Source organism: Macrobrachium rosenbergii, chromosome 6 (genome assembly GCF_040412425.1).
Source record: "Macrobrachium rosenbergii isolate ZJJX-2024 chromosome 6, ASM4041242v1, whole genome shotgun sequence".
In the NCBI taxonomy this organism is placed as follows: domain Eukaryota; kingdom Metazoa; phylum Arthropoda; class Malacostraca; order Decapoda; family Palaemonidae; genus Macrobrachium; species Macrobrachium rosenbergii.
Genome location: NC_089746.1, coordinates 8,332,195 through 8,445,110, shown reverse-complemented (window position 1 = coordinate 8,445,110; position 112,916 = coordinate 8,332,195). Strand labels below are relative to the sequence as shown.

At 38.2% G+C, this 112,916-nt stretch overlaps 4 protein-coding genes and 1 pseudogene across 13 annotated transcripts; 3 read left to right on the top strand and 2 right to left on the bottom strand.

Moving 5' to 3' along the window:
* Positions 1-1,769: 1,769 nt before the first annotated feature.
* Positions 1,770-7,403, top strand: LOC136839150 (apolipoprotein D-like). Of its 3 annotated transcripts, none has more exons than XM_067104831.1 (5): positions 1,770-1,902; positions 5,651-5,765; positions 6,116-6,326; positions 6,840-7,000; positions 7,208-7,403. In XM_067104831.1, exons 2-5 carry the CDS (start codon positions 5,661-5,663, stop codon positions 7,277-7,279), a joined length of 549 nt encoding a protein of 182 aa, XP_066960932.1. In that variant the 5' UTR covers positions 1,770-1,902; positions 5,651-5,660; the 3' UTR covers positions 7,280-7,403. The 3 variants fall into 3 exon arrangements, with proteins under 3 accessions (XP_066960932.1, XP_066960931.1, XP_066960933.1); XM_067104830.1 differs by having other exon boundaries at positions 1,821-1,928; XM_067104832.1 differs by lacking the exon at positions 1,770-1,902 and adding an exon at positions 2,002-2,103.
* Ak2 (Adenylate kinase 2) lies at positions 7,394-26,044 on the bottom strand. Of its 6 annotated transcripts, none has more exons than XM_067104824.1 (8): positions 24,530-24,952; positions 22,387-22,504; positions 21,437-21,555; positions 19,034-19,201; positions 17,919-18,033; positions 17,258-17,314; positions 14,983-15,096; positions 7,394-8,596 (listed from the first exon to the last, which is right to left on the bottom strand). In XM_067104824.1, the coding sequence occupies exons 1-7, from the start codon at positions 24,632-24,634 to the stop codon at positions 14,990-14,992; spliced, it is 789 nt and encodes a 262-aa protein (XP_066960925.1). In that variant the 5' UTR covers positions 24,635-24,952; the 3' UTR covers positions 7,394-8,596; positions 14,983-14,989. The 6 variants fall into 6 exon arrangements, with proteins under 6 accessions (XP_066960925.1, XP_066960924.1, XP_066960930.1 ...); XM_067104823.1 differs by having other exon boundaries at positions 15,016-15,096; positions 24,530-24,923; XM_067104829.1 differs by lacking the exons at positions 17,258-17,314; positions 24,530-24,952 and adding an exon at positions 25,726-26,044.
* A 384-nt stretch (positions 26,045-26,428) lies between these two features.
* LOC136839146 (HEAT repeat-containing protein 3) lies at positions 26,429-81,732 on the top strand. Of its 3 annotated transcripts, XM_067104820.1 has the most exons (13): positions 26,436-26,692; positions 29,680-29,852; positions 30,070-30,270; positions 33,967-34,214; positions 44,682-44,912; positions 48,442-48,545; positions 58,566-58,687; positions 62,505-62,647; positions 73,616-73,719; positions 74,915-75,082; positions 75,980-76,129; positions 76,449-76,490; positions 80,931-81,732. In XM_067104820.1, exons 1-13 carry the CDS (start codon positions 26,537-26,539, stop codon positions 81,048-81,050), a joined length of 1,962 nt encoding a protein of 653 aa, XP_066960921.1. In that variant the 5' UTR covers positions 26,436-26,536; the 3' UTR covers positions 81,051-81,732. The 3 variants fall into 3 exon arrangements, with proteins under 3 accessions (XP_066960922.1, XP_066960921.1, XP_066960923.1); XM_067104821.1 differs by lacking the exon at positions 76,449-76,490 and having other exon boundaries at positions 26,429-26,692; XM_067104822.1 differs by lacking the exon at positions 76,449-76,490 and having other exon boundaries at positions 80,937-81,732.
* LOC136839863 (5S ribosomal RNA) lies at positions 60,095-60,214 on the top strand (annotated as a pseudogene).
* Positions 81,733-84,571: 2,839 nt separating the features above from the next.
* Positions 84,572-100,500, bottom strand: LOC136839151 (uncharacterized). Its single transcript, XM_067104833.1, has 6 exons — positions 100,360-100,500; positions 98,709-98,796; positions 93,978-94,026; positions 88,517-88,632; positions 88,027-88,209; positions 84,572-87,141 (listed from the first exon to the last, which is right to left on the bottom strand). Exons 2-6 carry the CDS (start codon positions 98,787-98,789, stop codon positions 87,085-87,087), a joined length of 486 nt encoding a protein of 161 aa, XP_066960934.1. The 5' UTR covers positions 98,790-98,796; positions 100,360-100,500; the 3' UTR covers positions 84,572-87,084.
* Positions 100,501-112,916: the final 12,416 nt, after the last annotated feature.

The following is a 112,916-nucleotide window of genomic DNA, read 5'->3' as shown; positions in this document are numbered from 1 at the left end:
AAACATACGATTAAACTTTCCTTTCCTTATAAACTTCCACGAGGCATGAATTGAGACCTTGTACCCAGTCCAACATCCAAATTCTTTGGATATTGTACCCAGTCAAGGTCACCACTTCCTTAGTCCGTCCAGTGGTTGCTACCCAGTACACTCCAGTCGCTGAGGGTGACTGTGGGATTAGTGTATTTTCGCCGTTTTATCCTCATACATTAAGAAGACGCACGCAACCTATCTGGCAAGTTCGTTGCGTTACTGTATGCCGGAAAATTTTTACAATAATACGACGTGGGTTGTTTTTGTTTATCAGAGAGATGACGTTGAAAATATTGCATCCATAGCTAATCATAACGCCACTACTACCGGACTTTCTTTTAATGTAATTTACGTATAATCAGAAGGGTATGCTGTAGATTAACCAAATAAGGATAAAACAGGAGCTGGTTTTCCCGTGGGTACATATTCGATGTGTTAACTCAGGTTATTAGGCTACGGTTCCTGAATGAAAAATCTCTTAAAATCGTTAATGCGTGGCGTACCTCGACAAACCGTCCAGGAAAATCTTTTAAAATCCAAATCTGACGCTAGGGAACAATATCCTACCCGTAAAGTGACTGACCAAGTAAAATGCTGCTTTGAATGTCAGAATAAGATAAGTTACCTACGTTTTCCTCGGTATTAGTCTCATTTATTATGATAATCTAACGCAGTCACTGAAAATTCAATAAATATCGGGATGACGGCAGAAGGATACCATTTGGGGAGAGAGGTGCGGGGGTGTAGACCTCACCTGTTATGTTAGTTTAGGTTAGGTCAGGTTCCGAAAAGCAATATTAGTATTAATATTAGTAATATTAGTCCATTAAGCAAACTGCAGTAGGCCCCAGGATTTTACCCCTGACCCCGCCTCTTTTCTTAATACATCTTACAAGGGTTGATCAGGTAAACTAGTTTCCTTTGTGTGTTTTCTCTATCTGTAGAGGTCAGTAATGATATTTTAGATTGACATTCCATAGTTGTAACGTAGATTATCCCATCAATGTACCTGACAGCTGATGAAATGAAAATGATAAAACGCAGATTGCAGAACATCAAAATGAAGTGCATCATCCACTGTGTCCTAGTTGTCGTGAGGCCATGGAGTCTATTTGAAGCTAGTCATCCAGTAGGAATTGAATGGCTGGTGTCAAATCCAGGTAGTGGAATTGCATTCAACCTGAACTTTTCCTATCGATGACTATGCCCAAGAAAAATACTTCCAACCTTTAACATCCGTAAGTTTTAAAGTCATGCACGCGCCAATAGCTAAAATATGTATAAAAGTGAAAAGCCTTAGGCTCTCGTCCATTTTTGCAATTTTGACTGTCAAAATAAATACAGTATTGTAAAATTTCTGACTGTATAAAACACACACTACAAGGGTAAAATTTATAACTCAAAGGCAGTCCATGGTTTGGTGATTTTTTTTTAATTAATGAAGAAAAAATATTTCAAAGAAATTGATTTGTTCAGCATGAAGCGAAAACTTCAACGGAATGGCTGTTAGTTTTTTTTTTTTTTACCCGTTAGTCGATTCTTTTATTTGTAGTAATATAATTTCTCTTATAAAAATAATTTAGGTTTTTTATTTCAAAAATAGTGAACACCCGTATTTTGTGCTGAGCTAAAAGAATAAAACTAAAGGTGTATAGGTCGCTCGCTAGACCGTTAGAGGAAAAACGCTAAGAAAATCCCTTCCTGCGGGTTTGACTGAAGTGAATTAAGGCGACCGAGAAGAAGTGAATTAAGGCGAATCCTTTTGGCAATATGAGTTTACCTGAGTCACGCAACAGCTTATGGCCACTTGGCCAGTTCCTCGGAGTCTATGCGTTCAGTGCGAACAGCGGGAAGGCCTCGAGGAAGTTGGTCAGTGTTCCAGTATCCTGTGATAGGTCCGTAGCTATTTACGTCGCGTTAAATCTTTATCCGGACTTGTGTTTGTGATTCTCTTCTAACTTGGCAGGCAACGAATGCGCGAATTAACGTTTCAGATGTTAACCACAGCATCAGTTGCGTTAACAGTAGCATAATTATTGTGTTCCCAGTGGATTATTAAGTGTTTGACATGTATGAGTATTTATTTTTGACAAATTTACTTTATAAACAATTTTCACGCTTTATCCTTCGTCTCATTTTTGAAGTCTTAGAACTATATCTGACTGGTGAACACTTTACGTGGTTCGTTTTTCATGACACCTTCCAGACCGGGGAAATTTTTTGTACTAAGTAGAACTTCGTAATATTTTTGTCTTAATTTGAAACTGACATTTTCGTCTATCACTACTAATATTCCTAATTTAATATTTTATGTTTATACTTGCCTGTGCATGAATCATATCTTTTTATATTTTACTGTCCACTAGAAAATTTGAACATAGTGAAATCCTTAATATTTTCTTCTCTTTGTTTTTATTCCGGTGGCCTACGTTAGGCCGTATTTAAGTTGATGTCTGATGGGTCTCAGATACGATACGCATCCAGTTAGAATATGTAGTGTCACAGTGAATTTAAACAAAATATTTCTGTGGACTTTTGAAAGTGTCCAACTTTCACTTTTAGCCAGACGTCTTACGAATGTGGTTGAAAATGAAAGTCAAGTAGATACTTTGAGGCCCTTAGCAACATTCTCTGTACTGCATTCACATTATAGTGGGCTAATTTTTTTTTTTTATATTTTGGCTCTGCTTTTCTCGTCATTGTTATATTACACATTAATTAATTACTACGTTATTATTATTATTATTATTATTATTATTATTATTATTATTATTATTATGCAGACTTCTGTTCGCATCGTTACTGTTATGTCTTACTCGTACTAAAATGCATATGTGATTAGAGCTCTTTTGTGTGTGTGTGTGTGTATATATATATATATATATATATATATATATATATATATATATATATATATATATATATATATATACTGTATATAATCTTTAGCATTCCCATTTTTGCTACTAAGGGATAAGATATCTCATTACAAACCTCCTTGCTAATCTTCTTTTTAGCATGTATATTATATAGTAGATATTTATTACTTTTTGATCGCAAGTGTTACTTGTTACTTGTTGACGGCTTATCCAGTTTCCGCACCAGTGCTCACAATGCATATTCGACATTCACTGTTTCCTATACCATATCATAATTTGATTAGACGAAAAGGTTTTAAGTTTCTTTTTGAGAGACTTCAAATCCTCAATCTGCCTCAGCTCAAGAGGAAGCTTGTTATAATAGAACTGCGTATTCAAAGACTCTGGCGCCACAGAAGGATGAAAAACGCCGCTCTAACAATTTGAAATCATCTGTAACTAATCTCGTACCAGGTCGATTTACTGGTCGTATAATCTGTAATAGGTCCCTCAAATATCGAGGAGAGCAGGTCTTAACAACTTTATGGCCAAAACACATAACTTGAATATTATTCTGGCCTTCACCGGAAGCCAGTGCAAATTAATCAAGACAACACCTTTTATTAGTCTAGCGGCTCTGTTCATAATTTGCCACAGTTTCTTGATCTGTACATTGGGCGACTTATAGTACACCGAATTACAATACTCCAGACGGTTTATAACACAGTTGATGACAAGATTCATAACAGAGCTCTTACCTAGATATTCCCCTCACAAGGGCTATAGTCTTGAGATGATAGCCAGCAACTTTTACTATATTGTTAATTTGTGAACTGTCAAATTATGATCCAAATACACCCCGAGATCACGGACCCTATCAGCTGTGTGGACCCAATTTTCATTTATACACACTTGATTAACACCCAAACTCCTTAAGTTACTTTCCTTACCAACTATCATAATCTCAGTATTATTTTCATTCAATTTCAAGTGTTTCAAAGTCATCCATTTTGTTTAATATTCGACAGAACTTCATGTTATTTTCTATTTGTACCCTCAATATTTGTAACAATGAAATACAATTGCGTGTCATCCGCATACAACTTAAATTCTACTCCAAGATTATGTAGTATATTAGACAAGCTAATTGTATAGATGCAAAATAGTAAAGGCCAAGCACACCTCCCTGATGAACTCCTCTTGACAAGGGTCCATACGATGACAAGGCATTTCCAATCTGTACACAGTACGACCTATCTTTCAAATCGTCCTTCAAACGCTCGAGTGCATCATCTACGACCCCGATGGATTGGTGATCATCTAGGAGTAAATCATTGTACAATTGTGTCGAAAGCAGCGCTGAGATCCAAGAGCACCAAAACAGCACACTTATCCTCATCCATCATTTGCAATAAGTCATTTACCACTGAACATATAGTTGTCTCCGTGGAATATAATCGTCTGTATGCAGACTGGCAATCAGAAAAAACACCTGCACTACTTAGGTAGCCTAAGCCACTAGTTGTTCGAGGATCGAATATTCCATAATTTTAGATATAAACCATTCTCCTTGTTCACTATCTTCATTCTTGCAAAGACAGATCACTACGGTGTTTTTACTAAAGGTAACCCATTAATCGGGGTGGGTCAGAGCCAAAAACAACTTCGTCCGTAATTGCACTGTTTCACTCGGAGCAACGCAAAAAACGTCCGATCCGCACAAACTCTCAGACCTTCGAAACAGTACTTCGTTTGAAGTGGTAAATTCTTAGACTATAAAATACTCCTCACAAGCCTACATTCAAGCTTTGTTAGCATCACGCCTGCTCTTCTCACAAAATTCAACTTAAAGCGCAATCTGGTTATTTAAGCCTGTTTCACACTATTGATGCTACATTACTATACATTACTACAATTTATTTTTGGCATGTGAAGCATTGGCCTTTGTTACGTGTATATTTTTCCTATTTATTCTACGAGACCATACCACCTGCTTTTTAGTTTTCTGTAAAAGAAAACTATTGTGCCGGCTTTGTCTGTCCGTCCGCCCTCAGATCTCAAAAACTACTGAGGCTAGAAGACTGCAAATTGGTAAGTTGATCATCCACCCTCCAATCATCAAACATACCAAAGTGCAGCCCTCTAACCTCAGTAGTTTTTATTTTATTTAAGGTTAAAGTCAGCCATAATCGTGCTTTTGGCAACGCTATAGGACAGGTCACCACCAGACCGTGGCTGAAAGTTTCATGGGCCGCGGCTCATACAGCATTATACCGAGACCACAGAATGATAGATCTATTTTCGGTGGCCTTGATTACACGCTGTGCAGAAAATTCGATTGCGACAAAGAAACTTCGGCCCAATTTTTACTTACTTCTTCTTTTTTATTCTTGTTAGTTATGCTACATTGCATCTCTTCAGTTCGTGTCCTTTCAAAATTTTTAAAGCCTAAGATCTTTAGGTACTTGAGGAAGATATCTATACTTTAAATTTGTAAAGAAAACTTTAACTTCAGAGTCTCTGACTGCTAAGGAAATCTATGGGACTGAGAAAAGTTAGATAATCTGCTATGGTAATGACAACAGCTTCCATAGCCTTTACAAGTATAACGTGGCTGGGCCATACAGTTTTTTTATTTGTCACGCTACTTTCTTGCAAGAAAGTTGCCAAAAACTGATCGGTATTTGTGGTTCAAGTAATAGACTGAAATGAAGATTTACTGGGTTTGTAGATACTTCACTCTCAACTTTCATTTTCAGGTGGTGAAACATGAGTCACTTTGTCATCTACATTGTTGCAACAATCGGTGCTGTAGCACTGTGTAATGGAGCTTGTCCCGAAGTGAAACTCAAGGAAAATTTTTCTCCTGACAAGGTACTGTACGTTTAAACTATACCTAGCTTAAACATATTACTGCATTACACTTTCAGATGTTCATGCTCTTACAGTCATAAATACATTGAGTTTATAATGTACCATTATGTTTAAAGGCCATTTTTTGTGGCACTGCATACACTAAATTCTCCATGTTTGCAAACTGAATAATTAATTCACAGAAAACCTAACTTTAATTAAAAGGGCATTAGAACCACTTGGAATTTAATATTCATGTTTCCGGTTAAATTACCATCCCAACAGTGAAATGAGAATTAGGCAATCTGAAAATTACTGACGCTTAACTTTTCTACAACAGCAGGCATACATGTGACCCTTCTTTTTTCCAGTACCTTGGTAATTGGTATGAAATTCAGTCACAGCCAAGCATATTCCAAACTATAAAGTCTTGTTTGGCTAGTTCTTACAAAATGGTTGGCAAAGAGATACAAGTTTCCTCCAAAGGCCTTGACAGTTCAGGGTCACCTGCAACTACTACAGCTACCTTGTCTATTGACCCAAAAAACCCTGCTCATATGACTACAGATTTCGTTCCCGGAAGTAAGTTGCACATCGTATTTGATTGTGATCATTTGTAAAGGGGAAATCCTAGCACCAAATAGCTATACAGTACTGTATAAACTACAATTCTAAAATTCTTTTAGGTTTCACTGTGCACATGATCATATTAGGTAATCATTTTAATTAGGTCTAAAATCATTATTTTCTTGCTTTACCATTATTTCTGGTTTTTATTAAATGGAAAACTTAAAATGCGTACTGTAATTACTATTGGTAAGCATGGCATCCTAATTCGTTTTACATCAAATTTTGCCCTGAAATTGAAAATTTAGAGTATTTTTAATTACCATAATGAACGGTAGTAATTGTAAATTTCAAGCCATAATTGTAGAACATATTTTCATTAAGAATAAACTTTCTTAATTTTCATAGTATGTAAAGTGAACCAGTTACATTCAGCCAGATTAAGCTTTTCCTAAATTATATCTGGCTCTTTTTCTCTTGTATAGAATAAGCTGCACACAACATTAATAAATTTTCAACTACTTTCAGTTTCTCCCCCTTTTGACATTGTGGATACAGACTATGACACTTTCTCTTGTATCCATTCCTGTGTAAGCATAATGGGAATGAAAACTGAATTCGTCTTCATCTACTCTCGTAACCGAACCCTGAATCCAGAATCAGTAAAACACTGTCGGAGCATTTTTGAGGTTCGTTTATAGATTTACTGATTCATAAGTGTGATCTAACTTGAATTATTTCAAATATATCTATGAAACTGAAATAACTCATATTTATATTATCTAGTGAATAATGTAAAAAAAAATATGAAATTTTCTATTTGCATTGTAAAGCTGTAGCATCTTGCTCAAGAATTAATTTTTGCTTCAGTTTTAGCTTTTCTTTTCTATTTTCAGAGTTACGGCATAGATACTAGTCAGCTCGTCAATGTAGTACAAACTAACTGCCATGATCATTCAGATTTGTGACTCTTCAAATGATGATAGTTCAGTATAACAACTTCATCTGGGTTTACAACCCAAGCAGAATGACAGTGAAAATCAGTACCCAACCAAAATATCCAGAATGAATAAAATACTATATACAGAATAACTTTTTATTTTACCATTACACCCTAAGCACACAGTGCTATTCCATTACAAAGATACCACTTGAATTCACTAGGACAACCATCGTGTCACTTTCCCCATACCATGTCATGCAACGCTACAACTATATCCACAAAAATTCACCAAGACAAACCTGGCCATACTTATGAAAACAAAAGGAATAACTAGACCATTTTTAGAACTTTAAGTGTGACCAAGATCTAGCTCATATAAAGATCCCTTACACACACTAACAGGTATTAAAAAAAACCAGGTGTAGCTATACTTACAACTCCCCAGTAGCCCCTCAATCTATCTACATCACCACATCTTCAGAGATGACTGTTAACTTATAACAGTCTTCCTCTCGAGACATGTTTATATCAGCTGGATCTGAATGACTTAAGCAAGGATAAATTCATAAAGGCCTAGCTTTGAGAAAATATACATATGACAAATATAAAAGCAAAATAAAATCCAATGCTGGCTGGAATAGAGTCCCTTAAAATAATATTGTGATTATAAAATCTCTAATACAGTATTGTTAAAATTCCTATATACAATCTAGCAAATAAGCCATTTAAAGCCAATAAACAGCTAGATAAAGAGCGAAACATCTCCGAACAAGTCATAGCTTAATACAAAGAGAGGTAGTGGGATGCTAAAACTTGTCACAAGGAGGACTTGCGATAGTGTCTAGATTAATTAACAAGTTAACACTTTCAACTGCCTCTCAAGTTTCCGCTTCATGCCTAGCCTCTGATTATGCAGCAATGTCTAATACTGTAACAAGAAAAAAGTCTAAAACAATGAAAATTTTCTTTATCATATGAGTTAAATACTGTATAGTACAAATCCATTAACTTAAGCTTTTTGACAAGTTAGTTTCATATCTAATTTAAAAAGTACAATGATAATTTTTATTAATTTCATAAAATCATAAGGGTACCTTAAATCCTAACAAAGTTGTTTTTGATTTGTACAAACCAGAGTAATCATCATAAACAACACTGGCAGTTACATCTGCTGGTTGAGGGTAGCCGCACTGAAGCAACCACTCCATCCTGTTTCAAATTCTAATCTTGAAAATGACTTTCAAATGGCAGTCTAATTTGCTGGTTGTCTCAGGAACCTTAGGGATCACTCCATTAGCTTGAACAAGTTGTTACTATTTGGAACCTAGGCTGCTGGCAAATTCTGCAAAATAATAAATTTATACCACACACTGACTCTTCCATCTAATAACCACTAGTAAATCAGCTCTGCGTCTTCAAAGAGGTTACCTCAATTTGTTGGACATTATTACATACAGAAACTGTATATCCTCCACGTTATGAGAAACCAGCTTCATTATCACAAAGACAGAAAATAAACTTGCTTTGAACTGTTAACATCTGATCAACATCATTATCATCTTTGCAACAAAGGGATTTCTTTTGTCATAACAGATGAAAATATACTATTTCAAAGAAAGCTTACCAACACTAGGGAGGTTGCATAGTTTTCTCAAGTGTCCAAGAAAAACTGTCATTCCATTTTACATGACAAAAATGAGCTTACCCAGTTATAAGAAAATTCATCAGCCAACATTACAAGTGTCCAAAATTTTGGCAGATCACTTAGGTTTCAAACAGACGAACTTTCAGAGTGAAAACAGTAAAAATCAAGAAACCAAGACAAACTTGATATCACATGAAATTTGGCACCACAGTCTTAGCTTCAACAAATGCTCTTGTCACTACATACAAGACAGAAACCCTCCGAGTCTGGAAAACTCTAAGACATCATTAGTATTCTCTTCACCATCTTGAAAAATTTCACCTCTTAATATCACAAGGGTAAAACACTACCAGCGTCCCCCAAAAATACTTATTCCTCAATATACAGTAAAAGCCCCGCATTTGCGGTCTCACTATTCACGGACTCACGTATTCACAGATTTCTTTGTGGAATGTATCTACCCATTATTTGTGGAAAATTTGCCCATTCGCAGTATTTTTCACTGAGAAATATTCACTAATTACCGTATTTTCATATTTTCATGACTAAATGCACTTTGTATGATAAAACTTAAAATGCTCAGGTATAAGCATTTTCAGAGGGTTTTTTTGTGTTTAAACTATCAAAGTAGGCAGTTCTGTTTTTTTGTGTTTAAACTATCAAAATAGGCAGTTCTAAGTGTTTTTAGAGGGATTTTAAGTATTCGCAGATTTTAGCTATTCGCAGGGGGGTGCAGTACGCATCCACGCGAATACAGAATAACAGGAATAACAAACTTTTGAACGTCATTAAGTTCTCAATACTATTGTGAATGTACAAATTCTTTTCAGTCAATCTGACTAATAAATCAGAAAAAAATGTTCTGTAAATGGATAAAATGTGAGTTTTGCTATAGGAATTATATTTCCTTGCAGAGTAAGTTCTATATCAAAAGATCTTTCTCACCTATTCACCCATATACCAAGTCCCTATTCACCCATATACCAAGTCAATTGCTACTAAACCCTTACAGATTCTGATGATGTCATTTACAAACATGCTAATGTCACCCAATAAGATTCCAGTGTCAGCACAAGTCAATGGTCAAAAACTTTAACTTGTCACTTTGACCACCTAGTATTTATCTTTCTTCTTTTGCAATTTTATGAAAATCCATTAAATTACAAGTACTTTGCTCCAAATTAACACCAAAGCCATCATTACACAGTAATGTGAAAAATAATTCTACAACCACAAAGGAAAAATATTGCTATGCTCATAAGAAGTCGTGTGCCTTGGCACAGATGAATTTTAGGACCCCTAGAATTTCAAAGGTTAATAGACATGTTAACATTATTGTTATTATCACTATGTAAAATAAAAAATAATTCTGCCGTATAGATTTATTAAAATCTACAGGGAGACTTCAAAAGCAGGCACTCAGATGTCTCAGCAGTGATTTTAACATATCTGGAGAAAAGGCTATTTTGAACTTTATTCTTCAACTCAGTCACAAGTTACAATAAGCAGGAATTTGTAACAACAAAAAGGATTATTGAACATTTATTTGATGCTTACAACCAACGACCCACAGTCACAAGAACAAAAGCAAATTAAGGGTAGTCATAAAAATCTCCATTAGTCCACATACTAATTCCTTGCACAATAGGATTTCTACAAGCAACTTATCCAAATTTTTGAAAAGTCAAAGCGAGCATCTTTATCTTGCATTTGTTGCTTAAGTTGGTTACTTGTAGTTTTGATGCATTTAGTGTAAAATTTTTCCATAAAGTTGCATGGTTATTTTATTGATTTTTGGGGGTCTGACCATATTTGCAACAGTTCCTGCATTGCAAGAGTATCAAAGCGTGTCGCTTGATTTCCTTAAATTTTGTCTAAATATTCTGACTAACAGAGAGCTACAGTTTAAGAACAATAACCCACACTACAGACCACCAAAGGTCTTATACCAACATAAACTGTATTCCTTGTGCCTCAATGGTAGTAATTTTGTTGATATCAGACTCAGCATTGGGAGCAGAGATTGACCTAAGATTTTCACTCTGATTAACCATATCAGCAACCCAAATTCTACATGTAAGGAGGCATTCCATCTAATCTCACCATCTTCATGGAAAGAAATATCAAAATCACATTCAGTTCTGTCCAAGTTTCAGTAAGAAAAGGTCAGTTTGGATAGACAAAAAGAGGTAAATGAGTTTGCTAAAGAGGCCAGAAAGTTCAGTATAGAGAAACCACATAGGAGGAAAATACAAAATCTGGTCTAGATTGTTTATCTCTGAAGCCCATCAACAAACAGGGTGTACTCCTGGAAAGGGGCAATCGTCTTGAACTTTGGGTGGGAGATGACCCTTTTGCAGGCAGTTTTTGCCAGAATATATAGAATCATAACCTTATGAGGAACCAAGCTGGTCCTCTCCACAAGTGAAAGTCAATGATGACATTTCAGTAGATGTATGGCACCTTGTCTCTGGAAGAAGCACAGGAAAGGAAGAAAGGGTAAAGTAAAGAATTCAAATCTTGGCAGTAGGAGGAAAATAACAGTCACTGAATTACATGATCTGATGACTACTAATTTTAATCTAAAAAATATAAGAAGAGGTGGATTGATGGGTGTTACAAAAGTAGCTATAGCACAACCTATAGAAGCGAGAGACAGACAGACCAACGGACTAGAGATGCCACCTTGCAGTAGAAAGAAAATCACTTGATTACTTAATTGGAAATTTGGGACTTGACTGTGGATGGACAAAGGCAGGCATGTGGTAGGACAAGGACAGGATGTACTGTAGTCCAGAGTGACCAAGGAACAGTCTGCCGTTGAAACCAAATGCAAAACGGAAGGGTTTCCATTTATGTAGCAAAAATATCACTGTGCCAATAATGAAGTAGAAAGTCTATTTTCTTACATAACATTTAAAAAAGGATAATTTGACAGTATGTAACATATATTGTCAATAACCTATTTTCAAAACAAAGACAATGCAAAATGAAGACACAGATACTCCGTAAAAATTCAGCATATACGAATAGCCGTAGCAAAGAAACCAGAATATGGTATGAAGAAAACATGCAAAAGCTTCTCTTATAATTAGTGCAATATACACCAACATACAAATATTGCTCTACTGTATACCATACAAAATAAGCTAGTGATAAAGAAATTCTTAAGCATCAATATTTTAGTAGATTTACACCACTTTAAGCGCAGTTTAAAACCATCTGTCAATAAAGATTTTAATGAATAAGATCAATGCAATATAAAACACTGTTCAATCTAATGTCAGCGTTAAAACCCTAATCAAATGTAACATCATACAAACAATTTCAAACATGGAAGTATCACCAGTGAACTATAAACACACTCTCCAAACCTATATCCTCTCCCTACAGCTGCACTTACCTACATAGTCCAGATTAAAGTTTAAAGGATGATTTATTATATTACAACATATTACTTTTACCACAAATCCAACAGATTGTCAACCAAAGCAAAGATTAAGTATTCTTTCCCCAGAAAAGTTTAACAGCAATGGCAAAAATCCTTAATTAATTTCAACACTTTTAAAAGTGTGATGCATTTTTTTTCCTCTCATGAAAAGAACATGATAAAAACTAATGCATTAATTACTTATTGCTATTTCTATAAAATGGAGAACAAGTCATGACAGGCAGCAATTCAATTATCCCTACAGAATAAAGATACAACTTTTACAGCTAAGTGTAATACCATATTCTGACAGCCAAGCTAAATTAACGAAGCAAGATAGCAAGTAACAATCACGTTGCTAGGTCTATACATTTTCTAAAACACAAAAAACCCTAGTACTAAGTGCTACATGGAAAACATGCAAATGACAAATCTTTCAGAAAAAATATTAAATTTTTTCCAAAACACAAGTAACAAAAAACTGGATTCAAAATTCAAGGGCAACTTTTCAAAAAGTTAATTAATTTCATCACTAAGAAGCTAAAATAGCACCTTACCTCAGGGTGTTATTATAACTGAAATTTAGTTAAAGAACAGAAAATTATAAAACAGTCAGTATTCCAAGGTAGAGAGACCAGTCTCACATGCACTCCAAGGGTTCTTGGAAATGACACCACAGAAAATTAGAAATAAAATCTTTCTATATTCCATCAAAGCTGCTTCTGCTTATCAAAGAAGACACATCATTTGAGTTTAAACTACCAATGTTGTTAACAGGTACATCACAACAGAGTTAAATGACCAAAGAAAATAAGGCTATCTGGCTCACACCACCATCCACAGAGGAGAACCCCCAATGCCCTCCTTCAACTCTTGGCATGATTTGTATGAGAGATATTACATCCAAGACATTCATAACCCCTCCTTTTAATGTTAAAAGAATTTCTGCTAAATTACAAAATTATTTTAAGAGATATGATAAACTAAACCATGTTAAACTTGTAATTTTTGCTTCTGCTTCATACACAAAGAGTTTAGCATCTTTGTTGGGACATTCTAGGCCACAATATTTTGATCTCTCCTTGAATGATTTGCTTTATACCCCTGGATGCATTAGAGCTATTTTATGATGAATGGTATGAATAAAAATTAGTTTTAAAGTACATTTTTTAGTCTTTTTCATCTTTCTCAGATTTAAAGAGAATCTGTCCTTGTTGGCCATTAAGGATAAAGGTCAGCCATCTCTCAAGTACTATCAAGTTGAGGCGTATAGCCTATGTGGGCACTAGATGGGACTTATCGGACTTAATCCACTATTTCAGCAAATCCACACTGGGATTGACAGTCATATCTTTATGCTATAACTTTGCTCTAGTCTTGAGGAGCTTGACAGGCCTCCTTACATATCCTTCAGCAAAACCTTTCTCCAAGGCCTAGCAATCTAAAGTGCATTCGTTCTGACCCTAGCCACATCAAAACGAGCAAGTGAAATTACATGCCTTGTCAGATATCATTACCCACACAAAAAATTGGTCCTCTACCACACTTTCCTTTGCCAACGCCTTGTGACAAAGACCTAACATGTGGGCCCATGCAACATTACAATTCGTTCACTATTCTGGTTCTGACTTTAACATCAGAGTGACTCCCTACTATGACCCATGAAAACCATCAGACTACCTCCAGAGACCCTCCTCCCCAAAAATTGTTTCTGAGCACAGGATTAAATAATCCTGGTCTCAAGAAATACTGTATGCCTGATATTCAAATAAGCTACTTCCAGGCAATATTCAGGAGTATCCTAGGAGGACATATCACATATCAAAACCAAATACACTCATCAATCTCCACCTCTGTGGCCTTCAAGCATGTGAAAATTAACAGCCACCCACAGGGCAGCTATATGAAGAAGCCACTCCACTTTTCACAGTTCTACATCTGAGATGTCATTCACAGATATCTAGGCATTTCATAATTTTATAGCTTTTTAATGACCATTAGCTCAGAAAACTAGTATATATATGTATAGATAACATCTTCACATGGCTAGACTAAGATTCAAAATCAATTGATTTTCTAAAAATTCTAACTGAAGAAAGCATTTCCACTTAAAAAATAGTAAAAATTCAGGGACAAATCTGGGATTTTCAAATAATTTTAACTGAAGAAAGCATTTTCACTTAAAAAATAATAAAATTCAAGGACAAATCTCGGACAACAGAAAATGAAATAACACCAACAAAAATGTACAGTACTCTTTGTAAACTCAGAGCTGTTACAATAAATCTTTGTTATTTAAATAAAATGAGAAAACCAAACCAAATGATAGTAAAATGAACAGTAAAGTACTGTAATAAGAAGTAAGGCAATACAACAACAAAAAATATTCTAGAGAAATTAAGAAAGTTTCATGGGAAATTAGGAGCTAAGGACCAAAAAGCATCAAAAGGGTTAACCATCAAAACCATAATTTTTTAAAATTTTCGTTATACAGTTTACTTATGTGCTATTATAGATTAATTGTGTTAAGGAAACCAGGTGACTACAAATCAAGTAAAAACTCCTTGTTAGTAAGTAAATATGGCTTTGGTCAAACCAAGTAAGTGCATGCAAAAGAAAAGAAAAAGCATGCAAAAGAAAAGATATGGAGTACCTGGTCCTTATATAAACAGCACTATGTCCTTACTCTTAGCATTCTGGAAAATTGTATCTATAGTACTGAAAACCTCAGCAGCTGGGCGAGAAGCATCAACAGCACAGTGCAGACCTGCAAAAGAAAAAAAAAAAAAGACCAACAAGGTTTCAGTTGTTGAATACTCTAATTCTCACAGTACACAAATGCAGAGAAAAAGATGAATAACTTTTCATCTATCTTGCAACTTTGGCCACATCATTCGGTTATTTCTCAAAAACCATTCCAGTACAGGAACAGTCTCATCTCCCAAAGAATATCACACAAGAACGCATCTCATCTCCTAGAGAATATCACATGCTTCCGACACTTGGAACAAAAGATCATTAATACTATATACATGAGCTAATATAAAGGACAATGCAATAAATAATATTGACAAAATTTATACTGTATTTTAAAGCTAACTGCTTTACAATTACTTAATTTTTGAAAATTTTGATGCTCATCTTTTCCAGTATGTTAATGCTTCAATAACTTTTCACATTTAGCACACTGGTAGGGATAGAAAATATATGCTGCTTGGACTGCATGACAATCCAGAAGACCTTATCCTTCTAAATGGATTAAGAAAATACAGTATAGTATAGATGATTTTCATCTTACTACATTTTGTTTAACAGTATATTCCAAGGTTATGTTTCAGAAATACACCTCAACAGGGTGACCTTTAATGGGGCTGTGGCTAGGTTATACTATTGAAAAGTCTGTTCTATGATAAAATTTGTCTAACTTGCACCCAAAATTCCTTTCTCCTCCCAAGGTCATAATCTTATCTCACACTTTACCCCAAGCTCCCATGCATTACACTCAAAAAGTAACAAGCTTAGAAAACAGCAAGCTATTGTTCTGCAGTATAGTCATTTCTCCCTCTCATCCCTAGAAGTTTGGCTAATGAATGTGTCTTTTGTCTCACTATGCAATAATATTTCATAGCAAGTTCTGTAAAAAATATAATTACCACTCATAAGTTGCCATTAATACTTGTTTTATGTTCTATAAAGATACAGTAATACCCTTAATACACCGCTGTTAATATGTAGGGTAAATCATTTACTGTTAATATGTAGTGTACATCATTTAACACACTGACAAATTTCTGTATTCTCATGTATCTCATTAGACTATATCCTGTTAATTCATTCTAGGTTTTAATAAAATCTCCTTACCATGTATTTCACTTTTAAAACTCTGCAGAACATGAACACAGTAAGAGAAAGAAATTATGAAAATCAATAAGTTACGCACAAAAAAGTAAACCAAAAAACACTGCATAACACAAGCATTTGTTGAAGGATGGAGAATTGGTAAACTGGTTGTAGGTGATGCTAGAACATGCACTAAGCCTTTACTATCAGACTGCTGATTTTGTTATTTTGATAAGATTTATCATCATAGTGCACAGTCCTTGTATATGTTTATATATAAATAATGATCACTAGCATTTTTTTTATTTTCTTGGAATGCCTACTTTATTTGAGGTTCTATTATCAACTGATATTTTAATATTATCTTATTAGGTTAAATACACTTATAAATGCGCAATTTTAAGCACATCATATGTACATAAGCATACAGGTTTAAATAAAATGTACATTTTATCTATGTATTCTGCCTATGCTATTTCATTTTTAACTGATGTTACAAACATTTTTTTTTTATCATTACTGGCCTATGAGAGTTAAGAATGTTTATTCAGTGCAGTGGTCATGTTTCCTTCTCACCATTCTAGTACTGCTGTGTACACAACTTAAAAAGAACATTTTAGAGAGAGAGAGAGAGAGAGAGAGAGAGAGAGAGAGAGAGAGAGAGAGAGAGAGAGAGAGAGAGAGAGAGAGAGAGAGAGAGAGATAAGACAAATGCACATACACAAGCACACACCATACAAACAGGGGCCAGCAGGTTTTAATAAAATGCCCATCTCATTTCTTTATATCTAGTTCTTTCTCAATATTTATGATACTAAAGAGCTTGTTATACAAACAAACAATGCACACCCACACATCTATCCTCCAACTAATGCTGAGTGAGTACAGCAATGTCAGTAATGCTTCTCGCTCAGAGCAAGGTCATTTTGTAGTAGATTCCACTGTACTGGAGTTTGCTATACTGAGTTCTTAGTGTATATCAATGGCACAAGTTAAATACAGACAAGAACACACCATTAGTAAAGAAAGTACTGTGTATTAAAAACTAAAATTAAACGAATCTATCCCATTACACAGTATTACAGTACCTCGCCTCTTTTGTCGCTCAGATTTGTTGGTACGGCCTCTCCCATACCTAGTATCTTCTTTAAAAGACAATGTTGAAAAGAACTTTACCATCAACCACAATCTCAATACATAATTAGTTAAAAAGACAATTTATAGTCTATCGAAATGTAATATGACAACTAAAGTTCAACGAATGCAGAAAAATTCTACCTGAATAAAACCACAATCCTTTTTTGTAATTACATGAAAAACTTCCAAATGTATATCTAAGTTATTATAACATGTACCACTTAACTGATATGTGTTATTAGACCTATGATAAGCACTCAAGTGATTCCAGACAAAATCCCATTTACCACTGTCATTATGAACTCTTTATTATGTAAACCTTTAAAAGGTAAAAAAGAAAACTTACATAAATCAAAATATTCACTTTGCAGCATATCAATACATACATGAAATTCCCCCTATAAGAATAAAGTTTACTATCCATTATATTTTTAAAATTTCAAATTTTTGGGTTAAATTGCAAAGATGCAAAGACTAATAATGATTTCCTCTTAAGAAAAGGAGAACATATTATGTTCTCCTTTTCTTAAGAGGAAATCACTGAGCTAAAATCCTATATACAGCGATACATCAAAATACATGAAACATTACTTCAGAAAAGAAAAACCATACCTTTTCTGGCATAATAATCAACAAGAGGTGCCGTTTGCTTGTGGTAAGCTGCAAGCCGTCTCATCAGGGTTTCGGGATTATCATCGGACCTCCTAATCAAAGGTTCACCAGTTACCTGACAAAAGATAAGACATAGCAAATCAAATACAAAATAATTAGATATAATATATATAATAATAAAGATCTGAAAACGCAACCCTCAATGCCAAAATTTAACAAGTCAGAAAGACAAATAAGTAGTGACTGATATCAGGGCACTGTGGGCCTTGTGTTAGCCCAATGGGGTGCTATGCAAACTTTCTGCTACTCATTCCTTACCTTAACATGGCTAAGCCAACTCAGCCTTAAAAATCAGAGTCTATTTTCCACTTGCAGAACACTACATCTCTACAACACTTACTCACAAATATCTCAACACATTGGCAAAGTCAGAACTAAAAGGGATTCTGCCACTATTTTGGGATGCTGGGTATACAACAAAATCACTAGAATTTATATTGTAGGACCCAAACTATTGTCTACTGTCTACAAACCATACAAAAACTCTTGCTATGAATGTTTATGCAATCATTCAGAACCCAACCCTGTCTTCAGATAATAAAAAAGGCATTAGAAACTTGCAAAAAACTTCAGTGGTCTAGTGCAAGAGGCAATACATTACAAGTTCACTGTAAACTCAGGAGTTGGAAAGCCTGCAATAATGTGATGGCATACTCAACATGGTTCCAGTAACACCTAAATTATTTTAAACATCGTTAAATAAACACTGTTAAATAAATAGCTATACAACACATTTACATAACGTAATATCTAATACTGTATGAAACTAATACTGTACTGTACATTTCCCTGACTAAAGTAACATTATAACAAAGCACCAGATATTACGGAAATTTTTTTTAATAAATTTCAAAGACCTATAAAATCATAAGTAAATTTACAACAATAAAAATGACAAGCATTGCAAATTACAATTCTCGAGATGCTTGTAAATTTAAATCAGCATGTAAATAAAATACTTAAAGGAATAGTTTCCTATATTTTACTGCTCCAAACCATCATATGCAATAACTTTTCTACAATAGTCCATCATGAAAAAAATGGTAAAAACTTACATCATCTGTCATTGGTGTTTTAGGGGGATAAAATTCCTCATGATATGAACGACCAGAAGTAGGGTGAAACAGCCTGCCAGTAATCCTCCTAACTAAAAGGCTGTCCTCAATACTGAATTCTACCACTGAATCAAGCTTCTGATTTCTACTGTCAAGCATATCATCCAGCTGTAAATGACAAGATATTATGTTAACAAAATGTGACAGTATCAAATACTTATTCTAAAAACATTCCCAATGAATCTGCATCTTGTTTCTCTCTCCTTCTATCAAATGGGTGTGGATAAGGGGGTTAGTGTACAGTACACATTATTTAAGAAATGTTTACAAGATAAAAGGAAGTGCTAATGCACTTTGTAATGAATTATGAACTAAAGGAGCATTCACATCAAAAATAAAATTCATCTTCATTACACATACAAAAACCAACCATTGTTTTACAAACACCTGACCTTAAGACAGCCTTATTACATCACACATGTTTAATATTTCAAACATGATTTGCAAGGGCTGGCAAATGAGACACCAAATTGGGGGACACCTCCCTTGCTTGAACTTCCACTAGTTATTCAACAAGATGAAGTGAATATACTCCTGATAATGCAAAGGTTTGTAAACTCACACTGGCTCATAGTCACAGCCCTACAGAGTTAGGATTATTCTATCAAGAGCAACTTCTTTTGGAGCATGCTCAGTCTCTGCTGCTGTCTGCAAGGCTGGAATAATGATCCTGCCTACTGGTGGAAATGGCAATGCCCAAATTGCTAGGAAAGAGTGCTGGCCATGCACCTCTGCCTGTTTCGCCATCTAGGAAAAAGGATCAACGACAGTTCGGTTTGCTGGTGGAATACCCCTAACTATGGACTGTATCATTATAGACTGTGGCAGTGGATGAGGTAAGGGCACTAGGATCACATCGATTATTTGCCTCAGGTGCTGCTGCATCAGGCATTTCAACAAAGATTCCAGCATGATATACAGATATCCTCTGAAGTCACAGGATCAGGAGTGACTGCATGCTGCCAACTTGGCTGGCAAGGGGACATGGCTATACCTGACCACTCTACTCAACCTTGTCTAAATTTAGTTAGTTATAAATGATTTGTTTAACCAGACCTCTGAACTCTTTTAGGATTTACCTTGTCTAAAAAAAAAAGGCACACTTCTTTCACAAAGAAGCAGACTTAAGACAACCCGGACACCTCCATTCCTGTCTCACTAAGCTTATACGACCTCCTCACATGGAAAAGCATCCCCTGAGCAGGAGACCAATCCTGGTATGTCTGCCAGATGAGGTAGGGGAGACCTACCACACAACAGATATGGGTCCCTACCAAAGTTGAACATGAATACTTGCCAAACCCTGACCTCTACACTGCAGCATCGTAACAAACAACCAATAAAGTAAAACAGCAAATTTTAAAGCTATTTCCCTTTTTCAAAGCTACATAGGATGTTCCTGGTTCCAGATGGAATTATTCATTGAAAAAGTGTCAACAAGTAGTAATTTACTGCAAATTGGGGAGCAACATTCCCCTAATTGCAAACCTCACTCTTCATTCTGACGAAAGACCTCAGAGTTGTATATCTAGGAAAAATGCATCCTGGTTTAAATTTGCTTAATTTTATACCTTGTTAACAAAGTGGCTGTTACAAAGTAAAAAAAAGTAATCACAAACGTCAATTACCACATAAAGATAATTTACCCTTTAATTCCTAAAACAAAGATGCAGCTCTGAAGTGGAGCAACATAAATCTATTAAAAGTATAATTCCCGCAAATATGCCTACCTGCTACCACCGACCCTGTTAAGAAACTTCAACAGATCAAGCTGTTGCCAAAGCTACTCCTGTATAAAGGCACAAGTTTGTATTCTCATAGGAACACACAGTGATACTGATGATTACATGAATGACAAAGGTGATCCTTGAAGAAAGTTCAATTAAGCCTCCAAATCTTGGAAACCGTATACAGTACACCAGACATGCAAAAAGCAAGGCAATTAGCTGCTGGAAACTCAGGGATCCAAAAGCACCCACGTAGAGCTACCATTCTCCTGCAGCTTTTCTTTTGTATGTTAAACAAAAGACTGATATATCTGGGATTTTGCAAACACAAAACTTAGAGCTATAGTATAAGCAACAGGTTTATGCTAAAACAAGGGTTTGTAAATATACAACTGCATACTGATATTAATTTGCCTTACTTAAATATTTTTGCAACTGCCTAACAATCAATTCTACCAATTGTTAATGCGCTCTCATTTATAACAAACTTTATGTTCAAGCTCAAGTGAGAACTCATTCTTTTAAAATTTTCCATACAAGATCCTAAAAACACAAAATTACTATTGTAGTCTCTTTTACAGAATAACCAGAAAATAAAAAATATTGCAAACTGTACCTTTTCAGCCTGGACAACTGTTCTTGGAAATCCATCAAGGATGAATCCATTTTTACATTCAGGTTTGTTTAAATTACTCTCAATCATCCCCACTACTAATTCATCACTAACAAGCTTTCCTGGGGAAAAAATAAACTTGTTACTACATTAAAAACATTTTTAAACAACTAATATCAATGTACATTTACATCAACTTCAAATATGCCTTTATTGGCAAATCGATAAAAAAATTTGCCTTAGAAAAAATGGTGAAAGATCTTGCACTCCACTTTTTCACCTTGCCTTGAGGGAAGGTGAAATTGCTGAATTACTTATTTCTAAATGAATTTGGTAATTCTATTCATAAATACCTTCACTTTCATCATCATCATGATGCTAGATAGTTTTTCCCTGTCCGCACTGAAGAACTTAGAATAAAATCTTTTTCCAGCCATACTTCATTGAGACATTTTCTTTTCAGAACTGTTTTTTTCATCTCACATTCAATTCCAAAGTAAATTAATTGTTAAAAGAGAAGAAACATGCTATTTCATATACTGTACACTAGTTGACAGTTGTTATTTTCAGAATGTATTTAAGGAATTTTTTATTTTCTAGTCTGCAGTCCAAATCAATACAGTAATTAGTTTTGACTTGTATAAAATGGAAACATGACCTGTGATTTTTATCATAAGAATTATACATATAAAAATCAATAAAACAACTGTTTTGCTGGATGCAGTTACGGAGGGGCCTTGAAAACCATACAGCACATGCTGGCAACTTCAAATTATAGTACTATATACTCCTTGCAAACATGCCTGTATTGTACAATATACAGTAAATGGAAATTGTATGAATCCCTAAATTATTTGATTCATAGCAGATCTTCCCCCTTAAGCTGTCATGTACTGTACTTAACATGCCAAATGTAATAATACTAAGGAAAACTTTAAGAGCAATGCACATACCTGCATCCATAATTTCTTTAAGCTGCTGTCCTAGATCAGAGCCTGATGCTACCTCAGCACGAAGTAAATCACCTGTAGCTAAATGGCAAACACAGTAGCGATCTTTCAGCCTGGGGGCCTGTAAGAATAAAAAGGAATTTCTTATATACACTAATTCAAAACACAAGAAAACAAATTATTCAAAATACTCTTAGATACAGAATACTTAAACAGCTCATTTATTTTTCTGCAGGACTTTATTTTCTAGGTTGGCCATTGCCAAATTTTACATTAAAAATCTGTATAGAGAAAAATGGCTTTACACCCAGAAAAAGCTAATATTTGTATCCAAAGAACTTTGACAAATTAAAGCTGAAGCTGACAATTGCCCCTAATGTTAACAAATCATTCAAACTCTTGATATTATCTGAATAAAAATCACTGAATATTCATTCTGAACTTCCCAGGTAGCATACTGTATTGTGGAAGGTGTTGAATCTAACAAGAACCACTAAATGAAATTCTTCATGCCCACTACCTGTGTATATTTCCACAAGTTAGACAAACTAAGCTATGAAATAATTTGAGTTACTTATATCGGTAGAACTAAGTTATGGGTACAAGGCGGGTAATTAGCGAGAAATGGCAGTTTCTTATAGTATTTTGTATGCTTATTAACAATTTAACGTTAATTTTTGGCGGTCGGCTGTAATTAACTTACAATTTACCTTTGAACTCTACCCTACGGTAAGAGGGATCCCGATGGGAATCTGGGGTTTCGATACGCGATCTTCACGAGACAGAGCACCGGTACGTCTGTTTCGAACGGTTCATATCCCGTCTGGCAAGTGCAATAACTTGTTAATGTATGGGTAACTCCCAACACTCACCCAACCCCCGGGCCAGTACTAAACACGGCGAAGGGACATTCCATTTGGCCGACAACAAACAAATGCACCGCCAGTGTCAGAAGCCCTAAAAGTCTTGAAAAAAACAGTTTCCAAGGTACTGCACTTGCCGGACGGGATATGAACCGTTCGAAACAGACGTAGCCGTGCTCTGTCTTGTGAAGATCACGTTAGGAAACCCCTTGTTGGATGGACTTCAGGGGACAATTACAGGTTAATTACAGCCGACCGCCAAAAAATAACGTTGAATTGTAAATAAGCAACCAAAATACTTTAAGAAACTGCCATTTCTCGCTAAATACCCGCGGTGTCTCTATTACTTAGAAATACCCTTATATCAATACTGTATAAAGGAGATTTTGTGGCAATTGCTGTAAGCTAATGGAAAAAATTTAAATAACAGCGGAATGATCATCTCAGCATACGTAAGGCATGACCTATCCCTAATTCCATAACCAAGATTTCTACAGAGGATACTGTACTTGATTACAGTGAAGAAAGGTGTTTCAAGAAGAGGTAGGTTAGACTACAGCATGTAGGCTATGGGCTAGAACTTTGAATATCTTACATGATGAAATGATTAGCTTAAATAAGCTTATGGATGATGAAGACAACTTTATTCAAAGTATGTCCGGTAAGACGACTGAGCCACTTTATGGGAATCAATGAATCCCATCGTAAACCTCTGAGATTACGGTAGGCTAAGACAGAGAATATAGAAAACAGAATTTAAGCTAAAGGCCAAGCACTGGGACCTATGAGATCATTCAGCGCTGAAAGGGAAATTGACAGCAAGAAGGTATGCAAGGTGTGACAGGAGGAAAGCCCTCACAGCTGCACTATGAATCAATTGTTAGGAGAGGCTGGAAAGTGGGATAAGATGGAAGGAAGAGAATATGCATGGAGGTAGACTAGCCTACAGTAAAGGGAATGAAAGAGGTTGCAGCTAGGGGCCGAAGGAACGCTGCAAAGAACCTTAAGTAATGCCTACTGTGCACCATGTGCGGTGCACTGGCGGTACTAACCCCCTTACGGAAAGAAGGATAATGAGGCAGAGAATAGGCTAGAGGATACAGCAATACTTTTGACAATTCAAAACTTAGAAAAAATATTTAAACCAGTAACGATTATATTGTCCTTAGGCCATATTACTGTAATTTTGGAGATAACGTAGGCTGGGCAAAGGTCAGCCTACCTACCGGTATCCCACAGGGTCTACCCTCATCACCGGTAGATTCAGATTCATTAGGCCATACCTGTGTCCCTTTACCAGAACCCGGCGGCCCCAGTAAAACAGCATTTATGCCTGTTGAAGAAGGAGCGGCCGGCTCCGGTGATGGCGCTGGTTCAGTAGGAGGCATGACGGTGGGTGAACAAATATTCACTGAAGACTGCTATTTAAAATAGCGACGATAGCAGACACACTGCGATTGACTGATTGTGAAGCCATCACAAGACTTGAGTTGCAAGTTAAGTATGCATACAATTCGAAATATTACGTAATACCATTAGAATTTCAAATATGGCCTGCCGTTAGAAAACAGAATGAGTCGTCCACTCGTCACAAATATCAAACCGTTCTTTATACTTAAGCACACTAATGAGGTAAGAAAATGCTCTGTATCCATTCCTAAAATGAAAAGCAATAGTGAAATCAGTGGAAACTATTTGCTAGACTCGAGTTTTCATGGACATATCGCTCCCTTCTGTTTTTCGTCACATTATTGCTTGAGCGCCTTTGGCACAGTTTTGTAAACAAGCATCACAACAGCTGATTCAGACAAAGATTTCCGCAGGAACGCCGATAGTTGGGGTGCTTGTTACCCAAAAGGAAGAACATTGGTCGGTTTGCAAAAACTTTATCTTATGTCACTAATTAAGCATAATTATGTCCATACATTATTTTGTTTCGTGAGGAGATTCGGAAGTACATAATAATAAAAATCAAGCAAGAAGAATTAGCGTTGTTTAGTATAGTCATAGAGAACCGTATAGTCAAGTTCACGCCATCATGATTAATCTGAGACTGAATTATCACTCAGCAATCATATCCTGTATTTCAACTTTTGCCACACTGGACGATATTTTCTCCTTTACTAATTTTTTTTTGCAGAGTTCCCTGTTCCCTCCTTATCCTCCATAAATATTCTAAGAGAATAAATTTCCATCTATTTGTGCAATGCTGCATTTGATCATGGCGTCAAGTTACATCCCTCGAGCTCAGTTTGTTTGCTTGTTGGTTCTGGCGGTTTCCAACCACAGAACCATGAAAATATCCATTCTTTCAAGAAAAAATTATAGTATATTCCAGTTTATGTAATAAATCTATATCGAATTAAATGTAATTAAAACAAAATGGCTTTTTTTTCTTTTGCCCTCTGTTGGGAATTTCCTCTTTTTTATAATAAAATCCAACATTTCTACAAATATTCTGGAAATTCAAAATACTTACTTCCTTGAGGGAGATCGCATACTTCATAAAAAACAGACTGTTTTTTCGCAGTTTTATAGTTTGTTCTTGTCTTGACTTTTAATATTTTCACAGAAATCACCTATCCTCGTTTAAAATCGCACTCATGTTGTTCAGGCGTCTTTTCTCCTTGGCATAATATTGAATGCCATTTAATTAAACAACGGATTTTCAGTCATTTCTTCAGATCACTTTTCTGCAACAGCGATGTCACATATTTTCTTCAAGCAGTGTCGAATTTAGTTTATGATTTGAAGAAGGGTCCTTCCACTATTTACAGCCACTATGTCAGCTGTCATCTTCTTCATCCCTTTTCTTTCAATAAGGAAATTGTTAATTAATTTGTGAATGCGAGAAATAAAGGTTTGCGAAGCAAAAATCTTGAAATAATGGTTTCGTTAAACATGCAGAAATTATTGAGAATAAGTAAACGGAATTAATTGACACGATAATACGGTAAAATCACTGTTTATGTGCTTGAGACCTAAATCAATCAAGAAATGGAGTCGTTACATAGGTAATAGTTTTTCATTAAAAGGGAGCTATTTGCGTATAGCTTAATGTATACATTATTCTAATTTCTGCATTTTCTCAGTATACATGCAAAAATAAAGTAGGTTCAAGTAACAGTAATTTTTATTTTATAATATATATAAATATAATATACAAAAGAAACGGATGAAGAATGTGATACACTCGTGTTCGTAGGTTAATGGCCGCCTCCTTGTGATGACATGAATGCCGAAGATCTCGTTAAAGTGTTTGTGTGTTTTCTATTTTGATAGAGGTGAAAATGGGCAAAGTCAAACAGAGAAGGCAACGCAATGCGCGATTTAATCCCATAGGGTTATCTGAAGCTGTTGCAAGTGACAATGTGGTGGCGGTTGGTGTAAATGAAGAGGATTCGGGTGACATTACCCCTGGCGGGTTGAAGATCATCGGTGAAAGGGTAAGTCTGGCCAGCTTGTCTGGGCCTCGCAATTTAATTCCGCTGGTAAACGATAGAAAACATGGCTTTTGAAAGAGACATATCGAAAACCTGTTAAGTTAATTCGGTGTAATTTCACTTTTAGGCCACAACTTGAAATTTGAGTTTTTATGATGGGCTCGGAAGCCCAAGTCTCCATAGGTAGGCCACTACCCCAAACTTGATTCGAAAATCTATCACTTATGGGAGTGGTTGTAATACTAAAAATTTAACGTTATTACTAAGATAGGCCCACTCCTTAACATCTTTCCAAATACATTCACCATATGCGTTGGAAAGCTAAGTTTGCTGTTCATGCCTAGGCCTGCCTGTTGTTGGTGCTAACCACTCGCTTTGTTTCCCAAGGGTTTTAATGGGGAAGGGAGGGCTGACCGAAACCGAGTTTATTGCACCAGCAGGAAAGGTCTGGGTAGAACTATAGGGTAGCTCCGCGTCGCCGACGGTACTATAACTTGACTTTTTCTACAGTATTTAGGTTGCTAATTATGAATTTACCTTTCATTTTTGGCGCTCGAGTCTAATTAACCTGTAATTAACCCCGAAGTCCTCCCAACAAGGGGTTTCCATACGCGATCTTCACACGACAGAGCACGGCTACATCTGTTTCGAACGGTTCATATCCTGTCCGGCAAGTCCAGTAACTTGTTAACGCATGGGTACCCAATGCCCCGGGCCAGTACTAAACACGGCGAAGGGACATTCCATTTGGCCGACAACAAACAGATGCACCGCCAGTATCAGAACCCCTGAAAGTGTAGAAAAAACCAGTTGAAAAGGTATAAACAGGCACAGAGCTAATATATAGAATTACCAAGGTCTGGAATGCAAAAAACACAAGATAAACTGTCAAAGAAATTCATAGGCCTGGATTATGTCTGTATGTAGCATTAGCCTAGTCATAAAACACATCATAAAGGACATAGATGTCACAAGGCCAGGTACAGTGGTCCGTCATAACCATACTTTCTCTAACCAGTAATTCTAAGCACTAGCTCCGCGCCTATTTTTACCTTGGAAACTGGTTTTTTCTACACTTTTAGGGCTTCTGATACTGGCGGTGAGTTTGTTTGTTGTCGGCCAACTGTTATTTGCCCTCTAACTCTAGTCAACAGTAAAGGGGGACTGTGGGAATTTGGGGTTTAGGGTGGGGGAGAACACAGAAATGGAGTGGACATGTTTATGTTGGGGAGGTGCCCTCTGGAGGGGAAAAACGAGAGAGAGCCATTAGCCAACAGGAGGGAGTTAAATGCATTTCGCTGTGTTTAGTACTGGCATCGGTGGGATGGAATGTCCCTTCGCCGTGTTTAGTACTTGCCCCGGGCGGGTACCCATACGTTAACAAGTTATTGCACTTGCCGGACAGGATGTGAACCGTTCCAAACAGACGTACCCATGCTCTGTCTTGTGAAGCTCGCGTATGGAAACCCCTTGTTGGATGGACGACGGGTTAATTACAGGTTAATTACATTCGTGCAACAAAAATTGAAGATAAATCCATAATTAGCAACCAAAAAACTGTAGAAAAAGTCAAGTTAGAAGGAAATTGCTGACACAGAGCTACTACTTAGATCTACCCTCTAACCAAACCAAACCCAGTGCCTAGCTAGGTTTCTCACCCATCTGAACACCGCAACCCAAGCCGACCCAGGGCACCGTAAGTCATAAAGGAAAATGCAGAGATGCATCCTACACTTAACTTCCCATATCTAACCTAACTTACTAACCTTACCATTCTTAATATAGCCTAACCTAGTGCCAAATCCCCCTCCCCTAGACTCCCTGCCTAACCTGACTAGAGCACTCTAAGTCAAAGAATAAGGTATGGACAAACCTAGGTTAGGTCAGAATAAGGGAAGAAAGGTTAGGGAGCATCCTTGTATTTTAATCTGTGACTTACAGTGCTTCAAGCCAGATAAGGTGGTAAGGTTTTTATCTGTGAAACTTGAATATTACTGCATTGTTTTATCTTACTGCACTGGTCACAAGACCGTTACAGACTGAAATGGCCTTATGAACTTGTATGTAGGGTTAGTCCCAAGTTGAAGAGTTTTTTAAAGTGTGCTTACACACCATATTTCAGAGTAATTCTGTTTAAGCTGATTAATGTGTTATACATAAACCTGTCGTAAATGTAAAAACTTGCCATATGAGGGGTGTTTGAGTAGATTTTTGTAATTCCCTTCCATTTAGATGTTATACTGCTTTGTAAATTGAAAAGGCAAAACGTTCAGACTAATCACTGGTCTTGCCTAGACCAGGCCTGAAGAAAAACAGAAAAATGTGGAGTTTTGCCTAACCACAAAAAAAGGAAATTACCCATCTCTTGGGATAGGATAGGCTATTATTAGATTCATAGAAAACATGTACAGTACTTGGAGCCTTTTACTTTACCCCATTCCCACCTCCATTCTTCAATCTTTCTGCCTTACCTCTCTAACTGTTACTGCGCAGGTATTGGGTTTTCTCCCAGATTTACCGTTAGATCCGTGTATAGCACTGTACTTTCTTTCATTTATTTTCTGGACCTGTTTGTTGTGCTATCCAACCATTCGAACTCCGTTTTTCACTGTATTAAGCACTTGAATGGCTGACAGTGCCCTAGTGCTTTCTAGCCTAAATTTCATGATTCATTCATATATGCATGTAATTTTTATTTGTATGTCAGGGAATTTTGATACAAAACAGTACTTTTTTATATCTTTATCAAGACAATAAAAGATTTGTAATTTACTTGTTACAGTGCACATTGCTTGTACATACAGTTTTAAGTAGTGTTCATGCTGTGTACACATGAAATCGAATATAGAATTTAATACTGTACTGTATGTACTGTATATCTTTAATTTTTGTAGCCCTGATATTTTTATAGGTATTATATGTTATGCTTCACAGTGCACTTTCTTTAGATAATTATTTCCCTTGTAAAAGCTCAGTCTTCCACCCCCCAGATATCAAGTGCTGTTGTAGAAGAACGGCTGGGTGGTCTCAATACTTTAGCAGCACTAGCGTTAGATGACCATGCTGCTACTACCATTGCTGATAGCAGACTTATTCGAAAGGTATCACTTCTTCTCAAAGACCCTAATCCTGAAATCAGATTAGTAGCAGCTGGTGCTCTTCGGTAAGTACAGCACTAAGTAACATTTCTGCTTACTTGTTATTAAGTTTCACAAATTTCCTTCATTCTTTTGATCATTCACTTTATCAGAACCTACGAAAGTATGGGAGAATAGCATTCTGAACATATTGCTCTCTGGTCTGTAGTAGATGATATTTAGCTTAGCTTCGTTTGTTTGTACTTAATTGGCAATTAAAAATGATTTTTTTTCTTGTTTCAGAAATGTTAGTGCAGGAGGATCTGAGGAAGTTGTGGAAACTATGGTCCAACAAGATGTCCTCTCACCGTTGTCAGACCTCCTCCATGAATATAAAGATGCTTGGTCCCCAGCATCTAATGACCTTGGAGAAGTTGTGTCTAGGGATGTTGATCCTATGACTAACATATTTGTTCATGCCACACACTTTCTTTTGAATCTCTGGTTAGTTAAAATGCAGTTGCTTAAATGTTAGGGTAATTTCAGTTATTGCGTGTTTAGCATCATGTTCTGATTAACCCATAAGTTGTGATTAGCAGAAGCTGATTAACAAAACAGTGTGACTTGCATTTTAAGCTCTTCACACTTCTTGTGTATCATGCAGTAGGATCAAAAAGAGCTTTTGAGTAGTCCAGAGGTTAAACGTGGAGAAATCTGCATATGCATGTAAAATGTACAAGCATTACACCTATAACATAAAACATAAACAGTATCACTGTCTCCATATGAACCCATTAATAATTAAAAGCCTTACTTTTGATCAGTGAATCCTAGTTGCATCTACTTCCCCCAATCATTGAAGGAAATTAACCCAATTAAGAATGCCCGGGCATCCTTCAAGGAGCATCTCTTGAGACTCATTCTTATGTCCAGCTTGGTAGCACCATCATCAGATTGTAACACTCCGAGAATTTAGCCTCTTTTGTGGTTCATTGTGATTTGTACCATTCATTATACTCATTTCATACAACTTTATTATTTGGAATGAATCTTACCTACTGTTAAAGTTAGCTTTATCTTTGCGCCGTTTGGTACAATCAGCATTTAAAAAATTATCAAAATATGCTAACTCACTAGGACTGTCTTTGTATTCATCTGCTTCCCATCGATGGTGCTGGAATGTTTACATTCTGTTGTGTTCTTCATGCCAACATGTCATACAGATGGCCGGATCAGCATTAGTAATATTTTGATGATTTCTGGCTAATTTTCTCCTGTACGGTATTGTGCTAGTTTCTGTTTTTGCTTCATGTCATCTGCATCAAGCAGAGATGAAAGTATTAGGCTGTATAGGAAAGACTGAAAACTGAAAGATTAGATTTGGAAGATGACCACATAGCCCATGTTAGACTAGCTGCTCAGGCATGAGTGTGGTTTTCTTGATATGTAGTTTTTAAGTGATCTGATGAGAGGATGTAAATTTTGTGTGGTGTTGGAATATGGTAGAGGCTGATGTTTATGTAGATAATTAGTTAGGGCACACCAGAAGCCTACCCAGTCTTTTCCTTTTGTCTTCCAGTAGTGCTTTTCCTCCTGAATTAACCTACCTGTTACCCTAGGTTAATTCCTCTCTCTCTCATTCTGCTCCACCTTCTTTTGCTCCCTATGTGTTCAGGATAAAAATAATAATTGACATATTTTTTTATTAGTTAGGATTTTGATAGAAAATATTAGGTCCAAGATCGCTCATCCCCCCCCCCCCCCGTTTTCTACCTTTTTCGGTTTCCCCTGCGAGAGGGAACCAAGGTTCTGTGCCCTTTGACACCTCTCTCTCAACCAACTATCCCGTTTGGGCTCGGCACCAAGCCGCCGAACAACTCTCCTCCAAGTTCAGAGTTTGTCTCTCTTGTTCGTTGGCTCCAATGTTACCCAGTGTGACAACCTGAAATCTGCTAAACATAGCAGTTTTTCCCTCTCAGTTAGGAACACTGGCTGGCTCCTGTTCCATCCCTTTTGGTATATTATGATGCAGGCAGACAGTAGAGATAGGGATTCAGACTGCTCTGAGCCATGTTTTATCATGAAAATTATAATTTTATTTGCATTTCCACTGTATATTTTAGTACATCTGTGTTTTACTTACTAGGGTGGTGGAATGATCACCTGTATATTTTAGCACATTTGTGTTTTACTTACTAGGCCGGTGGAATGAGCATCTGCATCTCACTCTGTTTATCCTTAATAATGTTCATTACAGTCTATCTGTCAAAGGATGCTTTATTATATGTAGAACTATCTCAGTCACATCACCCTGCTTTAGCTAAACAGAACATTCCGTTTCCTATGATAGTATACAATCATCCCAGCACTTCACATCTAATACAATCATCCCAGCACTTCACATCTACCACTGATGTGAAAAGAACTCTGGTTTTGTGAACTCTCAAGTGCACATTTTTGTCTTCTGTTTCCTGGAAGGAACTGTAGAAAGAAATGGTCTAGAAGAGCCATTTCTGCTATTTTGGTCCTGGCTTAGAAAGACAAGTTGCACAAATAAAATATTCATGTTAAGACATACTATGCAGCAATGTATGCAATTTAAAAAAAAGCTTGTTTTTGTTGATTGCAAAAAAGGAATTTGACAGCATCCACAAATACTCAGGTCCTGTGAAAATAGACTGATAAAGTGTTGATGCTTTAGGGTTGCACAAAATTACAAGGGTTTTTTAATGTGCAACCTTAAAGCATGAACACCTAGGCTCTCCAGTCTTGCGTTTCACTTTCGTGTCTACCATTTTCTTATATTCCAGTACTGTTTAATATGTACAGTATATATATATTTTTTTTACACGTGTGCACACGGAACTGACAATTATCAGTCTCTTTTCACAGGGTTTGAGTATCTGTGGATGCTGTCAAATTCATTTTAGTAATCAACAATAACCATCAGAAAGTTATTTTTAAACTGCATACATTGCTGCTTAGCATGTCTGTACGTGAATGTTTTATTTGTGCAACTTGCCTCTCTAAGCCAGGACCAAAAACGGCAGAAATGACTCTTCTAGACCATTTCTTGCAACAGTTCCTTCCAGAAAACAGAAGACAATAATGTTCACTTAAGAGTTTACAAAATTAGAGCTCTTTCCATATCAGTTAAGAATTGTAGTTAACAATATTAGAGCTCTCTCCACATCTTTAGTTTTAAATATAACCATAAAGTCAGTGATACTGTAATTACAGGCACTTGGAGCTGTTGGTCAGTTTTTGCTATTTATACTTGGGGAATTTATCATATAAATGGATGGATACATATTCTTTGGGATCATTACCAGCAACCAGACAGGTTTGCCTGTTGGAGAGGACTTGCAGGTATATTTTTAGCTTTCTCTCTTCAGTTTGTTATATATGGCATCCTTAGAATTGAATACCAGTTTCTGTAGCAGCTACATCTTAAGTTGTTTGGTAGGTGTTGTCTTTGCTTGAATCAGGTGTTTCACATTGCAAGAGTATTATTTTATGTATTCGATATTCATGTTTGTGTGTGGTGACCAAAGACTGGGCTCTTTTACCTTGCTTAATCCCTAAAATTCCTCCATGAGTATTGCAGGTCACACCCAGCATCCTGAGGCATTCAACATCTTGCACCTCCCTCCTAAGTTGCAACATGGGTTCTATAAGTTTGTAGTGAAATAAATTTTTCATTTAAAAAAATTTTTTTTCCTTAATATAGGTCTGTCACTCACTTCACAGTTGCCTTTCTTCCAGCCCCATTGACCTTGCAACTAGCATTTTAAACCACATAAAACTGAAGCAGTTGCCTGGTTTGAACTGGAGGATCCAGTGGACATATGTGCAGTAATACTCCGGCTCTATTATGTGTTAGACAAAAAGACTGTAGTGCATGAAACATTCAGAGACAATAGATATGGGCTGTATATGATTGATGGGTTTGCTTTGGATTAATCAGTCTTTTTATATAAATTTATGTTTACAGTAGAACTCAGGCGTTTAATGTTTGAAAAGTATGGGTTTAACTGTTTGCGTGTGACCATTTCTTGAGTGTCATGTAAATTTTTTGCTTTTAAAGTAATGAGTTTTAAGGAGGTGTAGTTTTGGAGATGAATTTACTGAAAACAGATCTAACTAGAGGAGGACCATGTTTTTACATTATGTTTTTTGTAATAGTTTGATTTTTTTCAGTGAGTGTAGTGAACAAGCTCTTCATTTCTTCAATCAAGAAGACCTAATTCATGTCCTCCTTCCACATCTGGATCCAGCTAACTGGGGCCACACACTAGCATTGGCAATAGCAGAATGTCTTTTGTGTGTATCGGAGAATAACACTAATGCTCACACAGCCATTCTGCCTGCTGCAGACTCTTTGTTGCAGTACATATCACGTACTCCTGATAATGCAATAGATATGCATTTTGCAGCCACAATTGCAGGTTTGTAAATTAATGCTGATTATTATGAGGTACAATCTGACTTCTTAAAACTGGCACCCTTGGGACCAGGTCACTGCTAGAATACAGAAAGTCCCAGATTTTAGAAATCGCCCCTAAAAAAAAACCCTATTTAAACAGTCTTTCCAGCTCATTCCACATATAGTGTGCTGTGTTATCAAAAGTAGAACAAAGCTTAAGAATAATCACTGTCATTCATTAGGTTTAGTTCCTTAGCTAAATTCTGGCCTGCTCCATGAGCATCACTCTGAAAATGCTTACACCTTCACTGCGTAAGAGATTAAACTTTTTTATAAGTGCATTGTCAGATTCTGATCCCCTGGCACCCTTCATTGTTTTTGGCACTTCAAACTTTTCTGGTGTTTGTTTTCAGCAAAAACTAAAAAATCCGCTGGGCTGGTTAGGTTGTTACACCAACAGATATCCATTTGCAAAAGTCAAGTAGTACTGTTGTGTAAAGAATAATGATAATTTTAGTAAAACTTTTATTGCAATACACTCCCTGAACACCTGAATTTGCCCTTAATCCCACTAGCCTGAACAGCTCTCAGTTACCAATCCCACTAGTGGGAAATTTTAACAGCCAGCATTACCAACACTGCAGGTAAAATCTTGTCACTTGAGCTACCATAACAAATGGTTGGCAACGCTGACACAGGTGTGTGCTGACACTCTTACCTTTGTCAGTTGCTTTTTGTTTGCATTGCTGGACGGTTGTTTCCTTCCGCAGTGCAATGTTTAATCCCATTGCCTGACTTCTCTTTTGTATTTTGGATTTCTGGTGAAGACCTGGATTGTATTTACTGGTTTTTTCTCCTGGATTAAGACTTCTGCTTGGTTGCTGAGCTTTTTCTGGATATTTTTGACGTGGAACATTTTTGGATTTGGGTTTGCCGGTTCCCGGACTTGATTGGTTGTCAGGGTCAAGTCTTCTCTTTCACCTTCTACAACTGTGCCATTGGCTTCGACTTCAACTGCCCCTGCGACTGTGGATGCTAGCGCTCATCGCTCCTGTTCTTCCTGCAGAGACGGACGAGTACCTTGAGACACGATAGGCATTCAATCTGTCAGGTATGTAGGAAGGTTAAGTGTGATGTGCAGACTCGTTGTGATGAATATTCTGATTGGATGGTAGAAGAGATGGAGGATTACATTTATCATCGCAAGTCGTTGGCTGGCGGTAGACGGCGGCCAGATTCTTCATTGCCTCAAGTGTCTCAGGCTTCTGTTAGAGATCAGTCGAAAGATTTAGCGAGTTCAGAGGTAGTCAAACAGATAGAGGATAGGATTGCAAGTAATATGGCAGATTTAATAGCTAGTCTTTTTCAACAATTTTTAGATAGGAATAGTAGTAGTGTTAGGATGTCTAATCCTTTTTCCTTTTCAGCTCCCCTGCCTGTTCCAGAACCAGCCCTAACGAGTGCTGAGGGTAATGGAGAACCGCAAGCCTCCGAGTGGGTAGGTTCTGCTGGCCCCCTTGGTGCGGGACAGGCAATGAAGGATCCCCAACCCCTTGTAGTGTTGATGGTAAATTTAATATTGATAATGTTAGTCAGGATCTAGGCGTGACAAAGACGGATAGGTATAGGTTAGGTACTGAGGAGGAAGTACTAAGTGTACAGAGCCGTTCTCCTGGACGGGTTCCAGTTTCGGGTTCGAGTGGAATTTGTGCTCTGGCAAAATTCTCTCTTTCATCATTTCTGTTCCGGTCTGGCCAAAGTCTCAAGTCAATGTTTCAGTTCCTGTGGGGCAGAATCCTTTTGCTTTAGCTCCTAACTCTCTTTTGACTGTTTCTGAATCTTCTACTTTAGTTTCCCCCTTCTCTGTTTTTCCTACTCCTTCATCCAGTAAGACGGATTCTGGTGTGTCTTTTTTGGCCTCTAAAATTGGTTTGCGTGATCGGCCATTGGACGTGGCAGAATATAATGCAGATTTGTGGGGTCTATCAAAAGGGTACAGACTTTTTGATGAGAGGTTGATTTTTGAATGTTTTCTCTAACATTAGAGAGTAGGTGACACTGGAGTGTCCAGAATTCATGTCGGATATGCTTCAGGATTATCATGGAGGGGCGGATTCTGTGTACTTTTTGTCCCTTCGTTCTAAGGATTCTTCTTCTTCTTCTGGGTTATCTGTCACTTCATTTTCTGCTTCCACATACTCCGTTGCTCCTTTTTCAGTCTCCTCTTCGGCTTCTTTGGCTTCTTCATCTTCTGTCTCTCCTGCGGCTTCGGCATCTTCCGCTTTCCCTCCTTCTTCGACTTTTGGCATTTCGTCTTCTCAGGTAACTCTTTCTTCATCTGCTATTCCTCTGTCTTCCACCTTTCCATCCTCAGTACAGTCTTCTTCGGTAGGAGGATCTTCCGGACAGGTGAAAACACAGTTTCGGTAGAATTTGGCCTCAGGTGTTTCATGTTCCAACCCTTTGGGTATGTGCAACGCCTTGCTTCCGCATCAAGTGGCTGTTCCGGTAGTATCAGATATTTCACAGGGTTGCCTGTCGCTTTTAGTTCGGGTTTGAGCTCCGCTGTTTTGACTGGTCTTGCGGTACCTTTTTTGAGCGGTTTGCAGCTGTCATTGCCTGCATTTTCCACTGCGGTTCCCCCGAGTGTAGCTTATACCTCTTTCATTCTCCCTCCTTCCTCTTCGTCTTCTTCTGTCCTGCTGCAAGCTGTTTCGTTTGCGCATCCTCCCCCAGGGTTTAGCATTGTGGGTTCGGCTCCTCTCACTCATCTTCCCTTTGGTAAGAATGTGGAATTGGCTCCGGGTTCCTCGGTTTCTCCCTCTCTTCCTCCTGGTGGAATCAACAATGTGGATTTAACTCAGGGTACCCGGTTAGGTGTTGGTGTTCAGCATTCTGGTTATGATGATCTGTTTGCAGACTCTTTGTCGTCGTCTGGGCTTCATTCAGTTCCTCCTCCTTCGTCTGTCTTAGACCGTTCAGACTTGCGGAACAGGATTCTCATCCGGAGGTTCAGGAGATTCCAGTGGACTTAGAATGTCCTCTTGCTAGCAGTAATGATTACAGACATATGCTTGAGTATGTTACTTCTTCGTACCCTCAAGCAAGAGCTCCGGACCATCTGCATTCATCAAATCAGTCTTTATTTGAGTCTTTTTATGCCACTAAGCCAGCTCCTGCTCCTTTTTCGTGTGGGCTGGTTTGGTTCGTCGGGTTAGACAGGCTTTGGAGGAGGCCGACGGTCGTCTAGTGTCGGTGGTGGCTTCTAACAAGCAGGACATTTCTCTTCTTTCTCCGCATAAGGAGATTTATTCAGTTCGAGATAACCCTTTGGCAGGTGTCAGGTTGCCACTCAGTGAATCAGTTGAGGCAGTCCTGTCTTGGTCTCCGGCGTCGTCTCAGCTTGTAGGGGTCTCTCTTTGGGAAGCAGGTGAGTTAGAGGATGTGTTGCGTAATCAGACTGAGGCCCTTTCGCACCCTCTTTGGATGTTGTCTGGTTTATTGGGGTTCTTAAAGAGTGACGGCTATGTCCCTTTGGATCTGTCTCTTCTTCCCCAATTTGTATCGTGGAGTCTCAGCGTACTGGCCAATTCGTTAAGTCGCTCTCGCCAGGTATTGGGGGGAGAGTGGACTTTGGCTCAGGAAGTAGTATGTCAGGTTCTCCGGAAGTGGCCAGCAACTGTGGACTTATTCGCAACGAGATTAAACCATCGTCTTCCGGTTTATTTCTCACCAGGGGTGGCCCCCACGTTGATAGGCACCGATGCGATGTTGCAAAATTGGAATCACATGGTGTATGCTTTTCCTCCTTCGGTCTCATTCATCAGGTAATCAGGAAATTGTTGGAGAGTGTCAAGACGTCTATGACTCTAATAGCTCCTTGCTGGCCCCAACACCCTTGGTTTCCAGAACTCTTAGAGCTCCTCAAGGAAGTTCCGATGTTCCTACCCATGCGGAAAGATCTTCTTAGACAACTGCATTTTCACCATTATCATCCTGATCCCTCACGTGCTGAACCTAGTTGCATGGCGACTGTCAAGCGAGTAGGTAGACAGACCGGACTCTCTAAAGCTGTGGCTAGACAGCTTTCTTTCAGCTTGAGAAAGTCAACCCAAAGCTTTACCAGGTCAGATGGACAATGTATAGAGGTTGGTGCTGTAAGGAAGGTCATTCCATCTCTAGACCTTCCATTGCTAAGATAGCTGACTTTCTTTTATTCCTTCGGAAAGTCAGGGGTCTTTCGTATTTGGCTATTGCTGGCTACCGCTAAATGCTTAGCAGTACATTTAGTTTTCATCTTCCCGAAATTTCTAGTAGTAAGATCATCCATGATTTATTACTTTCTTTTAAGATTGAACGTCCTGTCTTGCCAACTCGGGCCCCCCTTGGGATTTGTTGGAAGTACTTCAATTTTGGCGTTCCCCTGCTTTTGAACCCACTGAAGATCTGACGTTAAGACAACTAAGTAAGAAGGTGCTTTTTCCTACAGTTTTAGCTACAGCCAGAAGGGTGGGCCAGCTTCAGGGAGTTTCTAGGCTGGTTTCCTATGCGGAAAATGATATGTATTTGTCTTGTCCTCCGGAATTTGTGGCGAAGACGGAGTCAGAGGTCAGCCCTCTGCCTCGTTCGTTTAGGGTTCTTTCTCTGCAAGAGTTTGTTGCTGGCAATCCAGCGGAGATGTCTTTATGTCCAATGCGAGCATTAATAGTCTTTGTCAAAGGTTGAGAAACTCTGTCCTCATCCGCTTACACTTTTTGTCTCTCCGCAGAATCCTTCCCGTCCGTGGTCAAAGAACGTGATTAGTCACTTTCTGAGGGAGGTGATTTTCCAGGCTTCTCCAGGTTCTTCTCGTCATCTTTAAGCTGTCTTACCCAAAGCGTACAGTATTCTGAGTATGGCCTCTTCATCTTTCTAAGGAATTATTCAGTGTCTTCTATTCTGGAGGCAACCACTTGGAAGTCTGTCCTTTTACTTCAGAGACGTTCAATTCGCCTCGGAGGGTTATTCTCTTAGTCCGTGTGTAGCGGCTAACTCTATTATCTAGGGTGTGTTCATTTTAGCTGAGGTGGTATTCTCTTAGTTCGGAGGTTCTTAGGGAACCAGATAGAGGAATTCCTTTTAGTCTTTAGAATCTTAGGTAGCAGTGATAGTATAATCCGTGCACGGACGGGATGCCGAATGTATTTTTGTCGAAGGACAAGAAGCAGAAGCCAGGAAGCCGAACGGACAGAAAGCCGAACAGACATAATGCCGAACAGACACAATGCCAAACAGACATTAAGTCGAACGGACAAAATGCCGAATATTTTTTTTTCTTTATTCAAATTTAACTATAAGAAAAAAAACAACAATAGTTTTTTTTCAGTTGTTAGAAAATCGATAAGAAGGCTTTTTCTTTGTTTGTTTTGAAAATTTCAGAACATATATAAAAGAGAAAAGGAGCAAAATAAAAGTAAAATGCTTGATAATTATTTTATTTCAACAATGTTTTTAAAAGTAAAATGCTTGATAAATATTTCATTTCTACAGTATGTTACAATATACTGCAAGAGAGAAAATGTGTTGGATGGGTAGAAAATAGTTGAAAAACGACATAGTATAATACAAAAAAGAAAATAAAGAATATTTAAAAATTGTGAGCCAGAGATCGTAGAAATGCTAATCCTTCGTCCTTATCATAAGAACAAAATATGGATTTTATTCTATCGTTAATGGCATCGTATTTCTTGTTAGGTCGTGATATATCAATCCCTGCAGAAGCCTGCTCAATTAGAATTTCATTACATGCTTGTTCATTTCTGATAACCTTTAGTAATTTGGAGAGTGTTGGATGGGTTACATTAATTCTCTTTTTAAAAGCCTGATGCCAGCCTTCAAGGGAATTGTTTGTTCTCGTAAATTATCATTAACTCTAGTGTGAACAGACCACAAATCAACATCAAACAATGGTTTCCTCCTTTGACCTCGCTGGATTATCCCTAACCACGTACTTTCAAGTAAACCAAAAATCACTTAGTAATTCATCAGTTTCAGCATCTAAGGAATTCACCAATTCGTCAAATAAATCATGTACATCTGCAGGTGGGACGAAAGCAAGTGCTTGTAACTGCTTGATGAAAAAGCATTACTGGTTTCAACATACCACTGCTGTAGACCACAAGACTGGATATTCCGCCATAAACATTGGCCGAAATGAAAGAAACAACCTGATATAGATGTATTAGGAAAGTTCTTTTTAATGCTATTTATTGTTGCTGTTTCGAAATCAAGTTATTGAATCAGGCTCCTGAAAACCTCTGCTTTTTAAAAATCCAAAAATTTCGTCATATGTTTTTTCTTCTTTGTTACTGGCAATACAATACACCAATGGCAAGGTTTTACTTTTTAAAACAATGGCATGTATGGTATAAAGCTGTTTGCTTAAAGGAGCGGAGTCAAATGTGCCATCGGCAAACCATGCTTGGTTTTTAGATAATAATTTCAAGTTATTTTCTGTCGATAAAATTGTAACAGAGGTGGTTTCATAAAGACGAAAATTCTCGCCACGGATTGTCATGTCCAAGTCTTCACTTTCTTCATTCTTTCTTGCTCGCCTTACCATTCTTGTAAGTGTTTCTCTTTTAGGCATAGAACCAGCAATGCTGAGCAGCAGTTCTTCCAAGACATTATTTATTACACGGCTTGTTACCTCTTCTGTTTGTTCTGCTGTTGTCTTCATTTTATCCAAAGCTTTTAAAATGGTATTATGAGCACCGCCGGGAGGATGTGAATGATCTGAAGCTTGTCCATGTTCGGTATCACTGATCGTTCTAATTCTACCATTGCACACTTTTCGTCGCTCACATCTCCAGTAAGTAGTTTCTTTAACTGTTTTATCGACAACGTATGAATATCCATTCTGAAGCAATTTTTCGCCACCACGCCCTGTCTTAGTGAATTCCATGGTTGAACTCGCAAAAAATAAATTCGTAGTCAAATTTGAATATAGAAAAAAATGTAAATACAAAGCAGTATTAGTAAACTAGGTAACTGTTAATTAAACTAGCAGTTAAATAGTAATTATCGAATTACTGAAAAGTCAAACTTCATTGAAGAAAAAAATCTTAACTATCATTATTTTTGCTTATATTTATCTTTTGTAATCTTAGCAATATTCGGCATTTTGTCCGTTCGACTTGATGTCTGTTCGGCATTGTGTCTGTTTGGCATTATGTCTGTTCGGCATTCTGTCCGTTCGGCTTCCTGGCTTCTGCATCTAGTCCTTCGACAAAAATGCATTCGGCATCCCGTCCGTGTACCAGTATAATCATATGGACTTAGGTTTAGTACTTTTTAAGTATCTTAGACTTTGATAGTCTCCCTACGAGAGTCCGAGGGGGTGCTCCAGTAGGTTAGGCTCTTTCGTTGGCACTGAGATACTTCGTCGCTTGTCGGTCATTGGGCCTTATCCGCAACCTAGATGGGTTACCCAGAGAGTCAGCGGCTCTGCACACTGCTTCATTCCCCTCCACACATGAGAGGCTCTGAATAGCCACATGGGAGGCTCATCGTACTTCTCCACACATGAGAGGTTCTGAAGAGCCGCTTGGTTGATATGGTGAGTGTATGACTAAACAGATATCCTTTGCAGCGCAGTTTGGTGAGCTGCCATCTCTGCTGTTGTAAAAAGGGGCGTGCAATAGAATTAATCCCTCCTCCTTTAAATGTTGTTAATTGGGCAAATTCAGGTGTTCAGGGAGTGTATTGCAATGTGAAGTTTTCATAATAAAACTAATATTGTAATACTTACCTGAACACCTGAATGATTCCCACCCTCCTTTCCCCACATCAATTTTGAACTTGAATAAAGCAGTTGACGAAGGTAGGAGTGTCGGCACACACCTGTGTCAGCGTTGCCAACCATATGTTTTGGTAACTCAAGTTACAAGATTTTACCTGCAGCATTGGTAACGCTGGTTGTTAAAATTTCCCACTAGTGGGATTGGTAATTGAGAGCTGTTTAGGTTAGTGGGATTAAGGGCGAATTCAGGTGTTCAGGTAAGTATTACAATATTAGTTTTATTATGAAAACTTCATTTTATGTACTGTATGCAATTATATTTCATGCATTATTTTCATATCATGTTATAATTTATGGACATAGCAAACAAGCGCCATTTGCGCTCTGCTAATGTTTACATTCTTAAAATCATCAGTTGATTGCATATTACCAACATCATCACAGCCATTAGTTGGTATATGAAATGCATTTTGGAGATTCATTTTATACACAAATTATCAAAGCAGAGTTTAAAAATGCAACTTACTTTATTATTTATAAATGCAGTAAATTATATGAAGTAAAGCTGTGATTTTGCAAGTATCAAATGTTGCTTTTGCCTCTTCTGAAACATTTTGTGGCCTGCAAATTATTCTTTTCTTCTGCCACAGCAACAGCAGTAAATTTAGTGGCATACTTTTTTAACACTTTCCTGTCTGTTGAGTGAAGGATGAATAAAGATTTATTTTGTTCTTATTTATGGAAGTCACAATTGAAAATTAGCAAATTTTTAACAAGTTGACAACTGTAACGCAATCTTTAATAAATGTGCGTTAGTTACAGTAACTAACAAATGCAAACGGCTGTCTCTCAATTCGATTGTTTATGTCAGTACTTGATGTTGTTTATGCCAGTGTCTTGCATGCAGTAGTAAGTGGTTGTTAATTATAGGAAATATTGATGAATTCTTAGAGAAGTCACAATGTTGGTAAGCATGATTTAATGTATGAAGATTTGCATTTAACCTAATGAACTTTGGCTTCTAGGCCTATTTATTAGTTAAAAGCTAAATTAGATATAATATGCATTATCAGTGTTATCTACCAAAACTGAGACAAGCAAAGCTAAATTGGATATAATATGCATTATCAGTGTTATCTACCAAAACTGAGACAAGCAAAGCTAAATTGGATGTAATATGCATTATCAGTGTTATCTACCAAAACTGAGACAAGCAAAGCTAAATTGGATATAATGTGCATTATCAGTGTTATCTACCAAAACTGAGACAAGCAAAGCTAAATTGGATATAATATGCATTATCAGTGTTATCTACCAAAACTGAGACAAGCAAAGCTAAATTGGATATAATATGCATTATCAGTGTTATCTACCAAAACTGAGACAAGCAAAGCTAAATTGGATGTAATATGCATTATCAGTGTTATCTACCAAAACTGAGACAAGCAAAGCTAAATTGGATATAATGTGCATTATCAGTGTTATCTACCAAAACTGAGACAAGCAAAGCTAAATTGGATATAATATGCATTATCAGTGTTATCTACCAAAACTGAGACAAGCAAAGCTAAATTGGATATAATATGCATTATAAGTGTTATTTACCAAAACTGAGACAAGCAAAGCTAAATTGGATATAATATGCATTATCAGTGTTATCTACCAAAATTGAGACAAGCATAGAAAGACTAGCATAGTGTAATCTACTGAAAATACAACTCGCAACATACACTGTGTATATGATGAAATCATGTTTTATGGATGAAATTTTAATGACCAGAAGATTCTGGAATATATATGCAAATCACGGTTCTTTTGTATGCTGTGTATTTTTTGAGTTCCACAGGATGTTTTCGTTGTAAATAATCTACTGAAAATACAAAATATAACTATGATGAAATCATGTTTTATGGATGAAATTTTAATGACCAGAAGCATATGCAAATCAGTTCTTTTGTATGCTGTGTATTTTTGAGTTCCACAGGAAAAAAACTGTGCTTGCATGTTCACAGAGCAAGCTTCAGTTCTGAAATAAAAAAAAAAAAAACTGAAAGGTTTGGTGCCCCCCTCATAGCCCGCTCAAGAGCAATTGGCGGCTGATTCAGAAATGTCCCTGATTTTGGGAGTTCCCGGACCTTGGAATGCCGGATTTTCGAGGTCGGACTGTATCAAAAATTATAAATATGAATATGCATCTTTACCCATTTAAGTTTTAACATTATCCTCATAGTCATGCAGTGTTGGTTCCTTTAATCACATTGTCGCTCAAGTATGTACTGAATATTATTAGTCAGACATCAGGAAAATCAGTATAGCATATCATGTTTATGGGAATAAGATTTTGTTTTAGAGTCTTTTGTTTTATATCTTTTCCCAACTGGTCTTATCAATTCCATCTTTAAAATTCTTAAAGCTGCTACCACACCATACGAGGTAGTATAGCACCAGCAAAATAAGTGGTTTGTAGTTTGTGCATACAAATTAGTTTCATGGGATACAGAATACTTTCTGTGTTACGTGAGGACATTGTTGTAGCCTGGAACCCTCTTCATTTCTGTCAAATTTTATTTCCCTTTGAAAACGTCAAAAAAGTACTGCATCAAGTTACTTTACTTCAAGTTGATGTTCATCTTGCATGCAGAGTACTTTAATCATTTTATTTTGAATGTATGTTTTAAGGTGTGCTGATTTTTTCCTATTTCTTTTCAGGGATACTCACGAACATCGGCTATTGTTCCAGCACAGAAAGTAATTTCCAGTTATTTTTACAGTTATTAGCATCCATATTAGAAAGAGATACCTTAGTTCATACAATAGAATATGCAGCACAGTCTGGCTCTGCTGACACGAAACCATCTCTGATTCCCCAAGATCTTGAACACCTCATTGTAGCTCAGCAGCTTTGCCTGGAGATACTGTCAAACATATGTTGTTCTGAAGGTAACATTTGGTGTTTTGTTTATTACTATAAGTGTTTTCTATGACTATCTCATTTTAGGTTCCTTGAAATCATGTAATGCTTATGTCTTGTGCAAATAAAAGTACATGTGAGATTTATTTCTTGTGTTCATGTTAAGGTAATAATGAAAATTTAACTAGGCCGCTGAGCTGAAAAAGATTAAAAGGAAAACCGCACCCTTAACTAGCATGTATGTATGTATTTTGAAGGGCAGACACTGAAAAACTTATGAAATAAGAAAGAGCTTGTAATTCCATTAGTGAGGGAATGCCATTTTAGTATTATATCCACCAGTTTCCCACCTCCATCAGTCAGTTTAATACCTCTGTCTCAAGTTGATTTTTAATTGATTCCTATCCATTCCTGTTATTTATCATAACAGTCCAACCACTTCCTCGGACTCCCATTAACACAAGGTTGTGTGTCATGGCTACTGGGGGCATATTTTTTTGCACTCTTGTATGGCATACTCCATTATTGATTATGAAAATCCAGTACCACACAAATACTTATAAACAAAACTACACTGCATATTATATGATTTCCCGCATTTCACAGATCAGGCAAGGATCGTGAGACATAGCCAAACATTTATAGGTTAATATTCAACATTACTTTATATTTTGATTATGATAAATAAACAAAATGTAATAAATAGTTTTGTTTTTAACACTGTATGTGTAAAACATATAGGCTTACAGTTTTGAGTGTTAAAGTAAAACCCTCTTGAGACCGAAAAAAATCGTGTAGGCCGAGTCACAAGAAAAAATTAATACCCCAATTCCTAAGGATAAAACATATGAAAGAATGATAATTTTAATTTCCTTTAAATAGAAATGTTATTTAGCTCGGCTGCCTTAATATACTTTAGCGAGTGACTTTGTTCTTTGTTTTAGACTAAGCCAGCCTTGTGTTGGCACGAGCTCTTGCTCTAGGGCAACCTATAACTGAGTGACTTGAGAGACTGTGGAGTTTTCATCATGGCACACCATGCGCCTGTGCCGCCTGGGCAATAGTTGCCAGATACCTCTTACTGAATATTGCCATATACCTTTTGTCTGAAACATGAAAGGAACTGATGCAATATTTTATATTCTAATTGTACATGATTGGAGTCTGTACATAAGGGTCTTTGCATCTCTCCTTTGACCCAATTCTGTTGCACTTTGCTTTTTACTTTTTATCCATTGTGTTTGAGTCCTTTCTGATGTATCTGTCCAGGTTATTTTAATACTTCATACCAAAAACCTCAAAGCCTGTCCTATTTGTGTAAAGAAATTTGAGCTAATGATCTGATTTATCTGGTTTTTATAATAGTAGTAGCTATGCTATCTGTGGGATGGTAGTCTGTTTGATCTGTATATGGTTATTATTATAGTATCGTGGAAGGTTTCGACCAGACCACTGAAATATTTTATGTGATAATTCTTCTATATCTTATTGTAAGAAAATGGGAGAGGCAGCTTGTGATTGAATTTATGAAATTTATCTCTATGTTTTTATATAAGTAACTTACCAAGTAATTACGTAGCTAACATTTATGCTTGTACGACATCCTACATTCAAAATTCGTGGTAACACGTCAGTTGCAGAGCGGGGGGTGACAGGCCCCGCCCACTGCAATGGGAGCATAGGAGTAACTTACCACCAGCGACGTCATTCTGTTTTATACTCCGCTGCCAACAGCACATCACACTCTGCAGTCCTGCTTAATTCACCGGTTCATGCTTGTTTGCCAAATTCGGGAAGTATTCACTTTTGTTTATCAAACTGTTACCGTTTTTTATTTCATCTTTTGCATTAGATTCTTTCTTATGTAACTATTTTGGATTCTAGTGCTTCCAGCCGTCGTTATTGTAGCGAGGGCTGTAAGACTAGACTAAGATTTGTTATGGTGCACAATCCATGTGCACTAAGTGTAGGGGGCAAGAGTGTTCGAGAGAGAATACATGTTCAGAGTGCAAGGACTGGGATGAATGAAAATGGAAGGTGCTCAAATCTCATCTGAATAGACTTGAGAAAAATAGGATCAGGAAGGCGGCCGCCCGAGCAGAAAGTAGGGTCTCTGTGAGTAGAGATTCTTCACCTAAACCTAAGACTGATTCTAGCCTAGCTCTTCCTTCTACTCCTGGACATACTCTCTCTCCAATTCTCAGTCCTCCCTCTGTTCCTCCACATACGCCCATGCCTAGCTCCCGTGCTTCTGACCCCGATGCTATAGCCAGGCTGGAGTCCAGAATTGAGTCCAAATTTAACAAGAAAATTAGTTTAGTAGTGAGTTCAGTGTCGGAGATAGGGGCGTCCCTACATGTGTTTATGGAAAAGTTTTCTATGACAAAGTTAGTGATAAAGTGTTAAGTGAAGTGCCAGTGGAGGAGGTGGCAACCTTTTTTCTGTCAAGAATCCTTCTCCTCCCTTGTCAAAGAATGCCCTTTCATTCTTTATTAGAGACCTGATCTCCAAAGCGCATTCCCGGATTCAGGAAGACTTTTCCTTTGATCGAAGTTAAAGCTCATGAAGTTAGAGCAGTGGCTACCTCTCTCGCCGTCAAGCACAATTTATCCCTCTCATCAATTCTTCAGTTGACCTTTTGGATGTGCAAGTCAATCTTCGCATCTCATTATTTGAAAGAAGTGGAAACAGTTTTTGAAAATTTCAGTACCCTCGGACCTTTGGCAGTGGCTGGCATGGTATTGGGGGAAGAAGTGTAGGAGAGATCCTGTCTCTCTTCTGTCTCTTTGCCTGGATGTAGGGCATCGAGTTTTTTGGGGAGCCTGGGGTTACTTTGTACCTGGAGTGCCCACCAGTTCGGGCAGTGGTTTGTCGTGTCAGGATGGGTGAAAGTGATTTCTGGTTGTTGGTTTGTGGTACTACACCCAGGGCAAGGGCAACTTTTTTCTTGCGTACATCTTGTCAGCAATCAGGCACATCCTCTGTTGCAAGACTGCCACTGATGTAGAGGCGACTCTTGGCTCACCGCCGCGCCACTACAGGTTAAGATGAGCACCAACCAGAGGCAGTATTCTCCTGCTGTGTAGCTTTCTTAACAGGTAAGGAAGCAACAAGCATTGTTTCAATGCTACCCATTCTTTTCTAGTTCAGGTCATTACTACCTTTAATGTTTTTGAATAGATCAGTCCATTTATCCCACCCCCATGCAGTGTGGGATTCAGCTAAGTAATACTTGATAAGTTACATATATAAAAATGACATTTTTTTTTAATATACTTACCAAGTAATTACTGAGTCAAAGCCCTCCCTCCTCCCCTTTTTTCATGGACTTCGCGGCAATAAACAAGAATGATGCCACTGGTGGTAAGTTGCTCCTACGCTCCCGTTGCAGTGGGCGGGGCCTGTCACCCCCTGTTTTGCAACTGACACGTTCCCACGAATTTTGAATTTAGGATGCTGTGCGAGCATAATTGTTAGCTAAGTAATTACTTGGTAAGTATATATAAAACTTAATTTTATTATAAAAATGCCATTTTTATTCCTTTTGTGTTTTTTCAGATGATGATGAAGAATGGAATGACAGTGAAATTGTTTCTGATGATGAGATTGGAGATGCAGAAGAATCAATGGACTTTGGAAACAAATCTGTTCTGTCACCAGAGGTAAATTTAGGAGAGTAATTCTCATTAATTCATGGGCATTCTTTTTGTTTCTAGAAGTAAAAATTTTAGTTTTGTGTTAATTTTTTAATGAATTGTACAGTATTTAGTTAATGGTATACTTAATATTCATTCAGGAAATTTTTATAATAACATTATTAACCCTTAAACGCCAAATGCCGACTGGACGTATCGTATGTCGACTAAAATTGTCTGTTGGGTGCCGTGTGGACGTACCGTACGTCGACTACAAAAAATTTCAACCTTCGGTCAACTTTGATTCGACCGAAATGGTAAAAAAACGCAATTGTAAGCTAAAACTCTTACATTCTAGTAATATTCAATCATTTACCTTCATTTTGCAACAAATTGGAAGTCTCTAGCACAATATTTCGATTTATGGTGAATTTTTGAAAAAAAATTTTTCCTTACATCCCCACGGTAACTCGGCCAAAAATTTAAGAAATTCTTTCGTCATTTTGTCGTAATTTTTGCACTGTTTTTTAATAGCCGTTACATAAGGTTTTATATATGAAAATGTGCGCAATTTCATGTAAAATACAACAAAAAACAACCCATGGTTGTAGCTTTTATCAGTTTGGAAATATTTTCATATAAATCACGATAAGTGCCAAAATTTCAACCTTCGGTCAACTTTGATTCGACCGAAATGGTAAAAAAACGCAATTTTAAGCTAAAACTCGTGCATTCTAGTAATATTCAATCATGTACCTTCATTTTGCAACAATTTGGAAGTCTCTAGCACAATATTTCGATTTATGGTGAATTTTTTAAGAAAACTTTTTCGTTACGTACGTCCGCGCCAGAAATTCTTTCGTCACGTTGTCGTAATGTTTGCACCGTTTTATATTAGTCGTTACATAAAGTTTTATATATGAAAATGTGTGCAATTTCATGTAGAATACAACAGAAAATAACTCATGGTTGTAGCTTTTATCAGTTTTGAAATATTTTCATATAAATCACGATAAGTGCCAAAATTTCAACCTTTGGTCAACTTTAACTCGACCGAAATGGTCGAAAAATGCAATTATAAGCTAAAACTCTTACATTCTAGTAATATTCAATCATGTACCTTCATTTTGCAACAAACTGGAAGTCTCTAGCACAATATTTCGATTTATGGTGAATTTATTAAAGAAAAAACTTTTTCCTTACGTCTCCGCGCGGTAACTCGGCTGAACATCTCAGAAATTCTTTCGTCACTTTGTCCTAATGTTTGCACCGTTTTACATTAGTCGTTACATAAAGTTTTATATATGAAAATGTGCGCAATTTCATGTAGAATACAACAGAAAATAACTCATGGTTGTAGCTTTTATCAATTTTGAAATATTTTCATATAAATCACGATAAGTGCCAAAATTTCAACCTTCGGTCAACTTTAACTCGACCGAAATGGTCGAAAAATGCAATTGTAAGCTAAAAATCTTACATTCTATTAATATTCAATCATTTACCTTCATTTTGCAATAAATTGGAAGTCTCTAGCACAATATTTTGATTTATGGTGAATTTAAAAAAAAAACTTTTTCCTTATGTCCGCGCGGTAACTCGGCCGAACATCTCAGAAATTCTTTCGTCACGTTGTCGTAATGTTTGCACCATTTTATATTAGTCGTTACATAAACTTTTATATATGAAAATGTGCGCAATTTCATGTAGAATGCAACAAAAAATAACTCATGGTTGTAGCTTTTATCAGTTTTGAAATATTTTCATATAAATCATGATAAATAGAAAAAATTCAACCTTCGGTCAACTTTAACTCAACCGAAATGGTTGAAAACTGCAATTGTAAGCTAAAACACTTACATTCTAGTAATATTCAATCAATTACCTTCATTTTTCAACAAACGGGAAGTCTCTAGCACAATATTTCGATTTATGGTGAATTTTTGAAAAAAACTTTTTTTACGTCCGCGTGTTACGAATTCATGCATCATTTTGTGATAATATTTTCTCTGTGTTACTTTGATCGTTTTACAATTTGTTATATACCAAAATCATCGCAATTTAGTGTACAATACAAAGAAAAAAATAACTTGTTAGCTTTTAACCGTTTTGCTCACAGCGATTTGTATACAATTATATATGAAATTTTTTTGCGCTGTCATATATTTCAATATTTATATATGATAATGATATTTTTTCATGTCTGATGGTTGCATACTAAACTTCAGGCAATGACAAAAAAAGGAGCCAAAATGAACTCTTAATCTTAAAAACTAAGCGTGCTGTGATTTTTTGAAAAAACTTTTTTCCTCTTGGCGCTAACTCCCGAACGCCGCCGGCATACGACAGACACTTTTGTAAATAGAAGCTCAGCGTTAGAGGGTTAATTACTCTGAGAGTATTGAAGGCATTTTGATTTTACATCGGTGATTTTGTCAAGCACTGAGTTGCTCTAAAATTAAAATAATTTATTTTTATATAAGTGATTTACCAAGCAATTACAGTATACGTGGAAAGTTAAGCCACACCCCTGAAAAAAATGCATTTTTAGGATTAGTCATTGAAAAAGTATGATTTGGAGCACTTATCCCCTCACTAATACTTGGTTGTGTTGCCCTGGTGCTTGATGACTTCTCTAAGTCGCTTGGGAACACTGTCTGCAAGATTTTGGAGGGTCTCTGGCTCCAATGACTCCCAAACCTCCCTGATGGCTACTTGAGCTTTGGGAGAGAAGAGGTATCCCGGTCGGGAGTTGCCTCTTAATGATGCTCCAAAAGTTCTCAATGGGATTTAAATCAGGCGAGGACCCTGGCCAGTCACTAAAAAGGCCATGTCACAGTCTTTTAACCAATTGACCACTAGTTTAGCGGTGTGGCACGGTGCTCCATCCTGCATGAAAAACTGGTGCCACTGTTTTCAAAAAGATTCCTCTAAGTGATCCCCCAAAAGTTGAAAGTAGTTAAACCTGTTCATATACTCATTCTTGGGGAGGAACACTAACTTCCCAACACCACCATACCCAAAAGAAGCCTATACCATCAGGGTGCTTTACCGTCCTGGAGGTGTACTTTGGGGGGGTGTGGATCGGAGCCATACGGATGGTATACCCTCTTAGCACCACTACCTGTCACACTGAACGTAGCTTCATATGTCCACAACACCTCTCGCCACTTAGTAGGCTCCCAGACCAAGTACTTTTTTGCAAAAGCAACCCTTCGTTGCTTTTGCTGAGCGGTCAGGAGCGGCTTCTTCCTGGCCTTGTAGGACCGCAGCAAGAGGTCGTCGTGGATACGTTTTTGCACCATCCTTATGGCCACATTTCCCAGCAAGTGGGCGTTCTTATCCTTGATCTCAGGTGCTGTGAGAGAAGGATTCTTCTTTAGCTGACGGTGTATAAGCCTTAAGGTAGCAGGTTTGATCTTGTGGGGCCTCCCAGACTGGGGTTTTGGGGTAGGAAGGGTGTTGGCGTCTCCCTCCTCATACCGATGGATCCATCGATACACAGTATGCTTCGATAACCCCTCCTGCACACAAATTTCACGAACATGGATACCTGATTTGTGAAGGTCACTGATTGAGGATATCTCCTCTCTTCCGACAACCTTCCTGGACATCGGAGACAGACAACACAGCACAAAATGCGGAAAAAACCATGAGGAACAGAGCGTGAAATAATGGAGGAAACAAAAAACAAATCAGTCACCAGCCACAGACGGCAGATGACTAATGGTTTTTTATTGTTTGAAACAAGGGTTGCCAACCCATAGATTATCACATATGCGGTAGTTTAACTTTTAGCTGCCTTCCATTCGGTTTATGGGGTACTGTCAAAAAGCGCAAAAATTATAGCCACTCGCTAAAAAATGGCTTCATTTTCCGCGTGTACTGTACATTGCTACTAACTTTCTACATGGCAGTCTTAATGAAATTCAAATTTTTGCTGTGGCGCCACCATCACTAGTGTAGGTGACAGGGTCCTGCCCACTTTCAGGACTGATAGGTACAATTCAGCAAAGAGCTTCAATTCGTTTTCTGCTGACTCTCGATTAATGTCGGTAGTCTTGTGCAGTCGCTGCTTCATCTTTTTGGATATTTTGTCCCTCAAGCATTCGTTATTGCATTGAGGGGTGTAAAATTAGACTTATTAAAATGACTTCTGATTCACACACTAACTTTGTCAAATATAGGGAGCAGGAATGTAGTAGAGAGCTTACATGCCCGGGGTGTCAGGATTGGGAGGATAGTAAAGGGAAGACCTTGAATCCCATCTTAACAACATGGACCGAGATAGGAAAAGGAGGGCTGCTCATAGAGCCAATAATAGAGATAGTCAAGAGATTCCTCCTTTACCAAATGTGGTAGGAGACAGCTCTGTTTCTTTTCCTTTGATTCATGCTGTCTCCCATCCTTAGCCCTCCTACACCTTTACCCCACAATCCTTTACCAGGTTCCCATGCTTCTGATCCCAACGCTGTTGCCAGTCTCGTAGCAAGATTTGATAACAATTTTGAATTATTAGCCAGTACTGTTATGGAATTAGCTCCCTCTTCAGGGATTTTGTATTGAAAATGGCGGCAAGTGTCAGTGTTGCGCCCAGTGACAGTATTGAGGAGGTGGCTGTCCGTCCCCTGGTTCTCCTAGACGAAGGTCACTGTCCTGCTCCCCTGCACCTGGGAGAAACATACTGGAGGTCCAAGGGAGGCCAGTGGGGTTTTCCCCATGGGCAGTCAACCCCTCTGTTGAGCCTGTTTCATGGTTCCAGGCTACAACATAGCACCATTGAAAAGGCGTCTCGTTCAGTGATTCTCGTCTGTCGTCAGATTCGGGAGACTCTTTGCCAGATGTGATGTGTCAGTGGCATCGATCTTCTATCTCTCGGTCTTTGAAAAGACAATTCGATGGGGCAGACAGTTCCCCTCCTTCTGTCAAGAGATATAATGAAGCTAGTGTTAGTCAGCCTTCCTGCAGTTTCGCCATTCCTCCTGCTACCACTTTTCCTGCTCATCATCAACCTTCTTGGGATAGTCCAGGGCCTCTTTCGAGTCATGAGCGCCCGTTTTTGTCTTTAGGCGACATGATACTTCTCTGCTAAGCACACTCTGAGCTCGGAGCTCCCCTCCATTTCGACTCGCTTGGCACCAACTTCAGGGCATTCGGCACCAACTGTGGAACGTTAGGCGCCAACTGTGGAGTGTTTGACGCCAACATTTAGGCTCTTGGCGTCAAAAGTCGGGCGCTCGGCACCTCTTCCTTCTTCATCAGCTCAGGAAGATTCTGCTTTAGCCCCGATTAAATGTCAGCTTGAGGAACTTATGGGCTTTTTAAAAAAGAAACTGTCGTTTCCAAGAGGAAAGACACCTCTTTATCCCATCTCTTCTGATGAGGACAAACTGGAACAAGATAATGCTCCTTCGTCTGCTTATTCATCGTTGCTAAGATTCTTTCTGGCGAATTTTCTAGATTTCTGCGAGCCTGCTGCTCCTGTTTCCCCAGCCTCAACATTTCTTATGAGGAAACAGACTGCTGACGTCGTTTGCCTCCCCAAGCTAGTGCTTTCCTCTTCCTCAAGGAAAGTTTTTCGAGAAGTGGACGAGTGGCTGGCCATGAAGAGGGACCAAGGTAAAGTCCTCCCTTCAAACTTCTCAAGAAAAAGTATCGATTCTACACCACTGGGAAAGCTCCCTCCTTGGGAGTCTCTGCTGCCTCCCAGCGGGTTTTCTCCAGTTTGGTTGACGCCACTCGTTCTGCATTCTCCACAGCCAAGATTTCCTTCTTTTGCCTGAACTGGCCCATCTTGCCAAGAATCTATTCAAGGTATTAGAAATTTTTTGCTTCCTTGGTTGGACAGTAGGGGCTTTAGCTAGAAAAATCAAGGATTGTCTGGTCTTGGCCGAAGAATCTCTTTTGACTGGTTTGGAGCATTGTCTTGCGCAGGGATGGTTCTTCCAAGCTCGCCTCCATGTTTTTGATGGGAATCTTGAAGAAGCGAGAATAGCGGAGTCACTGCAACACAGAAGTCATCTCTCTCGTTTTCTCCATTAGGCAGGTCCCATCTCTTCCCCCAAGGCACTGTTAAGGAGATCCTCTCTGACCTTCAGAAGAAATCTACAACTGACCTTTTGGCTCAATTTTCCAAGCGGCCTAAGGAAGCTCCCACAACAGCAACCAAGTCCTTCTCTCCTCTACAGCAGCCCTTTCAAGGAGGAAAGTATGGATCTGTCTGGATCAACCAAAATGTCTTTATTTAAACCAGCTGCTAAGAAGTAAGAACACAGTCCTTCGCACCCTGGTCACAGTCAGGCTACACCTCTTTGGGAGGAATGGAGCCGCAGAGGGGCAGAACCTTGTGTAGTCCAAGTATTGGGGAAAGGATTTTCCAGCCCTTTCCATGAAAAACCTCCCTTACCCAAGTCGCCAATCAACTTGACCACCTATTTGGCTCACTCCGAGAAGCTTGGCGCTTTTTCTCTAGAAGTAGAGTCCCTTCTTCACAAGGGGGCAATAGAGGTGGTTTTAGATCTCAACTCAGAGGGATTTCAATACCGTCTCTTCGTGATCCCCAGGTCATCAGGAGGCTGGAGGCCAGTTCTGGATGTCAGCTTTCTTAATCGTTTCTTGCTGAAAACCAAATTTCATATGAAAACCACTCAATAGGTCATGTCCTCTCTCCATCGGGGCGACTAAATGGTTACCCTTGGCATGCAGGATGCCTTTTTTAATGTCCCGATACATCCAGATTCAAGAAAATTCCTGCACTTGTATATCGGGGCAAAGTTCTCCAGTTTCGAGCCATGTGCTTCAGCCTGTCCACTACCCCACAAGTGTTCACTCAAATCCTAACCCCCTTGGGAAATGGCTTCGCCTTCCCGATGTCAACATTTATCTCAATGATTGGATGCTTCGCTCTCCTTGGACTTACTCAGTGCTCCAGTGGATGAGTCTGCTGGGGACCTGGGCCTCAATAGAACCGTTTGTAAAGAGGGGCAGGCTTCACATGAGGCCTCTTCAGTTTTATCTAAAGTTTGCTGGAGTGGGAAAACCCAACCGGACTCTTTTCTTTTCCCCCCATTTCAGAGATCAAGACAGGCCTTCGATGGTGGTTGTCCGTAGAGAGACTTCGAGAGGGGAGTCTCTTCTACCGTTGCACTCAGAGTTTTATTCTGATGCTTCAGGAGGTCTGGGGAGCCCTTCTAGGGTGCCTGAAGATCTCAAGGATGTGGCCTGTTGATCAGAGAGCTCCACATTTATGTGAAGGAACTAAGTGCAATTCAACTGAGTCCCCAGGTTTTTCTCCTTTAGTTTCTGGCAAAGCATTAGCGGTTTACACAGACAACGCCACGGCGCTGTCTTATGTCCGCAAGCAAGGGAGCACCCACTCCTCTCTCTACGTGTTGGCAAAAGACCTCCTCTGGGCAGATCAGTACCAGGTGAAGATTATTACGTGCTTCATGCGGGGAAAAATGAATGTCCCTACAGACGAATTGAATCGCTACAATCAGGTGTTGCCGATGGAGTGGACTCATGACTCCCTTGTATGCGACGATTTCTGGAAACTTTGAGACAAACCAGCTGTGGACCTCTTCGCAACAGGCCTGGATGTCCACTCCTTCCCACCTTTCAGATTGATTAGGAAGGTGATCAACGAGTTCTCCTCTTACCAGAACATCTCAGAGACCCTGATCGCCCAGTTCTGGCCCAGGAAGGAATGGTTTCTGGATCTGCTGTGTCTGTTAATGGACTTCCCAAGACTTCTGCCACAAAGACAGTCGCTGTTCAAGCAGCCCTGCTTCCTCAGGTCCCATCAGGGATTGTCCTCTCTGGCCCTGACAGGCTTCAGACTGCCAGGAGCCTCTTCAGAGCGAAAAGGCTTTTCAAAGCAAGCTATAGAAGCTTTTGCTAGGTGCAAAAGATATTCTGCTAGCAGTCTCTACCAATCCAAGTGGTCAGTTTTCAGAGTATGGTACCGACAAAATAACATCTTGTCTTCTGAAGCCTCTATAAGCCAGTTAGCTGACTTTTTACCCTCAAGGGATATAGGTTATTGTTTTAAGACCTGAGAGACCTTATCAGTTCCTTCAAAACCTCCAAATTAGAAAAGCCTGGGTTTCTCGCCTGAAATTTGGACATTGTTCTGAAGTGGCTCACGAGCTCAACTTTCAAACACCTCAGCTCGACCTCTTATAAGAATCTCAATAGGGAGAGTCTCTTTCTCATGGCATTAGTGACCGCCAAACACGTTAATGAGCGGCAAGTCTTCAACGTGAGAGTAGGCTTTTCAAATGGAAATTCTCTCTTTCTCACCAAGAATGAGGACGTTTCCAAGCCATGGTCTCGCTTGTTTGTTATTAAGAGCAACTATCTTCAGAAGACAGAAAAGATCAGGGGACCCTCCAACAAGCTTTGATGCTCAGTGAAGAACCATTCACGCCCTCTGTCAAAGAATGCGCTTTCTTTCTTCCTTAGAAGTTTGATTACAGAAGTGCATTCTCAAGTTCAAGAAGATGTTTTATTCTTCCCTTAAGGTCAAAGCTTATGAGGTTCAAGCTGTTGCACTCAGCCCGGAGCACCCCTCTTTTTCAATTCGCTTGGCGCCTGCTTCATCAGTCATCTGCACCCAACTGATTAGTGCCCACTTCTGTCTGTGGAATGTTCGCCACCAACATTGCTCAGTGTCAACAGTGGGGCACTCGGCACCAAATTCTGGGTGCTCAGCGCGCCAACTTCCAGGACCTGTGGCTGGCATTGTTGGGAAAGGAAGCATAGGGGGCTCTCTGTCCCTCTACTCTCTCTTCAACTTGTTGTAAGGTCGTTGAGTTTAAGGGAAGCCTGCGGGTACAGTGTATCTGGAGTACCCGCCAGTTTTTAATGGTTGGAGTGGTGGTTCTTAATTTTAGTTGTAGGTGACAGTGTTGTGTTTATTCTGGTCTATGCCCAGGTCAAGGGCACTATTTTTTGCCTTGTCAGCCATCAGTGAACTTCCATGGCTGCAAAGTACCCAATACTGCCACGCCCTCTAGAGGTTAAGATGAGCATCAACCAGAGGTGGTACCCGCCTGAAGCAGCTCTCTTACCAGATAAGGTACAACAAGCATTGACCCAATGCTAGCAACCTTTCTAGTTCAAAGTCATTATCTTTATTAATGTTTTGGATTAGAACATGTCCATGATTCCCACCTCCTCTCAATGTGGAATCAGCTACATAATTGCTTGGTAAGTCACATATATAAAAATGACATTTTTATGATAAAATAAAGTTTTATATATACTTACCAAGCAGTTATATTATCGGAGACTGCCCTCCTCCTTTCAATGGACATTTAGGCATCAAACGAATTCAAGCTGTACGCTGACTTGTACCTATCAGTCCCAAAAGTGGGCGGGACCCTGTCACCTATGCTAGCAATGGCGGCACCACCTTGAAAATTTGAATTTCGTCAGACTGCCATGTAGAAAGCTAGTAGCTATGTAATTGCTTGGTAAGTATATATAAAACTTTATCATAAAAATGTCATGTTTTAAATAAGCATATATTTATTTCTGTAGTGATTTTAAAGTTTTCCTTCTTCCATTGATATATGCAGAATCCTTCATGTAGAGAATATTTTAGTTTTAGGTATGTTTGTGTCTGATTTTGAAGGATTTCTTCTATCTTTTATAGGTAGAATCCTTTAGGTAGAGGATGTTTTGTTTTGCACAAGTCAAGATTGATTTTGAATGATCTTTCCATTATTTACATAAGCGGGTTCCTTCATGTTGAGGATGCTTACCTTCTAGTTTTTTGTGTCAATTAATTATGAAGAGTGTTACTCATATTTATCAAATAAAATATTAAAGTAACATGCACAACAAATAAAAAAGGTCCTGTGTAATGATATAACAGGATATGTAAAAGTTCTGTAGGAAATTTTCTTTATCAAAAAAGTTTCAAGTCCCATGAATGCTGGAACTTGTCTAATACATGATCAGCTTTTCTGTAATTGCCTTATATTTATTACATCACACTTCATCAGAGTGATTTCATTATACTTACTTGAGTTTCTCTTTCAGGTTCAAGAAGGCATGAAACATTTTAACCTATTTCAGTTAAGTTTAAGGAAGGTTCAGTACCCAGATGAAAATACTTGTCAAGCCTTACAAAACTTGAAATATGGCCCATCTCTTCTGTCCAAGTAAGGAAGATTTTAACAATTTTTGTCCTATGTTAGTTTTTGTCTGAATACACAGTTAAACCTCACCCATCTGGAGTAATTGATGGGAAATATTATTTAGATTCACCAAGTTTATTTCAAATAGCTTACCTAATTTTAACAGTCTATTTCATATAAGATAGCTTAGGCTAACCAGTAAACATTAACAGTTATGCATTACTGATTGTTATACATAAATGTTTAGAAATCAAATAGCTTGGCTTTTTTAATTTTTATTTTTTTAACAAAATAATGTGTCTGTTGGCCTGGCCTAGCCAAAACTTTCAACAAATTAGTAGCTTAGAATAAGGTAAATTCCTGTATTTACACTAGCCTAGGCTTTTTAATTATTATATCAAGTATTGCAAAACCAATTATGCTTTAATACAGATAAAATTAAAGTTTCCAGTTCCATTTTATCAGTAGTTTATTAGATTTTTAGAAATCCTTTTATTTTTCAGGACATTTTAATGTTCTTCCATTTTTCCACTATTCAAATGTTTTTTTGTTTATTGTGTGAATATTTTAGTTTGTTATTATTGTTTGATATGCTAATTTCAAAACTTATTTCTCAGTTCCACAATATTAAAAATCATCAAAGCAAAACCCTCCAGTAATCCAAAATTCGTCTAGTTATCCAAAAATTGATATAAAAATTGTCTATAAGTGAGGTTTCATTGTACATCCATTTTTTACATTTAAGCAGTGTATTGTTTATAGTAACATAAGCATATTTACTTTTGTAAGACCTCAGAATTTTCTTAGCCACAGAGGTTCAGAATTCATAGACTGTAGATTTATTACTATGTATTAAATAATGACTTTGTAAGATGTTATATTTCAAATGCAAACCCATTGCTTTTTTTCTCCATGCATTTGCCCAAAAATGCCAAACTTGGAGTTGTGTTTCTTTCATCTACACACCAGTTACTTTAATTTAGCCCTTCAAGCATTTTCATCAAACATGCCAAACCTGGAGGAAGAAGAAAAAGGAAAAGGCCTGCTTCTACTTCTGTGTGGCACAGGTGGTGCAGAAGTATCCTTCATGTCTCAGGTAGCAGCTGCAATCATTGATTGTGTCTGTTGACTTCACCTCCCCAATCCACAGTGCGGGTGCACAGGTTTGCAGTAACACACTCAGCACAGCGGTCAACGAGACACATTCCAGGGAAGTTGAATGTATGACAAATAAGTTTGGTCACTAGGGAGGTGTTAGTGACAATTGGTCTTGACATTTCGACATTTCGAAGAATTGTTCACAATTAGTCTTGACATTTCGACATTTCGAAGAATTGTTCAATCTAGGAAGACGGTCAGGTTATTCCTTCGATCTCAACACACCAACGCTGTAACTGTTCGGCTTTGTCTTTATGGACTGTGGGCATAACAGCCATCAGCCATCCCACACTGAAAACATCGTTTCTTATCCGGTCAGCGAAGTTTAGCAGTGATTGGGTCTGGTCAGTACTTGGATAGGTGACCTTTTGGGAACACCTGATGCTGTTGACATGTGGGAGACGTCTTTCGCATCCATGGTTAGGAATGGGGCTAGTCAGTATTTGGATAAGTAACCTCCTATGAAGTTCAGATGATGTTGGCACTTAGGAGACGTCTTTCACATCCATGATTCAAGTCTTTGGCTTACGACTTCCTGTCATTCTGCCCGATTCGTAGGGAGATCAACAGTGTATGAGCATTCTGAAGGCCTTTTTCATTACCACTTAGGACTTCACCTCCAAACTAAGTGCTGGCAACTTGTTTTTGGTTCTGACTCGGCCAAGAAGTGGTGTCTAGGAGCTCCATTTTATTTGACTTTATGTATGATCAAACGGACGGACTCCACAGCTGACATGGTGGACAACAATACGTTCCTGGCGAGATTTCATAAGGTCAGGGGAATTGGTCTGCCCCTAGCATTCAGGAAGAACCTGTCAGACAGGCACTATGGATGGGAATGCGGTCACAACAGACCACATTCGCCTCCTGGACGTTGCCCATTAATCCTCAGACTTTTTCCTTGGGTTGTGTGGTGGCTCCTCACCATTCATGTAGATCACCCAGCTCTTGAAGGCAGGTAGCATCTCGCCTAAGGTGTACGGCTGCAAAAGAGGGGGTGTGTGTGGGACTGGCCTCCTACCTTCTCTTTTATACCCTTCTGAGGGACGGTTAGCAAACTGTCACTTGCTGGACGGGCATGCATGCAGGTGTTCTAGATTATTGAGTATCCTGTTTATAATCTAGCCCTTTTTGGATTAATAGATGCACCTCTACCCTCTCTCCAGCAAGGGGAGAGAGGGACTGATAATAAACAGACCTGTTGGTTATCTTCAGCTATATTTTCCCTGACACTATGGGTTCATCCAAGCCTATCTTCAAATCAATTCATTGCCTTCCATTTATTCAAGGGCCCAGAAGTCTGGCGGTTGAACATCACACATGTTCAACAGATTAGAGGTATGGGTCTCCTTCCTTTGATCTTACATGACCAGGAGAGGCCCCAGGTGAGGCGAACTACCAGTCAGTTCAGAGCTTTGCTCAGAATCCTCCCACCAAGGAGTAAGTCTTCCCTGTGTAAAGACCGAGGGTTTGTATACATGTAGGAACAAATGACATTTTTAAAGTAATTTGTATTTTTCCTAGCATACAAACCTGAGGTCTTTACATAAATGGCCCACCTCTAGCCACCCCTCAACTTGCTTCATGGGCCAAAAGGCAAAGTGAATGCATACCAACTGGATGGAAGGGATTCCTCCCCTTCCATCGGTAGCCAACTATCTATATCCACCTTGTTTTAAGTTAAATGGCCGTCTCCAGCTTATGCTGAAAGTAAATCCCCTAAGTAAAGACCTCAGGTTTGTATGTTAGGAAAAATACAAATTACTTTAAAAATAGGTCATTTCATTCTGTTCATCTTTACCTTTTTAGTGTGCGCTTGCTGAATCCGTAAATTGTATCAAGTATTCTAAATATTTTTATTGTTACTGTAGAATATATTCATCACCAATTTGAAGTAGCTAAGGAACTTTGGTACATATGTTGTTTTCAGCCACTGTTGTTTGGCCTTAGTTGAGTGGGATGAAGTTTTAATTGTTTTTGTTTTACATTTGTTTTTGGAGAACAATTGTTTGTGCAAGTTACATGCTTTTTACAGTTCAGTACTTGTTTAAATTTTTGTATCTTATATTTTTCTGTTTTTCTTAAACTGTAAGTCTATAGAATAATGGTATTTTAAGTTACCATTAATTTGGAGTAATCATTCGGTTATCTCTTATTTTGTTTCTTTTTTTGTTTCAGCAGACTGATCTTGTCTCTCTTTTTTTTCAAACTCCTTATCATTTCTTAGAGCTCCTTAGACTTGGTACTTTTCCATCTCATTCCATATCCATTAACTCTGCTCTGGTAATCTATAGCACAGCTTTCTGCCCCGTTGCTACTCAGACTAAGTAAAAGTAATGTGTGCAGATGAAACAAATTAATTTTTTGTATTAGAACAAAAGTAATGTCTGTACTATTACTTTAGCCTTACTGGCCCACCTCCCAACTCATCCATATGTTGTAATAATACAGGTTTGCCACTAAAATGTATGAAAGGCTAAGTATAAGTAATGGGTTTGGCTTGTGTTAAAGTTAATTTTTTTTTTTTTAATGTTTAGTAGGTAGATAAAGTTGACTTGAAATATTCCATAGGAGACACTGAATATGGTAGCTTCATAAGTACAGGTACTGTCAGGTAAAGAATGCTTTGCTGTACAATTTATAGTGTATTATTCTTTGTTTCTATCAAATTTTTTCATTTCAGACTGAGAACCTTGCAAGTTCGTGCATTGTTATGTCTTCAGAATATGATAAGTGCCCTCGACCTAAATGACATTGGGGGCAGTGATTTGATGTATCAGACTTGGGTAAATTTAGGCACTATGGTCTTCAGAGATACTTGTGAAGGTATGGTTGTTATTATTGTAATATAGTTTAACCAATTCAGCAAGTCAAATTTATAGGTTAAGGGGTGACTAGTAGATGTCATTAAAGGAGGGAAAATTTAATTTAGTTGAAAATTTTTGTGGCAGGAGAGCAAAGGGAGTATGAAAAGTTTAAGAAAGAATCACAGCAGCTGGGGTTTCAAATGGAACTTTACCATATTGATAGGTGAGGAATTTTTTCAGACTCAGTTTCTAACTCATCATTGTATATTTTGTCTTGCATGTATTGCTTGTAATTAGTCTAGTTACCATTTGCTTTTTTTTTTCTTTCTTTCTTTCTTTCTTTCTTTTAGTTCCTCCACTGCTGTTGTACTGACAGATGGTGCTATAACAAAAGCCACAGCTGTTTGCAGCTAACCCCACCTACTGCTTACATCACAACCATTCCTTGAAGCTGATTGGTTGGCAATGGTTTCGGAAAGTTGGTTAATCTGTGGTTCTTTTTGTTTTCATTATTGTAGCAATGGTTGTTTTACTGAGCTAAAATAAGTTCTGCTGATTATCAAAAGGAAACATTTATTTTAACACATACAACTTACCTGTTAGTTACATATAGCTTTAGTCTTTGACGTCACGGCAAAATTTCAAAACGCGCGGCAGCGCCAGTCCGAATATCGGGTGATCGCCCTTACCTGCCCTCTGTCGGGTACTAGGAACTATTCCAACATGCTTCAGAATAATTTTTGTCACGCCGGCGACATTGTTGTCGGTACTCGAGCGAAATTTCATTGTTTCTGCCTACATCGAGCTGTTTTCACTTGGTGAAGTACTCTCTTGTTGGTTTGCGGCTTTGCCAGTTATTTTTGTCACCTATTTAGTCAGGCTCCCAATCTTCTGCTCTCCTGTCCCGGACCAAGCAGCCTTCCAGACGGACGCAATGCTACTGAATTGGTCGGGTCTGGATCTTTACGCCTTCCCGCCGTTCAAGATGTTAGGTGCGGTGTTGAGGAAATTTCAGCACCACTCCAACACCAGGATGACGTTGATAGCCCCCTTCTGGCCTTCCAGGGATTGGTTCCCAGTTCTCATGGATCTCTTGATCGACTTCCTGAGAGCCTTCCAAACAGAGTAGATTTACTCAGACAGCCCCACTTCAGGAGATTTCACGAAAACCTGTCAAGTCTGCGGCTAACTGCGTTCAGACTATCGAACGTCTACTCAGAAGCAAAGGATTTTCAAGAAAGCGGCTCAATCCATCGCTAGAGCCAGAAGACCATCTTCGATCAAGGTCTATGAGTCCAAGTGGAATATGTTTCGTTCATGGTGCAAAGATCATGACATTTCCTCTTCCAGAACCTCGGTGACGAGATTGCGGATTTTCTTTTGTTCCTCGGGAATAAGAACCTTTCTGTATCCACACTTAAAGGTTATCGTAGCATGCTGGCTACTGTTTTTTTCGTCACAGAGGTTTGGATATCTCTAATAACCAAGATATAACGGACCTTATTAAATCCTTCGGTACCTCTAAGAGGTCAGATGCTAAAGTTGTTTCGTGGAATCTTGATGTAGTCCTGAAGTGGCTTATGTCTGAGAAATTTGAACCTATGGATTCTGCTTCTTTAAGAGATCTTACGAGGAAAACCCTCTTTTTAGTTTTGTTAGCTACAGCTAAGAGAATCAGTGAGATCCACGCCTTGGATAAGAGAGTAGGATTCTCTGCTTTAAAAGCAATTTGTTCTTTCAAACTGTTTTTTATGGCCAAGAACGAGACCCCTTCACACCCGTGGCCTCGCTCTTTTGAGATTCCGAGTCTGTCGGAATTGGTAGGTAAGGAGCAGGAGAGGTTCCTCTGCCCAGTCAGAGCCTTGAAATATTATTTGCGAAGGACTAAAGATATTAGGGGTCCTTCGGATTCCTTATGGTGTTCGGTCAGGAACCCTATTAGACCGATGTCCAAGAATGCCATGTCCTTTTTTATTAGAGATCTGATTTCTGAAGCTCACTTCAATATTTCAGAGAATGATTTGAAAATGTGTAAAGTGAAGGCTCACGAAGTGAGGGCTATCTCTACTTCTCTCGCTTATAAAAGGAACCTCTCCTTCAAGATATTGTGCAAGCAACCTACTGGAGATGTAAGTCTGTATTTGCTTTGCATTATCTCTCGCAAGTGCAGACAGTGTTTGATGAGTGCAGCACGTTAGGGCCCTTTGTTGTATCTGGCACGGTAATGGGTAAAGGGGTAAAGGAGGATTAACCTACCTTTACTTACTTGTTTTTTGGAGTGTGAAGGTTTTTACGGTTGTCTGTGAGGGTAAGTGTTGGATAGTTTTACCCCACAGTTGGTTTTGGTATTTATGGTTATGCTTTTTCTTTGGTGTTGGGTGACCCCTTTTGTAATTCATGATGTTTGTGCTGCGCCCTGAGCAGGGGCATACTTGTGGTATTGTCACGGCCATGTCCTAGGTGACTGATACCCAGCTTAAGCAATCTGCGACCAGGTCATTATACCCGCAGTTGCTCTAAGGATAGCAGGTTACTGAGGCAGTAACTGTGGAATCAGCTACCTTAGCAGGTGAGGAACTAAGAAATTTTCTACATTAATAACCTTAATGTTTCCAACAACTCTTTTAGCTGTCATTGCCCCACCTCCTAAAGGTGTCAATCAGCTATATGTAACTAACAGGTAAGTTGTATGTGTTAAAATGACATTTTTATTCTAAAATAATGTTTAACACATACTTACCTGTTAGTTACATACGAAAGCCCACCCTCCTCCCCCACGGGGACAGGTAGGCAAATTATTCTGAAGCATGTTGGAATAGTTCCTAGTACCCCGACAGAGGGCAGGTAAGGGCGATCACCCGATATTCGGACTGGCGTGCGCAAGCGTTTTGAAATTTTGCCGTGGCGTCAAAGACTAAAGCTATATGTAACTAACAGGTAAGTATGTGTTAAACATTATTTTAGAATAAAAATGTCATATTATCCCAAAAATAAAATCATAATACACATCTCCCTAAAAATGGTAAAAAAAATTGGAAAATATGAGTTGAGTGATGCTGCAATGGAGTTTTTCGTAAATGAAGTTCAACTGACCACAGAGGTGATGTAAGGAATGTCTACTTTTGAATAAGTGCACTTGAATTAAAGGACAATGATAATTACCATCTGATATTATCAAGCGTGTTCAGCATTCTAAATCTAAACACAAAGACTCGTAGAGCTATACAGATTGGCATTTCATACTAATTTCAGGAAATTTTACTACAGTAGTCATAAAATCGATTTCATTGCAATTGTTAACACATTTGGTGGGATGACAAGCACTGACTGCACTCTACAAAACCACAATATACCTATATTTAACTTAAAGTTACAGTATGATAGACTATACGTCTGTGAATTAATAACTGGATTTTTGGTGTCGATATGCACCCATCTCCGCTTATCGGTGCCAATCTCTGCTTATCAGTGCCGATCTCCGTGATATCTGGTTATCAGTGCTGAGAAGCGGGGATTTTGGCGCTATTATCGCCGATTTTCGATTATCAGCAATTTTTGGTCATTGTCACGCTGTCTGGAACAGAACCCCCGCCAATAACCGGGACTGCCTGTAATCCCCAATGTCTTTTTGTCGGTTTACGCAGCTATGATGTTTAGATTATAAGCCTACCTTATAGTCAGCCATTTTATTGTGGTTCTTGCTGTGGTTATTCTTGTATTTTTTGTTGCTGTTATGGTTCTTGTAGTGTCTTCGAAAACTTTTCATTTGGTGACCTGACATTGTGGAACAAACATAGACCTATTCATAAAATACTAGTTTGAAGAACTATCTGCCTACTATCGTAATTGAAATTTGGTCATTTACTTTAGTTGAAAATAATCAAGACCTTTAGGGATATATAGTCTACGCTAGAATATTCTCCTAACAACAAAGAGAGAGAGAGAGAAATTTACTGACACTTATGTATCCTTTCATCCAACAGGGTAATCTGCAAGAATGTCCCCAAAATCAAATGAATCATGTGCTACTCACAGACTGGTTTCGGTTATCTCATACATGGTTTTTTCAGCTATCTTTTTTTTTTTATAATTCCTTATATTTAATCATCACAGTAATATACAGTAATTTGTTACTCCTTTTTATAAATATATATATTCTATATAATTTACTGAGAGTAGTTAGATAATTGTGTTTAAGGCTGAGACAGCCCCATTTTTATTCTCTGTGGTATAAGTGGCGTTGCAATGACTGTGGCCATCGAAGCATGTACATGTAAGGTGTCAAAGAAACGAGCAGGTAAAAGTTACTGCTACTTTATTACAGATCCAGGCAGCTTATATTGCGGCCGACTGACGCCCGGCCGTGAGAGACAATGGAATTGACTGTGACCTGAGGTCGAAACAATAAACAATAATATGCAGTGAACGAGTACAAATTACAATACAAAACATACAGAGCTACAATATAGATACAGTCTTGATGCCTGTGAATGAAGAAACATGTGATACACAATGTGTAACATTCGTATAAATACCATAAAGTAAAAATGATTAAAATCGTGACCTGGCACGTTTTTAGGCGTGACTAATTGAGCTTGAAGAAAACGGGAAGTCACCAAAGAAAACAAGCTCAGCGGAGACTTAATTAATGGCGCCGCCGAAACACTATCCTGGCGCCGATTTGGTGACTTTACAAATACTCCCCAAGACGAGGGACGCATCTGATTAATCCCTGTACCTGCTGGGACGCTGAAGGGTGCCGCGGCTCCTTGAAGATAACTGAGGGGCCTCCCGCCTGTGAGGCTGCTGTTTGGGCGGTTCCTTCCTGGGCGGCGCGCCTGCGGGGTGAGGGCGTGCTGGAGTGCGTTTGGGCGGAAGGGGTGCTGCGTCGCTGCCGGGACTCTCCGACAGGAAGGCGGGCTTTAGCCGGTCTATGGAAACCCAGTCGTTCTTGCCTGGGAGTGCCAGCTGAACGCTTGCTGTTCCGCCCCAGCACGCGGAAGGGTCCCCTGTAGGGGGCTTAGTTAGTGGTGGACGGACGGCGTCGACTCTGACGAAGACGTGGGTGGCGGATGACAGCTGTGGCGGCATGAAGGTGGTTGCTTTGTCGGTGTATGAGCGCCTGCAAGGGGCGAACTTGCCGCCACGCGCGGAGCCTCTGCAGAGATGGGGAGTGGCGATCATCCGTCACGAGCTCTCCCGGCACCACGAGGGTTCCCCATAGGTTTGTTCAGCTGCGGATGGGGTGCCGTCGGCTCTGGGGCGGTCCTCAACCCGAGGAGGACCCACGGCAGCTGATGTTTCCAGTCCTCGGCGGTGCAGCGGGCCATGAGGGATGACTTTGGGACCTGTGGAACCGTTCAACCAGGCCGTTGGCCGCTGGGTTGTACGCTGTGGTGGTGTGGTGCGTGGTTCCCAGCAGTTGAGCCAGGGCAGACCACAGCTCGGAGAGGAAAGCGGGCCCTGTCGGTTGTGATGTGGTCCGGGGACGCCGGGCGGCTAACCCAACTGGAGAGCAGGGCCTCAGCGCACGCGCGCTGGCGGTGGCTTCTTGCATGGGTGTGGCCGGGCCACCGTCGAACGGTCTACCACCGTGAGGAGGTATCTGGATCCGCTTGATGGGGAAGGGGCCCGACGACGCCGATGTGGATGTGGCGGCGGCGCCCTGGTTGTGGGAACTCTCCTACCCCGACTGCGTGTGACGACCCACTTTACTGGTCTGGCACTGCAGGCACTGTTTTGCCCAGGCTGTGGCGTCCTTTTGCACCCGTGCCAGACGAACTTTTTGAAAGCAGTTTGGCCGTGGTCCTGCCGGAGGGGTGTGAGAGGCCGTGAATGATGTCGAATACCTGGCGGCGGCGTGAGGCTGGAACCAAAGGGCGGGGCTGGCCTGTGCTGATGTCACAGAGCAGGCTGGGGTCTCCGGGGCGAGGGTCACGTCCCGCCACTTGAGGGATGTGATGGCGGTGCGGTATGCTGGGGTTTCTGGGTCAGCGGCCTGTTCTCTGGCAAGGTCCTGGTAATCTACACCAAGCTGCACTGCGTTCAACTCGACTCTGGAGAGGGCGTCTGCTACGGATTTTTCTTGCCGGGAGGTACCTGACTGAACAGGTAAATTCGGCTATGGCTGAGAGGTGGCGCTGCTGTCTGAAGACCATGCGTCCCCTGCTTCGTGAAGCCGTGAACCAGTGGCTGGTGGTCTGTGAAGATTGTGAAGGGCGTCCCCTCCAGGAGGAACTTGAAGTGCCGAACTGCGCTGGTACATCGCGCAGAGTTCCCTGTCGAAGGTGCTGTAGCGGGACTCTGCGGGACTGAACTTCTTGCTGAAGAAGGCGATGGGCTGGGGCGCCGTTGATGATTTGCTCCAGAACAGCACCGCAGGCAACGTTACTGGCGTCTGTCGTCAGCTGGAGGGGAGCCTTGGGATCCTGGTGTGCCAAGGCGGTTGCCTTGGTGAGGGCGGCCTTCGTCAGGGAAAAGGCCTGCTGCTGGCTGGGTCCCCAGGACAGGGACTTCGGTTGACCTTTAGGACTTCCGTCAGGGGGCCGTGGTGCGCGATCCCGGGATGAACCGCCTGTAGAAGTTTACCATCCCAAGGAACTCCTGGACGGCCTTGATGGAGGTGGGTGTCGGGAACTTGGCCACGGCTGCCACTTTCGATGTAAGAGGGCGGACGCCTGTCGGAGACACCTCGTGACCCAGGAATTCTGCTTTCTGGACGCCGAAGGTACACTTGTCTAAACGGACGACGAGGCCGTTTTCTTGGAGGCGCTGGAGGACTGCTTTGATGTGCCTCTGGTGTTCGCCAGAGACCTGGAAAATATGAGAATGTCGTCAACGTAGCAGACGCAGAATTTTAGGTCCCCAGGATGCTGTCCATGAGCCGCTGGAAGGTGGCCCCGGCGTTCCTCAGCCCGAAGGTGGAGAAGGCGAACACATAGGACCCGAAGGGCGTGATGATGGCTGTCTTTGGTATGTCCTCTGGCGCAACAGGTACCTGGAAATAAGATTTAAGAAGGTCCAATTTAGTGAATATTTTGGCCCCGTGAAAGGAGGCCGTGAGGTCTTGCATATTGGGTAGAGGGTAGTGGTCGGGCTCCGTTGCAATGTTGAGCCGCCTGTAGTCGCCTGCAGGGTCTCCAGGAGCCGTCCGGTTTCTGCACCATGTGGAGGGGGAGGCCCATGGACTGGAGGCTTTCCTGCAGATGCCCATCTGTTCCATCTCCGCGAATGCTTTTTCGCCTCCTGAAGGCGCTGAGGGGAAGCCTGCGGAACTCGCATGTGTCGGGGCCCTTTAGTCACTATATGGTGGTATATGCCATGCTTGGCTGGGGCCCCGGGGACTTTGCGCGGCTCGGGCTTAAATACCTCAGGGAACTCCGACAGAAGGTGTGCATACTGGTGGGGGCGACGGCGCTGATGGTGGGTCTGGGTCCCGCCGTTAACGGAAGAGACCGGCAGGAGTCGGTATCGAGGAGGCGCTGCGCCCCACGCCGACTAGCAGGCCGAAGCGCGCCAGAAAATCGGCCCCAGGAGTGGGGTTCCTACGTCCGCGACGATGAAGTCCCAGGAGTAACTCTGGCCAAGGATGGAGATCGACAGGAGCCTGGTGCCGAGGAGAGGATGGGGTTCCGTTGGCGGCCGTCAGAAAGCGGCCGGGTCTGGTGTCTGGTTGCGGTCCTCTCTGGATGCTGGGAAGACCGACTTAAAGGCTCCTGTGTCGACCAGCATCATCCTGCCGGAGACGGTGTCGCGGACGTAAAAACCTACTGTTTTGAGGCCCTGGGTTCTTCGGCTGCCATGGCGGCCTGTCCTGCTGGCCGCCGCCACCCCGTTTTTGAACGGTTGAACGAGCAGGGCGGCAGGCAGTTTCGGGCGCCCTTTCCGAACCACTTGTGGTAGCGACAGAAGCCCGGGACCTCCGTCTGCTGTGGTTCGGTGGACGTCTGTTGGCGATGGCGTTGACGGGCTGCTCGTCACGCCCTCTTCAGGCTGGACGGAGCTGACCGGCTGTGTGGCCGGTTTTAGCCGCTGTGAAGCCTTGACGGAGTCTGTGAGGTGTTGTGCCGCCTCTATGAGGTCCTCGACAGGCATGGTGTAGGGGTGAGCGATCTGGTTGCGTACTTCCGGGAGGAGTTGGCGAAGGAAGATTTCCGTATGAAGCTTATCTCCTGCCGCTTGTTTGTGCCACCCAAGACTGGTATTGACAGGAGATCTACGACCATGCCCTGCCGTCTCTTGGATTGAGGTCGTGGCGTGGATTATTGGCAAGGTCGATAGCACGGGCGGCCAGCTCGGCGATGGGCAGGAGCAAGCTTCGAGGAGGAACTTTTTGTGGTGCTGTATGTGAGGGTGTGTGTTTGGTACTCGCGAGATGAGTTTTCTGTACACGTCCTCCGGAAGGGCGTTGAGCACTGTGTCGGCCTGTAGGATTTCGTCCGTGAGGTCCGCGATTCTGAAGTGGCTCTCCACCCTGCGCAGCCACATCGATGGGTTCCCCTGCGTAAACGGCGGCGGCAGCTTTACGGTGAGGGCGGCCCGCGATTGTGTTGCCCGCCGTCGTGTGTTCGGGCGCTGGTGTGATGGGAGGTAGGTAAACCTCGAGTCCGCGGGTCCGCGTTTAACTGCATGAAGGAGGGATATCCGCGTCCATGCTCGCTCCTTTGACCCCTTACTGGAGTGGGGTATTTTCGCGTCAGTACGCACTTTCGTGCGCCGTGTGGTTCCGCTTAGTGACGCTGGTGGGGTACGCCGACGAGAGTCAGCACGCTCAAACGCTGGTTACAGCGCCGTGTTTAGGCCGCTAAGAGCGTTTTGGAGAAATCCTGGAGCCAAGACTGAGTCGCCGTGTGAGTCCGCTAATGGCTCCGGGGGTCACCACTGTAAGGTGTCAAAGAAACGAGCAGGTAAAAGTTACTGCTACTTTATTACAGATCCAGGCAGCTTATATTGCGGCCGACTGACGCCGGGCCGTGAGAGACAATGGAATTGACTGTGACCTGAGGTCGAAACAATAAACAATAATATGCAGTGAACGAGTACAAATTACAATACAAAACATACAGAGCTACAATATAGATACAGTCTTGATGCCTGTGAATGAAGAAACATGTGATACACAATGTGTGACATTCGTATAAATACCATAAAGTAAAAATGATTAAAATGCGTGACCTGGCACGTTTTAGGCGTGACTAATTGAGCTTGAAGAAAACGGGAAGTCACCAAAGAAAACAAGCTCAGCGGAGACTTAATTAATGGCGCCGCCGAAACACTATCCTGGCGCCGATTTGGTGACTTTACATACACATGCATGTGTATATACAGGTGCTTATACATGTACATTCCACTGTATACATATGTGTATATCATGTAGTCGAAGCTACTACAATAATTAAAAACAACTCTATTTCCAACAGATACAGGTAGAAAACTGTTTGCAATAAATTGACCTGTAGGCCTATGCCTTGTCATTGCCTCAGAATATGACACTGACATGCAGCCCTATGCCCTGTCGTTGATTCAAAATATAAGAAATTGACATGTAAGCCTATACCCTGTCATTGCCTCAAAATATAAAAATTTGATGTGTAGGCCTATACCCTGTCATTGCCCCAAAATATGAATTTGACATGTAGGCCTAATCTCAGAGTGGTATAACATTTACATGCAGGATTATGATGAATTAATTCCTTAATACAGTATCGGAACTGGCTGCATAAGTCTATGCTTCATTTCAATTAATGTGGTCTATGTGGAACTGCTTATGTAGTCCAACACCAATTTAAAGAAAAAAAAAGCAAGCTCCTTGTGCATTAAGGCTGTGCATTATCAAAAGAAAAAAGAAGATTCACAGACAGAATGATCCAAGACTTCATAATGATATAACTTAATATATCCTTGGTCGGAGATATCAGTTTCATACTTCACAACTCTTGGAACTAAAATCTGTGGTGTCACTGTTATCATTCATGCATGGGGCTCAGCATTACCGAATAGAGTCAAATCTGTACTGGTTCATATGGACTGTTAATTAGTGTGACATCATTGCCTTCGAGAGCTAGCCTATCACTGGCGTGCAGTGGGCAAGGTTTAGCTGCAAATTGCCATGGCTTTTACTATCTATGCAGTTTTTCAGCAGGTGAGAAGGGATGGCATGAAAAAAAAATTACAATATGTTTAGATGATATATATATTCCATAAGGTAAAACAGTGTTAATATTGAAAGTGAGAGTAGGTTAATATATGTATGTATATATGTATATATATATATATATATATATATATATATATATATATATATATATATATATATATATATATATATATATATATATATATATATATATATGTATATATGTATATATATATATATATATATATATATATATATATATATATATATATATATATATATATATATGTATATATATATATATATATATATATATATATATATATATATATATATATATATATATATGTATATATATATATATATATATATATATGTATATATATATATGTATATGTATATATATATGTATGTATATATGTATATATATATATATATATATATATATATATATATATATATATATATATATATATATATATATATATATATATATATATATATATATGTATGTATATATGTATATATGTATATATGTTATATGTATATATGTATATGTATATATATATATATATATATATATATATATATATATATATATATATATATATATATATATATATATATATATATATATATATATATATAATATAAAATAATAAAAGATCTTGTCAAACAGCTTAAATTTTATACAAAATTTTGGTTGTGTAACAAGAGTTACAGTCGGGAAAATAATTAAACTAATAACCTAGTATACACATTCGCAACCTATTATTATGTAACTATTCCATTAGGAAGCAGTTCTTATTTTGACTTCCACAGAATGCATAAAATAATGGTGTTTATTTTCAGATAGTATGTTAGAAGCAGCCACAGGTGCAATGCGTGCAATAATGGAAAAATTAAGTCAAGACAAATGTGAAAAATTAGCCAAGATAAGTCTGCAAGATATAAAGGTATTTACTTTTCATTGTGTTTTCTGTAGATCAGATGTTCATTATATAATTTAACTGCCGAATTCTTAACTAGCGTGCTGTGGAGAAGTGGAATCACTAGTATCAAATTTGCTATTTTGATTTGCATAATCAAGTCCCAATTAGTAAACTGGTCTTTTGTAAGTTAGCATACAGTGTGTGTGCATTTTAGTAACTGACTTTGTCTTTGTTGTATTACTCAACTCCAAGTAAGACTAACATTTTACGTGGGCGTAGTTTTGTAAAATGAATATTCTGAATACTGTTGTTTGTTTTCTAATGTTGAATATATAATATAATTCCTATATGAAAAGCTATTACTGTAATTGGTTTCGTAAGAGTTTTTAGTATCAGTTTTGAAGCACAAGTCATTTGTGCATAAATTCTCTTCTATTCATGCAATACAAATCTCAATATGTTACACTTGGTACATGGAAAAAGTTAATAGTTAACTATGGTAGTGTATGCTATACATTATATCCTGTAATATAGCATTTTTGTTTCATGTTCAGTTTTTCTTTCTTTTTTATGGTAGCACTTATTTTTCAAAACACTTCATCTTATTCAGTTATACCTTTTCAGTTATATTATCCTTTCCAGTTATATATCTTTAAGAGACAAGTAGCCCCATTGTCAAAAACGTATTTTTGTATAAAATCACAATTCAGAAAAAGGGTTACGTGAAAATAAAAAATTGGTACTGTATTATGGTATTTATACCATTTGGCCTTGCAACTTATAAAATTGATTTCCAAATAAAGGGTTTTCTAGAGTACCTCTCACCTTAACAGATGCTGTAGCATTCTGCAGTGGTGATAAGCAACAACTTTTGATAAGTAATAGCGACCCCTGTATCATACCCTACTCTTGAATGTTGAAGATACCCCTCAGTCATCAATGATTAATTACAATTTCTAGCCTAAGCTAACCAACACTTAAACCTATCATCCTGTTAAAAAGATTTTTATCTGCAAAATGCATCTCCAGAAGATAAATATGAAAATATTTATTCATCTTTATTTTTCACCTCAACTTATTTGTATTTTCAGTAATTTCCAGCTTTCTTAGTGTCCTTTTTTTAGGCTTTATAACGAAGAGACAATTCTATTCAATACATGTATTTTTCATGCATGCTGACAATGTGGGTGCAGCAGTGTAACCATTTTGCTCTTTGCAGGTAATATTGGAAGCTGGGGTATCGTGTACTATAGCTAGTGTTAGAGGAAACTTAGCAAGAATGATTGGGACACTCGGATGCCTTTTAGTGTCACAGAATACTGAGGATTCCCTTTATACTGATGAAAGGACACTTGTTCTCAGTGCCATTACAGAGTTTCTCCTTAAGGTAAATGTGTAAAGTTAGGTTATGGACTTGAAAGATCTTGAATAAATGGTTAGCTTCCAGAACTAATGGAACTGATAACAACAAATTAAAGCAAATGAAACTTTCAGTAAGGTTTTACTAGTAATCACTGGAAAAGGATGACTAGTGGAGTTATTATCTTCCTGTCACAAAATTAAGCACACCTGTTTAAAACAGTTAGTACATGTCCACCCTGCATGACACAGTCCCCATGTAGTGTTGCATTAATTATGTTTTCAGAAGTTGGCATTTGCCCCTTGATACCTTACTAATTATGTATGAATAATTTCTGACTTGGTAACCAGCATACTGTAAGGTGTCTAAAAATGGCGTAAGATTTATATTTGTATTTCAAGTAGTGTCCCTTGTGTTGCATTAACTTTCCCATTGCCATTTCCTTAGATGTTCCTTGTCAGCCATGAAAGTGTGTGTGCTGTGATGGGATGGTAATTGCAAAAACTCAAATCCCATAATCCTTTCTTTTACTGTTCTACTGTCTTGTTGACATGTAAGAAGCAACAGTTGTTAACTGCATGTGATGATGAAGGTAAGCTCTCACAAAGGCGTTCACCCTCAGCCAGGTCCATACATATTAAACGTTTGACATCTGCCCCTTGCTACCTTTGAAATATTGTATCTACCTTATTTATATAATATATACATATTTTTTATCAATTCCTGCTGTAAAAAATTGATCCAAACATTTTATCCTGTACTTTGTTTTAATAAATTATTATTATAGTTCCTCCTTTTTCACAGTCACTTTTTTCTAGTTAACCTAATTTGATTATAGGTTTGTACTTTGCAGGGTTCTTTTATGAATGTTTCATTGTCATTGTCCAATGAAAGTGGTATACATTATTTTTCTTATTATTTCAGGTTGCAGCTCAGGATAGTGAACTATGGGTTTCTGCAGAAGCTTTAGATGTTATTATTGATCTCTACTCAGATGACAAGACTGATAGACTTGCATATCAAACATGTTTGGTTGATAGTCTGAAGGAAATACAGCCAAACTTTAAATCAAAAGTGAGTATGTAATTTATGTCTATTATTTTCTTCCTCTTTAAGAATTATGGCTAACTGTTGTCTTTGATCATAAACAATATGGTTGAATGTTGATTGAACTGCTTAGGTTTGCATGATTTGGGATTTTTTTCCTCTCAAAATAATAAGACCCTAGATAGTGCAGTTCTTGCTTTTATATGCATGCACTGCACTATCAAAGTTTTCTACCTCAGCTTCTGGATTTTAACATCTTGCAGATTTTTTCCCTAACAGATCTTTTTTGTTAGTGTATTTGAGCTTGAATTTTGTACAGTGTTTTTTCTATTTGTGTACTCTATAGGGTTTTCCAGTTTTTGGTAGTTACGACAAAACTGACATGAATGTAAGTGGACTTCTGTTTTTAGCTTTTTTTTTTTTTTATGCTCTGCAACACTAACATGAAGGCATGCTATGCATAGTTTGTTGCCCAATTCAGTTCGGACAGAAAATGCAGTAGAATTTTTATGTTCCAGTTGCTCTGCAGATTGTTTTACAATAAATATATATATTTCATTCCATCATGTTTAAACGTACATTCTTCATTCCTGTTTTCATACATTTATTTTATTAAGCTTGAGGGCTTCAGTAAAATGAGTAATAGCGATCAGCTAGGGAATGACATTACTTTCCAATTTTACTTTTTCGTAATTACCATATATGGAAGATATTCCTAATACAGTACAGAGGACAATGAAGGTAAAGGTGTATCGAGTTTAATTCTTGTCAAAAGTCTGTAAAGGTAAAAAAAAGTGTCATTTCAGGGAACTTTGAGAAACATCAGACAGTTCAATGGTAGCAAATGTTGCTTTGTCAAACAACAGCTGGCAAAGGAAATCTAGGTATATAGGAGTTGTTTGATTTACTAAAGGGAAGAAAGTGCCAGGGCTAGTTCTTTCGTAACTTGAATCAGTCCTCGTGCATTGTGGAGTGAAGTTTTGGTCGTTACCAGAGATGTGCATTTGTTGTTGTATCTTCAAGGTGAAATCTAGGGAATCATGACTATTGTTAAAATATTTTTTAGGGAAACCTCACATAGAAATCTAATTCAGAAATATGTTTCTTAATTTTCCAAGAAAATACTATATATTAGCAATATTTGGGGTGTTTTGCATATCAAGTTAATCTTCTAACAACAAAGTTGGTGTCCACAGTAGTTTTTCCTGTTTGTTTTTGTCTGTCAGTCTATTTGTCTATGTCACATTCTTTTGTAAATCTGTCTATCAGTGTTCCAGCTAGGCTTGCCTTGTCATCATAGTTTTCCTCACATTTAGAGAAATTTAGTCAACATTGGTACAAAGATATGCATGAGGAGGAACTGTTCATCTCTCTGTCTCTGTGTTTGTCATGCTTACTGTGTTATCATAGTTCCTGTTACATGGTTGAAGGAATCTCAGGCAAATCTGGTACAAAGATACACTATCGTGCATAGATGTGCATAATGGGAAATCTTCAATGTGTACCCATTAGCATGGTATGTTAAGCCCGCATACTTGGTTAAAGGGCTTTCAGTCAAACTTTTTACATAGGTAGACCATCATGCATACATGTACATGAAGGGTGATTGTATGCATGTCTGTCCACCACTGTGTTTTTCTTATTACTTGTCATCATAGCTCCTACATGGTTGAAGGGATTTCAATCTGATGTAGTGCAAAGATAGACCATCATACATGGATGAGAGTGAATGGAGAGCACATGTGCACAAGTGTGCTCGTCATTCTTACCTTGTCTTTTGATCCCTGTACAATTGAAGAGATTCAGTTAAACTTGGTACCAAGGTAATAATTCATCATGCATAGACGTGCATGAAATGAGATTGTATGCTATCTCTGTTTGTCACATTTGCATCATTATTGCAATTGTTCCTATCGGGTGTAAAATTTCATACGGTACCAAAATGAATATTGTTCTCACAGATGTTTAAAGTGTATCCATACTGGTTTGCATCAGAAACCATTATCTAGTAAAACCCACTTTCTAGTCAAAGAAAAATACCTGTAGAACTTTGGCAGTCTTTACAAGTCAATGCTAAATGCTTTTTTCAGTGACCCATTGCTCTCAGCAAGTAAAAAACATTTTCCTTGCATCCCTTCCCATTGGTCTTAGGAAAAAATATCTTCCTTGCATCTCTTCCTATTGGTCTCTTCCCATTTAACAGCATGCAACTGTGACTTGGTGGATGGAAAATTTCTTACATTCACAAAGGAAATATTTGCTGCTTCCCATTTTAATCATAGTCTACTGTTGAAGTGATGATAGTTTGGGAAATCAGTTGACACGTGATCTCAGAGGCTTTGTCCTGAGAAATCTGTATTTTCCTCAGTAGATCCTCAAGTATATAATGCCTAGCATACCCTAGCATGCTTAAGATAAATTACACGCATAAAAGCTTAGCAGCGCACCACCATATAATCCATGTGAGGTTTCACTCATGTTTGTGATACAGTAAGTATTACCAAGTTTTTATATATATATTTTATGTATAGTCCCTGTATCCCCATCTGCATTCTGTTTGTGTTGTAGCTTCATCCTTTTTTTTTATTTTGTCTCTTACTGTATACTACTTAACTGTCCAGGTTACCTATATTTTGTTCTAATAACATTCCTTTCATCTCCTTGCTGCCTTAATCCCCTTGTCGTATGGGGTTGGTTGTCGTAGTCGTCCTTCTGCACAATATTCTATTTTGGGCATCTACATGTTCTGCACCCAGTAATTTCATTTCTCTGTAGAACTCCACAATAATTTTTCCTTATTTATTCACTTCCAATAATTTCCAGCAGGGATACTCCCTGGATTCATCTTAGCACATCTCCAAACTTTGCAGGACTACCCCTCTTTTCTTCACTTTACCCACTCTTCCGCATCATACAGCAGCACTGGTGGATTACTATTTGGTAGACCTTAATAATCCTAAGTCTCAGATCATCTTATCAAGTATCACCCCTGAAACATGTCTTCACTTAGCCCAAGCTGCATTAATTCTTTGCTGCACCTTCGGCTCAGCCCAAATCTGTTTGTTTTTTTCTCCTCACAAGTACTTCACCTTAATGCTTAGCATTTCATGTTTGTGCAGCATTGACTTTAGTCCTCTTTCCAAGCACTCCTGCTGTTACAATCAGGCTATTAGCAATCAGCAGATCCCATAGCATATTTATTCTTACGTGTTCATTCATCACATCCAATAGAACAACAGAGAGGAGTGGGCTTAAAGCTGATTCATCTCTAACTTCAAAAGCATGTCTTCACATATTTTATTCTTACTACTGTTCTTGCTACCGTAATGTAATATATTACTTCATCGCACTCACGAGCCTTTCAGAAACTCCTTTCTTTCTCACACTCCAGTAAACCATTTCCCTTGGTGCTCGGTCAAAAGCCTTTGCTGGGTCTACTAGATACTAGTATAAATTCCTGCTACCTTACAAAAATTTTTCCTGCACCTGTCAGTCACAATAAAAAGGTCATCCGAGTCTTTCCCAACTGCATTTTGCAGATTCAACAATTTTGCACCGATTATTAAGCAGTCATTTTTGCATAAATCCTAGAGTGAGTCAGTGTGGCTCTGGTTTGGGTGAACTGTAGCATTATGTGGCTCAGGTAAACTGCTTATGATTTATGTAGATTTTTTATGGTTCAGTGTTAATTTTGAAATTCTTTATCTTGCATGTCTCTGGCATAATCCTTGTGTGATAACAGCTGATGTATTTTTTTTGTCTAATATGGTAGAACTTATTGCTCAGTATTGTGCTTGCATTTCAAGGAACAGTTTTAAGTGATGATAAAACTTCTTGTTGAACTATATAACAAAGTGTATGCCTGTTAAATACCCTATAACCAAGTGTATATCCATCCTCATTCTTAGCTATACTAGCCATGTGAGGCAATGATGCCCACACGTTTAATCGCACCATTTTCACAAAAGTCATTTTGCCAACTAAATGTACCAATACAGTACTCAGTCCTGTTGTGATCCATACTGGTATCAAGACAGATATTATTTAAGAAGCAATCAGGACCAGACCCAGAGTCTCAGGAGACAAAAGTCAGGAGGAGGCTTTGGTATTTCTGAAAAGTGAACAAGGACGAGGCATGTACGCCTGAGGAGCAGTGCTCAATGAAGCCATATTAGTAATGGGTACCACACAGCTCTGTGGATTAGTAATTTTTTTAAATGAAGGTAGCACAAGAACATTGGCTGTCCCTCCTCTTGCGTTAGGTTGTTGTAACAGGTCCATTTAAATTATTGCTAGAATTTAACTTTAAACTGTCAAGTCAATTGGCTGACCCTCCTTCAGCTATATTTTTTAGTAATAGCTATATTTTTTAGTAATAAGTTTTAAAGCTCAAGATAGGATAGCAAAGTAATAATGTAGAGTTTCAGTACAGTATATATGTTAACTGGTGAGTACTTAATACAGTTTATCCAGTGGATAATTCACAGTATGTTTCATATAGTGAGGCAGCAGTTGTAAATGGTACATTACCTTATTTCTGTCAAGGAAGTTGCTGCTTGAATAAATTTTCTTAGGAATGTATGTGAACCCCCAAGATTTTCATATATTAATGAGGTTCTTATTGAAGACCTAAATTTTTATAAAAGTTAGGTGCCAAGTGGCTTCAGGCTTTTTAAGAAAGCCTCTGAGATATGTCACGAACCCAGTACTCACACAAAAAAATAGTGTATTACACAAGAATTCATTGTCAAAAAAAAAAATGGGAATAGTTAGCTTAGAACAGTAGAAATTTTAATGTGAAGTAATCAAGGCTTTCTTCTTTTGCAAGTATCAGAAGCAGAAGAGGAGGTTGGGTGACCATGGTGCACTAGTCATGACTGTAAAAGACAACTTGCTGGCATTCATCAAATACAAAGGTCCAAGAGCCTTGAAACACAGAAATGCTTGAAGGAATATGGTAGTATATTTTTTTTTAAATTGTTATTTAAAGAGTATCTATAGCAAGGATTCTATCTTGGCCTAGCCTTTAGTGGATCTTGTTTAATATGTGGAACATATTTATCTTGACAGTCATATTTTTATAAATTAAAAAGTTAATACATTATTCAGATTGTAATACTTGACAGCTCAGTCTTTAGTTGAAATCTTCATTTAACATCTTAATTGCTGTAGATGCTTTGTTCAGATGAGATTTCCTTCTTGAAATTTGCTTAATATAACATGCGGTTCTACATTATATAAGCAACAAATCACCTTGATTCACTCAGTAATTTGACATATGGAATAGGCTCCGGCCTCTACAAAAATGGCATTTGGTTTAATGTTGGAGTATTATGCTTGTTGGTGTACTGATGTAATTCTTATACAATTTCTGTCGATATTAAATTTGTTGGAATAGACTCAGGCATCCACAAAATTGGCATTTGGTATAATGTCAGTATTATGCTTATTTTTGTTATACCATTTCTTTTGATGTTAAATTTGTTAGTGGTGAATTTTCACTGTTTGGCAGAGGCTGTTCCATATTCATTTTACAGTTTAATGTATGGATGAGTATTAACTTTTATTTTGACATTTACAATCTTATGTTAATGTAATGTAAGGTTTTTAAATAAAATTTGTTACCGTTGTGAAACTGTATATTTTGCCCATAATGTAAGTAAAAACAATATTTGTAAACATTTAAAATTGCTCAGTTCATGTTGACAAAATTGCAAATTTATTTAAAGGCTAAAGTAAATGAATGACAAAATATACATGGTTTTATGATAAAAGAATTGAAGGATTAATACTTGTTCCCTATTCTTATGGAAAAACTGTTCCTTCATAGAACTGAAGGTTCTGTCAAGTTTCTTTAGTAGCAATCATGAGTATAAAGCATATTAAGAATAAGGAAAGTTAGTCAAATCAAACATTCATATTAAGGTTGTGTGATTAATATTGTACATGAATTGCTTTTGTCTGGAGAACTCAGTGCAACGTTAAAGCAAAAAATTCCATGGGGATGATTTAAATTTTTAAAATATATAAAAACTTGCAAATATTGCCTGAACCTAAACCATTTTCATCTCTTCCAAAGAAAAACTGCTTTTGGTTCAATGCAAAAATTACACAGAGGGCATTCAGGAAATTTTGAATAACCTTGACTAGCACTTTGTAACATTTACAGTAAAACCTTTTTATCAAGCATCATCACAGGAATGTGGTTGAGCCTGCAAGCTCTCTACACATCTAAAAATATCCAGAGATATCCTATTAGTAAATCATTTACCAAACTTGGGCTGAATGATCTCACAGTGGACTAAGGGAAATAAGTGATTTTATCCTCCTCAATGCCAATCATTCGTATAGCCATTCATTAGATAGCTACTTTCAAGGTTGTACCTTCTGATGATTTTATGGTAGCTGGTCTCCATAGCCTGAGAGAAGAATTGGCAAGGCAATCACTCCAAAGGTCCTCCCCCTCTTTCTCTCAGTAAATATAAGAGGTTGATTTAGTCACAGCATTAGATCTGTACCTCATTGCTTAAAATGAGGACCCAATGACTAGGCTCAAGACATCCATTTTAACTTTTCATGCACTTGGCATAAAACACACCTAATTTAGCCTTTTCTAAACTAGTTCAAGATATTGAAGAATTTTGTAACAAACTCCCAAAACTCTTTGTGATACACCACAAAAGCCATGCATCATATTGGACTTTCACCACCAGAATATCCAGTAGTTCCTACAAGGATAAAAACCCTCAACTTTGTACTTATGCCATAGCCAAGGCCAGCTGAAGTTTGGAAACAAGGTTTCAAATTTAACTGTCGCCCTGGTGTGGGGGTAGCGGGTAACTGCCCAAGCACACAGTAGGCATACCATTAGTTTGTCTACATTACACATGCTCTCAATACAAGTGACTTTTGTGGCATTGTTTCTGTGCTTGACTGACATGTGTTTGAGGGCTTTTTTTTTTATGTTCTTTCTAGCATGACACCACCTGAAAATTCTCATAAGGATGACCAACACAGATGCCCAGGGTGTTGTAGACCATGTGCAAGAGTCATGGCAGTGCTTACCATTGACCCTCATTCTGTGTTCAGCATGCAGTGACCAAGAGTATTCACTGCCTACGAGTTGCTTGGATTGTGCCTCTGTCTCCTTCTCAGTGGGAGAAATTAGCTCAAGGAGGAGAAAAGCAAGATAGTGTCTTCAAAGGGCACTATACCTTAAGTAATTCCCCCTTCCATAACAATAGTAGGTTCAGCCTCTCTTCCACTGGCTGTAGTTTCTAACCATCTTCCCTCCCCTGCAAACTAGGGAGGCAATGTTCAGGACAACCAGATGAAATGTTCATCTCATAAAAGGTGGCAGATTCCCTCGTTACAATATTAGGTCCTGATACTCCTTTGCCAGCACCTGCTGCCCAGACAAAAAAAAAAAATTAAAGTTGTTGCTGAACCTGTGACCTGAGTTGGGTATCCCAGGTAAACCTCCCAGTTTTCTTCTGAGCATCTAATGAAAGAAGCCCCCAAACCCAGCTACAGCATACCAAGGTTCTACAGCTTCCCATAGTTGTGGGGGTGAAGAGTCAACACTGCCTGGTTCCAGGTCCCAAGGCAACTCTTAAGATTGTTACATCAGGTCCCAGGACATGCCATTGATCAGACCTTGATCTAATGGGGGCAATGGTTGTAGTCCCATGGGTAGCACTGCCCTGCTTTTTTCAAAAGGCACAGTCAGCATGGCAGTGATTCCCCAGCCAGGTTACTGCTGCGTGCTATGCCACCCTGTACTAATCTGCTCACTGCTCAGTGATTCATAGAACAGTGCATAGCCAGACATCAGTCAGCATAGAACAAGACTGTATGCTCCTGCTCACTGTACTCAGATAAGGACAGCCTGGCTGATTCTGCTTGTTTAAATCAGCATTAGGTCAGAAGTGGTACTTGCTTACAGTCCCCTTTCTCATACTCATTTTGGGATCCTGTCCTTGGGCCTCGGCCAGGTCATACTTAACATTCTTCAGGGCAGAAGGGAGGTCAGGATACAGTCTCCCCCCCATCATCAGTAGAGATGTCAGCCCCACCTGCCACGCCCAATACTTCAGACAGTCCATTGCCAGCAAAACTTGTACAAGCAGAATTGGACAGACTTCCACAAAGATGTTCAATTTGTCCACAAAGATGTTCAATTTGTCCACAAAGATGTTCAATTTGTCCACAAGAGGTATTGGCGTGGTGCAGCTTTTAGAGCAGTCAAACCAAGTAACCGCTAGTTTCATCTATACAGTACACTCTAGGAGTGAGACTGGAAGCCAACCCATCCAACAGTTAGTGATGGTCTCACCTAACAGTAGTAGCTCTAACAGAGGTGGACAATCTGATCTGTGGTACACAGAACTCTAGCATCTGGAAGGTCAGCCAAATTGCTGTCCCCCCACTAACTCGGTCAAGAGTGTAACACCACCTGGAAGCAACAGGCACCCCTTTACAAGTGGACCCATCAATCCGTGGCTTAAGTAATCTTGGGGGTTTGTGCAAGTGCAGGGAAAGGGGCATTCTTGACTACTTCAGAACTTAGGGTGATGGAGTCAGTAGTATGGTTTCCTTCCATGAGTCTTCATGGATGGAAGAAAGGCTGAATACCAAGACAAACTTTGCTTTGTTGGGGTATCTTTCAAAAGAGTTAAAAGGCAAACTTCAGTAGAATACTGATGACATTAGGCAAGACCCTGATTTTCCTCTCCATTCCGACTACTAACCTGTAGGCCAAACTTGCCTTGAAGAGGAGAGATGGGGTAAGGAGTCTTAATACCAAAAAGTTATCCAATGACACCGTTCTATACCTGCATAACTTCTCAGTCAAGGGGACCCTTTTCCAAGTATGGTTGAAACAGCAGTGAAGAGGAGGACAGACACCCTGTGGAGTGTCCTTTAAGGTGCCTCCAGGAGCTGTCAACCATCAAAATCAGGCTTTGGAAGGGGACAGTCATCAGTTAAGGCAAGACTCAGCTCCCAGCAGACATCTCCTTCTGGAAGTGGTCAGGATTCGTTTCAACCCTTTCATCTCTCCAGACAATTCAGGAAGGAAGGGAGAATGCCAGCCTCCTCCCCCACTCCCTAGATCAAAGGGTTGCCTGTGTCACCACTGGACAGTGGAACTGTAGGTCTAGGTCTTTCAGTTCTGATACAGATCCCCTTCAAGGAAAATTGCCATAAGTATCTCACAGATTAATTTCCTTCAACTTTTACTCCCAGGGCTCAGCAAGATCATTCACCCTGGACACCAAACAGCATTCAAAATGTGAATCTCACATTCCATGTTGGCTTCCATAGGCGAGGGAGACTTTATGCTGTCCTGGACCTAAAGACCCAAGATTTTCTCATCCCAACTTATGGAAATACCTTTGCTTTGCTGATGAGTTACTCAGCAAAGCTTCCTATCTATGACTAGGAGAGTCAGAAAATGTAGCCCCCTCCACTTCTTAGATAATGGGGGCTCGCAAAAGAGCGTACCATCTTATGTTAGTGATCTCATGCTACTTTCCAATTGGTCTCCCTTAAGGAGGGACAGCTGTTCTGATGACTTCCAGGTGTGCAACACAGACCAGTTGTTTTGGCCTCATGTTGGGTCAGATGGGTACAAAAGCTGGTTTCCCTTGCTTATCTATGACAGGGAAACTGACAAGGTGGCAGGTAAACAGCCATGAATTTATGAATTAAAGGGAATTTGCTCCTCCTAAGGATAGGTCTCCATGTAGAAATGGGGGTTTGTTTCCTTACAGGAACAAATGGTAGGTCGCAGATATACAAACCAGTGTCTTGTATGGTAAATTCTCCCCTCTACCACCCCAGTTTATTGCCAAAGAGAAACTCACACTGACTACAATGTGCGTGGACAATTACCCGCAACTCCCAAACATACTACTAAATTTTAAATATAGTATGTTTAAATTGGCCCTGGTCACACTAAGTATATCCATATAAAGACTTGGGCAAATCTGGAAAAAAATTACAGTATCTGTAAAATCTGCCATTTTTCTGTACCTACCCAACTACAGGACTCTTCAAACTCATCTGTAGCAAGCTATTAACATGTACAATCTGCTTGGTTCCATTATAAATATGCTTACCTAGACCTGGGTCAAAAATTAGAAATATATTTTTTGCATCAGTTGGTTTTTTGACAGATACCCAATGCTCCATTGTTTGAACTTTTGAAAGGCTGTACAGTATTGAGAACTGAACAGTCACCATCAAATAATATTCAGTCAGCCTTTTACCATTACAACAGCCTTCCAACTAACATCTAAAAGTGCTCAAGATTTAAAAATAATGACATGAAAGTCAGTCAGTCAGTCATGGTGAAAAACACCAAAATGTAATGAAGCAAATATATACCCACAATATCTTAAAAAGGTTTTAAGTATTGACTATCAAGTAAAACAAACTTATTTTGAAATAAAATATAAAACGAGTATTCTAAAATATACCAGTGACATCAGCTAATGAAGTTATTTCACACCAATCATTACTAACAATTCTATAATGAAGTTATGTCACACCAATCATTACTAACAATTCTGTCATTTTCATCATCCAGCATTTAAACCTTCATACAACGAGTCAAAAACGTTCCAGCCATTCTCAACATCTCAAGCAAAAATTATAACTAAAGTGTTTTCCAAGGTACTGTATGAACTCAGTCAGACCGAGGGAACTTAAAACATGCTTGTTGCAGTTCTTGTCAAAATTCTGGCCTTGGGCCAGTACAGACTGTTGCTCGAATGAACAGCCTTTTCAAAAACTGAAAAGTGACAGCAGTGTTAACTGAACCTCATTCAATAAGGACTTGGATTAAAAACTTTTTACTCATCATGAGAGTATACAAGACTGAGAATAATGTACCATGTTATGTAGTTATGTCATGGGACTGTCAATATATCCTACAGGTTTCATAATTAAGAATGGAAATGCACCAGGTACTCCTACAATTAAACCACATGGTAGATCTCACTTCTTGAGGGTTTCCGAGAAGACTTATTTTGAATCTGTAGAAAAAAAAAACTGTTTTAAGATATGGAATACATAGCCTTTCTAACAATGAAAAGTGAAACATTTACACTGGTTGGTACTAATAAGTCTTTGAAAGGATTATAGGGCAAATGCTGCCTAAGTCTTTGAAAGGATTACAGGGCAAATGCTGCACATCTCATGTTCAAATGTGCATATTCTAGTATCTTCTATGAACAGATGCTACAAAAAGCTTTAATTTGTACAAAGCACATTTCCACTTATCTAAGAATAGCAAAATACTGATTCAACGCTCTCTCTTTTACGGATAACCTTCTTTTCTCCATTTTTCCTCTATCCGTACTTGATCCATAATCAAAATTTGGTCCTTGAATGATGGCTAACTTCAAAAGTAAGAATTCTATTGAAAAATACAAGTCAAACTTTTGCTCTTTGTTGGATGCAAGTGTCCTCTGTCTATGGCCTACCCAAAACAAATCTTGCAGGTCTACATCAAAATTCAATTTTTTATCAAAATTAGCTAATCAGGAAAATCCTTGTTTTCCTTAACTAATATGCAATATAAAAGCATACAAATACATGACTATTTATATAGAAAATTCTGACCCCATATCCAGTGTCGAAACTACAGGAATGAGAAGCTATGCTTGGTAATCTTCCCTAGTGTCATCAAAATATTTTTTCACTTTAAAATTAAAACCTGTTAAAGCAAGTAGCTGCATGATCCTCAGAGATTACTCATACTACCTACTGGTACGTTTGCAACATTTCCCAATGCACAAAAAAATATGGCAAAAACAAATGAGCAAATCTTTTAAACTATAAAATCCCATCAATTAATGATGTCAGTGCCATTGTACATTAAAGAAAATGATCAAGTAAAGGGTTGGATAATCACTTACCGACACTGCAAAGGATTTTGCTATGACAGCTCGGTAAGCAAAGAGACAAGTAACTATACAAGCAATTACAGCATCTATTGCACTTAAGGGATAAAAATCAAGGAACTCGAGCCCAAAGAACATCATCCAAGATATCTGCAACATGGACCACCACCACCAGATCATCACATAGTAGTATTTTACCTGAAAAGATGCAAGATAACCAACTGTACAACTCTCTTGAGATTATTTCAGCACCTTGCCAATCTTGTGAAAACAGGGATATGATACAGTGTGCCTGATCTATGAAAAGGCAAGAATATTAAAGGTTTAAGATGTCCTTTACATTTTGATAATGGCTAGCAGAAAAACCAGACAAATTAATGTTAAGACTTCCTAAACAAAAATTTATATTTTTTTATATAAATCTCAAAAGTCCTAATTTAGGTTAATCAATTATAAAAAAATTCAAATTGTTCTAAAATGAAAAAGTTGTAAACAGACATTTTACCTTATAAACTCCAACAAGAAGAATAATGGAGCACACTATGTCCACCAAGGCAATAGCATTCTGTATGTCTTCTCCAAAGGAATCAACAGTGGCAAAGTTGATTTCTAAAAAATTATCTGTGAGGAGTTTACAATAGTAACTTAATGTAGGCTAAAATATATACAGCAATATATTATTTCCTTACATACAAAACAGACTCATTATCTGGTCCTACCACCAAAGAGACTCTAGAGAACCCACAAATTCATGTAAAACACTCTTACATTAGCACACACATTCAAAGAATTGTACAGAATGAACTTACATCCACACTATCGTACCCCTCTGCGTATTGTCTGAATTTTTCATGTACATCTTTTCAGTCCTCCTAATAGTAAACTGGAGTATACTATGCAATCTTGGGGATGTTAATTTGAAGGTTTTCAAACCAACATATGAGTCTTGGCTCAAACTGAAACCATCTAACTCCATTTGTTGGCTGCAAGTGCACAGAAAATCTTTTAGATCTTACACATCCAGTCTTGATAAGTTGCTGAGTCAAATACACACTTAAGATTCTAGCTTTGTAGGCAGCCAGTGCAAATTAAAAAATTGCAAAAATGTTATAGGTGTGACACCCTTTATCAATCTTCCTGCTCTATTGGTAAACTTTACAACTTCTTAAGTTGTGTCTTGGGTAAATTATGATAGATAAAGCTGCAGTAGTCCACTCTTAATGAAGGTACGTAAATTCTGTTGGAAAAAAACGTTTTTCATGAAGGCAATTTTGTGAGGTAATAAGTTTTTTCTCTATACATTCAAAGATAATGTCCAGTAGCCCTCACAACAAAAGTGATTTCAGCACAGAGACAAATTACAATCCAGCATACACTCCAAGTTGTACAGCTTTGCCGCCCAAATCTAATTTAGTTGCCACTTTGACAGCCAATCACAAAGTTACCCAGTGGTCACTTGTTTACCTGTCATTAGTTTTCAGTCTGCGTGCCCATTCAGAACAGGTCAGTTTCTAAGAAAGTTGGTCTCACTCTACACTCACGGCTATTTTTCCCTTACATAAGTGACCTCTCAGACAACTGTAAACGGCATTTTTCCCATTTCATTAAAAAGAAGCCACAAAAGACTGAATAGTGCTTTTAAATTCTGGACTGCTCTCCCCTAACAACTCAATGTCTTCCTCCATTAAGCTGGAAAACAGCACTGTTTTCACCAAAGGCAATTAATGGACTTTGTGTGGCCATGCCCACCTCTACAAAATCCCCATGACAGACAACACATCACTCATGTTCTGGCTTTGCTCTCCCTTTACAGCCAAAGGTCATCCTTCACTAGACCAGTAGACCCAACATAGTATTCACATAAACACCCCTCGCAACTGGTAGACTCGAAACAGCTATGATCTACTGCTAAGGAAGCTATTAACACAGTAATTACAATACCCAGTTTTGGTTTTGTCCCTAAGATGATGAAGACAAAGTAAAATTTTTGTAAGGAGAAAGTACACAGGCTGACATCCTCCATCATTCTCAGCAATAGAACCAATCTGCCAGGTTCCAAAGGTGGTGCAAACACAATTCTCCCCTTACTACACTACACATTACACAAAGACCACAGATTATATACTAGTCAATCCCAGATTACCTTCACCCCCAAAATCATAGCCACAGAATATCATAAGAGAACCTGCACAAGTCTCTGGTAACTGAATTCACTCTGCCTCCACCTGACCTCAAACTTATGCACTCTGCTGGGAAACAAATCAAGGGCAAATTGGATCAAACTAGAGTCCCTTTTAATGCTTTCGAAACAGTGCTGACAAGGAACCCAGGAAAGTAAAGCTGTTCAAGAGATATTTGGTTCCATTGCCGTCCACCCAACATCTTATACCTGCTGGGCTAACCACCAAGACAATGGAAACCAAGCCAACACTTTATATAAACAACACTTTATATAAACACCTTTAAAACTCACACCAGAGAGGGGTACCCCACACAGTTACAGTATCTGTGTAACCCTCGAACAGAGAGGGCATATCAAAGGTGGACATCCTCACTATGCAGATAAGTTGCTGATGACCAGGAATGGCTTGAGGACCATCTGATTAAGGGGGGTAAAGACAATTTTGACCAACTTAGTAATTTTGACCAAGGTGAACTAGATACAATAATATATCCTATAGGTAATGTTATATATACAAAAGTTTAGTTTTTTTATTTTTTATACATAATTTTTCCCAGAGTATTTTATAATGCAAAGAAAATCAAGATTATAGTTTATTAATCTGAAAGTGGCAAACTGGAAGGGGATGAAAAAAAAAAAAAAAAAGTTATTTTCAGTGATGAATAAATATGAGAATTCATTAGTGAAAATTTTCTATACAATTTTCATAATTAGAGTTGGGGGGGTTTAAATGTTTATTCGCCTATATAGTTTCCATTGCCTTCCATTCATCATCAACCTTCTGAAGATCGAAGTGATCAGTTAGATCCCTTTCACAAGCTAGCAGCATTTAAATAATGTAAACGCTTTTCTTTTGTTCAGTTTCACAAATAAGTTTTTAATAGCTTCAGCCTCCTAAATGACCTTCACTTTAACATACTAAAGGTGGTGCAGTCAAAAATAATTTGAAAACTTTTGACAGATATTCTTCATGAGCTCTCAATGCAACATCTGCAGCTCTACAAATGGTTTCCTGATCTACTTCAGGATGCTGCTTTACATACTCAGAAAAATAAATCTTAAAAACTTCTAATTCAACTGTCAAGGATTTGGTGTCACTTAATTCACAGGAATACAATTCTGACAATTTTCAAGGCTTCTGTAAACCTTTCTGTGTCGTATGCAAACACAGGTGTGTGTTTAAACAACAAATACTGTCCATTTTTTACCTACCTGTTGACCTCCAAGGCCTCAACATACAGCCCACATGTCAGGCTAACAAGCCATGGCAGAAAGCCTTAAAGAACTGCACCCTAAGCTGCAACTGTAGAAAAAAATGAGCAAGGCAACTACCCAAGAAGTCCTCACTCCACCTAGTTCTACATCGTTAAACACCACACCTGCAGGAAGCTCCTGGTGCCTTCAGGTTGATCCTCTCACATCAACAGGAGGCAACCAAGCCCCCAGACAGTAGCCTCCAATGGCAGCATATATAAATTCCATCATAACACCACAGAATCTTCACCTTCCACTTAAAATACCATAGGGAGGTAATCATCGGACACTTAGACTAGCTGGGAAATGGTGGTCATCACCGCCTTTTGGACCATGCACCATCCCAAAATAACCCCTCTTACCACATAACAAAACAGGCGTACATCTCTTCAGCTGGTCCCACAGGCTTTCATACCCTCTTGCAAGAATTTCCAGATGTCTTTTGGCCAGAATTCAAGCAGACCACCAGGTTACAGAAAAACACGGTTCTTTCCTAGATAGTGACCGCAAGGGTTTTAACCAGGTATGTATCCACCTTCGCTGTTTTTAGCACAAGCCCATTGGGGATGACTGTAAAAACAAAAGACTGTAAATATCAAAGATAATAAATATCAAAGATAATTACCCCAAAGAAGAAATAGCCTTAGATAACGACCCCCCGGACTTTGCTGGGGGTCACTATCCACGAAAGATCCAAAAACAACATACCATAGATAACGGCCCCCGTCTACCCAAATTTTAGCCATCTGCCATCATAGAGACACTGCCATTTAGCAGCCCTTGGCGCCCCCAACAGGGTCCCCTACCTCGTCATCGAAAGTAATAAAAGCAGCATTCAAGCTACAATTCCAAGGGCAAGAGGGCAATCTCCACTTACCTGGGAGTCGACTAAGTTATTTCTCTTAAAGATAAATCCAGATTTTAAATTTTTTTTTTTTTTTTTTTTTTGCTTAAGCGTCACCCATTCCTTAACGCTGGTAACATTATCTAGCTTATCGTTTTTATCATCGTGGTATTTACAGAAAAATAAAATTGGATATCTGAAACAGCCGGAACTTCACATGTATCTGCAGCAGGCTACATTTTACAATCCAGTCGATTATAATACCAGTTACATTTGGACCTAAAACACTATCCTGGAGTGCACCTTATTGTTTCATAAAATGTATGGGATTCCAGTCTGTACACTATTTTCTGTTTTGCAAGTAGTCCTCCAAACACATACTTCGTTAAGCAGTGCCAAATGGACTGCCGATCATTTCAAAGTTCATGCAGAACTGCACCATACGCTGCACTACGATCGAGTCAAGACCACAATACCGTATTTGCCCTTGTCCATTACTTAATACAGAAAACTTACAACAGAGCATACAGCAGTCTCTGTAAATATAACGGTCTCTAAGCTGGCTAATTTAGATAGCATTTACCTTTTCCAGGTAGGTAACTGTTCAAGAATAACATGTAGCCTACAAGAATTACATTCAATTATTTTGGGCATAATACATTCGAAACGGGTCTACATAAACTCAAATTTTCATAATGAATAATAGTCACGTTCCCAGACAAAAGAAACTTGCATTCAAATGTTATTACACATTACTTTCGATATGTATCAAGGCATAAAAAATTTTCGGATACTGACATCAGATTAATTGCTGTTTGACAAATAATTCTTATTTACATAAATCTGTATATTCCGGTATCAATATTGTTTCTAAAAAATCAACAAAATTGTTGGCCAGTTTCATATAAGCTTCGGGAGCCTCTTATTTTAAAATCACCACCAGCTTATCCACGAAGCAGCCACAGTTTATTCATAAAAATCGATGCTTCCCAGATTTTATTAACACTTTTTCTCCTTATCAAGTAGCCAATGCTATTTACCATTCTATAATTTCCCCGAGCAATTTAAGATTTCAACCTTCGTTCTTAACTTTTTTCCCCCCTTGGTTCCAAGTCTCTCCTTTGAACAAAGATAATCTGCCCTGAACTTTAATATACGAGTCCATCAACAGTCACATCTGTTCACTTTTACTCAGGCATTTATAAACGTTAATAAAATGAACATAGTCCACACTAAATAAATCTAAGTTACCATGACTCAAAATGTTAGGAACATCCCATTTTTCGAGTAACTTCATTACTGAGAACTTGCAACGAGAAATTCGATGTATCCCTGAAATTTACTGTCCCAATGTTCAAAACATTATCTTATGCATTTGAGAGATCGTGCACTTCTTAACACTAACTACTAATATACAGCACTTTCTAAGAGATGTCAAACGCACCCTAACATGTGCCCGGTGGAAGTTGTTGCACAATTAACATTAACAAAACTTATGCGAGTCCAAAAACTCCATTAACCGTTCATAACTTTGTATTAACCATACTAACAGCTAAAACTTCCATTTATTAATGCAAGTACAAAACACCTTCACAATATCATATATCTTTGAGGAATTCTTTGAACATTTGACTCTCTAAGTATTAAAATACAGTAAAGGTAAAGAAAAAGATACTAAAGACTCACCCTCACTCAAGTAGATAGGAATTTTAAACAAGTCCAGCAAATCAAAAATCTGGAAATACAAGAATAATGGAAACTGACCATCTGTAACATGAAATTGAGAAAACAAACAGATTTTGTTCCTTTGAAATCAACATCACTAGAGGACTATATCTTCAATGATTTCAAATTCAAAAGCGTTAACAATTAGTGCTATAGGGATGGCTTTAGTATTTGCATTACCTGGTACCAATATATGCTAAGTTTAACAGAATAATCAAAATTTCTGATGAATTAAAACTTCATTCTTCTTTCGTGTGAAAAACACAGGCTACTCTTGGAAAACACTGAGGTGAAGTGTTTGGCTACAAGAAACTCCAATACACCAGCAAATTACAGCCAACCTCAGTGTAACAAAATATGCCCAGTAATCCTATCCTGAGATAAGTAGCGGTTAAATTCCTCCAAGATACAATACCCTTGTTACTTAGCCACAAGCTACGAGTTGCGTAATATTCCAAGCCCTTATTAGTCCATGAGCCAGACAATTTTTCGGTATCAAATTAGGGGCAAAGAATTACTACTATTTTTGGGACGAGTAGGCTCCCTAGATATAGAAAATGTATGATAGCCTTGGAAAAAAAACTAGCCAAACCTACTTTAATGCTGTTTTTGTGTAGTTTGCACATAACATTTTTCCGCAAATGAAGACGAGTCGGTTTACACAAACCTTTGTAGAATGCTCTGTTTTTGGCCTAGAACCATCAAATTTGCAGAGATACGAGCTAATAACGAGGAATACGAGAAACATGCAGAATTTGAAGTTTAATAGCTTACAACCTGTTAATGCCTTATTTTCTATACAAAACTCAATTTTTTCATGAAAGCCGGCAATGTGATCATAAAATCATAACTTGTAATCAAACTAATTTAATTTACTATCAAAATAGAATTATAAAGCTTTTTTTTATTCTTATAAAATTTCTGTAAGATGCTTTGTTTAAAAGCTAGGACCATTAATTTGGATTGTAAGAGCATCGTAGTGACTTGTAGCACCATCTATTTTTACAGCATTCCTAATCTCTATAGTCTCCACACTGTACCATATTGAGTCATTTTAACCATATATTGCTTCATATTGACTAGATTTCTTGTTATTTGGAGCTGTAGCCTTAAAATCCATGCCTTCACCAAAATATGGCCTTAGCTCCGCCTACACAGTCTCTTTGCTTCATTGGTTTACATGAATGGATGCAGGAATTTTTTCTTGTATTTTCAGTCAACTTTCTAACAATCACAGCTACATGGATCACATTCATCATTGATATCTTGCTGGTAATCTACACTTTGTGACTGCTTGGTTAGTGCAGTCTGTAAGACTACACACGTCTGTGCATTTCATTCCACTTAATAAGCAAATGCACTTGGGTAACTTACAACTTTTGGAGCAAGTGCATGCCAGTAAATAAAGGACGGCCTCAGGGGCTGGCAAGCCATCCATCCAGTCTATAGCAAGTTTCTCTTTTCCATCAGTTTTAATCAATTTCAAACCTCTTCCAGTGGGAGTTGGTGTACCTGGATCTGGTTGTAAGCTTCTTTTCCATATAGCAGCTTGATAATTTGCCCTCTTTGAATGCTTTTTCAAGCAGTCTAAACATGGTGGCAACATATGACTCTCTAATTCTCCCTTTTTGGCACAAAACACATGACACCTTAGTTCACTGATGTTAAATGTTGCTATTTTCCTAGTGTAAAAGTTGCAAGGGAACCTTTCCAAGTCTGCCATTAATGATTCTGATGAGTCCCACTCTGATCCCAACTTGGAAAATCTGTTATATGCTCCTTCACTAATCATCATCTTCAGTGCCATAACTTTTCCTCTTCCCGCAAATGCGCTGACTGTGTCACAACCAGTGAAAGAGTGTAGTCCAATAAGAGCATCACATACATCTCCAAGATGAGCTACTACTTTCTCAATATCAACAAGTTTTATTCTACTTTTAGATCCACATTTTTTATACAATGGCACTTTCATATGTTTTTGGAATGCTAGGCATAAAATTAACACAAGTATCTGCTGAACTTAATACTGCCCGATATCCTTCCTTTGCAGCATGGTCAGCATGTAATAGTAAGCGACCATCTGCTGCTTCATGAGTACTTCTCAGTTCATGTATTTCCTGGGTATTACTGTTGGTAATTTTGTAACACGTGTCTCCACAGGTTAAAAACAATGATTTATCTTTTAATTTTTCTGTAAACATGGCTGTTTTCCATTCTTCCACCATGGAGGAATTGAGTCTTGTTTTGTTACTTGTTTGCTCCAAAAACTTTCTCCATTGTCTAATTATTTGTTTTTCAGTAATTTGTGTGACCTTCATTCCAGAAGTGACCCTCTCATTTGTCGCTCACTATTTTTGATTGATAGTTCTTGATATCTATCAAATACAACATCAATTCTTTGACTTCCTTCACCTTCATTTAAAATCATGGAAAACAAATCCTTGGCAATTTCCCCAAATGTTGCTTGATTACCTTTTATCTTTTGAACAAGATACATACCATCAATAATTGTTGCAGAATGCTCTGGAATACACTCAGCTGTGGGAACATCCTTTTGCAAAAAGTTTCCAAGGGAAGTTTTGTTAGTTTTACGAAGTAGTCCCCCAGGCTTTGCTAAAGGCCATGGAAGAGGTCCTAAGGAATGAGATAAAACCTCTTCCATTTTAAGATTCCGAGCTTGTGATGTTATGATGGTTTTACCAAATAAAGCTCGATCAGCTTTCAAAATGACTGCTTTATCTTTACATTTTATCATTTGTTTCATGCACACTGAAGTGAATGTTTTAAGTTTACACTGCGTCATACGATCATTAAATTTCTTAGTAGGAGGGATGCTTTCTAGTGTCCCCTTAAAGATTTCATATTGATTTTCCCCCATTTTAAGTGCATTCATAAAGTGTTTTAACTTAAGTAGCTAATTTTCCTGTAGAGATGATTTTCTTCTACAAAAGGATCTATCCAGTTTTTAATGACATTCACTACTGATGATACTGCATGTTCATTATATCCCATTCTTGTAAGCAGGTCAGGGTGAAGAGAACTTGAACCACCTGATTCAACAAAGGTCCGCATCTAAGATGTCAAAATGAACTTCTGTATTCTGCTGTTATACAATACCTTTTCACTGCTCCTGGCTTAAGACTAAATCGTGATGTACCTGCCGTCGTTTGAGTATCTTTATTTATTGTTTCTTCTACGGCTTGATCTATTGGTATGCGTCCAAAGGTATTTGTTTCTGACATTTTGACAAAGAACTGGCCCTTCAAAAAACTGTCATATACTTCAGGGTGGTCTTTTTCTAACCGTAACATTTGGGCATAGTGTACTGGCATATATCTTGCATAGTTCATCTTATCATAAGAAAAACACCAAGGAATCATTAATCTTATTGCATGGAGGTGAAGGAGCCAGTTTGCCTCTCAAGATGCTCGTAGAAGTATACCTCCTACCATGTCAACATATGTCATCCAGAAAGCTGATAGGTATCTCCATTATCATGAAGATAATCCAAAAACTTATCCCATAAGTTAAATGCAGATTCAAATTTTGATCCTTGCAATATTTCATCAATGTTGCCCTGACTGAGATCATCACTTAATCTCATCACTCCATTGATAAAGTTTACTACCTCGATATCATCATTAGTAATCCAGGATAAAAAGTTTTCCCACACAAGTCTCATCAGTGCTTCATATAGACATTTGTGGACTCGAACTGCACGATTGTACATTTTTCCATCTATCACACCAGTAAATGAACCTTCTCCAAGTATGCCAGATTCAATGCAGATGTCACGAAGGCCTCCATCTTGGAATCTTTTGCGAAGAATTGACGTGAAGTTACAGATGGTGTGGAAAGCTCCCATACGAAGAATTATATTATTGTACGCCTCTTTTTTCCTTCCATATGATTTCAGAGGCTTTTGCCTAGTGGGCTTGGTCCATAACTACCACTACTGAAGAAAGATGTAGGTTCTTTCGGATTTCCTCAGTCCTTTTCATAATTTCAGATACTGTTGAAAACTCAGTGGCAGGAGCATTTACTGTTGGTAAATAACCAATATTATGTGATACATGTTCATTTCTTGTCATTATATTGAAGCCAGTCCAGCTTGGTACTGTTTGTTTAGTTGTGCTGTCTTCATTATTTCTTGCTATAACCCAAACCAAGTTTTTCCCATGAGCTTTGCTTTCTTCCTTCTTAAACAGAATTTCTAGTGTAGCTATATCAACCTTAGCTGGAAATAATTTTGGGCCCTCTCGTTCACCAGCTATATATAGAAAGTTCATCAGCAGTTGTTATACTTCTCTTTGTTTTTACAGTAGTTAATGCTATTCTTGGAATGATGATTCTTAAAAGGCAATACAGCTTTTATTATTATTGGTTAGTTTTGGTCATTTATCAATGACAGACAGGCACATAAATGGCTTAAAATGTAGAATAATTCTTTTTCACCCGTTTGACGTCGTCTTGCAATTATTTTAGTAAATGCTGATAAGACATGATTTAGCCAGTAGATATTCAGAGCTATCATACATTTCCAATCCTATATGCTTGTAGCCATATGAAAATCATAGTAAAACTTCGCCCCTAATTTGATACAGATTCTTAAAATTCGAGGGTCTGGCTCATGGACTATATATATCAGCTACCACCAAGATATCTGAAAATCAAATCAAATCAAATACTTACTAAATCAATAATGCCAAAAATGACCAGGCCTCGTCCTAAAGATAAAAAGCAGCAACAAGTCTTGACGGTAGGCGAACACATTTCTGGTCTGTTGAAAGTTAAAAGGGGCAAATTATTTGTCTATAATCATAATTCGGCTCCCTGCATTTCGGTATGATTACAGCATCCTAAGCAGGCACCTGCATTTAATTCAGCATTATTTTGTATTGAATAGTGCTTCACTGGCAATGTGAAAATCACTAAAAGAGCAATTTCTTGACTTGGTGTTGGTTTGATAGCTTGATATAAGGTGTAGTGAACAAGTATACACTAGATATAAAAATATTTAATGCTTAGTTGAGAGAACTTCAACAGTTATGACAGTTATGGAACTTGGGCTGTGAAAGTGGCACATTTTGAAGTATCCGTAGCAAAGTACGGCTATCCGATTTTTTTTTCGTTTTTAGGCTAAATCCTCCTTGACGTGTTCGTATCCGGTCCTGGTCGTTTCGGCCGTAAGTCACTTTAGGCCGTAACATCCAAAACAATGTAAGACGTTATGTTTATGGTATTTATCATTATTATTTCATGTTTTACGTACAGTACATCCCGAAGGTGCTGGTACTAAACACGGCGCCCATTTTGCACGTAAACGTGCTTACGTGCCGAAACGGCTTACGGCCGAAACGACCCGAATGCTTCGTATTGATAGACTGCCACTCAGACTGCCTCAAATGCAGAATACCCTAGTTAGTAGTTAGGATTTATCTCGTATTGGTTGTATATGGAAAGCATGATGATGTTATACCTATGAACTTCACATTGTATAACCAAGTAGGTATTATTTTTAAGATTACCTAAACATTCACTATATACAATCGCAATCACATTCTTTCAAAATAGCTGTCTAACATGTCCTAAATGATCTTATAATTAGGGCTACGTCACCTAGACTTCAGCAATGTTTTAGACGCTTTTCCGAGTTTCATTACTCGGACTTTTCGGAACACATTAAGTTCTTGCAAGTTTCCATAACACTTCTTCCGGCATTTAACCGTCTGTGGTACACAGGATATGCCGATGACAGATTCACGTGCGTTTCAATATCTTAAAAATATTCCACCAAATCTACGAAATCTACGCTTACCATGCCTTCCTTAATCAAGCTTACACCTAAGTTTGAAAGTTGGGTTCTGTATAGCAACGTTAAATTAATTTTCGCTATTATACGGTGCCCTCATGATGGACATCGCTTCTTACTGCCTTCCACTGCCTGTTCACGTAAGTTAGGCCACGTCCTACTAGGATATTCGCCTATAGTTAGAATACATTCATTTCTTGTCCAGTATATTTTGTGTTTTTAATGTTTTGTGCCACATTCTGCCATTTTTGGCTAACAAGGGAAGAGTCCCTCCTGACACAAAGGCCTTCATGATAAATGACACCGGCAGAGATATTATATTTAATCCGGTTAATAAACTGCTGTTACTATTTCGTCGTTTCACGATTCCAATTACGTTTTTAGCGGAAACATATTTACCCAATAATAATTGCTTGGAAGTAAATACAAGCTGGTTATTCACCTTGCCTATTATACACCGTAAACGTTAAAGTTCAGAAAAAAATGTACACAACTAGCTTATCCTAATATTTTATATCTCGTAAAACTTACCTCGAGCAGCCTACAAGCAAAGCCTCAACAAACAGACAAGTAACGACAGTGTTATCGACAACACTCACAACCTCTTTCCTTCAGAGCTTAAACAGACTGAGCTTCGCTTAAAATTTATACCAAACGTTGGAAGATGGCAATGTTTACACAAACGATCGTGACAACGAACTCAAAATACCGAACGAGGACTTGATAGTTTCGTATTGACAATTAATCATTTTTTGCCATTTTTTCATACATAACGTCTGGGTGAGGCTTCTTTCATAATTTTTTTTTTAAAAAGGCAGGGGGTTAAGACGAGATAACGGCTCCAGACCTCTTGTGCTTTATAAGATGCGACGATTTGTGCCGATGTAGTTTTCGGGTAATTGTCTATCGTTCAAGAAGCTGTTACCACAAGCAAATACACGAAGAAAGATCCAAAAAATGAGAACTGCAGAAATAAGATTACTTTCTCAAAAAGTAGGCATAAGCGAATAGATAAAAACTGGCCAATGAAATTGTGTGCTGTATATGATTCATAGGCACCCGAAGGAAAGAATGGGAGACAGGAAAAGCTGGTTAGATAGTGTGACAATTTTGGGACGAAAGGCCCCATTATCCAGGGCGTGCAAGACGAAGGCAAATGGAATTGGAAGGGGCGGGGCGCAAAATTATGTAAGTGTTGCTAAGGTCAAGCTGGTGAAGTATCTGTGTAAGTTTATGAAGCAGCTTAGTTTCCTGGTGCCCTAGAATGCAAATCTTATAATTATAATATATATATATATATATATATATATATATATATATATATATATATATATATATATATATATATATATAGTCAGTTGAAGTGATCAAGTACCTGGTTATTACACAAATAATAAGATAAAAAAATTTATCTCACTTCAGCCAGATACTTGAAACATAACAAAAATATTAAGACCGAATACTCTAAAGGTACAGTGATCCCTTAAAACTTGCTTAACACTGAAAAATCAATCTAAATTTCTCAAGTTATGGGTGAGGTAACAACTGATAAGCTATAAATAGACTAAGGTAAAAAGGGCATCACTCCATCAAATACTGTAATTGTTTCCCTGGTTCTGCTTCACTTTGATAAAGGAGAACTAGACAGATATATCACTTACCTTGAATACACACACACACAAATACCTCTAATGACTGGTGGTCAAAATGAAACATTGTGCTTTTAAAACTTTAAACAGACAAATTTATTCCTAAGTTCAAAAGTTATAAGTAGAGTTCACAATCTCAAAAAGATTTACTATTACTTGACAACAGTGTAAGATTTAAGTATTTCTTAACCAAGATTAACTCACAAAACTTTAATTTATCAAGAAATCAACTTAATTAAGCAAAATTCAAATGTTTAAATTAAGCAAAATTCAAATGTTTAAATTAAGCAAAATTCAAATGTTTAACACTCACTCCAGATTATAATGTAAATCTCAATAATTGAAATCAACACAAACGTTCACTGAAATCTTAGTAATTGAAATCAACATAAGTATTCACTGCAATCTCAATGAAACCAACACCAACAAAACACTAATTAATCACCAACACAAACTTTGGGAAACACTTCGAAATTATAAACACATGAGCACATGACAATAATATGAAAGCATGGACATATAATAAAGTAATATGCAGAAATAAATATACCAACAGCAATATCACTAAGACAAAATATGTTTAAAGATTATATCAATCTTTCAAAAGATTACCTTCACTTTTAAAAAGATTAAACTCACCTCTTACTAAAATCACAACTATCTTTCACCAAGACAACACTTCAGTTTTAAACATGATACAATACAAGTAAATAAGCACATTACCCTAGTCCATTTTGTAATCTATAAAACACACTTTTCACAATGGCTGTAGAACAAAAATATTTTAAACCATTCTCAAAAAATATTATACCTCGTGGGAGAGTTTTACAAAACTTATATATCTAGGAGAGTAACCACTTTTTTACACCCTTCTATATGAGTAATAATTGAGAGAGAAAGAGGGAGATCTTACTAATACCAGGCCCCTTATCAGACTAACTGTTTTCGTTCACCAACTCTGCTTTTATCCTCAGACCTGGGTTGCCAACTAGTCACTTCAAATCTTAGAATAACCTGAGTCCCTTCTTATACATTCTAGAATACCCAGAATGCAGAATTCCTCCTTCTGCCTTCTTCTACAAACAGGATACATGGAATACATAATAAGCACAGTATTCTTTGGCTTGGAAAGGAAATATGTTTTACTCTTTTATCTAAATGATTGACAGATCACTTCCTGGCTGTACACTTGTGCAAACAGACACATAGGCCTTTGGAATTAGTCACGGTTAAAAGCTGTCAACCCTCGTCGCAGATCTCTTATCTCTCTTGTCTCCTGAAAGTCAAACATAGCTGTGTACACAGGACATACTTATCTGATCTGGTCAACAAAAATAACTCTCATTACAGGATCTGAAACTTTAACTCCCACGAAACATAGATGTTATGAACATAAAAGAATATGTAACATTTATAAGCATTGCACAACATTACATACATTACAAAGTCACCTCATTATACTTCTTAACATATGAAATAGCTGTAAGAAAAAAAACATATCAAAGTCACAGACAATACATCAAAACACAGAACAAATATTACTTTCACAGAATGGTTATATGTTATAATATCATATTATAATAATATATATATATCGGTGCTGCAACACAGTGGTAGAACGGTCAGCCAAAGAATGAATGGGTACCAGCGCCAGATGGTGTCAAGGAAAAAGGGCAACGTAATGAAAACCACGCTCCTCTTCTCTTGTTGCACTAACCCTTCTAAATGGGAAAAAAAAATTATAAATATATATATATATATATATATATATATATATATATATATATATATATATATATATATATATATATATATATATATATATATATATATATATATATATATATATATGTGTGTGTGTGTTTACATATGTATATGTGTGCGTGTGACAGACATGAAGAGGTTGGCACTATTGTCTGTATCGGCAGTCTTGAGTGAAGGTATTCTCCTGGTCCTATATTGTCTCCACTGGAGAGTGGTGGTTGTCTCCTGCTTTGAGGAGGCACCTCAGGTGGAGGTCTTAAAGCATGTCAAGTGTCCATCTGCATGGGCAGGTCACGAATTCCTCGGTAGCCCAGTCAGAGGAGTGAGATCTACAAGTGGTCAATGATCTCCCACCTGGGGCAACCAGAATGTCATTTCCAAGGGCTGTGTATGAATAGTCTTCTGGTAATTTTAAGGGGTAGAATCCCATTAGAACCCTCTTGAGTGTTCACTTACTGATACCTGGTTCGAAGGAAAAAGAAAAAATCACAGTATAAGTTTGAAAGACTGGAGGACTTGCTAAAGATTAGTCTCTACATTTGAGCATTACTGTTAGATTCCCTTCACGAGGGGATTCTTAGAACCTGGTGTTTTTAGATACAACGTAGTTCAAAAGGAGCTTTGAAGGTAAACTACTGACATTATATGTATCAAGAAATACTGAGATACATTTATAAACAAATAATAAAGGAAACTTATAACTTGAATATATTTAACTGCTATCTGACTAAAATCAAACAAAACCACTAGTGTCCTCACAGTATCATCCTAAATCTAGTCTAAAGTACAAAGATTAATTTATGTACTTGAATCAGCTATTATGAAGTGAAAATGTAAAAAAAATAAAAATCCTAAAGAAAGTTCACCACAGTTAGATTTGAATCGAAGTATGAAACTGTGCATGCTTGTTGAATACTCTGATACTAATTTAGAATTAATGTACTTGACCAACTGCTGCTACCTGGAAGCAGGCAAGATAACCATCAGGTACCACCGTAGGAGGAAGTAACATTTTAAACTAGATCAATAACATTTTCTAAGCTTGACAAGGACACACTCTCTTCCTATGGTCCGGGTGCCAAGGACGACAACTACATTTCACAAAACTATGCCAGTTTGTAAATGCTGTCAGGGAAAAAATTGTATATATCACTCGACAGTTTTATATGTCTTTTTCATGCGTTTATCACGTTCCATTTTTCGTGATTCAGTTATATATATATATATATATATATATATATATATATATATATATATATATATATATATATATATATATATATATATATATATATATATATATATATATATATATATATATATATATATATATATATATATATATATATATATATATATATGTATAACTGAATCACGAAAATATGGTATGATATATATATAAATAAAGATAAAATATATGTATAACTGAATCAACGGAAATATGGAGTGCTGCGAATATTTCGAAGATAGTTCCTTCACTTAACAGACTGAAACACTGGAGTGCTGCGAGGCCTTTCGACGCTAGGTCCTTTACTTAGCAGAGTCTGCTAAGTAAAGGACCTAGCGTCGAAAGGCCCTCGCAGTACTCCAGTGTTTCTGTTTCCTTCATGGATTTTATATTTATATATATATATATATATATATATATATATATATATATATATATATATATATACATACAGTAGATAGTTCTTGATATTCTTTTTAAAGCATGGTAATAGTTTTTTTAACCTTTTTAATAACTTTAGCATAAGGATGACTTAATTGCTGCCTTTATGCACCATTCTTTTTTGGTCCCTTTCCTTTTGGCATGCACATCCTCACAGGTGTGCGGGGTCCATTCAAGTAAAATGATTCTACCTTCATTTTCAAGTAGTCAATCACATCTCTACTGTTTTCCGCCTTGCATTTTCAATCGTTTCCTCGCCTTTAATCATCAGAGACCAGGGGCGTCATTTAGTGGGGGCTGGGGGGGCAACTGGCCCCCAAGACTCAAGTTGCCGCCCCCAAGCCTCAACTTGCCCCCCCTCACCCCACCAAGCCCGAAGAAGTAACAGCAGATGGTTTTCCATTATTCCTATCCAAAATTCAAATGTGTCATCACATTAAGTTATATCTTTCTATCTATCTATCTATTTTATGCGCTTCAAAAAGCACATAAAATATCTCAAAATAAAAAAAACCAGGTTATTAGGCTCGCTTCTCTCGCCAAACCGCCTTTACAGCCCCCTCCCCCGCCATAAAAATCTGAAATGACGCCACTGTCAGAGACCTAGTAATCCTCCAACATATCCAATTTGTATTTTGTTGCCTTTAAGATCTGTTGGAAAAAGATTCATATCTTTTGATACTTAAGTTACATCTCCGGGTCAAATTTGCTGAAATTTCTTTAAAAGAGCGAGACATATAGAGCAAAATAAAATGTACAAATGCTTCCTTGATGACTTAACATTCGGCACTGGTGTTTACTGGCTTCCAATATACACTGGGAAATATAGGGGAATCGTTTTATCAGAAATCATGCGAAATATCGCCGTTAAAGAAAATAGTTTTACAAAGGACAAAGCTAATGAAATAAATTTGATCAACTTAATCCCTAAACGTGTCTGCATTCCTGACGGAGGAAAATATACAGCTGAATATTTATGACTTTAGGCAGACTAGGAAAATAATATAAACTTCATGTTCAGACATCAACATTTTTAAAAGAATCCAAGATCAGAATTAAATCTCTTTATGGTTACCCCTCTGAACGCCTCAGTTCTTTGTATTCAACTATTACTTTCTGCAGTTAAAATAAATAAATAGGTAGCTTGTTTATGGTTCATATCAACTGAAAGAAGGTCGGGTATTTATTCTGCGGACACTTGACTAGAATTTTCCTACTGTCCCCCATGAAATTTCATTTTCTTTTTTTAATAACTAAAGACTGAAAATGAGAATCATAGTCGAACTAAACTCGATGCGGGAAATCGGGGTTTCTAAATAACATGTTTTTTTTTTTTTTTATTCCAACCAGGTGAACTTGGATCTTAACCTTCGTAAAAAGTCTATTGCTTTCAATGATACATCAATAAGACCAATAAGTCTACCTTCACAGGATTGTTATTCATATAAAGATCTTTGTGCTTTATATATATATATATATATATATATATATATATATATATATATATATATATATATATATATATATATATATATATATACATATATATATATATATATAAAGTTACAGAAACGTGTCAGGTGATGGTGATTATGACGATGAGAATGATAGATAGGGCAGAAATACGTTTAGCGAAGGCTACAAACGATACGGAGATAGAAACCGCTCGGAAAATGTAGCCATTTTTTTCCACTTGGATAATAGCTTATGTTATAAATTTGTTTCATTACCGAAGAGAAGCCTGTGGCTTACGTCTGAGATGATGGCATATTTTGCATTTGTGACTACCTATCATCCTAATAAACGGAGTGAATAGACAATTTTGGAAGAGACCATGAGGTATTCATGCAAACTTGTGAGAGATGGTGCAGATGGAAGTTATGATTATCTAAGGTCCTATGATATAGAGCTAGAATTTTGAAACTCCCGTTGTAGGTACATCAAGTATTGGAAGCCGATCCTTTGTGGGTGTATCAAATAACTTTTACACATGAGTTTTCTCTTGCAGCATTCGTGAAGGTAATAAAAGAAAATTTTCTTTGAAACTGGACGCTGATGATGAGTGGGGATTTGTGGAAGATATGTAGGCGACGAGTATAATCAAGATTGCATGCAACTTTAATGATGAGAAAACGAAAACGTTGCAGTTCTTGTGTATAATACACACATATAGTTCTTTATATAATATATATATATATATATATACTTTTATATATATATATATATATATATATATATATATATATATATAAAAGTATATATATGTGTGTATTATACACAAGAACTTACGTACATTGCAACGTTTTCTCATCATTAAAGTTGCATGCAATCTTGATTATACTCGTCGCCTACATATCTTCCACAAATCCCCACTCATCATCAGCGTCCAGTTTCAAAGAAAATTTTCTTTTATTACCTTCACGAATGCTGCAAGAGAAAACTCATGTGTAAAAGTTATTTGATACACCCACAAAGGATCGGCTTCCAATACTTGATGTACCTACAACGGGAGTTTCGCAAATTCTAGCTCTATATCATAGGACCTTAGATAATCATAACTTCCATCTGCACCATCTCTCACAAGTTTGCATGAATACCTCATGGTCTCTTCCAAAATTGTCTATTCACTCCGTTTATTAGGATGATAGGTAGTCACAAATGCAAAATATGCCATCATCTCAGACGTAAGCCACAGGCTTCTCTTCGGTAATGAAACAAATTTATAACATAAGCTATTATCCAAGTGGAAAAAAATGGCTACATTTTCCGAGCGGTTTCTATCTCCGTATCGTTTGTAGCCTTCGCTAAACGTATTTCTGCCCTATCTATCATTCTCATCGTCATAATCACCATCACCTGACACGTTTCTGTAACTTTCCATACGTACAATTTTAATGCTCATTTGCTCTTCGCGTTATATAAATGCTGGTGAAAAACTCTTTAAATACCTTTACCTTTCTGCTAATTTTGCACAGAATATCTAAACCTACAACACCTGAAAAATATAAACCTAACTTTACAAAATCGTATAACAAATTACCAAAGCAAACTGTAACCTTAAGTTTCTTCTTCAAAAGTGCTGCACTGATTTGCCGTTGTCGTTTCGAGGCTCAACTTTTTTCCACCGATGAAGTTTTTTTTTATCTTTTATCAAGAGAAAATATACAATTTTATACATTTTTAGCATTATCACAAGCAGAATTTAATCAAAGTTGACTTAACTTTACCAAAAACTAACAAATACAATTTTTTCGAAGTTGTCAGTTACGAAAGAATTCTCATTAGCGTTTGGTTCACTATAACGTATTTCATCATGCCCATAGAGGGTGCTAATGCCCAATCTATCCTTCCCGGTTGTCAAGTTACGTTTGGAAGCATCTCATATTCCATTGGCCACACCATGACGTTTGTTAGAATTCGTTCTAACTTCGAGAACAAATTATCACGCGGTAGTATTTATATGTAGACACAATATAACTGCCACTTGAACTATATGAATGCAATTATCTGCAATCTTTTCTCATCTATTACACAAGTACGACAAAACACCTCTCTCTCTCTCTCTCTCTCTCTCTCTCTCTCTCTCTCTCTATATATATATATATATATATATATATATATATATATATATATATATATATATATATATAAAGGCTCTTCAAGCTCTATCTTCCCTGTGGTCTGAAGAAAAGAAGGAAAAAACTTGGACCACGTGTTCACAGGATGCTCATGAATGGGAGGCCAAGTATGGGATAGACGACACGAACATATAACGGTGAGGGAGGGACTCAGGAAGAGGGAAAGAATGCCGAGAGAGAGAGAGAGAGAGAGAGAGAGAGAGAGAGAGAGAGAGAGAGAGAGAGAGAGAGACTTTTAAGCTCTCCATAAGAGACAAAGTAATCCTAAATAAGGTTAAGAGGCTAAAAGTTAACGAAAATGGAAAGGAATCGGCGATGAAGCAAACTTTTGGCGGGAAAGAAAGTCGGTTGGTTACTGATGCTGCTTGCGGTTACATGTCGCCCTTAGGATCGGATTTGGAAGGAACCATCTCGTGCAGCTGCTGTAAAGGTGGAAGATGGTGGGACCCCTATGGTACAAGGGATGGAACATGAGAGTAAAATTAATTTAATGATGATTTCATGGGATTTAAAATCCAGCACATTCTTAATACGAGAGATGATGTTAATTTTTTTGTCACTTATTCAATGAAAAACTTGCGAGAACATTAGTTTGCCAGCTTCTTGATATATATTAACTGTTGATGCAGTATTACCAAGTTTAACTATATCATGTTTCAGTGATAAACTACATAAATGTTCCAATGCTAAGCAGGTTTGGCATTCCAATATCGAAAGGCCTAAGGTACTACGTCACATTCCACAGGTAACGTTGGCTAGAACTATCGACATCATTTAATTTTATCAGTCACAAGACAAAATACCTCTTCAGCATGAACCCTTTGCATCTAATGGATTGAAAGCTGATCATTTCCATGTAACTTCTGTGAAACAAGCAAATGAAAGCCAATTCCGATTTTATAGCTTCCATTGTTCGTTGGCGACTGAAAATCTGTAGTACATGTGGTCCAAGAGCTGCTGTTATTGAAGTGTGGACCAGCTTGGGTAAGGTAGACTGACCTGAAGATGAAAAAGCAGTTTAACGGTTAGCCAGGGATAAGTAATACGTCTTGTGAACACATTCAGTAACCCCGCAAACATTACACGTTTTCTTGACAACAAGGGAAAGATTCTTCTCTGTGTACGGGGATTATAAGACATCCTGTGAGTAGCGTGCCTAAGGGAAAGCTGCGTAGGTGGTGGTGTAGGCCTAAAATGCCGTTCACTGGAGGCGAAACCACACTCGTGGACGAAGCTCTATAGAAAGAAAAAAAATACACAGTGGGATCAGATCAGTTTTCTGGTGGCGTTGTTCTGTTCCATTTCTGATAGATCTTAGAGTAATAATAATCACAATTAACGTTTGCTTCATTCATGTGGTTAAATGCTTGAAATATACTTCGGTCCATTCAAATATTCAAAGTTGTATTGAACGAACAAATACACGCTTACCATAACACAAAATATAATCCACATTCATGTGAATTAGTTTTTTTTTTATTTCGTAAACTAAGTCGAGGCATGGCCTGCTAATGACGGTAATGTAACGAAATAACGAGTTTGGACCCTGAGGACATTACGAAGACAAAGCAGCCAAATATATACGAAAATATTTTTTTGTAATACCGTGAAATTGCTAATAGTGGTTTATAAAAATACAATACTATAATGCAATTTTTGGACGGGGAATTTTAATCAATATTACGTAATTGTGATGAACTACCTGTGCCGATTATCATCTTACTATACTGAAAATGTGTGGCCTAATGCTTGTAGATGGGAGCCAGTCTTTTTAGTGATGCCCTAAATGTACGCTAAATTTAGCAATACTCGGGCAGGCATACGCATAGTTGTAACTGATTTATTTCATGTGCTTTCATTGTTATTTCACTTATTTGGTTTATCATTAACCATTCCTGATTCCATTGACCAATGATAATAACAAACTGCATGACTCACTAAGAGTTTTAGAGTCAGAAAGAAATTGACAAACTTAAATAGACCACGTAAAGAAACAGTGTAGGGATTTGCTGACGCCTCAGTACCTACAAATCATCCTTCATGAGAATTAATTTTTTGTGAGTGTAAGTTATTCGTAACATTGTTGCTAAGAAACGAATAGTGATCTACAACGCAGACAATTTGACCGACGCCATTCAATCGTGAGAACCAGGAAAGATCGCAGCCATGTGCTTGGCAGGTTTTCTCGTCAAACCGTTATGATGTCGCCAGCTTCTTTGCCGCTACAAACTGATGCCACATGGTTCTTGAACCCAGTCATAGCATGTTATGTATTATGTCCCCACGAAGAAACAATAGTTATTTAGCCGGAAAATGTTTATGATAGCAAGTACAATTAAAGGCAGGCCTAGTACCAGTCTAATGAAAGTTGATTACAGCTCTCAAATATATCCCAATTGAAAGCCCCAGGAAGTTTCTGACTGCTTCAGACCATCTCTCCTTATGTGCCGTGGATAGTTAAGCTTACTGAAAGTGTATCAACACAAAAAGAAAAAAAATGGACCCACAGGTCTTTTACATAAAAAGGAAAGACATACTGTTCCCGAAAAGAACAAAAAAAAAATGTAAACATACTTGCACTGCAAGGAAAAATGCTATTACTGCAAATTTACTGGATGTATCACGAGTTCAAGAACAGATGCCTCTTCTTGAACGATAACGCCTTAATAAGAATGTGAAAGGTAAAACTCACAACATAATCTTCATGACCGTTCCTTTACACTCACAATCAATATTTTGAAAAATGGTCATTTTCACAATATCACAGCTGTCTTTATGTCTCACAATCTGTCACAGTCATCAGATAAGATCACAAAATTCTTAGCCTACTCGACTGATCATCCATTGTTCAGGCTGTTTGGTTTCCTTTGTTAAAATCAGGATTTTTTCCGTTTCTCAAGGCTGGTGTAATATTTATATCTATATATCCATATCTCAAGATTTCTTGTAACCTGTACATAAGAAATATAAATTCGATGTAAAAGGAATAATCTATCCCAGTACAAAGTCTTAATAAAAAGACACAAAACTTATTCATAGTATGTAATAATTTTGAAGAAGAGCCAGAAGAATAAAAAAAAATACATAACAAAATATTCACAGGATAACCACGGTCTGATAACTGTTAACCTTTACAAAAGCAACTTGTTACGTAGCTATATACGAATTTATATCCATTCAAGCTTATGCTTAAACGTGTGTTAATTTCATGAAAAGTTTTATGTTGTGAGAACAATAGGTGAAAGACTCTTGGAATCACAAGGTATCCCGGTACTGTACAAATGATTTACCTTCGCCATTTACGTCCGAGCATAAGGGAGCATAAATGATTTTCTTCATTTGACTGTTGCCGATTTTGTCCGCCTCTCATACTGAAGGATGTATAATCATTTCAGCTTTCTCATTGCATCATAAAATAAACTAAATGCGAGTCAAATAACTTCAAGCAAGTGAATGGGTGAGGTGAAATTTAGCCTTTAATAACAGGTATTCATCTGAAAACTATGTCCGTTACACATGCCACGTAGTTGGCAGATCATCCAATCTCGTCTGAACCATGGGATGTTCTCATTTTATTCATGTCAAGTGAGTGAAGTTAGGAATTCGGCAAAAATATAATCACAGCATTTTTGACCAGGTATTCATCTCAACTGTTTAGAATACCAAGCCTTGTATGGAAGCCAAGTTACAAGGTTATATCTCTAAAATTACGAAGAAAAGCGTTACCTACGGTTTTCGCGCCAACAGGGGACTTCCTCTTTTCATTGTTTCAACGCTAGTTTTTTTCCCCGAAGCTACACAAGACCTATGTTTGTTATCCTGCATATAAATTATACATTTTAAGAACATTCTTGACTGTATAGGCTAAGTACACTTCAAAAGAATGCTAATACCATTTTGAAAATTAGCTTCTCATAAATATAAATAAGCCTCAACGTGACAGATTATTTAATATTGGCATAGATGATAGTCGAGTAAAAGGTTTGCCCTTGTGATAGGAATGGTCCTGAGAACGCCCAAACAGTCACGGGTTGGCATAGTCTCCAAAGTTTAGAGAGGGTGATGTGAGCGGATTCGATGGGGTTGGGGCGTGGGGTGGATAATGGAGGTGGGGCGGTCATCACCCTCAAGCTGTTCTTGGCCTCCAGACCCGCCATCACCGAAACCCTAACCCCTCCCGCACCTTCCTTCACTGATACAAATCCCCCTTCTGCCATTATCTGTAACTCACATCCGTATTCCACTAACAAGTACTGCTTCCCCCTTCCGCTTAACTTGAACTTGCTAAAATGAACGTACATTTTAATACCTGATACGTCAAACAGATTTACAGTCACGTATCTGTGACGGATATGTGATGATGGTGGT

Excerpts from the sequence above, each read along its gene's own strand:
- LOC136839146 (XM_067104820.1), top strand. The coding sequence starts at position 26,537 with ATGGGCAAAGTCAAACAGAGAAGGCAACGCAATGCGCGATTTAATCCC. Across the intron at positions 34,215-44,681 it reads TTTTGCAGCCACAATTGCAG|GGATACTCACGAACATCGGC; the intron begins GTTTGTAAATTA and ends ATTTCTTTTCAG. Across the intron at positions 58,688-62,504 it reads GGCCCATCTCTTCTGTCCAA|ACTGAGAACCTTGCAAGTTC; the intron begins GTAAGGAAGATT and ends TTTTCATTTCAG.
- LOC136839150 (XM_067104831.1), top strand. The coding sequence starts at position 5,661 with ATGAGTCACTTTGTCATCTACATTGTTGCAACAATCGGTGCTGTAGCA. Across the intron at positions 6,327-6,839 it reads TACAGATTTCGTTCCCGGAA|TTTCTCCCCCTTTTGACATT; the intron begins GTAAGTTGCACA and ends AACTACTTTCAG. Across the intron at positions 7,001-7,207 it reads ACTGTCGGAGCATTTTTGAG|AGTTACGGCATAGATACTAG; the intron begins GTTCGTTTATAG and ends TTCTATTTTCAG.
- LOC136839151 (XM_067104833.1), bottom strand. The coding sequence starts at position 98,789 with ATGTGTTCGCCTACCGTCAAGACTTGTTGCTGCTTTTTATCTTTAGGA. Across the intron at positions 88,633-93,977 it reads TCCTATCTACTTGAGTGAGG|ATAATTTTTTAGAAATCAAC; the intron begins GTGAGTCTTTAG and ends AACTCCTCACAG. Across the intron at positions 88,210-88,516 it reads TTCTTGTTGGAGTTTATAAG|GTAAAATACTACTATGTGAT; the intron begins GTAAAATGTCTG and ends GCATCTTTTCAG.
- Ak2 (XM_067104823.1), bottom strand. The coding sequence starts at position 24,634 with ATGCCTCCTACTGAACCAGCGCCATCACCGGAGCCGGCCGCTCCTTCT. Across the intron at positions 21,556-22,386 it reads TAAAGAAATTATGGATGCAG|GAAAGCTTGTTAGTGATGAA; the intron begins GTATGTGCATTG and ends TTTTTTCCCCAG. Across the intron at positions 17,315-17,918 it reads TGATTATTATGCCAGAAAAG|AAGATACTAGGTATGGGAGA; the intron begins GTATGGTTTTTC and ends TGTCTTTTAAAG.